General features: G+C 41.9%; 1 protein-coding gene across 1 annotated transcript; it reads left to right on the top strand.

The window, feature by feature from the left end:
* The first annotated feature begins 1,409 nt into the window (after positions 1-1,409).
* On the top strand, positions 1,410-112,579 carry LOC149474314 (START domain-containing protein 10-like). The gene is made up of 6 exons (XM_089653372.1): positions 1,410-2,298; positions 81,800-81,947; positions 93,573-93,676; positions 100,677-100,794; positions 102,161-102,213; positions 110,371-112,579. Exons 1-6 carry the CDS (start codon positions 2,152-2,154, stop codon positions 110,599-110,601), a joined length of 801 nt encoding a protein of 266 aa, XP_089509498.1. The 5' UTR covers positions 1,410-2,151; the 3' UTR covers positions 110,602-112,579.
* Positions 112,580-144,179: the final 31,600 nt, after the last annotated feature.

Here is a 144,179-nt window from a genome sequence, read left to right on the forward strand (position 1 = left end):
GAATATTTTTTTTCTTGTGCGTCTTATGGAGCAAAAATAAGGTACTTACCTTTCCTTTCCTTTACCTTCTGCCACTCCATTCAGCACATGGAGCCAATAGAAATACTTAATACTTCTAGGTATAGAAGTGCATTTGACTCCCCAAATGTGACAGCACTGGATCATTCAGCGCTGTCACAAAGAAGTCCACAGCCCTTTATAAGAAATAACTGAAGTGACCCAGATTTCAAAGGACTATCCTGTGTTTCTGAAGTAATAGAATGGCATGTACTGCTAGGGACATGTTGTGTTACCTTTCAGGGGTAATTTAAAGGGTATGTACAATGTATATTTATATTGGTGCTCTGATTGCAGAAGTACATCGTCAGGGTAGGATCCTCACCACAGCATGTGCGCCAGCAAATATCAATTGACATGTCATGCGTTGACGTTGAGTGGCACTGTGTATTTTTGCATGCACTGCATTTTTATGTGTGTTGCAGGGATTTATTTTAAAGACACATACTTGTACTTCTACCTGATGTGCATTTGATAAAATGCTGCCTGCCTCCACCAACACAACTTTTAGGCTTCCCTTACATAGGAAATTACATGTGCATACCATATTTCAGCTGGATACGGTTACAGGTGGATGTCCAAGCCTGGACGCATCTGTCTGCATCTGCATGTGCAAATGCAGGCCAATACATATGATGTGAATGAGCCATAATACTTTCCATATGGACCATATGTGTTAACATTCATTTTGTTGTAAACTTTGCAGTATTGTGGATGTGACATGGATGTATAACACCTAATATTTTTTATTTATTACAGGTTCTTATATAGCACCATCAATTTACGCAGCGCTTTACATATATATTGTACATTCACATCAGTCCCTAACCCTCAAGGGGCATACAATCTAAAGCCCCTAGCTTGCATTCATACATACACATACTAGGGCCAATTTAGACAGGATCCAATTAACCTACCAGCATGTCTTTGGAGTGTGGGAGGAAACCAGAGTACCTGGAGGAAACCCACACAGGCACAGGGAGAACATGCAAACACGACCCAGGCAGGTCATGCAGTGGATGTGATTCGAACCAACAACCCTAGTACTGACAGGTGCTAAACATTTAGCCACCGTGCTGCCCCCAAATAATAGTTTTGTTACTACTGTACTAAGTGAATGAAATAAAATATGTCCAGAAACATTTTTCTGCAGAGACCTCTGCATGTTCCATAATCATAACACTGCTGCTGTGCATCTCACGCGTACCTAGCTCTCTGCAGCAATACTTTGCAGTATTCTGCAGGGAGAAATGATATACTGTCTACCTGTCAGTGGTATTGCATTATTCAGTACAAGGCACCGGCTCTTTAAAGCATGCTGACAGATATTCAAGTTACTCTGAACAAATCCAAGCTTCTAGAATCTCTAACTGCGACTCTAATCTGCTAAACATTCTGATTCTCCCTCTGCAGTGGCAGTGCAGCACAAGGAAAGTTTGACTATGCTGCAATGCACACATCTCTCACTGCTACCAGCCTGAAATGCACAATTGCACCTATAGTCCAGGCATCTTTAATGGGCTTGATGATGAGGCTAGCTAGGGATCAGCTGAATCAGTAGCTGCTGCAGTCAGACAGATGGAGCTTAGGCAGGGAGAAAGAGGAGGATGCTCAGGAAGAAAGAGGAGGGAGTGGAAGTAATGGGCTGGGTGAGGAATCCAAGACACCTGTATGATGTTACCTTTTAAATAATACAGGACCTTGCAAGCTTAGGTAGAGGAAACCAGAGACAAGTCAGCAGAGCTTATTGCAAAACCTACCTGGAGGGGTGTGCAGCTGGTGGCCTGTTCATTCGCTAGGATCACTGACCCCTGAAAGAAACACACATAGATACTGAGATAAACCTTGGAAATTGATTAAAAAAAAAAAAAAAAAGAAGCAAGCAACAATAAACACAGAAGATAATAAAAAATAACTAGACATGGAAAAACAAAGAATTTTCTTCTGCAAAGCATAAGACAAAAGGAAACTGTGCCACTTGGCCAACATAAAAAAAAAAAAAGGATTGAACTCATGTGCAGTGACCTGAGAGCAAGGCAGAGTTAATTTGTCATTTGGGGATACAGTCATCTTGTGTTTTGGAACACGGGAAGGATGGTGCATATTCCAGACGATGCAGACTTTAACACTTTCCGGGAGCAGTGCGAGATTAACGAAGGCTGGCAGTGCCAATACAACAAGGGGGGAGTCACGGTGTGGAGCCAGGAGCAAGACAGCAGCAAGGCTGTGAAGAAACTTAAGGTAGGCTCATATTCATTCCCTTTATTGGAATATAGTACCCCTGCTTCAGGCACCCCTATATGGTAACTGTGCTCCCCAATTCTTGTGCCACCGTGCAAGAGAACTCCAGAAAACTTTCTGTATTAGAAATACTGCATGTGGAGTCTAGAACTGGGGAGCATAAAAAAATTTACCCCATGTTACTTTATAGAGGAGTCTAAAAGCAAAGAGAACTTTAAACATTGCAATTTAGTTTGCTTTTCCTCATACAATTGATTAGTACTTCAAAATGATTGAAGATTTATGTGAACTTTAGTAAACCTTTTTATGTTTTATGCACATTACAGTTGGAGAATCATAGGTTACCCTAGGTTCACACCTAAATGTTTTCTGCAGCATTTTGCAGAAACTCAGTATAGTCCGTTTAATATGATTTCCTATGGGACAGGTTCCCATCCAGGAGCGGACTGACAACTCATGGGGCCCCCGGGCAATAGGGGATCATGGGGCCCCTGCGTCCTTGCCCAAACTCAAAAAAGCCTATGAAAAAGGTACCAGGGGCATCTCATGGGGCCCCCCTACTGACCCCGGGCCCTCGGGCAGTGCCCGAGTTTCCAAATGGTTAGTCCGCCCCTGTTTCCATCTCAGTTTTTTTACCCGGTGCGTTTTTTGGAAAGGGTCGGGGACTTTTTTGAATGCAAAACGTAGTGTTTTTGCTTCTATAGACTTCAATAGGAACACTGCAGAAAAGCATGTATTGTGTTTTTGGATGCGTTTTGCATTTAAAATCTGCCTAGCAACAAGAGAGAGAAGAAAAACGCAAAATGCATAAAAAACGCAAGTGCAAAAATGCAATGCAGGAACGCCTCAAACACAACCTGCATAGGTGTGAACCTAGCCTTAGTCAGTGTGGCTTTACTATAAGGCTCCATGCACACTGGCTTAAAAAAAGTCAGTGCGCTTTTGAGCGGTTTTTGTACTACCGTTTAGCAGCATTTTAACAATTTTTTTTTTTTCTGCAAGAAAAACGCTTTTAAAAACAAAAAACAAAAAGGTGTTTGTTTTTTTAGGGGGGGGTCTGCCTCCCCCCCCCCCCCCAAGACAAGGCACCCTTTATAATTATGGACAATTTTAAGTCACCTTCTAAAATTTTGGACAGTCTCGAGGCACCTTTTAAAATTATGGACTTTAAACATTGCTATTTAGTTTGCCTTTCCTCATACAATTGATTAGTACTTCAAAATGATTGAAGATTTGTGTGAACTTTAGTAAACATTTTTATATGTTTTATGTGCAATACAGTTGGAGAATCAAAGGATAGTCAGTGTGGCTTTACTATGAGGCTCCATGCACTCTGGCTTAAATGTCAGTGCACTTTTGAGCGTTTTTTGTACTATATAGAAATTTTTTTTTTCTGCCAGAAAAACACTCTCAAAAACACAAAAGGTTTTTTGGGGTTTTTTCTGCCTCTAAACTCTGAGCTTAAAAAACGCCTCTAGACCAGTGTTTCTCAACCTTCTTTTTTAGACAAGGCACCCTTTAAATTATGGACAGTTTTAAGGCACCCTCTAAAGTTTAGAACAGTCCCAAGCAGGAGCGGACTGACAACTCATGGGGCCCCCGGGCAATAGGGGATCATGGGGCCCCTGTTTCCTTGCCCATACTCAAAAAAGTCTATGAAAAAGGTACCAGGGGCATCTCATGGGGCCCCCTACTGACCCCAGGCCCTCGGGCAGTGACTGAGTTTCCAAATGGTCAGTCTGCCCCTGGTCTCGAGGCACCAGGGGCGGACTGACAACTCATGGGGCCCCCGGGCAATAGGGGATCATGGGGCCCCTGTGTCCTTTCCCAAACTCAAAAAAGCCTATGAAAAAGGTACCAGGGGCATCTCATGTGGCCCCCTACTGAGCCCAGGCCCTCGGGCAGTGCCCGAGTTTCCAAATGGTCAGTCTGCCCCTGCGAGGCACCCTTTAAAATTATGGACAGTCTTGAGGTACCCCATTCTAAAATGTAAAAAAAAACAAATCTAATACTTTTATATAATGAAGCAACACATATAGGACAACCAGCATTCGAGGTGATTTATTCTTCCAAAACAAATACAGTTTTGCACACTGGTACTGACTAGTATCCCAATGTTTCTTTTCTCCCTCACTGGGCTGATGTAACCCTAGAACTGATGGAGAGGAGCAAGGGAGGGTCAAACAAGGATGCTTTGCAGGAAACTGACATTCTCCTTAACTGATGATGTCATTGGTTGTCAGAACGCCAGCAACTAGAACAGCGGTTCTCAACCTGGGGGTCGCGACCCCTTTGGGGGTCGAACGACCATTTCACAGGGGTCGTCTAAGACCATCGGAAAACTCATATTTCCGATGGTCTTAGGAACCGAGACACCGCTCCTGTCTCAGGCGATCTGTGGGCGGGATGATATGCTGCCCCTGTAACCTGGCCACACCTCCGGGATCACTCAACAGCTCCGCCTCCTCGCCGCTGATTGGCCACCGGAACTGTAGCTCAGGAGAGGCACACAGGCGGCCAATCACCGGCGAGGAGGTGGAGCTTGGAGAGGAGGAGCCGAGCGGCAGCGCGCGGAGATCAAAGAAGATCGAGGGAGCTGCAGGAACGAGTGAAGAGAGAGGCCAGAGAAGGAAGACACTGACAGGTAAGTGCAAATTTTGCTGCTGCAGCCAGGTATGCAGGCTGTAGATGGGAGAGGGAGAGAGCGAGCCCAGGCTGGAGCAGGGGTCAGCAAGGTAGGTATCATTGGTGTCAGTGGAAGGGATAGTGCCCCATCATTTGTGTCACTAATACCAACGCGATGGGGCACTATTGTCCTCCCCCCACTGACACCAACGATGGGGCACTATTCCTCCCCCCACTGACACCAACGATGGGGCACTATTCCTCCCCCCACTGACACCAACGATGGGGCACTATTCCTCCCCCCACTGACACCAACGATGGGGCACTATTCCTCCCCCCACTGACACCAACGATGGGGCACTATTCCTCCCCCCGCTGACGCCAACGATGGGGCACTATTCCTCCCCCCGCTGACGCCAACGATGGGGCACTATTCCTCCCCCCGCTGACGCCAACGATGGGGCACTATTCCTCCCCCCGCTGACGCCAACGATGGGGCACTATTCCTCCCCCCGCTGACGCCAACGATGGGGCACTATTCCTCCCCCCGCTGACGCCAACGATGGGGCACTATTCCTCCCCCCGCTGACGCCAACGATGGGGCACTATTCCTCCCCCCGCTGACGCCAACGATGGGGCACTATTCCTCCCCCCGCTGACGCCAACGATGGGGCACTATTCCTCCCCCCGCTGACGCCAACGATGGGGCACTATTCCTCCCCCCGCTGACGCCAACGATGGGGCACTATTCCTCCCCCCGCTGACGCCAACGATGGGGCACTATTCCTCCCCCCGCTGACGCCAACGATGGGGCACTATTCCTCCCCCCGCTGACGCCAACGATGGGGCACTATTCCTCCCCCCGCTGACGCCAACGATGGGGCACTATTCCTCCCCCCGCTGACGCCAACGATGGGGCACTATTCCTCCCCCCGCTGACGCCAACGATGGGGCACTATTCCTCCCCCCGCTGACGCCAACGATGGGGCACTATTCCTCCCCCCGCTGACGCCAACGATGGGGCACTATTCCTCCCCCCGCTGACGCCAACGATGGGGCACTATTGCTCCCCCCGCTGACGCCAACGATGGGGCACTATTCCTCCCACTGCAAAATTACAGTTATGAAGTAGCAACGAAAATAATTTTATGGTTGGGGGTCACCACAACATGAGGAACTGTATTAAGGGGTTGCGGCATTAGAAAGGTTGAGAACCACTGAGCTAGAAGGTCGTAATGGTGCACAATTAAAACCTGTGGCTTTGTGTAACTAAAATGCAGGCTTGATCCACCCGCTGACTTGTATACAAGTTTTGGGCAATTTTTAGAGATTTTGCTAAGGCACCCCTGAAGAAACCTCCAAGCACTCCAGTTGAGAATAGGCTGCTCTAGACTACCTACTGTGTATGGAAAACAATATTTGCTTCTACGGGAAACACTCAAAACTCTTCTAGAAGTAGCATTTTTTTTTTTTTTTAAGCCGGTGTGCATGGAGCCTCAATAAATGTGCTTATAAAGCTTTTATACTTTCTAGAAAAAAAAAAGAAACCTTCTGTACTGGGATAATAATGAATAGTAGAGATAACTCCCTAAGGCCCCATTCATGCTGACAATGACCTACATGCATAATATTTCTAAATCAACAAAAAAGCAGCAAATGATTTTAAAATGTATAAATCACACTTTAAAGGTAAAATTGATCCAGGTAATATTTGATTGCCTCTCGGGGGATCAGGAAGGATTTTTTTTCCCCTGCAGGAGCAAATTGGATCATGCTTTGCTGGGTTTTTTGCCTTCCTCTGGATCAACTGTGGGTGTGGGACAGGGGTCGCCAAAGCCATTTATCCGGGCCAGTCGAAATAAAATAAAAAAATTGGGAAAAAAACAAAAACCGGTGCCGGCCAGCAAATAGCTAGGCTGCTTGCTGGATCCACGGCCGCAAGGACCCAACAAGTGGCAACCTGGAAGCCCTGGATTTCACCTGCTGCAGCCAGAGGAGCAACAGGAGAGCTCTCCAGGCACAGTGCATTAAGGTGTCCAGTGTACAGTGCATGGCGGTGTACAGTATATTGAGGTGCCCAGTGTATCAGAGTGCAGTGCGTTGCGGTGTACAGTGCATGGCGGTGTACAGTGCATGGCGGTGTCCAGTGCGTTCCAGAGTACAGTGAATTTTGGTGTCCAGTGCGTTGCAGAGTCCAGTGCGTTGGTGTACAGTGCATTTTGGTGTCAAGTGCATTAGTGTACTGTGCATTTTGGTGTCCAGTGCGTTACAGTGCATTTTGGTGTCCAGTGCTTTACAGTGCGTGGTGGTGTCCACTAGGTTAGAGTACTGTGCATTTCAAATATTGGATTGTTTTTTCCTGGTTTTTTTTGCACTACAAATAAGATATGTGCAGTGTGCATAGGAATTCATATTTTTTTTGCAAACTATAGTCCAGGCCCCCCAACAGTGTGAAGGTCCATGAACTGGCACCCTGTTTAAAAAGTCTGAGGTGTAGGATTATAACTTTTTTTTTTTATGGTTGTACTGGATGGACTTTTGTCTTTTCAGCCAGACTAACTATGTAACACTGTGTGTTTACCTGCTTTGTGATGCATTCGGTTTAGCTTTATTTAGAGAAAATAGAATTCTGTGCATTCAGGGGCAGATTACTGAAATGCTGACTCCCTCTAAACAAGTGTAAACTCATATAGACACAAATACATATATAAGTAGGAGAATCTGATCTGGAATGCATAAAGGACCATTACATCTGGGAAGTAAATATAGGTGAGTGATCTGCATTTTTACCTCCTTTAACCACCTGGATTGTGATATTGCAGCTGGTAGACATGCAACACCCTAAAGAAAAAAAAATTGCATTCAGAAGGTTGCAGGATTGCCTCCTCCTCAATGCCTGGTAACCGATACTCTGTTTATATTTCCCAGATAATGGGGCTGATTACCTAGAACATGAGAATGCAAAATCTGGCGCAGCTCTGCACCGAAACCGATCAGTTTCCAGGTTTTTTTTGTTAAAGCTTAATAGAACAAGCTGATGTTAGTAGCTGGTTGGCTACCATGCACAGCTACATCAGATTTTGCACTCTCCAATTTTAGTAAATCGACCCCTGTGTCTTTTGCATGTACAGTAAGTAACTCCACTTTTGGTGAGGGGAAAAAAACATTCCCCTCTGTTATCTACATATATTGCAGGGATCTTAACAAAATGTTGCAGATTTCTACCTTTTGCTATTTTGAACAAAGGGTTATATGTCTATTTGTTTGTCTGTGTCCATTTGCAGAATGAATCTGTACAGGAGCGATTTTATAATTAGCAGCCAGCTGAGAAAAGTTGCATCTGTGGCAGCACCCAGACATTGCAGAGTTTCCCTTTAAACTTTAATATTTTTAGGAGCTTCTATTTGCAATAGCAAGGTCACCAGCTCACTTCCCCCCTCCCTTATCTCCTGTGAAGTAATGTGTTCCAGCCTGTAGCTGATATCCTTCTGTAGCTGGTATTCAAGGCTATATTTTGCACTGTTTAAAAAAGCCTTTTGAATGTACAGAAAGTGAAAGAGGAAAAATATGCATTGTGACATAATTGTTACTATGTATACTCTGTGAGATGTTTTTAAAGCCACTTAGCTTTACAGACACTGTCTGGCTAAGTCCCAGCTGGTAAATAAAAGGTTTTTTTTCCTCAAGTTCGTGTCTTACCTGATATTCCCAAAGTTGCCGCTACACATCCCTTTAGATGTGATATCCCTTTGGGAGCATCTCACCAAAAATGCCATTTTTGTTGCAAGGGATGCTCAAATTCTGACTTGAATCTCAGTGCAGACTTCTCGGAAAATCAGCAAGCCAATCATACTAGCAGGAAATCACATGTCTGAGGGGCTTTCTATACAAAATGTCTCTAGGCTGCCATATTATGTTGCATTTTACAGAATATTACAGCACTGCAGATTGAAAAGGAAAAGTAATTTTTAATAACCTTCAATTACAATATGGCTTGTGTGCCAGTTGTAAATTATTATTATTATACAGTATTTATAAAGCGCCAATAGTTCACTCAGCGCTGTACATTACAATGGGGGACAGAACAATAACAATACAATACAATGCAAAACATGAGGTATATGCTAAATTATTATTTTTTTATTCACAATTTTTTTCCCCCATGAAAGTGGAGTTACCCTTTAAGTCTAGGGTCACACTAGAATGCAGTGCAGGAAACCTGCGATCCAGAGATGCACTGCATGTTTCTGTACAACTCATAGTGTAAACCAGGGCTCAATGCAGGAGGCTAATGTGAATGTAGCCATATGACTTTGACGATCAGTGGGGTTTTTTTTTTTTTTTAGTATAAAAGCAGACTGAACACTACTTGAACATATTCTGGTTTCCTCTACCTCCTAAATTCTATCAGTTTTAGAGCTACTGTTAGCAAACCGGAAGGGCTCCTTTTTATACATGCATCATCTTCTGAAAATCAATCCATTACAGAACGCTTTTCAGAGAGCATTTGGCAGGCAGTGTCTCCTCCTAACTGCCTGTTTTAACCCCTAAAAACACACACCACCCTGCTGCAACCCTTTAATAAGGAAGTATTTCAAATTTACGTGGAGCAATATGATGGTTTTATTACCATGAACAATTTCTGATTATCTAAGTTCTGCCAGCGTTTTCTTGCATTTTAATGGACTGCTTAAATTTTTTTTCCATACACAAAAACATACTGTTCACTTTTTTTTTGGCTTGCAGCTAAACAGTGTGCATGTGTGTGTATTATTGTGGTTGGGGCATTGAATGAAAAGCTTATTAAAAGGTCTGGATCAAAGTTTTACCAAATCCTTACTCTAAATACTACAGGGATTGGGACAGTGCTGACTTTTTTTTTTTTCTTAAAGTGCATGTTGTCAGGCGTAATGCTGTCTTCAGTGATGAGTAATTCAATAATCTTAAATAAGATAATCGTTCAGGCTTTTTAAAACATCATGGACTACATTCTTGTTCACGCCATTCCCAAGCGCTGGAGATACTCTGCATTCTCTTCCATCCTCCTTTGCGCCTGCTTATCTGTTTTCCAAAGCCAATAGGGTAGGGTTCCTCTATGCCATCAGATACAGCTGTCATATAAAAGCATTACGGAGGTACAGCAGATACAGCTATCGTATAAAAGCATTACGGAGGTACAGCAGATACAGCTATCGTATAAAAGCATTACGGAGGTACAGCAGATACAGCTATCGTATAAAAGCATTACGGAGGTACAGCAGATACAGCTATCGTATAAAAGCATTACGGAGGTACAGCAGATACAGCTATCGTATAAAAGCATTACGGAGGTACAGCAGATACAGCTATCGTATAAAAGCATTACGGAGGTACAGCAGATACAGCTATCGTATAAAAGCATTACGGAGGTACAGCAGATACAGCTATCGTATAAAAGCATTAAGGAGGTACAGCAGATACAGCTATCGTATAAAAGCATTACGGAGGTACAGCAGATACAGCTATCGTATAAAAGCATTACGGAGGTACAGCAGATACAGCTATCGTATAAAAGCATTATGGAGGTACAGCAGATACAGCTATCGTATAAAAGCATTACGGAGGTACAGCAGTCCCCATTTTCACTGTGCAATGATGCTTGTATAGCCAGGTGCTGGGACATTTACAGATGAGACTATGGGTAATCCTTTCCTCCCTAGTGTCCAGTACTGGGACTGCTACATCACTTCCATTTGGCAGAGTGGATCCAGTTCTTCTGATAACAGAGTAATCCTATGTATTTCTGAGTGCTGATTTAACTACAACTACCAGAGATCTGGGGAACCATAAGGTTGCTGGAAGAGCAGATATATTCTACAGCAAGGAACAGGTTAACTGTCTTGGTGCAGAATTCAGAGCTGAATATAGTGGGGAATGCCTTTCTCCTCCAAAGACAGATTGCAGGATACTACTGCGGGACCCCACATACCAGTTCAGCAGAGGTGACACCAATCACGATCGGATCAGCTTCTCTGCATTGGGACTGTCACTAGTCAGTCTTCAACCATTCACCTCTGCTTGCCGCACTGACAAGCTGTCAGGCTGTAACACTGCACTTCTCTGTGAACAGCCAAGAGTCTGTGAAAAAACGCTGTTCTTAGGAAGTTGTGCTATCCATGGGATTGGTGAGTTGGCAGAATGCTCAACCTCTTTCTGACAACACTCTAGAGACAGTGCATGCAGGCACCTTTACACTTCAGTATCAGGAGATCTTTGCTTTGAGCATTTACCACAGCCTATATGTTCTCTTAATTCAATTACCAGTACTCACTACTGTATATGGGCCCCACCATTGCCAGCAGAAGACAATTGCTACTATCGCATCAGGAACTTTAAACATCTCAGGAATTTGCTATTTCTTCTTCAAGGGACCTCCTCACATCTAAGCTATTGTCATTTAACCCCTTGACGCCACAACACAAATATGCAACCTCACAGAACTGGGCTTTTTTCCGTGGGGCTGCATATTTGCATACCTGTCTTTGTGCTGGGAGCGCGACACCCTATTGCTCCCAGCGCAAAGACCGCGGTGTCACCGTTTCCCGATTCCGGGTCACATGATCGCTGTAATAGCCTCTGATTGGCTATCACAGTGATCAGTCACTGTACAGCCCAGCACCCTTGTTTTTTTTTCTCTCTATGAATGGAGAAGAGAGATACATTGTATCTCTCTAACTCCTGGCATAGAGGGAAAAAAAATGTTTTTGTTAAAAAAAAAAAAAAGAAAAGATGATAAATATTAAAAAATAAAGAAAAAATACCTAGATCAAGGTTTAATCTAGTTCTGTGCCAGGGTTAGTGTTTGGGTCAGGGTCAAAGGTCAGGATATTATTATTATTATTATTATTATACAGTATATAGCGCTAAAAGGTTTGCTCAGTGCTGTACATTATAGTGGGGGACAGAACATGAGACAATACAGTAACAAAACAAAACACGAGGGATTCAAGGGCCCTGCTCATATTAAAAAAAAAAAAATTTGACGTCAGTGTTTTTAGGTAAAAAAAGACAAAAACAAAATGCGCATTATTTCTGGGCTGTGCTATGGGTACACACATGGTATTGCTGCGATCATCAAGAGCTGGAGAATTTATTTTGGGTTGTTCTCTGGTGGTAGGTTATGGTAGTAACAAGAAACACACAGCTAAATTAAAAAATATATTTTTTTTTTACTATTTTGGACCAGTTTTTCTTTATTATATAAAAAAAATCAGTAGATATCCATTACCATTTACCACCAAATGAAAGCCCAATTTGTTCTGAAAAAAACAAGGTATAATTCACCTGGATGTACAAAGTAGTTGTGATGATATGTACAGTTTTACTAACACATGTCAATGTTGCAAAATTGTGCTTAGGCATTTAGATTTGTTTTACCATTAGACGTGAAGGGGTTAAATTAGGGTGTCTATATCCATTTATGCCAGTGTGTGTATGTGCAGGGGCGGACTGACCATTTGGAAACTCGGGCACTGTCCGAGGGCCCGGGGTCAGTAGGGGGCCCCATGAGATGCCCCTGGTACCTTTTTCATAGGCTTTTTTGAGTTTGGGCAAGGACACAGGGGCCCCATGATCCCCTGTTGCCCGGGGGCCCCATGAGTTGTCAGTCCGCCCCTGTGTATGTGTGTATATTTTATTTATTTTAATTTGCATTCCCTATTGTGATGCCAGTGGTACAGAGGGAGCTGATCGACAACACTTCCCCCCCCCCCCCCCTCCTGCTGCTGGTGTTGCAGTTACTTAGTTACAATTTACCATTTGTGACTGTATAATCTGTTAACTGTTGCCATTTGGTTATCTCCATTTTATCAGTGTTTTGCTTTTATGCAGTTCCTGGGGATGTACCTCCTAAATCTTCATCCTGTAGTCTACTCTTTTGAAGGAGCCTAATAAAGAGGTGTTATGAAAGAATCATGTCTCTTGCATTATTATTCCATACTGTTGAAGTATGTCTGAACCAGGAGCGGACTGACAACTCATGGGGCCCCCGGGCAATAGGGGATCATGGGGCCACTGTGTCCTTGCCCAAACTCAAAAAAGCCTATGAAAAAGGTACCAGGGGCATCTCATGGGGCCCCGTACTGACCCCAGGCCCTCAGGCAGTCTGAACCCAGAGTGTCAGCGGTATCGGGAGGCTTGCAGGTTTAGGGCAACCACTAGGAACAAGCATTATGAAGTGGCCCCTGCTGGGGTAACCCTACACTAGCTATTTAACCTCTATACCCCCGAGTGCTGTTGTCATTCTTCATCATTGTGCATTTTGCCGACATACAAATTCAATGCAACCAAGTGATCATCAATCATTAATATCTATCACAGTCATAGATGGTGCACTGGCTACGATCTGTCAGTGCTTCTTCTCATTTCTCAGTAAGCTGAATTTACTGATGTTAGACAATTGTAGTGCCTCCATGCCAGATTTAAGAAATTTGATAATGCAGGCTGCCATTACTGATCTCCTTCTGAAAATGCTAGCTTTCTGGCTTCCTTTGGCTGCAGGACTTTGAGTCACTGACCTGGAACAAGCCTAAAGCAAGTGAACTTGGGACTTCCTATCCTCATACAGAATTTGGTTCCATTCCAATAACTTGCTGTACATCAGGCACTGGGTTAATATGACTGGTAGCCTCGGCGACTAGCTTTTATATAAAGGCAGTTGCAAATGGCAGTTTTCATATGACTTGGTAAAGCTTTCATTGGGATCTATTCATGCATGAATTTTGCAGCATGAAAATGCATTTGAAGCAGAAATCTCATTGTTATGTGGCTGGGCTGCATTTACGTACTTCAATTTAGTGTATTCTGAAGGGAAAACTATATGGGCCCAGTCACTCCTAGAAGAGTTCTTTTACCTGGTAATCCTGCCTGTAATGCACTTCCTGGCTTAGGGTGACAACTATTACTAAATATACTGCATCTGTGGTGGAACAGCATTGTCACCCAAAGCACTCAAAGTGTTAGGACTATAGAACATCTCCTCCTCTCCTCTTCTCAATAATGTAATGGGGAGGTGGTCTGTGGTCTACACAAAAACCTGGAAACAATTGCAACGCCTTCTATTGTGTTTTTTTTTGTTTTGTTTTTTTTTGTTTTGTTTTTTTTGTGTGCATAGTTAGAAGCTTGTTAGAAACCTGGGTGTAAGTGAGCCTGGGAGTGAGTCAGTGAAGTTACCTCAAGTTAAAGCTGAAGGGCTCTGCAGGTCATTTCTTTGATACTTTTCTAGAAAGCTTCTAAAAGCAGTGGGCAGGGGTGAGGAGGGGCTTACCTGCATACTTAGAGGAATCTGGCCAATCTCCAGGCAGGAAGCCTGACATGGTGACTAGGTCAGCCCTTAAATATGAGAGAGCCTGGTCAGCAGGGTGGAAGATGAAGTGAGCTCCAGAGGAGGTGGGTCTGCCTTCAGGCTGAAGCTGGACAGAAGGATCTCCACTGTCCTACAGTCTATTATGGAAAGACAACTTGTCAGCAGGGAAGGAGCCAGCCCAGTGTAAGGCCTGAAAGCCGCTTCAACCTTTAAAGCTACAGAAACAGGACAGAGTGAGTACTTCTACCTTGGGCCACAGAAAGGAGAGGTTGGTTAGGTGCACACCCAACTAGTTCTCCCTGGGACTACATTCTTTGTGTGTCTCAGAATCCCTGGCCATGGGATACTCTCAAGACAGCCGGGTGGATGTGGAGATTTTCATCTGGGGTCTGAGGAGGTTCATTTAAGGGGGCCAAGTGCTCCTAACAAAGACTGCATGCTAATCTGTAAGAAGGGAAGTGCCACTTCTAAAGGAGTAGAGAGCCTAGGATCCATTTTGTGCTGTTTGCTGGACTCTTGCCATTTTGCCTAAGAAATTTTCCTCCAAGTTGTTCAGTTCCATTGGGCATCCCATATATACCTAAACCGCATCCAAGTTGTTAACCCTTAACAAAACAAAAAAAAAACAAGCTCATGGACTGACCTGGATGAAAGTGTGGAAAATGTGTGTTGACTGGCTGTGCAGAGCTTAGGGGGACCCAAAAACTCAGCAGCCCTCAAGAGGGTAGTGTTACACAATGCTAACTGAACAAATGCAGTACAGTCAAAGAGTGCAGTGCAGTGACCTGCAAGAGGAAGACAAAAAGAAGAAGAGGATGAAGAAGAAGAGGATGAAGAAGAATTCCAGTCCGACAAAAAGTGTCCCTGTAGAGAGCTCTGCTATTTCTTTGACAGTGCTTTGACATTTATAGCGGTTGCAACAATGTATCTATTTGTTTCCGAATAAAAACATCTGTACCCGAAATGGATACAAATAGATACATTGCAGCCACTATAAATGTCAAAGCACTGTCAAAGAAATAGCGCAGCTCTCTGCAGGGACACTTTTTGCCGGCAGTAGACGGGATGAAAATCGGCCGATTTTTTTTTTTTTTTTTTTTTTTTTTTTTTTTTTTTTTTTTTTTTTTTTTTTTTACCATTCCTGGTAACGTCGGCCGCTTGAACGACCGATTTTTCATTTTTTTAAAGAAAAATCAGCCGGTTTTCTCCCCATCTATGGCCTGCATAAGGCTGCTTTCACACTGATGTGCTGCAGTTTTCCAGCACCGTGGGTGCAGTGCAGTACAGCGGTGGCTTTCCTGTGGGTTAGCTGCACTTTGCCATAGAATTCTATTATATTCTGCAGGTGTGGTGCATATTTTGAATGTACACCAAAACTACTGCATTCAGGAGTTTTGGTGCACTTTCAGAAAGGTGCACCACACTTGCAGAATACAATAGAATTCTATGGCTCAGTGCAGGTAACCAGCAGGTGCACTGCGCTGTACCTGTGGATCAGTTTGAAACCAGCGCAGAGTAACCAGTGCAAAACTATAATAGATATGTCCATTGCAATGGGATTTTAATAAAAAAAACTGACCTTTAAACACAATCTTCACTTCAGATATCACCCCATAAGTATGGCTGACTGTTTCTGTACCAGGCGGAGTGCATTTGGTATTATCCCGCCTGTGACAGGATCCGGAGCTATACAGCATGCTCTGCTCTCTACTGCAGCCACATGCTTCCTCTACAGCCAGCTCTATTCTCACCACTGATGCTCTGGGATGGCGGGCTGGGAACCCTCAATCTGGGTTTGCAATCCCAGAGCAGGAGGTCACAAGCACCTCTGATATAAATGAAAATACTGAAAATGGCAAGAGGAGAGTGCACTTTTGCTGGGGGGAATGGAGTCAGATGCCTACTGGGGGGGGGGGGTGCTTTGGAAGGGGAAAGAACCTGTGCTAGAAGGTGGGGGGTGGATATCTGATTGGGGGTGGGGGGTGTGGGGAGACTACTTTAGAAGGGAAGTGGATTTGTGCTGGGGGGTCAGATACATACCAGGAAGGTGTTTTGGGAGGGGATTGGACATGTACTGGGGGGTGCTTTGGGAGGGGAGAGTACTTGTGCTAGAAGTTGGGGTGCTGTGGGGGGTGTATGCTGGAGTGTCAAATACATAGGCAAAGCGCCCCTCCAGAAACATATCCTCTTACACCTTTGTTACCTGCCCCCCTCCACCCCCCTTCCCAGTCACTGCCCACCCCCCCGGCCCTCGTGGTACAAGTAGAATATTGTTCCTCCTCCCCAGCTCCTCCTGTCTGTGTACAGGAGAACATCAGAGCCTTGGAGAAGGAGGAGGCGGCTTTAGTCCGATCATATGCAGTGGGTTTCGTGAGCACTGGTTGCCTGTGCCCCGCTGCTTGTGCGGGGTATATGAGATACCACACACCACAATCTAGTATGTGTACTGCAAGCTGAAATCTCCCCTCTGGCTGTCTGTCACAGTCGGAGAGGAGATATTGGCTCCAATACAGATACTTAATTGCAGTATGTGGTACCCCATACACCCCCCACAGGCCAGAGGCAACCAACGCCCATGCTAGTTGCGCCCCTGCTGGACAAGTCACTGGAACAAAGTGCCCGAATATGTTCCGGCACTGGGCTCCACTCCGGGATGCCCCAAATCACGGGACGTTTGGGAGATATGGGGGTTGACAAAAGCCCAGGCGCCAGGACACAATTTCTAGTTGCCATGGTGACCTGGCGTCTGTGATTTGTCAAACCCTGCCATATTGACACTGTACCACTCTGAAGGATGATCAGGGATTTTTTTTTTTTTTTTTTTAATACGCTGTGATTGCTTGTTACAGTGATGAAGTGATGATCACTGTAACAGCAAACGTTTGAACTGTTCTGAATGGCTTTCATTCATGATTAATTGTTTATTATTATGATGCTGTGATTGGGCCACAACTATCTCATTTTACAGGGTGCTGTGACTGGCCCGGGTACCATGTTATCAATGGTGACCAATCACAGATCACACACAGTAAACAAGAGTCATGAATGGCATCAATTGATGACATCATTATGTAGCAATACCCCCATAGGGGCTGCCTAAGTTTGTTCACTCAGCCACTCTGCTTCTCAACCCCAAGAACTGTCTCAGCCCCAACTGACACACCTGGCAATAGAGTAAGTGCAAGGACCAATGAAAAGCACACACTTTATAATAAAACACAGAGATCAGCTTTACTGTAAGACCTCTATGGGAAGTAATAAACATTAACAACAGGTATATGTTAGGTGAATCAAGACAACAGCAAATACTGTGACCGAAAGCAATATAACTCACTTTTACACTCAGGCTGCTTTCAGGGGATTCCAACCGTGAATAACCCCAAGAGCAGAGGCAAACACTTAAATGGCAACCTCAAAGTGGATTTAACTTCTCTACATATATATTCAGCTCTATGATGTCCAAGCAGGAGGAGAGCAGAAGAGCGACTCTCTGTTGTGTCAAACTTCTCCCTTCTAACCCCTGACACCACAAGCCCAATAGGCAAACACTGTACCCAAATGTTGCTTAACCTCCCTGGCGGTATGATTATTTCAGATTTTTGGTGCTGAAAGCGGTACCATTATTTTTCATGCAAATTTGGCGTTTTATATTGTAGGCCTGTAATTCTTAGGAATAACTCGCTGAAATCTGTCCGAACAAGAGTCTAGTAAACATCCCGGGTATGATAAAATTTGAAACACGAAATCATAAATTATAATTTATTAAATAATCATAAAAAAATATATTAATAATTTAATTCAATAATATAATCAAATCAAAAACACTTAAATTTTAAATATAACGCCAAGTTCGCACATCACTGAGCAAAGTCGCAAAATCGTTTTCAGTGTCTGATGACGAATTTCCCCACGAATCATCACTCAATTCTGCAAGTGGTTCTAATTTACTATCACTGTTCTCTAGATGGTCTAAAACTGCTTTTGACCTAAAGGGACGCTTTTTGGACGCCATGGACATTTCTCAGTTTCCAGGTAGAAAGAACAGTAAAAATGCAGGCAGGGCACAGGACAAAGCAGTAGGGACAAAATGTATGTGAAATGGTTAGATACAGTAATGTTTTACTATGTGATTTTAGTGATTTTTGTAAATGTCACTTTTTGTCATTTTCAAATTTCCCGCCGTTCTGTCCCCCGTACGTCCCGGCGCTCGCAGGGAACGGAACCCAGATGACAGATGCCGGCATCCGCCGGATTACATTGCCGGGGACGCTGCAGCAGGGACATCGCGGGAGCGCAGGACAAAGTAAGTGACTGAGGGATCACGAAGCAGCGCCACATGGTAATCCCGAGTGTAGCTCGGGGTTACCGCTTGTGGTACTGGAAGTTTACCCCGAGCTACACTCGGGAATACCGCCAGGGAGGCTACTAGCTGCTTTCCAAGGTAAAGCTATTCCCTCACACACCATGCAATATAGAGGCCTGAATACGCATGCGTGTGCCCGTATGGCACCAGTAACTTCATGCTCTTGGTAACAGGATGAATCTTGGGATCTTCAGCTAGCCACTTTCGTTGGTGCACTTAAACTCCTATGGTGCAGTATAATTGTAATCCCGTGGCAGTATTTGTATAGCATAGCAAATACTGTGTCTGTTCAGCAGTGCCATCTACACCACCCAGTGCCTGGTGAGTATGAAAGAAGTGTAATATCTCTGTATGTGTGCAGCGTTCCTGTCATCTGCCAGTGGGCAAAATCCCTCTCACCAGATCCTGTGACAAAGGCCCAAACGATCGTCCTGGAAATGACAGGCTCCTCTGGTCACCTCACGCTGAGCGCTTCTGTATTGTAGGTCCACATCTCTCAGTTTGGATGTTCCCCTGACTGATGCAGATAACTCAGCATGCTGTGAACTGACCCTAAGCACTTCTCTGCTAGGTCCAGACTCTCTCCTGCCACATGCAGACTGATCTCCCTCAGGAAAAACACAAGATGGATCCCTTCACTCTGCTTTCCCTAAGCATGAAGGCTTTTGTAGCTCTATCTCCATATCAGCCTATAAGGCCGTTTCTGTTCAAGACTGCATCTTCCACAATCCTTAGCAGCTGCCCTTCCTGCTTGAGAAAGTCCTTGTCACTGGCTCCTTCAATGGCTCTTATGATTGGTTCTCTCTCTCTATTACAGTCTGTGTTGTCTGTATCAGTGCAAGTTTCAGGTTTCAGAGGAGATGCCAGTCAGCATATAACAGCATTCACAGATAGGATAAATCTCCCATGCTACAATTATATACTACTAAGTGACATGTGATGGCACTGCGATCACATGGTATCTGGGCCTCTCACAGTGCGCCCGATACTGAGCACCACAATCCCCTTTGTCTAGTGGACACAGTGGTTGCAGATTGTGCTGCTGTGCACCCAGTGTCAAACTCCAGGTTATTAACAACCCCCCTCTACCCAAAAGAAAACCTAACCAAATACCCGTTTTATTTACCTGAAGCCACAGTCACATGATGACCCTTCTCTCTTCTGTTTACTTCCTAGGGTCCTTCTTCGGGTGTCTACATCACTAATGATGTGGAAGTGACAATTGCAGAAGCCAGGTCCATTCTTGTAGGCTGCAGAGGCAGTAGAACTTATGGGGGCAGTGAGAGGACCAGTGACCAAGCAGATAGCCAGCAGGGAAAAAATGCTCAGCTCCTTGAGAAAACTGACTTTGATCCATTACACTGCAGGATGGCTTAAGAAGAGGTGTTTGGAATCAAGACTGAGGAGTAAGATAATTAATGCACAATCCACTATTTACATTTCTTTTTTGCCTTAAGCTACCACTTGGCCAGGAGGATTTACCCCCCTTCCTGATCAGGCCATTTTCTGTGATACAGCGCTGCATTACGTTAACTGACAATTATGCGGTCATGCAATGCTGTACATCAATGAAATTTATGTCCTTTTTCCCCACAAATAGAGCTTTCTTTCAGTGGTATTTGATCGCCTGTGCATTGTTTATTTTTTGCGCTATAAACAAAACAATAACCAACACTTTTGAAAAATAAAAAATATTTTGGACTTTTTGATATAAAAACATATCCAGTAAAAAAATTAAAAAATCAAATTTCGTCATAAATTTAGGCCAAAATGTATTCTGCTACGTCTTTGCTAAACAAAATCTCATTATATGTAAATTAATTGGTTTACATGAAAGTTATAGCATCTACAAATACAATGGCGGTATATATACTGGAATTTGTTTTGTTTTTTTTATATACTAGTAATGGCGGCGATCAGCGACTTATAGTGGGACTGCGGCACGCAGTTTGACGCAGGGGGGACTAACTGCCAATGACCTCCCCAGTGACACTAATACAGTGATCAGTGCTAATAAAAAGCACTGACACTGTACTAATGACACTGGGCAGGAAGGGGTTAACATCTGGGGCAATCAAAGGGTTAACTGTGCGCTATTTTACTATGTGTGCTGTGTGTGTGTTTTCCACTGTAAGCACACTGCTTTGTATGCAGGAGCTGACAGGGGAGAGATCTGTGTTTATACACAGGTCTCCCCCCATTTGGTAATTCTCGGAGATTGCCAGGTGCTAGCGGGGAATCACCGGCCAGGACCTGGTGATTGACAGCCAAGGCCGCAAATGGCAGTGTGGGTAGGGTGTGCGCTCCCCCTACCCGAAACTGCAAAATCACATATATATACGTGATTTTGCGCACCCGTGCTGCCCTGTAGCAGTATTTCTGCTATAGGGTGACATGGAAGCAGTTAAAAACAAAGTACTGCTCTTGACCATAAGGACAGCTCTATATGACCTAGTTTACACTTGCGGTTGGGGTGTAGTAAAAAAATTAGCAATTGAGTCATGTTTTTGCCACCTACCTGTAAGCTGCAGTTGCAATTGGAGTATACACACATTGTGGCATGCAAAAAATAATCCCCCCATCACACTTGGCAAATTAATGAGCCATGCTGCATCCACCCCACAAACAATGCAAGTGGTTGCAGTGCAGTGGTGTGGGCTTTTAAGGATGAAAATAGGTGGGGAGGTGCAACATAGCATCCCGCTATAAGTCGCTGATCCCCGCCATTAGTAGTAAAAAAAAAAAAAAAAAAAAAAAAATTCCAGTATATTTACAGCCATTTGTAAATACTATAACTTAACTTAAACCAATTAATTTACAAGTATTGTTAGCAGATATGTAGCAGAATACATTTTGACCTAAATGTATGACAAATTTAGATTTTTTAAAAAAAATTTTTACTGGACATGTTTAACCATTTGCCACCTGCCCTATGGCAGAATGGCGGGCGGCAAATGTCATCAGCGTTCCGGGTGGACGCCATATGGCGTCCTCCACACGGCGCAGCGGCGCGATCTGTCACCGGCCGTGTACCTCGGACACGGCCGATGACAGATCTGAGTATCGGCCCCGTTGCCAGTACCATGTGACCTGCTGTGACCAATCACAGCAGGTCACATGACAGTTGTATACAATGGATGGCTTCATTCATGCCATCCATTGTATACTACTGCCTAGCTGTGAATGGTCACAGCTAATCACATGCACATGTCATGTGATCAGCTGTGGCCAAATCACAGCTAAGCACAAAAAAAAAAAAAAAAACCCTGAATGAATTGATGTCATTCAGGTAAATGCTTGCTTATAGCAAAGTAATTCTTTGCTATAAGCAAATTGTGTAAAAAAAAAAAATAAAAAAAATAAAAAAAAAAAAATAAAAAAAATAAAAAAAAAAAAATACTGATCACTTCCCCAAAGTAGTACAATGTTACTATGGTAACATTGTACTACTTTGGTCTTAGTGAAATATGAAAAAAAATCTTAAAAAAATATATAATTTTTTTTTTTTCATACTGTCACCAGTCAGTGTCCCTGGTCACCGCCATGCCAGTTATATGATGACGCTGTACTGCACTGGTGACAATATGTAAAACAAAAATAGTGAAACTAATTTTTTTAATTTTTTAATTTTCCGAAAAATTATGACAAAAAAAATACAACTTCAAAAAACTCACCATGCCTCTTATGAAGTACGCCGGACTGTCTACTTTGCAAAAAGGGGTCATTTGGGGGATATCTGTACTGTTCTGACATTCTTGGACCTCAAGAAATTAGATTGGCTGTCAGTACTTCAGGATTGATCAATATTCAGATCTATACCATAGTTTGTGAACTCTATAACTTTCCTACTAACTAAAAAATACATCCTAATTTGGGTTATTTTCACCAAAGACATGTAGCAGAATACATCTCGACCTAAATTTATGAAGAACAATTATTTATTTGCAAACTTTTATAACAGAAACAAAGAAACACTTTTTTTTTTTTCAAAATTTTTGGTCTTTTTTTGTTAATTTAGCAAAAAATAAAAACCCCAGCGGTGATTAAATACCACCAAAAGAAAGCTCTAGTTGTGTGAAGAAAATGATAAAGTTTTAGTTTGGGTACAATGTTGTATGACCGCGCAATTGTCATTCAAAGTGTGAGAGCGCTGAAACCTGAAAACTGGCCTGGGCAGGAAGGTGTAAAATTGCCCGGTATTGAATTGGTTAATAACAAAAAGTCAAAAATATTGTTTTTTTTTCTCAAAATTTTCAGTATTTATTTATTTTTTTGTTTATAGCGCAAAAAATAAAAAAATGCACAGGTGATTAAATACCACTGATAGCTCTATTTGTGGGGAAAAAAGGACGCAAATTTCATTGGGGTGCAGCATTTGCATGGCCACGCAATTGTCAGTTAAAGTAACACAGGGCTGTATCGCAAAAAATGTTCTGGTCAGGAAAGGGGGTAAATCCTCTGGAGGACAAATGGTTAAAGCTGAGCTTGTTAACTAGCGGTGATGATGCACCAGGATACTAGGAACCGAATAATGCGGTCATGAATGGTCAGACTGAGTTCTGTGACCAGATGGTTATCCTTCTTCTGCAACTGCTTATTACAGGAGTACCTTCCGTCCCCAACACCAGCAAGGCTAATGACAGTACATATCCTACAGTAAAGTGAAACACTGACATGCAATATTGCACCCCATCCTTAGGGAAGAGCATACAAGGTTAGCAAAAATAACCAGAGCATCATTGCTGTTCTATGCTTGGGGAAATTCAATGTGCCTTGTTTGGCTTACATCATTGTTTTAGCGATGCAGAAACCTGGACACCTTTTTATTGCTAAAACAGGTCTCTTGGCCTTGCAGACCTAAGCTATTTATTTAACGAGCTGTTCATTTCACAAGCTGAACTGCAATGTTACCAAGCAGCAGAATCTCACCCTGTAAATGTAAGGCTGGCCATACATTATACAATTTTTTTTTATTCAATTTCCTTTAGATTTACCTTCAGCTATGTAGTAAAAGGGCCTGCCTGATTGACTACAAATTGAAAATGTGTAGGTTTGACCTCATATTATATGGTTTTGGTAAATCTAAAGGAAAATTTTACAAGAAAATTGTAAATGCATGGCCAGCTTTAGCTATTTATATTCCATGAAAAGTGGTCAACTGCTTTCCATAACCCAGGTTCAAAGAAGGGAGCATATTTGCCCACTTAAAGGGGAACCAATTGTAACAAGAACAGTGACATTCCATTCTGCTTTATTAGAAAGATTGCTGGGTTCCATGTCACAGTTGTCAAGCCATTGCTGACAATGATCTGTATGAAAAGATGCATCCTAGCAGTGCCAACCCCCACTTTTTCTTTTGTTTAACTGACAAAACATGGAAGAATTTACTGACTGAGCACATTTTTTTCTGACAACCTGAAACATCACAGAAACTAGTTGTTTACAGTGTTTTTTTTTTTTGTTTTTTTTTTTTAACGCCCCAAACTTGCATTCAGGAGTAGATTTTACTGGCGTTTCAAACGCCAAACGCTTGTAAACACGTGTAAATGCTTGTAACCGCGTTTATAAGCATTTGCGTTTAGAAGCATTTTTCAATGTATTCAAATGGACCTAGTACATCAGTGCAGTCAGTTCCAGGTTTTGAGTGAAGGAAAAAATGGTAGAACGTGCTGCATTATGCTCATGATGGGATCCATAGTGAATACAACCAGAAAAGATAGGTAATCTCAACACATACTGCTCTCTCTACTTCTACTCTCTCTTTTCAAAATGTCTGAAACCGTTCATTATTTAATATTTTTCAGCGCATTCTAGGCATTTTGGAAGGTCTCCTGATGTTATCTTTTAAAAATGTTTCTAAACACAAAAGCGCATAAACGCGGTATGCAAACTGAAGTTTTTTAACCTACGCTTTCTAGCAGTCAGTTTCCGTCGTTCAGAACAGTTTTCCAAATGCCACGTGTACATGAGCCCTAAATGTTAACAAAACTCATAACCTGCCTGGATTTACAATTTAAAAAGTCCAGACTACATGACAAAATGTGTACATTACTAGGATTACGAAAGACCTGGGGTGCCCTGGGATACAGAAAAACAAATTCCACAGTGTGCATATTACATATGGTCCTGAACAGAGATCCCTAAACATGTGTACTACTTGGTACAGTATCCAGCGCATATGCCAAGTGTGCATGTAGCCTGTAAAGCAAGTCTGCAATGATTTCTCCTATATATTAAGTGATATTTAAGGTTTATGTTCTTTCTTTGATGATTGTACAGTCTCACTCAGTTCAAATGGGGAAGAAAACCTACCTAATGGACCTCTAGATCGACTGTGATTTGTTATAGATTGTGTTACCTTTTAAAAATATATCAGAATTTCCTACTGAAAAGCCGGAGATCAGATTTACTTAAGGCCCCTTCAGATCATTGCAGTGCATTACTGCGCACATATATTTTGCAAATTGTTACATTAAAGCAGAACTTAAAGCTGTAGTAAACCGTGGCTTAAACAAAAAATCCCCTGCAAGGCAATGGCATAATGTGCTGGTATGCATCAGAACAAAGCCCCCCAGTGGTGTGCTGACAGGGCTTCGGTCTGAACCTGGGCTCATGGGCTGCGGCAGCTTGAATACCTGAGCCACGATGACGTCACTCCTAAGCATGTGAGTGGGAGTCATTGGCCACAGCACAGTGCTCTGAAGGAACAGCACGGGTATGCCATTCCTTCAGAGCACATGCACCGCCTGCCAAAACCGCAAATATCTCGTAAACGGTGCATGTTTAGGAGATTTATTTTACATACAGGTAAGCTTTATTATAAAAATCACAAAGTGAACTTTGCTACCGCTTTAACTGTTTCTGAGCACCACTTGATTCTCGTTTTTCTCCAGATACACCTTTTTTAAGACTATGCTTTATTGTTGTACACCATGACTTTTAATAATGGTGCAAATAACTAGTGAGTTATTTAGCTGTTCATTTGTCCTGTCATCTATTTACCATGGATGTATTCATTCATTTTCCTAGTTTATTCTGTCTATTGAAGTGTAAGCTCATGTATTTTATTTATACTTGTATTCATTTTACTCATTGTTATTTAGCCCATTGTGATATTCTCAATACTGCCCTGCAACAACCTGCTGGCGGAATTTCTCACCCCCCCCTCTCCTCTCCCCTTTTTTCCCTTCATGCCCCACACACTTTGCACATTTTTTCTTAACATTCTCCCCCAACCCAGCACAGTTTCGTGCCATCCCCCCGTTTTTGCTTTTAATCATTGTCTTTATTTTTTATTCTTTATAAATTTTATTTTTTTATTTATTTTTTTATTCTTTGTCCTCCACTCCATCTTTTAATAGCCCTTTTCTCCCTTTGCCTCCATTGTTGGGTCTTTGGGGGGCATTCACATTCATCTTCTCAGGCCATCCCCTCCCCGCCCCTTCTTCCTATGTATTCAGCTACTATCATTCATAGGTCTTGAAGAAGGAGCTCTGCGCATGCTCTGAAACATGTCACTGTTCCACACTTGTTCCTAACCCTGTCACTTCCGCTTGCGGTCTCCTGCGCTCCAGCGATCCCGGACCTTCCGGCAACCATCTTGGACATCTTATCCTCCGCTCCCCCTGCAGCTGCTGGCCAGCACAGGGGGTTCTCACATGCTGGATTGAGCCTTCGCATCCTGACTGTCTTACTGAGTCTGTTTTTAACTAAAAGTTTGTAAATGTTTCTAACCGTCATCATTAAAGATTCTTCTGGATATACTGCACTTAGAAGCGCATTCCTGTTCTATCCTCTTCTAAAGTATTTGTAGCGGCTGACTTTTAATTTTTTGGGGATGGGCCTGGAGCTCCTCTTTAGCCTCCCTGCTCTGTATTCCCGAGTGTGGGTCGGGGTAAAGTTTCAGTACCAAAAGCGGTAACCCCGAGCTACACTCGGGCTTACCATGCGGCGCTGTTCCGCGATCCCTCGGTCACTTATCTTGTCCTGCGCTCCCGTGGAGTTCCTCCTGCAGTGTCCCCTGTAATGTCCTCCGGCGGATGCCAGCATCTGTCATCTGGGTTCCGTCCCCTGCAAGCGTTGGGACGTACAGGGGACGGAACGGCGGGAAATTTGAAAATGACACAAAGTGACATTCACTAAATACACTAAAATCACATAGTAAAACATTACTGTATCAAACCATTTCACATACATTTTGTCCCTACTGCTTTGTCCTGTGCCCTGCCTACATTTTTACTGTTCTTTCTGCCTGGAAACTGAGAAATGTCCATGGCGTCCAAAAAGCGTCCCTTTAGGTCAAAAGCGGTTTTAGACCAGCTAGAGAACAGCGATAGTAAATCAGAACCACTTGCAGAATTGAGTGATGTTTCGTGGGGAAATTCGTCATCAGACACTGAAAACGATTCTGTGACACTGCGCTCAGTGATGTGCGAACTTGGCGCTATATTTCAAATTTCAATGTTTTTGGTTTGATTATATTATTGAATTAAATGTATTATATTATTTTTTAGGATTATTATATTATAATTTATGATTTCGTGTTTCAAATTTTAACATATCCGTGATGTTTACTAGACTCTTGTTCGGACAGATTTCAATGAGTTATTCCTAAAAATTACAGGCCTACAATAAAAAAAATACATATTTCCATGCAAAAAAATGTACTGCTTTCAGGAGGCTACAGGAGAGATCAGGATTTTGAAGCTGCTTGTCAGACCTATCAAGCTGCAAATAAGAGATCCAAGGATACACTGTAAAACCTGCTCATTGCATGCCTCTCCTTCTAGTATTTCTTGTTTGTTTTTGTTTTTTGAGTGTCCATTTTAAGTATCGGTAATATAGCATTTGATGAAATGTCCTTTGCTGTAATAAATGTTATTAGTTTTTCATGTCTGTGGAGTTGAGCGGAGATCAGGTTTCTGAAGCTGCTTGTCGAACCAATCAAACCGCAAATAAGAGATCCAAGGATACACTGTACAACCGGCTCATGGCATGCCTCTCCTTCTAGTATTCTTATTGTTGAGGGTTTTTTGATGGGGAGTATCCCTTTAAAGTGGTCCTAAAGGCTCAAGGTTTTTTTACCTTCATGTACTCTGTGTGCAGCATCCCCCCCATCATTACTCACCTAAGCCCCCTCCTGATCCAGCTATGTGCACAGGAGTCTCAGCTATCTCAGGAATCCCTCTTCTCATTGGCTGAGACAAAAGCGAGAGCCATTGGCTCCCACTACTGTCAATCACAGCCAGTGAGCCAATGAGAAGAGAGAGGGGGTTTGGCCGCGCCACGGTTTCATGTGTGAATGGACACACGGAGCAGCGAGTGCCCCCAAGCAAATTTGCTTTGGGGGGCACCCGGCAGGAGGGAGAGGCCAGGAGAACCTGGAGGGGACCCGAGAAGCGGAGGATCCAGGCTGCTCTGTGCAAAACCACTACACACAGCAGGTAAGTATAGACATGTTTGTTTTTTTTTTCTCTAAAAAAACAAACCTTTAGAATCACTTTAAGTCATATCCTATTAACTGAAAATATTTTCGCTGCAATAAAGTTATTAGTTTTTCATCTCTGCGGCTGTCAACCTCTAAAGGAACTGCTCTACCTTGGAAATCTCTCTCTTGCTTGTTCCTTGCTTAATAATACATAGTCAGCCTCTCTACAGTTTTGCTGAATGCTCAGACACCATTGAAATACTTTTATCTCCTGCTATGACATTTTGGCTTTTAGGGTATTTTTAAAAGATCAAACACTTTTTTTTCGCTTGCCTATGTCAGATCACTACAAGTAAACAAGTGTGGTGGTGGGCTATTCAAAATCCATAGAACTTTATAAAGCAGAAAAATCATGACACTGCTTTCAGAAGTCTCGTTTGACAAATCTAGGACAGTTTGTGCCTGGGATATGCAGTAGCTAATTTAAGTTCTGTGCAGGCAGGATGTTTCTTCCAAGATAAGTGATATATGGATGGTACCTCTCCTTAAATACAATTGCTTTTTTTTTATTAGCACAGTGCTTACAGTATCTCTCCAAAGCAATGTGCCTATCTTGCTTCGGGCAAGCGATGTAGCCTTGGTTTTATAACTTTCCTCTCAACTGATTCCATTTGGAGCGCTGTTTGCTATTCAGCTATGGCTTGCTGGTAGCAATTTAAAGTTATACTGCAAGGCTGTTTCAAACAGAATGACATATTTAATAGATGACGGTTGCAAAGTTATCAGAGTTTGACAGTTTTATTGTGATTAGTACACTACAATTGAAACCGAAACTTAAAGCTGAACTCCGGCCAAACAGCTAAATACACTGGTTTTAATACATTTAAAGGGCAAACCGCTAAATACACTGATTTTAATACATTTAAAGCGCAACCGCTAAATACACCAATATTAATACATTTAAAGGGCAAACGGCTAAATATACTAATTTTAATACATTTAAAGGGAAAATGGCTAAATACACTAATTTTAATACATTTAAAGGGTAACTCCACTTTCATGGGGAAAAAAATAGTAAGTTAAAAAATATATGGCATATATAGAATTGAAACAAAAGTCAGATTATATTTGAATGTTATTAAATATTTCCATTCCTTTTCAATCTGCAGTAATGCTCTGTAAAATACAATGCAATATGGAAACCTGGAGGAGTTCTGTACACAGATGGTGTACAGAATGCCCCCCCAGATATGCAATTGCCTGCTTGTGTGATTGGCTTACTGATTTTCCCAGAAGGCTGCACTAAGATGCAAATCAGATTTTTGTCATCCCCTGCAACTGCAAAAAAAGTATACATTTTGGTGAGATACTCCCATTGGGAAATTACGTCTAAACAGATGCAGACCCTGCCATTTTCCTCAATAGAAGGTGCAGTTGCTGATTGACAATATTATAAAAACACTCCCATACAGATTTATTTTGTACATGGACACAATAGAAGGTGCAGCTGCTGATTGACCATTATTATAAAATCACTCCCATACAGATTCATTTTGTACATGGACACAAACGGATATTTCTTCAGGATAAAAAAAGGTGGGAATCTGCAACAAAGTTTGTTAAAATCCCTGCAATGTCTAAACCGATGCAGACCCTGTCATTTTCCTCAGAAGGTGCAGCAGCTGATTGACAATTTATTATAAAATCACTCCCATACAGATTCATTCTGCACATGGGCACAAACGGCTATTTCTTCAGAATAACAAAAGGTAGGAATCTGCAAGAAAAAAGTTAAAATCCCTGCAATGTACATAGATCATCCAGAGGGGAATGTTTTTTTCTCAACAAAAGTGGATAATGAATATGTAAACTCAACATTTCTGATATGTGCCTGCTGAACCATGTACCTTTTATGAAGTACAAGTATCCTGTTCTTTGTAGTGCTTCCTTTGTGTGAAATCCCTGGTTTTCCTGCCAGCCTGTAAGCTCCTTGTATGTAAAGTACTGTGTAAATTGTCAACGATGTACAAATAAATGTAATAAATAAAATCTGTGCATGGCCAGCTTGAACCTTCAAGGTCAGTGTGTGTTTAGTGGCTGCACACCTCCCATAGCCCTCCACTATCTTATTCCTACAACACAAATGTTTGTAGTGTGGGAATGCCCTTGCCATTTACTGGCAGATATATTTGGTGGGGTGTTGGTTGGGGTGGGTTTACACCTTCTTGAAGGGGGGTTCCATTGTGGGTGGGGGTCGGTTCTTGGCTGGGGGCAAGGGAATGTATGGGATGTGCACTGTTATGCTTACTGTATAAGTCCAATAAATATATCCTGTTCATTAGCCATTGAGGTGCTGTATCCTTTCTCATTGGGGGTTTTTGTAGTGACTTTCTTTTGGATGTGACTCCCCCCGTTTATGTTTTGTGTAGGGGGCTTGGCATGAGCAGGTGTACCACTCCCAGGACAGACTGGATAGCCATTGGGGTTTTTACATAGATATTTGACACTGCATCATGGAACCAAACCTCTGATATCATCTGCCGATAGGCTTAGATCTTCCTCCCCACACTGGCATAGCTCCTCAGCAAAGGTGTCGACAATATAGGATGTAATGCTATGAATATCGTGATATGCTACTCTTGACCATGATCATTGTTTTCTGATCTGCTGCTCTAGTTACAACGAAGCTAGTGTCATGGTTAATGATCCTAAGCACCTGTTTTTGTATATAACTCCAACTGAATGCTGGTTACCCTTCTGCCCCAACCTCTAGGCTGTACTTTGCTCCTAACCTAGACACTGGTCCAATCCGCTATCATGGCGACCTAAGCACCACTATAAATGACTTCCATATTTTCTGGGGTTGGAAGGCCTGACAATGATGAAAAAACGTTTGCAAGTGCAACTAAATTCTCTATTATATATTACATAGGTGCTCTAGAAGCCAACAACCCCCAACCTTTTTGTTTTAAACCATTTGAACTGTGAAAGAGATCTTTCCAGATCTTGAACCAAGAGGGCACGACTCTTTAAATTGCCAAGAATCAATGGAATTATATTTTATTAAGCCTGTTTTAGGAAACAAAAAACTAAAACAAAATTCACCTATGCAAATCAATGAAATTTCTTGTACCCTTTACCTAGGGGGAAAAAAATTAAAGAAATAACACTGTAGAACATTATCCTTTGGGCAAATAAAAAGGGGTTTTTCCATGTTGGAGCAAATTAAACTGTTTTGTAAGGGTTTTTGTCTTCATTTGGCTCAATTATGGTTTAAGGCCTCATGCACATAGACATATGAAAAAATTCTCCAAATATACTGCCAGAAGTTGGCAGAAACATGCTCTAATGCAGTGTTTTTATGCGCATATATGTATGTATACACATTTACATGTGTATGTGCGTAGGTTACAGTGGAAAATGCCTTTCTGAATGCAGGTTTGGGGCTTTTTTTTTTTTTTCATGCCCCCTGAATGCTGCTCTTAAATACACCTGTAAATGGCACAATGTGTTTTAGCACATTCGATTACCTAGAGCTGCTTTCAGTCATTTAAAGCCAGACACCCCTAGCAGGAGCATTTTTTTCTGCCGTGTGCATGAGGCCTAAGAGTTCTGAGCATGCATGGTGTTTTTAAGAAATGGGTATCTGCTTATCTTAAAATAAAAAGGTGCATACTCATATTGGACAAGTCGTACTCAATGACTAGAACAGATGACATGATCTTGTTAATTTGAAATGTTTACAAGCAGAAGACATCCTTTGATTATATTCAGGGAGGCAGCTCTTATGTTCTAGTTTTAATATTTAACAATGGTTCAGTGTGTGCAAATATCTTGTTACTTCATGAAATGTCACTATTCTCATTTCTCCAGTGAGCTGTTTGACTTTTCCCATTGATTAAGTTATGTGTCTTTGACAATGCTGTAATTTATAAAGGGGTTCTCCTAATGAGGATTTCATACCCAGAGGCTGTATTGAAAACTGTTCATTAATAACGCTGCTGCAAATATAGTGTACGGGTTAAGTTTGATAAAATGACAAGTTATTTAAAAGGAGCTATTGAGGGAAAGTTAATGCTGCTATAGCTTGGCTTTCCATCTGGAACTGCTAGTAGTGTGGCCACCATCCTGACCATCAGCAAATTGCAGCCTCGTATTTCTTTTATCACAGGTATATTTTAAAAACATTCCCAAATTAAACCCAACGCCATCTTTATTGTGCATTTAAATAGTTTGTAGCTTCCTATAATTGTCTACGGTGGAGACTATGATGTTGTTCATACATCTCTCCTCCTCATCCAATCAGTGCTTGAAGTGGTGTACAGGATAATTCTTATAATTTTTCCTGGAGTTAAGCTTAAAGAACTCCGGGATAGGCAAACAATCACCCGTTAGTACACCCCCCCCCCCCCCACATACACACACACACACACAATTCTCACCATTGAGGAGAAAAGTCTAATTGATATTTCATGACCTCATCTCTTTAACCACTTGCCCTCGAGAGGATTTACTCCCCCCCCCCCCCCCCCCCCCCACCCTCCTGACCAGGCCATTTTTTTTGGCCATATGGTGCTGCGTTACTTTAAAAATTGCGTGGTCATGCAATGCTGTACATAAATGAAATTTATGAATTTTTTTTCTCACAAATAGAGCTTTTTCTCGTTTGTATTTCATCATCTCTGTGTTTATTTTTGGGCTATAAACAAAAAGACTGACAATTTTGAAAAAAAAAGACTTTTTGCTATAAAACATATCAAGTAAAAAAGTAAAATCAAATTTCTTCATACATTTAGGCCAAAATGTATTCTGCTACATGTCTTTGCTGAAAAAAAAAAAAAAATCCCAATACATGTAAATTAATTGGTTTACATGAAAGTTGAAAGTGTCTACAAATGGCAGTATACATTATATACTCTATTTATGTATTTACTTATTTTATACTAGTAATGGCGGCGATCAGCGACTTATAGCGGGACTGCGGTGGGCATTCTGACATTGGGGGGGAACTGACTACCTGCCACTGATATCCCTATGACACTAATACAGTGATCAGTGCTAATAAAAAGCACTAACACTTTACTAATGACACTGAGCAGGAAGGGGTTAACATATTGGGCAATCAAAGGGTTACCTGTCTACTGTGTGTATTTTACTAGGGAAACATACTGCTGTGTATTTCTCTGCTGTTCAGAGAAATACACAGCAGCATGTTACTGCTGTCAGGAGAGAGACCTGCGTTCTTTACACACAGGTCTCTCTCCTGTCCATGATACTTGACGATCGCCTAATGCCGGTGGGGAATCTCTAGTCAGGACACAGTGATCGACATATGTAGCTACCAATGGTGGCGTGGGTAGGGCGGAGCACGTACACCCTACCCAGAAATGCAGAATCACGTGTGTGTATATATACGTTATTTTGCGCAGCCTTGCCAACCTGTAGCAGTAGTTCTGCTATAGGGCGGTTAGGAAGAGGTTAAATTTAACTCTTGACGCAGCAGCCTGGGCTTTGTTTACCATTTTGGCTTTGCAGGTGATCCTAATCTCGAGCTGACTAATTCTGCCTGCTGCTGTTGAGGCTCCAGTAGCCTGAATTCGAAAAACCAATGCTGGCAGGGAATCTCTGGCTGGGACTGGTGATTGACATCCGTAGCCACCAACGGTGGTGCAGGTAGGGCAGCGCGCGCGCCCCCTACCTGCAAGATCACGTGAATATATACGTGAATTTGCGCAGCCCTGTAGCAGTAGTTCTACTATAGGGCGGCAGGAAAGCCGTTAATTCAAAAGATAACACCATCTGCTCTGCCAAAGAGGAGGTCCAACAGCAGGGATTACATCATATCCTCTCCTTTCTCTGCACTAAAAGGAAACTACAGTTTCCATCCACACAGGCAATTGCAGTGAAAAGAACTACAGAAGGGATGTACCAAGTGGCTGGGGTAATAGAAGGCATAGCAGCCACTGGGCTTACAAATAGGAAACCAAAGAGAATTAACAGTTTGATTTAAAAATTATTAAACTATTTCAGATATTTCAGAGCAACTACTGAGTGAACCAGAAGGTGGATGAGCGTGAAGGTAGGAAATCGGCAACAAGGACATGTAAAGAAGTTTTTGATCGGAGTTCTGCTTTAAGTTTTTTTTGTTTTTGTTTTTTTCCCTACAGATATACAATTTTTTTACATCGTTATTTGTACAAATTATTTATCTAGGGTATCTAGCAATGTTAATTGTGCCCAAGCCATGCCCCAAAAGATTTACCTTGTTTTGTATTGATTTTTTTTTTTAATGGTGTACTTCCTGTGAACCTCATAGCAGTATATCTGCAGTGTGAGATTATCGAAGGCCCTGCTAACTGTAATTATGAATTTTTTTAGTGAGGTTTTGTGATGTCACTATTGTGTTCACTGATGGAGAGAGAACTCTATCCATGGGTCTGAAATGCAGAGATCTTCATTCTTTATTCATTCTTTTGGTCTTTGCTTTCTGCACCTATGCTGCTGCTCCTTGACTATTTCCCCACCAGTCATCAGATCACAAGTCATCAGGGGGCAGCCCTGCTTCCAACAAGATGGCTGCCTACATACATAGTGACAGTGCAGAATAAGACCTTAAGTAAATAATGGAGGAAATATAAGTCAGTATCTAACTTTGCATACACTAAAGAGGTTATGAATCTGTATAGCCTCCTCAGGACTTTTGCTGTAATATACAAGAATTCAAAGCACACTTGCACACTACCCGCAAGTGTGCCTTCTTTCAGTGATGAAAAGTCTCTCTCTCCCCCCACCCCGCCATCTTCTTCTAACATCTCTGTTCGGCCATTGGTTTGGCAAATGCTGACATAATTACCACACATGAGCAAGGGATAACAATTGTCCCAGGCTCTGTGTTGGGATTGCACACTGCACTGCATGCGGATAAAAAAAAAAACTGTTAGCAGAAAGGGAAAAGAGTGCTGTGGATTTTTTTTGGCAGAACAAACATGCAAACAATACAAACATTGATTAACAATTTTTTTTAAGCTTTAAGTTTTACTTTAGGATGGGGTGCCAGCGCTTAAAACATTTCAAACAGAAATCATGAAAAAATTTGAAAAATAATAAAAAAATGAATCTCAAAATGTTGTTAATAAGTGAAATATATGGTGAAATCAAAGCAGAACAGTCCTCAAATGCTGTGATGAGATCAGAAGACTTCCAAAGATAGCCAATGTGACAACAACTACTTGCATGCAAGGCTTACCAGAAGGTATGTGACCCCCCCTGCTAAGAGTGGTCAATCTGCGCTTTTATGAGATGTTATTAGTGATATCAAGGGAAATGGATGGTTAATTCATCCTCTGGATACCCAAGGAAAAGACAGGTAATCCTCTCAAGCTGATCTCCCTGTATATGAAGGCTCCAACCACTCAAAAACAAGTTATATGAAATCAGAGCTTGTGGCGTTTAACCACTAGCCTACAGGGCACTTATACCCCTTCCTGCCCAGGCCAATTTCCAGCTTTCAGCGCTGTCACACTTTGAATGACAATTGCGTGGTCATGCAACACTGTACCCATATGACATTTTTATAATTTTTTTGAGACAGAGCTTTCTTTTGGTGGTATTTAATCACCTCTGGGATTTTTATTTTTTCTTAAACCAAAAACCACTGAAAATTTTGAAAAAAAAAAACTTTTTTTTTAGTTTTTGTTATACAATTTTGTAAATAAGTGATTTTTCTCCTTCACTGATGTGCGCTAATGAGGCTGCAGTGATGGGCACTGATGAGGAGGCACTGGTAGGTTGCACTGATGGGCATTGACAGGCATCACTGATGGGCACTGAAAGGCAGCACTGATACATAACACTGACATATGGCACTGTTAGGCGGCACTGATGGGCACTGTTAGGCGGCACTGATGGGCACTGTTAGGCGGCACTGATGGGCACTGTTAGGCGGCACTGATGGGCACTGTTAGGCGGCACTGATGGGCACTGTTAGGCGGCACTGATGGGCACTGTTAGGCGGCACTGACGCGCACTGATAGGCGACACTGGCAGCACTGATATGTGGCACTGATTGGCATTGATAGGTGGCACTGACTGGCACTGATGGGTGACATTGAAAGGCAGCTCAGATGGGCACTGATGTGTGGCATTGATGTGCACTGGTATGCACTGATATGTGGCATTGATGTGGCACTGATGGGCACTGGCACGTGGCACTGATGAGCAATGACAGGTGGCACTTCTGGGGCCACACTGATCATCAGGGCACACTGATTATCAGTGCCCTGATGATCAGTGCACATGTCCCCTCCGCGGAAAGCCGATTACCGGCTCTCCTCTCTTCTCGAGCTGTCAGCGTGACAGCTCGAGAGGAGAGAAATGCCGATAACTGACATTTCCGTGTTTACATGTGATCAGCTGTGATTGGACACAGCTGATCACATGACCGAGCCGACATCTTCAGCTCTTTCTGTGATCCGCTGTGTCCGAGGGACACAGCGCACTGGCATTCGCCGCACTGCGCGCTCCCTGAGCCGCGCATGCGCGGTGAGAATGGAAGGACGTCATATGTTGTCCTATCAGAATGAGAGAACCACCTTGCGCCCGTCATTGTACTATATGGCGGGCGGAAGGTGGTTAAACGTGAAATAAAAGATTTTTCCACATAGTGTAAAACCCTCAAATATCCTGCAGGGAAAATAATTCCTTCTTGATCCCCCTGAGAGGTAATCGGATATTCCCTGGATCAACTTTACCTATAAATGTTAGTATCCAGTTATATTCTGTGTATCTAAGAAAGAATCCAGGCCTTTTTTGAAGCAATCCACTGAGCTGGCCAGAACCAACTCTTGAGGGAGTCTATCTATTCCACATTTTCACAGCTCTCACTGTGAAGAAACCTTTCCATGTTTGCAGATTCAATTTCTTTTCCTCCAGACGTAAAGAGTGCCCCCTTGTCCTCTGTGATGACCTCAGGGTGGATAGCTCTACACCGAGTTCACTATATGAACCACTGATGTATTTATACATGTTGATCATATCCCCCTTAATCTCCTCTTCTCAAGAGAGAATAAATTCAGTTCCTCTAATCTGTCCTCATAGCTGAGCTCCTCCATGCCTCTTATCAGCCTGGTTGCCCTTCTCTGTACTTTCTCCAGTTCCCCAATGTTCTTTTTGTGAATTGGTGCCCAGAACTGAACTGCTAATTCCAAATGAGGTATTACTAATGATTTGTACAGGGGTAATATATCTCTCTCTCTGGAGTCTATACCTCTTTTAATACAAGAGAGGATTTTGCTCGCTTTAGAAACCGCAGCTTGGCGTTGCATGCTATTATTAAGCTTGTGATCTACCAGAACTCCCAAATCCTTCTCCACCATTTACCCCCCCTAGTATGTATGATGCATGCATATTCTTAGCCCCCAAGTGCATAACCTTACAATGAGATGCCACCAGCACCAATATTACAAAATTAGTGTCATGGATGGACTGTATCTGTGCCAGGGTGAATGTTGCAGTGAGTGAGGATGATGGATCCACAGTCTGACAGATCCCAGGCTGGAATTCCCCAGGCAATGGGGGGAGATAAAATGCTGTGACAGCAGGCAGCTAAACTGAGCAATCTCACACAGTGACAGATCCGACACAACATACCACCACCAACACTGACACAGATCAGCAGGCACTAGAAGAGCAGGCTGTGGGATCATGATGATGTCATCACTCACTGACCTATTGCACGTGATGGATGCCCGGCCAACCGGGTCACATTCACACAGACACGAGACATCAGAGTCGGACATTACCTTCCTCCACATCCACTGATGAATGGGAAGAAAAGGACTGGAACTCCATAGTGATCAGCAGCCGCCAACCAGCTTGTAGTAAGGAACTGAGTCTAAGAGAAACACTGGAAGGGATGGCAGCTCAGCTGCTACACTGGCCCCAGATACTCGGCATCTTCCTCTGTCTGTCCTTCCTCCGCTCTGCCACCCCTTCTCTCAGCTGAAGGACCATTCATGACGTGACGGCATCCTACACAGAGAGAGTGCCAGCCTGTGCTGTGCCCAGCGCCCCTAGGTGGCAGTGCGCCCTAGGTGCCCGCCTAGTTTGCCTAGTGGAAGCACCGGCCCTATTTGAAGGGGGTGTGTCCCTTCCCTGCAATCAGCTCTCCTCACTGAGCTCTGCAAAGTGTAATTTAAGCTCTCCGCCCCCTGTTTTCTGAACTCTCAGGCAAGCTTTATAAATTCAGCATTTTTAACGGATATAGAGAAGACTGCAGGTAAACAGGTACAACTTATGAGGATTTATTTAATCTCTGTGCATCACCTGAGGCCATTTCACTGGGTATATGTAAGGGCTTACAACCACTTTAAGCAAGGTTCAAGTTATATTTAGTGCTTCTAGACTTGTCTACAATGGTGTTTTGAGCATACAGAGAATTTTGAAAGTCTACTAATCTCCTAAGGCAATAAAAAAATGCCCAAGAACCTGTGCAGTCAGAATACCTTCGCTTTTCAAATAGTATTTTTAGCAAATTATTTTGCAGCTGTGCTCTATAGTATCACATTTTCTTAAAAGTTAGATCTTTTAAAAGATTTTACTAGCAGAGCTTAAGCATCGCCTTGTAATTTGGTGTTATATTTTATGAGTCATTAACAGGCTGTCAGAGCCTTGTTAGCAAGTTTAAGTTCTAAGAGCTCTTTTTTGACGTTGCTAAAATAAATCTGTACATTTTATTATTCATTGAAAGTATGGCTTATCACTAATGAACCCCATACGAAAAGTAATAACATTGGTTGGATAAATCAAATCTTTAAATACTATATGTCAGAATGTTGAAAATGAATCCTTTGCTAGGCTGGAGACTGCTATAACTTGGGAGGCCTGGGAACTCCTGTTTATGCTAAGGTTTTTTGTTTTTTTTTGTAGATTTACTATATTTACTACTGTATTTTTTTTTTTTTTTCAGTATACAAACTTATAAAAAGCAGTTTTGCAGTACATAAGCAACTTAAAGCGAACATACACTGCCATGGAAAACAAATCAAGGGACAAGCATCCATCTATTAAGAAAAGTGAAAATAACCCCCACAGACATTTGTATATACCAGTGATGGCGAACCTATGGCACGCAGAGCCATCTCAGTGGGCACGCCAGCAAGAAGAGGAAGATGAGCACACATGGACCACACACACTGACCGGCCATCCAGATCTCGTCCACACTGGACCCCCATCAAACTACATCTCCCACATGTCTCTGGGGCCAGGGTGGGTGTGGATGAGAGGAAACGGCTCCTATACGGATCTGGCACCAGGGGTGATGTAGCCGGAGATGGGCGTGGAAGAGAGGAAGAGGCTCCCACACTGCTCTGGGGCCAGGGGCGATGTGTTCAGCGTGGATGGGAATGAGCTGCTGGGTTGGAAGCCACACCGACACTGCCAGAGGTGAGATTAACTGATTGCAGTGTCACCTGTCAGTGCCCAGCAGTGTCACCCGTCAGTGCCCAGCAGTGTCACCCGTCAGTGCCCAGCAGTGTCACCCGTCAGTGCCCAGCAGTGTCGCCTGTCAGTGCTGCCCAGCAGTGCCACCTGTCAGTGCCCAGCAGTGTCGCCCATCAGTGCTTCCCATCAGTGCCACCCATCAATGATGCCCAGCAGTGCCGTCTATCAGTGCCTCCAGTTGGTGCTATCAGTCAGTGCCCATCATTGCTGCATATCAGTGCATCATCAGTGCCTCCTCATCAATGCCCACCAGTGCCGCCTCAGCAGTGCTACCTATCTGTGCCGCCTCATCAATGCCCATCAGTGCTGCCTATTAGTGCAGCCTCACCAACGCACATCAAAGAAGAAATATTACCTGTTTGCAAATTTTATAATAGAAGCATAGAATAATTTAATTTTTTGCTCTTTTTTTCATTTATAGTGCAAAAAATAAAACACCCAGTGGTGATTAAATACCACCAAAAAAAGCTCTATTTGTGTGAAAAAATTAGTGTTGCATGACTGCACAATTGTCATTGTCAAGTGCAACAGCACTGAAAGCTGAAAATTGGTCTGGGCAGGAAGGGGGTAGAAGTGCCCGGTAGGCAAGTGGTTAGTTGCAGTGTTGGTACTTTGAAATAAAAAAGTTGGTTTTGTGTTGCAGTTTTGGGCACTCGGGCTCAAAAAGGTTCGCCATCACTGGTTTATACTGTACAGATTGTGCGCTTACCTTTCTTTTAGGGCTCTTTCACTCTGCTGGTGGATTGCAGTGCTCTCTTTAAGAGTAACCCATGTGGTGATTGTTTTGGCATTTGACAGGCAGTGAAGAGGTGACATATCGCTTCCTCGATGTTTGATTTAGCTCTATAATGCCACACGATCGCACCAAAATCATGCGCATTGCACACAGTTGCAGCACAGCCCTTTCTAACTCAATGGCCAAATGTACCAAGTTTGCCGCTGGTCAAACTCTGCACGTCAAAATGCCACGGCATGTGAACAGCCCCGACTGGCTGTTATTTCAGGCTAGGTTCACATTTGTGCGTGTATGCTTGATGTTATTATTATACAGGATTTATATAGCGCCAATATAACGGGAGACAATACAGTTCAATACAAAAGGGATAGGAGGGCCCTGCTTCTTGGAGCTTACAATCTAAGAGTTATGTTTTATTGTGGCACATTTTCTGCTACATTTTGCATTTTTTTTCATGCATGTTTTGATGCGTTTTGTATTTTTGGGAAGTGTTGATCTTGCTAAGAGGAGGTGTCTGTTGTCATACAGGAGAACACACCAAAAATGCATGTACGTGTGTTTTTTCTTGCGTTTTTTTTTATGCCATTCCATTGAAGTGTATGGATCTATAAATGAACCGTGCTGCATGTTTAAAAAAAAAAAAAAAAAAAAAGTCCCCACACCTTTCCAAAAAGCGCACTGCAGGAAAATGCATAGATGTAGACGGGAGACATAGGAAATAAGGTTAAGTGGATTGTAGTGCTTTTCTGTGGATCTGTAAACCTACTAAAAAAAACCCACCTTGAACCTAGCCTTACAGTTCTGGTAGGCAAAACCATGGCTCAGCAGCCCATTTTCACAAAAACGTGGACAGAATTCAAACATTGCATATATGTTGCACAAATGGTTAATAAACGTTCATGTGAAGGGGGTGAATTTGAGGTGATTTAATAACTAATAGCTGCAATGCAATAGAAGACATCTGTCACTCTGAGGGAAGAGGGGTGTAACTGACAAGAAGTCACCTAGAGAAACAAGGAACTGAGTTACTTTCTCCCACTCCAGTTACTGTACAAAGGCTCTAAGAAATGTACCCTATCTATAAACACAGAGTTTTAGTTGAAGCTCGTTATTACTAAGAATATAATAGTTTTTTTTATGGGGGTGTCAATTTTTGCAGACACATTTATCAAGGTACCGTATATACTCGAGTATAAGCCGACCCGAATATAAGCCGAGGTACCTAATTTTACCACAAAAAACTGGGAAAAACTATTGACTCGAGTATAAGCCGAGGGTGGGAACACCAGTGGGAAGAATCGTGCCTCATCATTGGTGTCAGTGGGAGGAATAGTGCCCCATCATTGGTATCAGTGGGAGGAATAGTGCCCCATCATTGGTATCAGTGGGAGGAATAGCGCCCCATCATTGGTGTCAGTGGGAGGAATAGTGCCCCATCATTGGTATCAGTGGGAAGAATCGTGCCCCATCATTGGTATCAGTGGGAGGAATAGTGCCCCATCATTGGTATCAGTGGGAGGAATAGTGCCCCATCATTGGTATCAGTGGGAGGAATAGTGCCCCATCATTGGTATCAGTGGGAAGAATCGTGCCCCATCATTGGTATCAGTGGGAGGAATAGTGCCCCATCATTGGTATCAGTGGGAGGAATAGTGCCCCATCATTGGTATCAGTGGGAGGAATAGCGCCCCATCATTGGTGTCAGTGGGAGGAATAGCGCCCCATCATTGGTGTCAGTGGGAGAAATAGCGCCCCATCATTGGTGTCAGTGGGAGGAATAGTGCCCCATCATTGGTATCAGTGGCAGGAATAGTGCCCCATCATTAGTATCAGTGGGGGGAATAGCACCTCATTATTGGTGTCAGTGGAATAGTGCCCCATCTTTGGTGTCAGTGGGAGGAATAGTGTCCCATCATTGGTGTCAGTGGGAGGAATAGTGTCCCAACATTGGTGTCAGTGGGAGGAATAGTATCCCATCATTGGTGTCAGTGGGGGGGGGTGGAGGAATAGTGCCCCATCGTTGGTGTCAGTGGGGGGGAGGAAAAGTGCCCCATCGTTGGTGTCAGTGGGGGGGAGGAATAGTATCCCATGATTGGTGTCAGTGGGGGGTGGAATAGTGCTCCATGATTGGTGTCAGTGGGGGTGGAATAGTGCCCCATCATTGGTGTCAGTGGGGGGGGGGGAATAGTGCCCAATCGTTGGTGTCTGTGGGGGGGAGGAAAAGTGCCCCATCGTTGGTGTCAGTGGGAGGAATAATGCCCCATCATTGGTATAAGTGACACCAATGATGGGGCACTATTCCTCCCACTGACACATGCTGACCCCTGTTCCAGTATGGTGCTGCTGCAGCCAGCATATGTGGTTGCAGCAGCACCTAAGCACGGCACACTTACCTGCATCTCCTTCACTCGATTTTCGTGGGGCCGCTCAGCTCCGCCTCCTCGTCGGTGATTGGCCGCCTGTGTGCCTTTCCCGAGCTACAGTTCTGGCGGCCAATCACCGGTGAGAAGGTGGAGCCAAGCAGCCGCGCGAACATCCAGTGGACGAACCAAATGAAGGAGCAGCCGCGCTTCCTGGACCGGATCGACGTGGGACCGGAGCCAGGTAAGAGACAGCAGCCCCCTGCCCACCCCTGTACTTAGTTTCTCTTCTGTTGGAAGGGGGGGGGGGAGTCATCTGCAGACGTTGACTCGAGTATAAGCCAAGGGGGCCGTTTTTCAGCACAAAAAATGTGCTGAAAAACTCGGCTTATACTCGAGTATATACGGTATATGGCTGTTTACTAACCAGTTCTCTACCAAGGTACATTTATAAAAGGTATTGTAGAAGTCAGTGAAGAGCTTTCTATTAAAAAAAAAAAGTGATCAGATGGCTGTAGAGCTGCCTGATCACTCTTATGGGGCTAAAAAACTGCAGTCTCTATGGTGGTACCCTGACTCTCCTGTTCTTTTGTGGAGTCTAGGACCACAGGTATTGACTTCACAGTAAGTGCAGGAGGAGAGCCATTCCCCAATCCCTCCTGCAACTAGCCAAGGAATGACAGCTGTGACCCTGGAAGTGACATAATATACAGTTGTGCTCAAAAGTTTGCATACCCTGGCAGAAATTGTGACATTTTGGCATTGATATTGAAAATATGACTGACCATGCCAAAAAAATGCTCTTTTATTGAAGGACAATGATCATATGAAGCCATTTATTATCAAATAGCTGTTTTGCTCCTTTTTAAATCATAATGATAACAGAAATCACCCAAATGGCCATCATCAAAAGTATACATACCCTGGAGTGTTTGGCCTTGGTACAGACACACAAGGAGACACACATGGGTTAAAATGCCAATTAGAGGTTAATGTCCCACAGCTGTGGCTTTTTAAATTGCAATTAGTGTCAGTGTATAAATAGTCAATGAGTTTGTTAGCTTTTATGTGTTATGAAGTTCTGTTAACTTGTTACGCAGGACTTTTGACAGTTCATTTCTGATCCCCATGGCTCAGTATCTAGCCTAGTCAGTGTTTCCACGTAAGATCTAACAAACTCATTGACTATTTATACACTGACACTAATTGCAATTTAAAAAGCCACAGATGTGGGACATTAACCTCTAATTGGCATTTTAACCTGTGTGTGTCACCTTGTGTGTCTGTACCAAGGCCAAACATTCCTGGGTATGTAAACGTTTGATCATGGCCATTTGGGTGATTTCTGTTATGATTTAAAAAGGAGCCAAACAACTATTTGATAATAAATGGCTTCATATGATCATCATCCTTCAATAAAAGAGCATTTTTTGGCACGCTCAGTCATATTTTCAATATCCATTCCAAAATTTCACAATTTCTGCCAGGATATGTAAACTTTTGAGCACAACTGTACATTGCTTTTGGGGTCATAGCTGTCATTCCCCGGGTAGTATAGCCAGAGATGCAGATAGTACAACACAATCTGTGCTGGAATAGCTGCATTTGAGGACAGGGGAGACATTAGGAGTTTAATAAACCCCCAGTGTCTCCATAAAGTGGACCTATCGCCTACCCATGCTATCACATAGTATGCTTGTTAGCCCACTTGTGATAGCAATAAAGTTAAAAGAAAAACGTAGTGTGTGTGTACTTTTTTTATTATTAATTTATATATACACACACATATGGTTTGGACACAAAAAATGGAAATGCTGCATGATTTGCAGGTGTGAAATTGACAACATGTTTCACGTTGAAAATGGAAATGATGTAACATTCTTTTGCTTCCACTGTGTGATGAGACACCTAGCTAACAGGTGGGAAGCCTCACTTTCGTCATTCACTGCGTGTGCTGCTAGTAATACAGAGTCATGTCAGAGCTTATTGAGCTTCAAAGAGGGCAAATTGTTGGTGGCTGCACAATCATGGTTTGGACAGCCATATCTTGGTATTCTGCACACCCCATTTTCCCCTTAAAAGGTAGAGCCACTGCCAGCGACTATGTACAAATTTGGTGCAGATATTGTTTCCTGAAGACGGCGCCATTGACCAAGACAATAATTCTCCGATTTACACAGCTGGTGTTGTCAAATCGTGGTTTGACAAGCATGCAGACAAAGCCTTGCACTTTTGCTGGGTGTCACAGTTGCTGGACCTCAATATCATAGAGCCACTGTGGTCAGTTTTGGAGAACAAGGTTCAGGCTAGTCTTCCGCCTCTGCGAGAACTGGAATGATTTTTGCATGAAGAGTGGTATCAAATCCGTTATCCACTATCCAAAACTTATATTTGTCAATTCCCAGGAGAATTCAGACGGCCTTGGATGCCAAAGGTGGTCCAACACCGTATATGTTTTAAAAAACTATTTATATTTCTAACTTTTCAAAGCACCACTGTATCCCTCCACCCCCCCCCCCCCCCCCGGAACACACCCCATAAAAGAGCTCAGCTGAGGGCAAGCGCATGTATGTAACATCAGCGTGAAAGCAATAGTTCTAGGGTCATAATTCATGGTTAACTCTGAACTGAAGCATCAAAGCTTTGCCTATAGAAAATTTGGGTACCTTGGTTTTTTGTGGTTTTCCTGGGCATGCACAACTTGACATGTTTGCTATCTCTTTGCTCAATGCAACCCCATCCTTTATATTTTACCAAAAAGGGGTATTCTATTGTGTGTTTGCACAAAATGAATTTTTTTCAGTGTATTTTTTTCTTGAAAATGTTTTTTGAGAAATAGCTATGCAAATATTGTGCAACATAGAAAATTGCAACTACCAGCATTTTATTTTCAAGGGCCTCTACTTTCAGAAAATATATACTTTTGGGGCAATTTATAGTCATTTCCAGCAAATACAGATTTTAACATGTTCAAAAAAGTTTTAAAAAATTGTCCTTGTAGGTGTTAATACACCTTCTACAGAAAAAATGTAAAGGAGAACTAACACCAGACTCCCTCCCCCCCTTCCCATTTTCCGCTGTACTTTCTTTCGGAGTTGCCAAGCTGTCAGCACCCCTACAGCCACTCCAGCAGTCCTGGAACATGAAATCCCTTTTCTTATCTTCTCCGTCAACACTTCCAGGACAGACTAGATGGATTTGAAATCCCTAGACGGTTTTATCAGTTTCAGGGGTGCTGACAGCAACTCCAGTGGCATGTACAGTGGGGACCTGGAAGAGTGGGAAAGGTGTCTTGTGTTCACTTTTATATTTTTCAGTAAAAGAGAACATTTTAGTTTGTATATGGTTAATCTAACTGTATCTAGGAACAACAAACTGAAAGCTCTTTTTAATTAATTTGTAATATTTAAAGCAAACATGCCTATCCATCCATGTCTCCATCCTTTTTTTTTCTTGTTGGGATATCACCTCCCTAGCATTTCTAGCTTGAGTAAGGGCAGATTATTTGTGTAGCATTTACTTCCTGGAATCCATCTGCTCTTAGCTCAGGCACACAAACAGGAGGGTGTACTGAGAGCTGAGCGAGCCCACCTTTACCTCCTCCAGATGAAAGAGAAATAAAATCCCATGAAGGCTCCTAGGATGTATGACATTTTGTTCTAGATCCTCAAAAAAGAAAACCGAAGAAATGTAAAAACAAAAAATTATAACCAAGTAAAAATAATATACCTTCATATCTACAGTACTTACTAATACTAGCAGCATAAACATTATTCTTGATTATGTTGATTGAGAGATTTTAGTTCTGCTTTAACCTGTAAGAAGTTACAAAAATAAAGAATACATAAACTCAACATTTCATATTCCTGATATGTGCCTGCTGTACCATGTACTTGTATACAAAAGTATCTTGTTCTCTTTGTACTTCTTCCTATGAGTGATCTGTTGCTCCTGCCATTCCTTCTGCTTTCCTATTAAAAACTGACCAAACTAAGCAGGAGAGCACAGTGTGGTCAGTTCTCTAACTGTGCTCCTTCAATGATTAGACTTCTGCTCACAAGCCCCACCGCACAGCCATTCACTGGGAAGTTCAGTGTGATGTGGTTTCTCCTACCCCAGCTCTCTGGTTTCAGCTGCATAAGGAGCTTAGAGGGTATGTTATCACTTCTAAAACATGGTGAAAAAAGGTATTCAGAATATATATACACACATTTTTTAAAACTGAATGGGTTGTTTTACAAGGTGAGGGCTTACATATACTTGAACTGAAAAAGGGGCTGGCAACACAGGTTTTTCTTCCAATTAATTTGCTTGTGTCCTAACACAGAGTGCTCCATTTGACTTCTGCCTGTTGACAGTCAGACAGGAGTGGGCTAATAGGAGACACGAGGTGTTGGCCCATGCCCTGTGTATGGTGAGGAAGCTTTGGGTGCTTGTCCCCACAGAAAGAAGCATACCATAGGAAGCAACACCATATACAGTTTGTATAGCAATTGCCAATTGGAGTCTAAATTTACCAAAAAAATTGATAGGTGATATTGAATATGTTAAATGAAAGGAATGATACATCAACGATACCTCTTAGTAGAGGGTTCATTAGTCAAGGCAGACAGAGGAAATTCCCGTTTTGGACCTCACTTATGGACAAAGATGGCCATTTCTGGAAAATAAAAGGATAATAACATGGTCCTACTTAGGGTTTGGTTCCAGAACATAGTACTAGTAATCAAATATATAATAACATTAGTCAATCAGCATCTTAAAATGCCATTACTCCTAGTGGTAGATAATCTAATTCGGGAGGCTAGATTATCCAGTATTTTTAAAGTGGAGTCCAAATAAACAGAAAATGATCATGGGGAGCATAGAATTGTTGACAAGTATAAGGGGCTCGTGGTTGCTGTGTGTTTTTTGTTTTGTTTTGTGTTTGGTTTTTTTTGTTTGTTTTTTTTTTGTTTTTTTTGTTTTACAATATTTGCTCAGCAGGATCATTTGTTCTGAATCCAGTGCCAGTTCCCTTCTGGATTAAATGATGCCCAGTGTATCAACCACTTCTGGAATTCAGAAAGTCTTGAATTCTTGCCCAGGGGAAAAGAAGAGTGTATGCAGCTCACCAAGGCACCTTGCACTCACAGTAAAATTGTGCTGACATAGTCACATCAACAATACTTTCTGCTTTACTGAGGACCACCCTGTGTCAAAAAGAGAGGACCCTGCATATGGCGGGCCTCCAGGAGAAAAGGGGGAGAGTGAGTTTTGCTTTACAATAAGTTGACTTTATTATAAGCTTTAGGTCCATTTTAACAGCCTTTTTTTTTTTTTTTAAACACACATTTAAAGTGAAGTAAAGCAAAACCTAACTAATTCTAAACTACTGCCACCCCTGTTCTAAGCCTAATCTATCTAGCCCTGTAAAGAAAAATATCACTATCAGTACCTATTCTGCAGCCGCTCCGATCCAGTCCCACACCGAGCTAGCAGCAGCTTCAGTGTGTGGGAGAGGCAGCCGATAGTGGAAGCCCCATAGTAAGTCTATAGGTGACATCACTTCCCAGGCATTTCCCAGCTGTTGTCAGCGGTCTCCAGCACACTAGAGACCGGAGAGGCTTAAGAACAGGTAAGTATAACAATTTTTTTTTCTCTCTCTCTACAGGGATGGATAAATTAGGCTTAAAATGGGGGTGGGAGTAGGTTTAGAGTTAGTTAGGTTTTGTTTTTACTTCCACTTTAATATCAATTCTTCACTCATTTGTAATTGTGCATACAGCATAAAAATGGTGTACATGGCAGCTACAGACCTTTATCATTCTACATAATTCTGGTTCACTTTGTCTCAGAATATTATTAAATTCTATGGATCATTAACTATCAGAAATATTCTTTCCTCTATTAGAAGAGGCAAATGCTGCTGTTAATCTAAGCTAGAAACACATTTTTCTAGCTCCATGTAAACATCAATTGGAGCAAGTTCCCATCATTATCTATTAAGAAAGAAAAATGAAGTACTGCATCCTTTTTTGGCAGAGTATTTGTGCCTGCAGAATTAATGTATGCTTGGGAAAAAAAGTTTCAGAAAAGTGCTTGGATAAACCTAAAGTGTACTTTTCCGATAAATTATGCTTTTGTACCAGGCCCTGTGGGCTCTTCCTGAGCAATGGTTAACTAAACCAGTCAAAATGGATTTACAACAAATACTTGCATTAATACATGTTAGTGAGAGTTTGCTTAATTGTAATAGGGTTTTTTTAATAATTGTAATGAACCATAAACCATGGTATGCAAAGAAATAGTTAAAACTTGACACTCGATGCTCAGAAATGGATAGAAACGCTCCTGGTGTGATCACATATACCTTTCACAACCAGGACTAGAAAGAAATGGCAGTGCAGCCCTCCTCAAAGCGGAGAAATCCAACACTTCACAAACACATAAAAACGGAGAGGGCGTAATCACCTAGCACGTTACCTTAAAACAATTTATTAAAAAAAAATTATAGACAAAGGTCATACTCGCAAACCAAGTAAGCTATGGTGTAGAATGCTGACTCGTTTCGTAGACCCTGTCCCCTTCCTTTGCCTTTGCTCTGAGGAAGGGTACAGGAAACCCCGAAACATGTCAACATTCTACAACATTTTTTCTCCAGTTGGAGCTGGAGGGCTGTCCACATTATGTGCTTGTGCAGTTACATGCTATTCGCTCACTTGGTTTGTGAGTATAACCTTTTGTGTCTCATTTTGTTTTAAGGTAATGCACTAGGCTTTTTTTTTATGTTCTTGAGCCATGGTAGGTCTATAAATATTCTACAATTATCAAAAGGATGAATTTAGCTAGTGCACCTGACTTACAGAGTCCCCCTTTAGCACTCCATCCATATCTGAACTGCTTGTACATGATGCCAGGAAAAAATGGTAATCCCCTTTTGGAAGCACCAAAGGACTAGGCCCGCCAATGATAATTTGATCATGGTAATTTATATAGGGTAGTCACGTAAAATCTTTAGTAACACCCAAAGATAGTAGTATTAAAATTTGGAGGATAGTTCCAAACAAGACCAATGCATTTTTCATTTTTAAGGTAGTCAAGCTTCAAGTCTTTAGGCACATTCAAATGATTAAATATTGCACTTGAAATATGATTTTAAACAATGAGAATTGAAAATATGCAGAGACTTGGAGTTGTAAGTAATTGGAACCAATCCGATTTTACTGTTTGTTTTTGCGGAAACATTAAAGTGTAACTTTGATGTTAAAAGCAAATTTTTTTTTCAGTTTTGGATAGAGTGGAGATGGATTAGAACAGGTCAGGTTTTTATTGCGGTCTGTGTCCCAGTTAGGAAGATTCACCTTCTCGATTTATTCTGTTTACCATTATCATTGAAAGTGAAAGTAAAGCCAATCCTAAACTTTGGGTTTTCCCCAAAAAAGTAATAGAGCGGAAATCTTCCAATGGGAACACTGGTGTGGTGACCTGGCGGGTCTCCAAGGGATCAGTTTAATTTGTAGGGATTTCCTCTCGCTTCCTGTTTTGGCTATAAGACAGGACATGAAAGTATATCTCCCCAATGGGACACTGATGGCAAAAAAAATTTGTCAAGTGTTCTAACCCTCCACTAGTCTATCCAATATGAGAAAAAGTTTTGCCTATAGTTATACTTTATTAGAATTTGAGGTGTTGATGTGCAAAACAGCTGCAACCATGTGCCATTTTCTTCTCTTCAGTCATGAATATTTCATCAAAGGGGAGTGCACATTGGTGTTACTAGTATGTGCTTGAACATGACATGGGGACAAGGTCACCCAGTGATGTCACCCGGTGACCCTGTCCCCATGTTTATCTGTCATTCGGTGTGTGTTCCTCGAATGGGTCACATCGTGTTAGAGCAGCTTTTTTTTTTTTCCCATGTGGGTTGGCGTTCAGCATGATTGACATTAGATCTACTTTGGGGGACTTTTTTTTTTTTTTTTGATATATGCACCTTTTTTGAGGGTGAATGAGTAGCGATACTATGTAACCTATACTCATTCACGAAGGGGAGGGCAGGATCTGGGGGGACCCCTTGTTAAAGGGGGCCTCTAGATTCCAATAAGCCCCAGGCAGCAGACCCCTACAACCCCTGCAGAGGGGTCGTGGGGAAGAGGCTCATGTTCCTATCATCATATGGACTAGGTGCTTTGGGGGGAGCCCCCCTCCCCCCAAAGTAGCCCCCATGTTGAGGGCATGTGACCTTGTATGGTTGAGAAGAGAGGATGCTTGCTTGTTCTCCCCCCCTTTCCTGGCCTGTTGGGGTGCATGCTCAGAGAAGCCGCTACAAAAACTGTAGCTGCCGACTTTTAAAATACAGCCACTTACCTGTCCCTTGGTCCAGAGGTGTCCTCACCACTGCTGGTTTCACTGGCCATCTTCTCTCCCTATCACCAACATCTTCTTCAGTGTGGGCACTCTGATGTGACAGCTTGCAACTTCACAGCCGGGTGCTCACTGCGCATGCGCAAGAAGCGCTGAGCTTCTTGAATGGCCCCGTAGTCTTCTGGGACCTGTCACATGTCCCAGAAGACTACAGGGAGGGAGGGGGGAGAACAACTTCCGCTTCTGATCACCTTAGGCGATCACAGCGAAAGTGGGAGCGGGTACCTGTCAAATTCAGGTACCCACTCCCCAAAGGTGCCTTAATGGGGAGCGGGGGACAAAGACTTAAAGCAGAACTTCCCTTTTTGGGTGGAGCTCTGATTTAAGCATGCTTCACTTGAAAATCTTTTTTCATTTTACTGATCTTACAATATTTTTTTTTCTTTTAATTAAAAGGAAATTTAAAAATTGTTAATCTGAATCTCCAAATGATCTTACTATGGTTAAACTTTTAAAACTGAACTTTGCTACCATGGTGTAAAATCTGCTCCATTCTTGTCTGGGTGTGGCAGCAAGCTGTAGACATTTATTAAATGGTCAGAATCTTCTCAGCCAAAGGCTAAGTAATTTTGCATACTATGCTTTTCATTTCACCATAAGCCTGTAATGGTCCCATTGGCAAATACTGTTTAGTATGTGAAATATAGTCGGCACCGACTTTTTTTTGTAAAATCTGTCTATTTTTTTACTGTTCTTCACAATTCTTTAATCAATAGTGTAAATCTATTTTCTACTTCTGCTTTTAAGAAAACTTAATTAAAAACTATTTCTAGCAAGATGATGCTGATTATTCACATTTACATTACTTTACAGTACAGCACCAAACTGTTTAAATTTCACTGCCAGTACCCTATGACCCTTTATATCATCTAACCCTAACGATTATTTTCAACACTCATATTCTTCAAATCTTAAGACATGACCTCATCCTTAAAGTGAACCCCCTAACCTAACATTTCCAATACCATCTTGCAAACTTTAGGCCCAACTCCAGGCGAAATATGAACCCCCTACCCCCTCTAATCCATTTTTTTTCTTACTTTGTGAAGCAAGGTATACTTGCCTAAGTTCACCATTTGATTGTTGTTTCCAGGTGTGGAGTCCACTAATCTAGCATTACAAATGTGCCTTTGCTGGCCAGTCACAGACAGTCTCTTGTGCTGATGTCACTCTTTTTTTTTTTCTGGATTTAAAGAAAACCCTGTCACTGGATAGCAAATAGTGTAGGAAATGTCGACATAACCCAGCCAGTTCCATGGTACCTGAAAAAGGACCCCTCTCCAAGTAGAAGAGCAGAGAAGACTTGGAAATGGAACATCAAGTGAACATGGCTTTATGTAAGTAAGAAAAGGGCATTTCGATTTTTTTTTATTTTTATGCCAGCAATCCGTTTGAAGGGTTTGTGAGAGAGGTATGGGAAAGAAGGTTCATGTTTTGCCCAGTGTTGGACTTTAGGCACCTGACCAAAAAAGGCTACAGTTGCCTTTTTGGCCCAATTGGTAACCATAGAACTTTTGTGATAGCACTGAACACTCACATCAAAAGTATGAAAGGAGGAGACTTCTTTAAGTTTTCATATGCCTACATACACTGATAAACAGGTAGAGACAAAATGGCTTCTGTTACCAGGGATATAGTGGCAACCTAGTTGTCCCACATGTGGAAGGAGCATTCTGTTGCACAGAAAAGTACTCCCTATGCTGGCATCTTGTACAGGTTCCTGGATGTGCTGAAGAGTCCATTTCTCATGTACTGGTGTTCTGAAAGGGGTACTTTTCAGAAAACTCCTCCACTAATAAAGGCCCAAAGGTTAATTTTCCATATGGCAGAAAGCTGCATGGGTTTGCTTCTCATGCCATAGGGATACAGGCACATTTACATTACTAGGACAATGTCAAATGTGCACCTGGTACAATAAAAGTAGTTAAGTATCCAAAAAATGCATTGGAACTGCAACAGTTTATATGTTCTTTTTAAGACATTCAGCTGGTGGGCTGCATCAACCCAGTCAGTTTAAATGATTGATTAGTCTGCACCTTTAGCTACAGCACAATGTTATAGATTAATTACCTTAGAAATTTGATATTTTAGATTTTTTTCCCATTTATTTCTAAAACGAACAGACTTGCAGGGGTATCATTGCTTATTTCTTTGGCTTGTTATCTGGAAGTTGCTATGGGGCACTTAGGACTTTATTCCAGAATGGAACAAAACATTTTTCTCCAGAGGCTAATTCTGTGCATTATGAGAAGATCTATTCCAGGTTTGGCTCTTCTAAGCCAAAGAACTGCATGCACTGGCAGAAAATTCTTGCTTCTAATTAAAAACAAGTTCCGTCATTTTTTTTTATAAAAAGAAAAGGAGTGCTAGTGCCCAGTCAGCAGAACATTACTGAAGTGTGAAATGAAAAGGACTGCTAAAGTTTGCTAATGGAATCTATCCCTTTTGAAAATGGTAAAGATTAAAGGTAGTTAGTTTAAAATTGTTTCACTTTATTGAGCTGTTCCCCTTAATATAGTTAGCTTAAAATTGTATTGAGTATAATTGAGTAGTGCCCCTTAATAGACACTACAGTGGTATAGAACTGAATCATTTAAAGGATATTTCCATTCAGGTTTAAGTGGGAAAACCCCATCTAAGTTCTTACTCTTAACTAACTTTATCTTGTAATAAGAGGTACACCAATCCTCTTGGGTTCTCATATTGCCTAAGACAGGTCCTGCATTCCCATCTACCAGTAATATTTGGGAAAACCACCTTTAGTCAGATAGTTACATTATGTGCACATTTATAGTTTAAAGGGACAGATAATGGAGAGAGGTTTTAATTGGGGTTATAACTAAACTACTATTGGCTCTAATAAAAGAAATGTGGCCCATAACCTTACAACATTCCATTAGTTATAAATTACCTTCTATACACAAAATACCTTGCATGGGAGAACTACAAAGACATAATGGGGACTTTTTGGGTTATGCAATTTGGTTATCCCACTGCTTGTGGGACTGTAGGAAAAAAGGTTTTTTGTTTGTTTTTTCTTTTAATAAACCTCCAGACATCTAAAGATGTCGATAGATATAGTAGATATAATTCCATAGTAGATAGAAGTCCAAGGAAAATTCATGTGAAAATTATCAGAATATTCATATGTCGTTCAAAAGATTTTGTTTGCTTTTAAGATTTGATTTTGGAATGAATGGTCTTAATCGAATGCAAAACCACATACGCTGTTGAAAGTCATTTGTTTGAGGAAAAAATCATGTTCCTTCAGATTTTTCTTGTCTCTGCAGTCCAAAACAAATGTTGATTTGACCAGCTAATGATCGGAAAAGCAAATGAACATTCTTTTTTTAAGAATGTTTGTTTGAAATTCTACCCATCTATGGCCAGCTTAAAGTGTTACTAAACCCAGGACCCTGCATTCACTATATCTGGTCTCTCTCAGTACACACAACATGGAAATGCAATTATTTTAGTAAATATAAACTGCTAAATACTTTCTCATTAGCAGTATATAGCAGCCTTGTGACTTCTATCAGTGTCCAGCTGAGCACTGGTTAAAGCTTGTAGAAGTTTTAAGTCTGTCCTATAAGGCTGAATAACCCCTGACCCTTTGTCTGGGCAGTGCTGATTAGCCCTGTGCTGATCACATGCACCCTCCCAAAGAAAAGAAAAAAAAACACTCCAGCCATCCACACTAAACTGAGCATGTGCAGAGTGCCTCCTAGTGCTCTGTACTATCGGTAGATGGATTGGAAGCAGTAGAAGGGGAGGAGGATCAAACAGCATTTTAAAACAATGTGGAAGATTAACCCCTTATGATCCAAAGTGATAACAAGCATGCTTTACTGCATACAGACTGATTTTACTGTTGTGGGTTTAGTAACACTTTGGGTCTAAATCTCCACCTTTTTAATTTTTGAATGAAGGGAAGCAACTGCTACGCCTATCCTGCTACCCTTGGCTGGGGAAGATGACCCCCCCTTTCTTTTACAGCCATCAACAATTGGACTCTACTGAACTTCTGTGTTTGTTTTTTCCCATCTATCTGGAGTACATTTTCTGGCTCTCCCAATAAGAACCCACTAGGAGACCTGATAAAGCATAGCACAGACTGGCAAATTCCAAACACTGATCTTTTGGTATTGTCTCATCTCAGTTCACGTTTTTGTTCACAGATGTTCTATGGCACATATTTCTTTATAGTCAATAGTTAGGCAGTTAAGAACTATGGGCAAAAGCAAAAATGACAGCTCTGCTGCAGTCCGTCAGTAGTATTAACAAAGCAATTTTTGTTTTTTCTGAATACTGTTGTAACTTTTACCTGCCAGTAGATCCATTGATTTTCCAGTTCCTGTAATAGGATGATAGAACTGTTCATTCCACTATGAAATTAATAGTTTCAGATGGACTGAAACTTTTTAAGCAGTTACAGCAGTACATGTATCTTCTTTTAGAAAAACGTTTTAAACCCTATGAACAAGCATGACCATTTTTAAGCTACCCTGTCAGTATAATCGTTTGTTTCAATCTCTGTAAGGGCTCATTTACATCATATGCGCTGCAAGGTGTTTCTAAATGTAGTTCGAACACACAAGAAAAACAAATGCATTGCAATGAGCCTAATTGACACTCATTTGCTTTCACATGCGTTTAAAAAAAACAGCATAGTAAATTTGTTTCACACTGAAACACAGGTGAATGCACCACAAAGTATGTAAATGCAATTCGGCAAAAAAAAAAAGCACTAACATGCTGCAAACGCATGTAATCGAGCATTAAAACGGCACACTGAGCAAATGGCTTGAGGTGTAAACATGCTTGAACTGTAACTTTTACTAGGCAGCTTGGTTTACATGTAAAGATGGAGAAAAATATGAAGGTATTTCAAATTAAAAAAAAAAATTCATATATTGGGCAATATTACAGGCATTAAAGCATATCTGAACCTAAAAATAAAAATGCTACAGCTTAAGTCTTGGATGAGGTGGCAGCACTGCAGTAGTTTTCTTTTTTTCATTTTTTTTTTTTGTTTTGTATTTATATTTTCAATTGGTGATTCTGCAAATAACCCATATTCTGGCCTTAGGTGGCTACACTCACTAATCCACTGTAGCTGCTCTGTCTCTCCAATCTAAGCATTGATAGTGTGCTGTAGTTTACAGGCATTTTCTTGAAAACACAAAAATCGCACGTTCAGGAGTAGATTTTACTGGCGTTTCAAATGCCAAACGCTTGTAAACTCATGTAAACTCGTTTATTTGCTTTTAGACGTGTTTTTCAGCTGGTCCATATCCAGGGCACAATTCACTAAGCGATATCTTACTGCATCTGAGTATGCGATAGGATACTGCATAGCATTTTTTTAAAAACCCAATTGAATACACTAAAATACGGCATGAGTTATTTTATCAAGTCATGAGATATTTTAGTAGTGAAAAGCATGCATTAATGTTTCAGCTGTCAGCGAGGTTCCGCATGGACAGCTGAATGTAAAAAGAATTTCTGGTAATTAAAAAATAATAAAAACCGGCGTGGGGTCCCCCCTCCCATCCATTCCAAGCCCTTCAGGTCTGGTATGGATTTTAAGGGGAAGCCCCATGCCAAAATGTAAAAAAAAAATGGTGTGGGGGATCCCAACCAAAATCTATTATGGACCTTTATCCGAGCATGCAGGTCAGGAAAGGGGGGCAAGTGAGTGCCCCCCCCTTCTGAACCATACCAGGCCACATGCCCTCAACATGAAGGGATGCTTTGAGGTAGGGGGTCTCCCCTCCAAAGCACCTTGTCCCCATGTTGATGGGGACAAGGGCCTCTGCTGTGGTTGTGAGGGTCTGTGGGCTTATCGGAATCTGGAAGCCACCTTTAGCAAGGGGGCCCTCAGATCCCACCCCCCCATGTGCATGAGTATGGGGTACATGGCACCGCTACCCATTCACAAAAAGAGTATAGTGTGAAAAAAGACAGGAGAAAGTCTTTGACAAGTCCTTTAGTAAAAGAAGGAAAAAAAGAATGCCCCCAATATAGATCCAACGTCAATCACGATGCCCGCCGCTGCCACCCAAAAAAAACAAAAAAAGGCTCCACTCCTGATACTAGCTCCAGGCCGTCTGCCTCTCAGCTGGCTTGACAGTTCTTAAATATGTAAGGGGCAGGGCTACCTGGGCATGCTGGGTCAATGGTGTCACATATGTTATGGCCCCTCCCCTTAAATATTTAAGAATGTGCCCCCCCTTTCCTGACCTGCCGGGCTGCATGCTCGGATAAGGGTCTGGTATGGATTCCGGGGGGGGACCCCCCACGCCTTTAATTTTTTTTTACATTTTGGCATGAGACTTTCCCTCAAAATCCGTACCACACCCGAAGGGCTTGGTATGGATGAAGGGGGGGGGGGACCCCATACCGTTTTTTAAATTTTTTAATTGACGCCAATTCTTTGTTTTACATTCAGCTTTCAGTGGGGAATCCCGCTGACAGCTGAAACATAAACACATGCTTTTCACTACTAAAATACTGCATGACTTGACAAAATAACTCCTGAGGTTATCTTTTAAAAATGGTTCTAAATGCAAACGTGCATAAATGCAGTAGCTAAACGTGGCTAAACTGATGGTTTTTAACCCCTTCCCTCCTGCCCCTTTAAGAGTTTCAGACGCCGGGAGGCGGGGTTGGGTGTGATTTAGGGATCATGTGACCACCATGACGCGTCATCACGGCGGTCACATGATCAGGAAAGGTCCTGATCAAAAGAGCAGAGTGAGTACCGGAAATGTGTGCTGGGAGCGCGCTCTCAGCACATATATTTTTTCTACATGAACGCAAATGTGCAGCCGCCCGGCGTCTAGGCCCAGATGCCAGGAGGCCGCACATTTGTGTGCGGCCGGCGTAAAGGGGTTAACTTACGTTTTCTAGCAATTCGTTTCCAGCAGTCAGAAGAGTTTTTCAAACGCCCTGTGTACATGAGCTCTTATTAGATTGCCACTAATGTGGAGTGGCATTGACTGATTGTACACATTATTGTTTTCTTTTAGTTCCACATTTGATGCAACATAATCTGGAGTATGGCCAAAGTAACAAACTAGTAACATCACAATGGTGATATTAGTTTCTCCCTAGTGGATTCTTCATAAAACTGTGTGGACAATGTATTTTGTTTTTTTTAATGTAGGCCAATAACTCTACACTGTCTTTGTCAATTACTTGCAATTGTTTATATACTGCTGAAAAACAAAGCAGTTTTTAATTTTATGAGAAGCAAAGTTTACCTAGCAAGGGGTTAATCGATGATGTACTACACCTAGTTTTTGTATCTACATAAAACTGCAGAGTTTGTTTCCTCTTGGCTGTGAATAGCTTAGCAAGAGACTGCCTGTGGCTTCAAAAGAGTCGTTTTGTGTTCCAATCAATTATGAATGAAAGATAATGAGATGACAAGATGCAGTCTTCCCCCCTTGCTGTAACAACAAAGGGGTTTTTCTGTGGAGGATAGAAATGGAAGTATCTGGAAGCTGATTCTTCTTAGAAATTTAACAAACCTGAGCATAATTCAACAAAATAGTGTATTCAAATTTTCTGCATTACACCTCAGCATGCAATACATTTTAGCCTTTTTTGTTTATGCATGCATGTTTTTACTTTATACATACTGGGAATAAAAACAGACCTATTCTCAGAAAAAAGAGCTTATACAGGAAGGATAAAAAAATTACAATAAAAAGAGGGAAAATTTGATGAACCATCTAGTCTAGTTTTTGGTGTTTTTTTTTACATCCTTTTAGTAACTGATACATGAATTGTGCACCCACCAGTATATACAATGATCAAAGGGGATTTCCAGGACTATTGTACATCTGTTTGCAACTCTCATTCACACCTAGGAGCTTTATCCCTGGTTCACACTGATGCGGTGCGGAATTCGCAGAGTTTTCAGTGCGAATTCCGCACCGCATCAGAATCGGACCCCATTCATGCAAACCGCTGCGGGTGTGTATGTTAACAACACCCCGAAAGTGGTCAGAAAAATGCGGTGCGATGTGTAGAATCAGATTTCATTGGTGTGAATACCCCAAAAAAGGGTCCTGCACATTTTTGGTGATGGTGCGGTGCAATTAGAGCCATACAAAATGTATGGCTCCTATCGCACTGCACACAAATCGCATTTAATTTGCACAGGAATGCGGTGCGGTTCCTGTGCGAATCACATGCGATATACCGCACTGTATATATGTGAACCCGGGCTGAATGAGAGTTGCATCTGCCAATTTAAACCTTAAGTCTAGTACTCACAATGAAAATATCGGATGAATGATCGTCCCTTTTTTTTGGGGGGGGGGTTTGCATGCTAGTCTCCATATTGAAAATTAAGAGGTTACTAAACTTTCAAAAACTCTTGTATGACAGAATAAAATTTTAGAGCTAATGCATTGTATTGTATTTTTGGGCGAAAACTGTACTGATTAAATGAAAATCGTACAATCTGGTATCGTAAGAGAAATTTTCACGCTTGTCCCTTTGAATAATTTCAGACAAAAGCTGTGTACGAACGATCAGATTATCTCATGATTGCTTTGAATGCAGTACGATTTTCTGATCATGTGTACCAGGCTTTAGCAAGGGTCAATGCACAAAAAAGAACCTGACGATTTTTTGGCTAGCAGTGTTGAAGGAATAGAACAGTGATTGCCTTGTGGACAGATAGAGAAGGGCTAAAACCCCTCTCTATTTTTTTTTTTTTTTTTTTTGCTGTCTTTCCAGTGGGTAAATTCACTCTGTGTCACCTACACGTCATCAGGTGAGTCTCATCTTGCAATGAGGACACTTATTTCTATGACAACTTCGGTTATGTTCTCTCTCACTATTTGTTTTGTCTTCAGGACTAGAAGTGAAAATGATATATCGCTAAAAGGGTACATCAAAAAATAGAATAAAAAATGAAAACATAAACATCCAAAAATTCTCTATCCTAAACTAAAAAGAAAGAATTTGATAGTTTTTCCAAACAACAGAATTATTGAGTATTGTGCTGCCTGACCATTTTTATGTTTCCATTTTTCACACAGATAGAAAAGTGTCAATTTCTTGAAAATTAATTAATATACCTATAAATGTAGCACTCCTTAAAACCACAATAACAAATTTTATATATATATATATATATAATATCCTTTCTGTGATATCACACACCATATATTTACACTAAAAAATCAATTATAAACAGTGACAGTGTTATATAATCAAAATTATTATTGTGACAAAAAACAATTTGAAATTTTAAATAATAGTCCCATCAATCAATAGTCCAATATTAGTGATAAGGTGATCATTAATCATCAATTTGTGACTTTCCATGAATATTCCAACTGATAAAGATGTATGCTCACCTCCTTTTAATGCCTAAAATTAGCTGGCGATCCATTGAAGTAATTTAGTAGGTTTTGGCTCGCAAGTCACACATATAATTTCTTGAAAATTCACATAAAATCCCTAAAACAAAAACAATCCTGAATGAAACTCAACAATTTCTGAAAACAGAGGACCAATAGAAAAATATGGTAACGGGTTTTTCTTTTTTTTTTTTGTACCTATGGCAAGGCAGTAAAAGGGTCAGATTTGGCTGGGGTGAATGGACTTTTGAACTGCTGTTAAAAAGGACTTGTACTCATGGAAGGGTGAGTTCGGTTGCTTGCCTGTGCTTTCTAAATATATGCAAGGGGAGCACTTACCTGAGAAGTCTTTCAGCCTCCTATAAGTTTATAGATAGGTGGAGTCTACATTCTCTACTGCAGGTGGCATTCATCTGGACCGAAAATGCAGCAGGGGGAGGAAGTCCAGAAAAACTGGGTCTCTCTCTGATTCCCTCGGTCCCTTGAGACACCATTCCAATTGGCTACGCTGGTTCTAGGTGACCCTCGTGTCCATCTTGGGTCACACAGAACCTTTTTAAGTCCCTGCCCCAGGTTTTGACGTACAGGATACCCAGCACTAGCATTAGGGAGAGGTTCCAGAGTAGAAGGAAAAAAGTAGGGCCTTCCTCTGCAACTCAGCAAGCTCCCCCTATGAGTTGGAATGTCCAGGTCGCACTCCACTTTCCTTGACAGGAGCTGTCTCTAGCTCAGCCCTTCTCACTGGTGACTTTCCACTCTGACTGGTTCGTTCCCTGGTCTGGTGTGCTTCCCTGCTGGTCTGTGGTACTTTTTTACAATATATTTGTTTTCTGCCTCCACACCACACTGCACCTACCCAACAAGTCCCCAAACTCCATCCATATTTTCTAGTTTTTGGCACAGGTTTTAGGGTTGTCAGCAGTCAAATGAACTTGTATAGAGCCTATTTGACTGTTGTACTAAAGTTTTATGCATCGTAAGCAATTGTATTTTTTTTAAAATAATTTTTATCTTTATCCTTTATTGCTTCTCTGTGCTGCTGATCTCCTGCAGGCACTTTGTGTACATACATGCACTACAGCAATGGCTGCATGGCATTTGTCGGGGTGAGTTCCCTGATGGTGTCAACTGGAGACCATGCCTCTATCAGAGGTCTGTGTGACAAGGTGAGATAACAGGAGCACAGGAGACGGAGACCAAACGTTGCCACCCTATACCAGAAAGTGACATAACAATGACTTTAATAGCAGGATCATAAAGTGTTATTTTATTGAAAGCTGCAGGCTTAAAAAGATTGAATGTACGATTAAAATTGCATGAACATTTCAGGCTTATATGACACTTTAGTTTGTGTATTTTACATGTGGTCTTGTAACCTAGTGTGAATATTTAGAATAGTTTGCTAGTGTTAGTATTTTTGTTCTGTAAGGATTAGTTCTGATCATAAGGTATTTTTTTATTTCTGTTATATGCAGTGACCTATTCTTTCATGATTTAAAAATCTGAAGCACTGCCTTGGCCGCAGGGCCCCTTGTGAGCTCAGGAACTTTGTAATGTATGCTCAAACAGACTCTGCGGGCATCTGATATTCAAACTGTTTCCATCGCTGCTCACCCACTGAGATTAAACTGCTGCATTAATAAGAGTGCGAAATAATCAAAACAAAGCAAGCACAGGCAAAATAAAGGGCACTTCTCTAATTACTCAGCATCAGAGCTGGGGGTTCATTAAATATTGAGGTGACCCTAATGAAGGGCCACTGACATTCCATTCATTGCGCAAGCTGTCACTTCCTGCACAGAGGTCTTCAGAGACACATGGGAGGAGGGAGCCATGAATAATGCACCTCTTCTCTGTATACCTGATACAGGAGATCAGCTTAGGTTACTAGGTAATGGTTTCTAGTTACAGCAGAGCTCAAACACTTGCTGTGACGAAAGAGCTCAAGGAAAGCGGGCTGAGATGAGTGACCGGAACATGACCCAGTGTGGGGCTGACCAGCTAGCTTTTTATGAACTTCATTTCAGAAAGAGTTATGAAATGCACATATACATAATTTATATTTAGCACTGAAGACTTTAGTGCCTCCAGTAAAACTTTAAAGATCAGCACGCTTGAAATAAAGAGGGATAAGTATTGTTAAAATTAAAATTTGGGGCATTAGCTGAGATTTCAGTAAAAATGTCCCCTAATTTCACCAATTTTCACACTTAAAAATACATTCTTGTGTGCGGTCTCTTTAAAATTACTATTTTGCGCCTACTTTTCCTACTGTGGGAAAAAAAACAACCAAATAAAATTCAAGATTTTCACTCTGTAGCATGTCATTGCTTCAACATTTTATTGGTCAGGCCTTATGTCTACACTGTGGCCTCACCTGTTCCTATTCTAGAATCTAGGGTGATTATTGCTGGACTCAAAGCATGATGGAGGTTCTAAATAAATTAAAGCTTCTCATAATGTGCATTAGAAGCTCCAACATCATCTAGTTCTTTCCTCCTTAGCCTTACTGTTCCTGGCCCCCCACTTTCATTTATTGTATTTCATTTCTTGCAGACTTCAAGGCATAGCACCACATGTGAATGTTGCCTAGGCTGGTCTGTATGCAAAGGCAGCCTGCCTAGTAAAACCTGCTCCTCTAGACTGACATCCACTCCATCAAAAGGCATTTTGATATTTATATACTGTAGCGTCTCTCAAGAACAAGATCACTGCTTGCATCGAGGTTGAGGACTCTTGAGAGAAGTACTAAGGCAGGGTGCTGTGTTGTTTTCAGATTGCTTTGTACAGCACCCTACCAGGCCCTAGAGTTGTCAGCCTGGCAGTGAGCTCTTAATCAACCCTTTTATACTGATAAATTAAAATTTATATCTGGACTAGTCTGTAAAGCTAGATGTTCTCATCCTTTTACATCATACAAACTAATTCAGTCCTATGGATGGTTTTATTGCCCTTGGGACACAATCATTCACAGGAGTACAGACCAGCTATAGGAATGGGTGAGAACATTGTACACATGCAAAGCAGCCTCCAAGCCAGTGGCGGAAATACCAGGGTTGCAATAGTCACACTTGTGACCAAGCCCTGGAGTTCTGCCACCGTGTGTGTGTGTGTGTGTGTGTGTGTGTGTGTGTGTGTGTGTGTGGAGGGGGGGGGCACAAGAGCCCGGACTGTGCCTCCCCAGCAGTGTTGCTGTCTGCAGGGCTCTGAGGTGAGAGTTTCTCTAACAGGCAGCCCAGAGCCAGCGCTAACAGTTCCTCTCTTTCTCTCTCCCCCCACACAGACAGGAGAGGAAAGAGAGAGCTCTCCATCTGTGTGTGCCCCCCTTAAATCAGAGTTCCCCTTTACATTCCAGAGACTACAGATATCTCCCTTACAGTGTAAGTGGAAATTCTGCAAACTATGATGGTGGGGGGGCTCTGTGAACTCTGACGGTGGGGGGGCCTCTGTGGGACTCTGATGGTGGAGGGGCTCTGCGGACTTTGATGGTGGGGTGCACTAGAAACTCTGATTAAAGGGGAATGCTGGGAACTTTGATGTAAGTAGGGGCTCTGGGTAAAGGGGAAACTGCAGTTTCAGCTGTAAAGGGGAAACGTGCAGATTCATATGTAAAGGGGAATTATATGTATTCAGAAGTGAAGGGAAAACGCTGCGGATTCATATGTAAAGGGGAACTCTGTGAACTCTGATGTAAGGGAGAATCTTGTGATTAAATCCATATGATTAAAAATGTTATTTATTTACAAAATACTTGTACAGTGTATACTACAAAAAATGTACCATGCACCACTAAAGTGTTTGGGTTTGGCTTGAAGAAAAGGTGGCAACCCTACCCAAGTGGCAGCAAGGGGGCCCCGCTACAAAAGCGTTCCTGCTGCGGGACCATAATAAAGGGACCGCGATTGGAGCAAAAAAGCCCCAAGCTCAGAGGGACGGGGGGGGGGTTCAGGGGGCCCTTCCTGGTTTCTTGCACTGCAGCCCTGAAGGTTAAAAGCTTGAAAGCTCTATAGGGAGTGCTAAAACCACATCCCAAAAAATGAAAGTGAAAGTGCTACAGTACGAAGTGCATAATAACCCTTATACAATGCATATAACCAATAAAAGACAATACATCAGTCTATACAATCTCAATACTTGAAAAACATCAAATGCATATAGTAAAATGTGAGAAAACATCAAATTCGTATGATAAAGTCCATGGGTCACTATGCATGACCTCAAATATAAAAGTCTCTAAACCATAAAAGTGCTTAGTGCTAAGTCTCCTAAACCACAAAGTGTCCACATTCCACCCAGTGACACGGTATTAATATATAACTCACCAAACTGATATGACCTCTTTAATTAAAAATGTCTAAGACACTTGTTGGTATCTTGTTGGATTAAGAAAGCTTACCCTGTAGTGATGTCTCCAGTCTTCTCATTTACTCCACAGAAAGCACATCGGAAATGTGGGTAAAAATTGTATAAAGTGTAGTAATTTTTTATTAAAATCGACATATAAAACAAAGTAAAATGCTCACATGATAGTGTGCCTCTATACCGTCACTGAGTAATTACAGTGTGTAGTCCTACAATGCTGGTGCCGCCGTTTAAGCAACACCTATGCTGGCATGCATTCCAACAATCAGGAACTGCTGTTACTGGAAGTTCTGCCTCTTAACACGTTTTTCTTTGCTCTGATGTCATCTGGAAGTAGACCGGTGGCCATGTTTTTGGTGTCTGAACATCAAAAAACATTTTGCGAACAAACCTGTGTTTAAACTCCACACCTATCTCTATTGTTGTCAAAGTGGACTAAAAAATAAGTTGGTTTTTAACCCCAAATTGGGAGCCAACTAATATCTAGATGTCTGCAAAAATAAGGTACAGATCAGAGAGATTAAAATTTGGAAAGCTAGAAAAAATAAACAAATTTGGGATAGAATTAGACAACTGGAGAATTAAAACCAAATAGTGGTGAGACCGGGAGATGGGGGGGGGGGGGGGGGGTCTTGTGATCCTTACTAAGGATCGCTATTATCATGAAATGATGAGACTTCTTGGGTATGACAGTACCTATATCAAACTAAAAGGGGATCCAACATCGCGTGTAAAAAAAGAAGCTGAAACACTGGGTTAAGAAAGGTACTAAGGGCATCCTCAATAAAAAGGTAGCTAAATATCTAATCCCACATGCCCCTAGAATCCTCATGATATATCATGTTCCTAAGGTTCACAAAAACAAGGAATTGCCACCGGGTTGCCCGATCATGAGTAGCATCAATTCCTTACACTCTAGATTGTGGGAATATCTGGACTTTCATTTACAACCTCTTGTGTGATTGGGGCCCTCTTATCTGAAAGATAGCAGGGAATATAATTAACCAACTAAAACATATACAGATAAATGAACATAGCCTGCTGGTCACTATTGATATAGAATCATTATACACCGATATTAGACAAAAGTATGTTCTTGTGTCCACAAAATGGGCCTTGGAGTTCTTTTCTGACATCCATTCGACCCAAATAGAATTTATCTTGAAAGGTTTAGACATGGCAATGCAGAACAACTATTTTTGGTTCAAGTATTTTATAATGAAATCAAGGGGGTGGCCATGGAAGCCCGATATGGTCCCAGTGTAGCAAATATTTTCTTGAACAAGTGGGAACATGATAGCATCTGCACTAAGGAATGGAAAGTTCTTAAATTCTATAAAGGATATATAGATAATATCATGATGTGGGAGGATACGTATGATGAGTTAAGGAATTTTTTGCTCTACATAAATAACCCATATGGAATTGCATTTACAGCAAGTTGGCACATTGAAACGATCAACTTTTTAGATTTAGTGGTGTTCAAGGAGGAGAACCATTTGTTCACAAAAAACATTCTTCAAATCTACAGACCAGAATGGATATATTCCTATTAAACGTTGTCTCCATTCCAGGTGGATACAGGGTATCCCCAAAAGTCAGTTTGAGGATTAGAGTTGCAGTTCCAATAAAGATTCAGATTTTGGGGCACAATCCGAGATACTTATGGATAGATTTCTGGGAAAAGGATACATCAGAAAGGATTTAGAACAAATTAGTAAGAAGGTATTGGAAGGTAGAAATAAAAATTCCTATGAATCAGAAGTGGCCTTTATTACAGGATTTAACACACAGTATAGAGAAGTTGAGCAGGCAATGAAAAAATACTGGCCCATTTTACTTGAGGACAGTACTTTAAATAGGCTTCTTCCTACTATATCCCAGTTTGTATATAGGAAGGCTCCAGGTCTCTGGAATAAAATAGCCCCAAATGTATTGGATCCTCCTAAGAGAACATTTAGGGAGAGTTGGGTTCTATTGGTGCAAGCGATATAAAGCGTGCAGAACAACTAACCGTAAAGATTGGAAAATAGAGGCGTTTCAGTCATTTATCTCTAACAAACAATATAAGATCATGCAGTTTGTCACCTATTACTAAATGTGTAATTTATTGAATGCGGCAAAGGCATTCCAACACATATGTGGGCAGAACAACACTTCATTTACACACCAGAATTAATGAACATGTGAACAACATCAAAAAAGGGTACAAACAACACATTGTATTCAATCATTCTCACATATACCACAACAGAGATCCCACGTTACTAAGATTTTATACTATAGAGCAGGGGTCCTCAAACTACGGCCCGTGGGCCACATGCGGCCCGTCGAGCACATTCATCCAGCCCGCTGGCAGGGCACACTAAATACAGGGGAGGGCAGGGGGCTGCTGTCTCTTACCTGGCTCCGGTCCCAGTCCCACGACGATCCAGTCCAGGATGCGCAACTCCTTCAATCCGGCCACTCCCTCACTCGATGTCTGCGCTGCCGCTCGGTTCCGCCTCCTCACCGGTGATTGGGGGGCCAGTACTGTAGCTCAGGAAAGGTACACAGGTGGCAATCACTGGCGAGGAGGCGGAGCTAAGCAGCCCCGCGAAAATCAAGGGAGGGAGAGGCCGAAGTGAAGGAAGGACAGCTGACAGCCCGGTAATTGTGCTGTGCAGATGGTACTGCTGCAACCAGATATGCTGGCTGCAGCAGCACCATGCTGGAACAGGGGTCAGCAAGTTAAGTGTCATTGCTGTCAGTGGGAGGAATAGTGCCCCATCATTGGTGTCACTGACACCAATGATGGGACACTATTCCTCCCCCCACTAACACCAACGATGGGGCACTATTCCCCCCCCCACTGGCACCAATGACGTACTATTCCTCCCACTGACACCAATGATGGGGTACTATTCCTCCCACTGACACCAATGATGGGACACTATTCCTCCCACTGACACCAATGATGGGGCACTATTCCTCCCAATGACACCAATGATGGGGCATGATTCCTCCCACTGATACCAATGATGAGGCACTATTCCTCCCACTGACACCAATGATGGGGCACGATTCTTCCCACTGACACCAATGATGGAGCACTATTCCTCCCACTGACACCAATGATGGGACACTATTTCGCTCCATAAGACACACTTGGGGGGAAATGTCTGTGCGTCTTATAGAGCAGTATTCCCACAGCCTTTGTATGTCCGCAGTCTCTGAACAAATGCGGACACAGTACAGGACATGACCATAGTTTTTTTTTTTTTAAAACTATAGTCCGGTCCTCCAACGGTCTGAGGGACAGTGAACTGGCCCCGTTTAAAAAGTTTGAGGCTATAGAGTATGTAAGAACTGGATGGGGAGTAATCTTATTAATGAGACTTATTGGATTTATGAGCTCAATACTTTGAGCCCATATGGAAAAGCGGCTGTTTTTTTTTTTTTTTAAGTTTTAAATCGGACGTTCAGACGGCCGACGTTGCCACTAATTTAAAAAAAAAGTTGGCGGGTTTTAGTCCCATCTACGGCCTTCAATAATTATAATAGCGGTGTCCCTGCATAGAGACCAGCTATTATATTTGACAGAAGAAATAGATTATGCAGAAGAAGAAGAGAAACAACATTGTATCTATTTGTACTTGAATAGAAACATCTGTATCCAAAATGCATACAAATAGATACAATGTTGCAACTTTTTTTCTTCTCCATCTTCTTCTGCAAAATCTATTTCATCTTCTCCTCTTTTCTTCTATTATTCTTCTTGATATTATATTTCTTCTTCTCCTGCAAAATCTATTTCTTCTATTTCTTCTTTTTCTTCATAGTCAATTTATTGTCAAATCGGCCAGAAGGACGGCCGATTTGACCATAAATTACCACGTAAATCGGCCGATCTAACAAATCGTCTCAGGATTTTCCAGCTTGGACGATTTTCAAAATCTCTTAAAATTAAGAAAAACGACCAACATTTTTCCCCACTAACAGTACGAATATCGGCCGATAATTCAGCAAGAAAATCGGAAATCTATGGCCGCCTTAAGTTTGCATTAACCAAACCAACATAAGACCACAATAGTAAATAACTCTCTGCATCTCTATCTCAGGCTTGTAAATCATCCAGTTCAAGGAACTACAGGTCCCAGCATGCTTGCACATTGCATTTACTTTTTCTAGATCATGCAATGGCTGAAATAGCTGACTCTCTGTTACATTATCTGCAAACTGTATAATACTCTCCTGCTTTGATTGAAACGTCACATCTGTCCACAATACTGAATATTTTCCTAAGTAATTAGTGGCAATGACAAAATTTAGTGCAGGACATTCAATCAATACTTCTCGTCCCAGAGAGGATCTAGTCTGACAATGCTGGCTCACACAGTGGTATTTTCAGGTGTCAATTAATATATCATGCGCTTTTTCAAAGCAAGAGCACATCAGTAGTACGCTTGTATACATTTACATGATAGTACAGCAACTACATTGTAGATGATGGCAAACAGGCAGTTTAAGAAATGTAAACAAATGTGCACATTAAAGTTTTATTTTTGGTCAATTAGAGATGCTCTTGCTTGTTGTACCACCAGGTGAACAACCAGAACAGTCAGTTCATCATATCACAATGTTCACAGCAAAGGCTATTGCACTATGGGGATTAGCTCTCAGCTAGCCAGACTCGCATGGGATCAGTTCCTAGGTATCAGTTAAAATGGACTTTGTCTTTAACCATTTCTAGAGCAGAGTTTTTTTGGGTTTTTTTGTTTTTACCCAAAGGATTGAGGTGTGACAGCATTTCAAGGACTGATTTTTTTGGGCTCATAAACATACGCCAATAATTAATTCCCTGTCACTGAATTGGCATAGAACGTGTCTTCATTGGCTTCAAATGCTTCCAGTCTTCCACCATCTCCTGTATGGCATTGTGACCACAGTCCAGTAGCACAACAAGCTCATGGATTGTGACTCGTCAAATCAATTCATCCATTCACTGAGGCTTTGTGTTAATGGTCACAGTTGAAGTTCTCCCACTGTGTGGCTTGTTTTCAGTGCTGTTTTCTTCTTTAAAATTCTTCATCCATCTGTACACATTGCTCTTGTCATTGGTGTTATCTCCATAAACATTCTGTAGCCTTCTGTGGAAGTCAGTCTGCTTCCCGCCTCTGTCAACAACCCAATGATGGCATGTTGCTTCTGCTTGGAATCCATCATTTATCTGCAATGAAAAAGAAGAGGAAAATTTGCTATAGAAAAAGAGTTGCTCTATCAACCTTTACAATTTGAATTGTTCATCTTGGTTTCAGAGATCTGAATACAAGAGCGTTGGTGATGGGGAGACCCTTCAACTGTTGTCCAACCAGCCTGGTGGGCAAGAAGAATGTCCCATGGGCCGTACATCATTCCCCATGATTAAGTTTCAAGGGGTGGAGTGAAAAGTGTTGGGGACATGGCCTGGCTGGAGCCCAGGCTGAGGCTGCCACATACTCTTTAACAGCAAGTTTGTTACGATGTGCGTCCCATGGGACATTCTTTTTCCTACACATTGATTTTTGGAGCCAAGATGAGTTCCTTCCCAGGCTGGCACTCACAGCGATTGGCATGGAACTAGAACCCCTTTGAGCCTGAGTGGCACTCAGTTTTGCATTTGGTTCACAGCCTGGAATGCAGCTTCTTAGACGCAGAAACTGTGGTGTGGCACTGGAACTCAGTCAGCCTATCTACTCTTTGGTCCTCCCCAGTAGTTGCTAATTTGACATGCAGCCTCACCTCTAACTACTAGAAGTGGCCATCAGATGCCTAACCTGGCTCTAGCCTATGCTGGTTATCGAAACCTAAGCTAAATCTAGCTAAACGAATCCTAGCCCAGAAGAGCCAGGGTTAACTAAAATAACAGGCGCTGTGTAACACTGTATGTTGCAATAAACAGGTTCACCTGCTAATGTACTGGAAGGTGACCAGTACACACTTACAGTAGCACATACCTAGCTATTTTGCACTGTGCGTGTGTAATAATACCAATCGGACAGAGATACTCAGTCTATCACATAGGATTCAGATACACACTCAAGAAGCTATATGCAGTTGCATTTAAACTATTAGAACATAGAAATACTTGCATAATAGTCTTTTCTGGCCTGGATTTAGCAGCGTGGACAGGACATGTGACTGAGACTTTCTCTGTCTCCACTTCCTCCTTCAAAGGCTGAAAGTGCCTATACACAATTCTACTTAACATTGTGATATTAGAAGCTAACAGTGGAGGGAAGAAGATCACTAGACTAGGTTTCACTTTTACTAATTAGTGTTACTAAACTCGGGACTCTGCATTCACTATATCTGGTCTTCCACAGTACACAGAACATGGAAATGCAATTATTTTAGTAAATATAAACCACCAAATACCTTTTTCTCCTCATCAGTATATAGCATATAGTCTTGTGACTTCTATCAGTGTTTGGCCGAGCACTGGTAATCTTGTAGGTGGAGTTTTCATTCTCCTCTGACTGTCCTATGAGGCTGCATAACCCCTGACCCTCTGTCTGGACAATGCTGATTGACCCTGTGGTGATCACATGCACCATCCCCCACAAAAAAAAAACTAAAACCTGTTTAGCAATACACATCACATAGAGCATGTGCAGACTTACCACCAGGGGCAGACTGACCATTTGGGAACTCGGGCTCTGCCCAAGGGCCCGGGGTCAGTAGGGGGCCCCATGAGATGCCCCTGGTACCTTTCATAGGCTTTTTTGGGTGTGGTTTGAGTGTGGGCGAGGACACACAGGCCCCATGATCCCCTATTGCCCGGGGGCCCCATGAGTTGTCAGTCCACCCCTGCTTGCCACTGTACGTTAATAGAAAAGTTGTGCCCAATTTGCATTACTTTTAGTACTGCCCTCGTAGAACAGGCTTCATTGTGAATGTGGTTATACTGATTTCAGGTAATAATTTTTTACTTTTTTTTAATGAACTTGTAGGCAGTTGCATTTATGGAATAACATGAGTTCAGCATTATTTTTTGCTAATAAAGGAAGAGAGCAAAGTGTAATAATTGGGGGGTGGGGTGGTTGTACAGCAATGACAGATGCTTCCATCAAGGGGTTGCAAACACTTTATAAAGAGAGAAAGTGATGATAAACTATATTCTTTTTGAAAATTCTTCCATACAGTCTTGTTCTACCTTCTTGTAACCTCTTCAGTGAGCTTCCTTTTCCCCTTCACTTCTGCTTGCTTGGAATGAATGGTGCACATTGGCTGCGGTCCTGTGCACTGCTCTATGCACAAAACAAATCTTATTCCCTTGTCCATCTCAGGGGCCAGCAAGAGAGGGTGTCAACACTCCTATTTACAGTAGAACCATGGAGAATAAAAATAGCTACTCACAGGAAAGGGGATCACAGAGGGAAAAAAAAGGAATTTTGAGGAGGCAGAGAACAATGAACGTTTCTTTTTGCATTAAGCATGCATACTTGAATATGTGTTTCTTTTTAAATCAGTCTTAAAGTGTCACTTTAACAAGCAAGCACTGTGACATACTAGATCTCAATATGCTTGTCTGGATCTGTGCTCCAAAATCAGTCTAATGGGGTTGTGGGTGGTGGTCTTAAAATGTCTAACATCCTTAAGTGGTGTAGAGCCCCCTGAAGGGAAGGTAATGCCTCCAGAGGCAGGGAGTGAGATAGCATTTACCGTAGGGCTGAATCAATGGCTATAATGGGAAGATTAGAACAGAAATTGGGCATCATTCACTTTCTTTTCAAAGTTTTGAATTTGGAAAGGAGGTGGAGAGAGGGTTAGGAACCTCAGATTCCACAGCAGATCACTTAGACTCCTTGGATCCAAAAGTCCAGCTTCACTGTGTCAGAACCTTTTAGCCAATCTTGCAACACTGCAAGCACATTTTCAGATTCTGGTGCTTCCTCCAAGCAAGTCATCAGACCCTTCTGAGAGACCAGCCTTCATCCTGGCTCTCTCAAGCAAGAAGCCTCCCCTGGATCTTCTCACCTTGGCTTGGCTTCCTCCACACAAGGCAGTACAGCCTCAGGACCACCTCATCGTAAATATGCATAAAATAGGCTCCTGGGTCTAATCAAAGTTCTCTCCAGCAGCCCCTTCTCAGACCTCAGCCTGAGGCAAGAGCACATGGCGCTCCCAAATATTTATATCCTCTGCCACCATGCACCAGTGACCAAGAACCTCCTACTGGGCTGGCTAGAAGAACTATAAATATTCATAACTCAGTCTAGTCTAGTTGTGCAATCTCATAGGATGACCTGTGGTATCAGTGACACCTACTAGTGACAGTGAGAAATGCACAACCCAGCTAAACTTCGTGAAAGGCCAGATTTTAGCTGTACAGGCCAGCCAAAAACTACATTTACTTGATCTGCTTTGCCCCCCAAGTGTGTAGATTCGTGTATCCACCACAGCTCTCGCTGGTTCTCCCTGGGACTATGGCACTCTCTACCTCACCCAAGATTGTCCAGCTTGCGGGACAGCAATCTAAGTTTTAGAAGACAGAGATCAACAGTGGGGACTGTTGAAGCGATGTTAAACCCAAAATCAAAAATATTAGAAATTCTTAGACATGGGGGCAACATTAGTTTTTTTGTTTTGTTGGGGTTTTTTTTCCTATTTATGTTGATCTGGCCAGAAACACCCTTCTTGTCTTAGGGTGTCTACTGTATCTGTGGAGGGGAAGCTGAGACAACCTTGGACAGCAGCACTGTCTAGGGAGGGGAGTGTTTGATGGACTAGCAGATTTAAACTTTACATATAAGGTGGCATTAAAACGTTTTGAGACTAGTTTTGTAACACGCCAACAGATGGCAGCACAAGGCTACACACACAGTCACAGGAAGCACTAACCTTATAAGTCAGTGTGCCAAAAGACATCTTCTTGTGTACATTGGGAGCTGTGCAACTGGTGCTATTCTAACCGTGTGCATTATCATGTCTGTTATTTCATCATGGACAGTAAGTTAGAACAAAGAGCAAACATGAAATTCTACATGAAACTGGGCAAATCTGCCACAGAGATGTTTGACATGATTCAGCAAGATAACGGAGATGCTGCAATAAGTCGTTCGAGGTGACTTTTTGGGGGGTTTTTTACTGGTGTGGCTTTTTACTAATCTTTTACTTAGGATAAATTAATTGCTGGGGTTTACATACACTATGTGTGCTCTTTTCATCTGCTAAATATACCATTAAGGGCTTGTTCACACCATGGTGAAGAGACATCAGGTTTTTCTGCAAGGGCACAACTAAATCAGTTGTTCTCAATGTGCCCTGTTATTATTATTATTATACAGGATTTATATAGCACCAACAGTGTGCTCAGCGCTTTACAATATAAAGGGAGACAATATAGCAACAATACAGTTCAATACAAGCGGGATAGGAGAGCCCTGTTCCTTGGAGCTTACAACCTTCACACCACAAAGCTAGTATCATATGCAGATTTTCTTGCACAGGAATCTTGTTTAAAACTCACTGAAGCGCGCATGAAAAGTGATGGAAACCAGGTCGGACTGACCATTTGGAAACTCGGGCACTGCCCGAGGGCCCAGGGTCAGTAGGAGCCCCCATGAGATGCCCCTGGTACCTTTTTCATAAGCTTTTTTGAGTTTGGGCAAGGACACAGGGGCCCCATGATCCCCTATTGCCCGGGGGCCCCATGAGTTGTCAGTCAGCCCCTGATGGAAACTGATATTCAGATTTCACTTGCAGAGACATCAGTTTCTCTGCACTTATGGTGTGATTGAGGCCTAAAACTGTTTTGTTCTAATTGTTCAATAAGTGCAAAAATCCCTGCTGATCCTGCCAGAGTCCTTGTAAGCTGATAACTTCCTGTTCACAAAAATGGGTTATTGAGGTAAGTAGGTGGAGGAGGGGGGGGGCGCGAAAAAAAGGGGACAGCTGTTTCTTTTGTAAACTATGAGAAATGGAGTAGGCAGGGCTGACACCACATGCTTAGAATTGTAGAGCTCAAAGACACTGAAGATGTGTGATGTGTGCTCCTACCTTCCTGTTGAGTTGGCATTTTTCACTATTTGAAGCTTGTCTAAAGGGATTCAGAGATGTACTAAATGTTTACTTTTTATTTTGCCTTGACATATGCGTTAACAGGGTCACTTTAACTGGTGCTTTGGAACCTAACTCTGTGTGAAACCCTGAAATGAGAGAAATCTAAAGGCTGCTGTTGCTGCCCTCTTTGTAAAAATGCTGGTTGCTTGGCTGTCTTTGGTTTCAATAAGATGACCTGCACTGTCTGCATGCCTTTTAATAAAACAAAAGTGCCCATACTATTGTGTAATTCATTAGAGTCTTCTGTAATTTACAGCCTCTTTTATACTACAGTTTGAATGAAAAGGCAGTTCTCTTGAATTTACCTGGTTTTGAGCATGAATGTCTCATAAAATGACCAAAATGCTGGAAAGCCAGGCTGCTGCTTTGTTTGAGAGAGCCACGGACAGCTGACTAGCACAAGGTATTTTAACCCTAGCTGCAGCACTTGGCAATAAAAAATAAAATGGCAGATTTATTATTATATATGTAGCCTGAGAGTGTAATACATCACAAATGGGTTCACTTGAGCTTTCACACACCACCCAGCAGCCAGACTTTGTATAATGAAATTCTAATGCCTGCTGAGAGACCCCTGCTGGGGGCCACTGATATTACAGGTTGACATCCATATGTAGGCAGTGCCACCAGTACATAAAATAGAGCGATGGAAAGGTCCTGACCACTATGCCAATAAGTTAAAATGGTTCAAATGCACTCAATTGTTTGTGCTAACACTTCATGATGAAAATGTTGAATTCCATACTCTTAAAAGGTAAACTCTGCCAGTGTACCATAAGATGGAATTCCCCTTTAATATTGAAATTTTGGTTAATTGTAACCCAACTTAGTAGCTGCTAATAAGGAGCATCTGCTGTGTGAAAACAATGTTTAAAATTACTTTGCAGAAACCAGTGATGCAAAATGATTTAAATTGTGATTTTCCTGCAGCTGAGCAACTATCTGCTAATATCACCAGCTGTGACATATTATCCACTATAATTTCAATTTGTGATGTTTTCTGTTGTTCATCTAAAGCAATGAAACTATTCTCCATTATACAAGGCTTTCATCCACAGTACGTAAAATATTTAGATTTTTTTCTTCACCATATGCGGTGGGACTGCATTGAGCGGCTATTCCAGTACAGTCCCACCGCATGACAAGACAGAATGTCTTGTTTCTCTCTCTCTCTGCCCTCTCAACCACCTCATTACATCAATGTACTTTTCTTCTTTTTTTTTTCAGCGCAGCACTCTGTGAAGCAACCCACTGGCTCGCAGTGTGCGGCGGCCAATTGAATTTTATGAAATGTGTCTGTGCAATGCACTGATCAGGCCAGGCCGCACACCGGCTGCTATTTTACAACACAGCACCTGAAGTGAACATACCCTCAGACAGACAAACAGTTGTCTCAGGGAGGGAAACTGTCAATCATTTTCTTGATTTCTATGGGCAGAATTATGTATACCTATCCTTTAGGCCAGGGGTCTTCAACTTTTTAAACAAAGGACCAGTTTACTTTCCTTCAGAATTAGGGGGCTGGATTGTGGCCAGTGGGGGTAGAAAATGTCCTGAGCCTAGAATAATGTGAGGACAAACATGACCTCAGTGTTGGTGGTCAGTAGAAGCAGGAGTAGTGCCCCATCATTGGTATTAGTGGGAGAAATAGTATCCCATCATTTATCTCAGTGGAAGAAATAATGCCCCATTGTTGGTGTCAGTGGGAGGAATATTGCCTCATATCATGGGGAGGAATATTGCCCCAAGGGCCGGATAGAGGCAGCCGAGGGCTGCATCCTGCAATTGGGCCACAGTTTGGAGATGTATGCCTTAGGCCAGCTCTTTTATGGCACTCCTTGTACTGCAAATAACTGGCTAACTTCAATGTCATTAATGAGAGGGTCTGGCATATCTGAAATATACAGTATATAGCTGTTAATACTATATGGACATTGGGGCAGCCATATTTGATATTTACATGTAGTGTAGCATATTATAGGTAAAATCATTGTGTGGGATTCATGATAGTTGTGTGTCATGTGATTATGGTCGAGTTACTGCAGGTCATCTGGATGAATCAACAGGTTGTAGCTCTATCACCACGGAACCTTCCAGAAGTCTGTAAGAAGAAAGGGGTGGAGGCCTAATCTGCATATTCATGGAGGGTCCGGCCAATCCCAGGTTTGGAGGCCCCTGGTAGAGTGTTGGACTGGCCTATAAATATGGGAGAGTCAGGCCGACAGAGGAGTCGGGTGGAAGATGGAGTACTGAGTGACTGTCAGTGTCTAGGAGGGCCCCCCTAGGTCTGGGGAGCGCTGGCCTCTAGGATGGGCTTGGGCTGGGTCAGGAGGATACATTCTGTGGAGAAGCATGGATGGAATAAAGTACTGAAGCAGTAGAGGACAGTGTGAGTATAGCAGCACACTTTGAGATCTACAAGGAGAAAGACTGCCAAACGTAGCAAGCTTTCTAAGGACCGCATTGAGCTCAATCCTTTAGCCGTGTCCTGGATCTTCTGAGAAGCCAGGAGGGCTGGTAGTGCTTGCAGGCTGTGGGGCTGGGAGCAGCTCTGTAAGGGAGAGAGCAGACCTCTCTGCATGTAGCTACAAGTAATGTGATATTTGAGGAAGTGCTAGTTCCTCACCCGCAAGGGGCAGCTGTTACTGATCCGCAAAGACTGACGGCTTTCAGGAAAAGAACAGTCCAGGATCTGCTTTGTACATAGGAGGGAAGTGTCCCCCTTCCATTGTTCCAAGTCAAATCGGGCATCTGATAATCACTACTTCCCTATCCAAGTTGAGTTCCCCTAATAAAACAAAACCAAGTTCATGGACTGGTCACTGTCTTTGGATGCAAGTCTGTGAAAAATACCTGTTGCCTGGCTGTGCGGAGAGAAGTTTAGGGATACCCACAACACATGATAGTACTACATACATATACAAGTTCTAACTGCTTTGCAGTGTTACGCTGGCTATAGATGACCATTTGTTTTCAACCAGCGGGCTGAATGAAAAAAAATGAATGGACTCCTCCATCCACAGAATCAAGTGGGATAGAAGAGTCCCACTCCCCAGGACATTGTATTCTGACAGTGGGATATCTGCTGATCAGCTGCAGCCACTGAAGGACAAACATTTTTTAGCAATCCAGTTTGACAGAAGTCAATCTAACAATCATCTTCTGTCAAACAGAGTTGGCCACACATGGTTCCAAGTTTGCCTAGTTACTGCTAAACTGATTGCATTTCGATCCATCTATGGCCAGTTTTACACTATAGCTCAGATATGTTCTTCCTTCTTACAATGCAAGTCTGTGAATTGGCCATCTGATTGAAACCTATTCATTTCCTAAGTGGCTGATACTTCACTAAATAGTAAAGTGAGTGCAGGTTATCTGCTTCCTCTAGAGGCTAATCTACTAATTACTATGTTGAATACAATATACATAAGAACAAGCTTGTAAACTGTGAAAGTCCCATCAAAAAGTACTTTAAAGCAGAACTCTAGTTTTAAAGATGATCTATAGTCACTGCATATACACATACACACATGAAAAATTTTATTTCATGCTGCCTGTCTGCTGGTCATCTCTTTCAGTAACTTCCTGTATTTGCAGCTTCTCCTCTGCTGTTTACTTTCACCATCTAAGGACTACATATCCATTGGTACCTTGCTGCCTGCAATCTGAAATTCCTGTACTAACTGTGCCTCTGAAATGCCAGCTATCAGCCCCTGTTATTTTGACCATAAATACACTTTAAGTAAATAAGATGCCCAGACCTCAGTGTGGCACTCATTTCCTTTCATAAATTTGTGTCTGCCATGGGATGTCACAGATTTCCCATGGTAAATGATGGTCAGCATCATTCAACCAACTTCCCAAGCCCAGATGGTCATGGACAAAAATCATCACGCCAGCCTGGGCTTGGGTTCTAGCTGCAGAGATGAGCTAACGTCATCAGGTGATCACTGTTCAGAATGAGATCTGGCCACCTGCAAAATAGTAGGGAGGACCAGTATTGTCTCTAAACTGGCCAGAACCAGAAGTGTGGGAGGGACAATGCTCAGGGGGGACAGGGGTGGACTGACAACTCATGGGGCCCCCGGGCAATAGGGGATCATGGGGCCCCTGTGTCCTCACCCACACTCAAACCACACTCAAAAAAGCCTATGAAAGGTACCAGGGGCATCTCAGGGGGCCCCCTACTGACCCCCGGCCCTCGGGCAGTGACTGAGTTCCCAAATGGTCAGTCCGCCCCTGGGGGGGAGTGTAGATTCAAACTGGAGATCTTATTTAAAGGGTCTTCACTGTCACTGATTGCAGGATATTGGTTAACCACAAGATGGAGATGTTTCGCAGTTTAGCTATTACAGAGGCAGTTCTTCACTCTACTAAGATTACAGACTTGGTGAGAGGGTTCCATAACCCAAATTGTCTCTAGTTACTAGTTATCCTGCTGTGTTTTCAGTTACTTCAGTGCAGTACACTTTGCATCACAGTCTACCACTTGAAATACAAATTTCTTAGCCAAATTCCATACTGTAGCATATAGCTTTAGTGTGCCCCCCTCCATTGCTCTGAACTCAGGACTACTCCTGCAGCACATGTGTCTTGGGGAATAGTAACTGTCACGTACCTGGTTGGGGAGCCTGATGTGGAGAGAAGGCGTCCTCTTACGACTCCCGCTTGGAGCCCCTGATAGTGGGAACAGATGGTGCAGAGCCAGTAGTGGCATGAGTGCCGGATAGATCTGGAGCTGGCGGCAGGTAGCTGAGGACCCAGGAGATCCAGATGCAGGCCAGGTGTGGATGCAGGAACATGTTTGCAGCAGCAGGCAGGTATGGCGGCAGTCAGGATGCAGACTGGACTGGACACAGGAGCGGGGATGCAGCAGCAGGCAGGTATGGCTGTGACCAGGATGCAGGCCGGATACAGGACCGTGGGTACAGCAGCAGGTAAGTGTAGCGGTGACCAGGATGCAGGCCGGATGCAGGACCGTGGGTGCAGAGGCAGGTAAGTATGACGGTGACCAGGATGTAGGCCAGATGCAGGACCGTGGGTGCAGCCGCAGGTAAGTATGGCAGCCGTCAGGATGCAACCCAGGTGCAGGTACAGGTAAGTAGGTGCAGCAGAGTCAGACAAGGCAGGTCAGTATTAAGCAAGCAGATCAAGTACAAGGGAGCAGGCAAGCGGATGGTCAGGGATTGCTGAGGTCGGTGCAGGCAGAGTTCTTTCTTAGTCAGGTCATATCAGAATACAGGCAACAGAATCAGGTAATAAGTGCAGGGAATGTTGTAGACCAGAAGGCATTGATTTTACTGTTCTGCGGGTTTAAATGGCCCGCCTAGCGATGACGTGTACGCTACTGCGCATGAGCGAGCTTCTGCACTTGCGCCTGCACGTTCCGGCACCTGCACACTCGCACCGCCACGGCCCGAGGGGATCCGTCGCTGCTGCATGGTGACAGGATCCCTGACAGTAACAGTGCTAATACCTCAACTTCAATGCATTGCAGCTGTAAAGGAACTTGCTTGATCAAGTCAATTCCCTAAATATTGGAATACAAATTCTACTGGCGTCTCCTCCCGCTCCTTCCTTAACTGTATCAATCTGTGCCTCCACTTACTCCCACAAAGGGACCCTTTCTAGTTCCACTACCATCAATCAGGGGGATTTTGCCTACTACTGAGCTTTTTCTTCTTCAGGAAATCTTGCTCTCAAATAAATAGGACCTCAACCCTAATGTGCACCAAATTGGACCCCAACAAGCACACAAGCTTTTTTTTTATATTCTGGGGTGGTACTAAAGGGGATATTACTATCTATAGGTCCAACCCTGTTCCCAGCATCTGAGAACCCAAAAGTGAGTTAGTCCAAATTCTTGATAGCCTATTTCAGCTCATTTTGGGAATCCTATCTCAGCTCAGCAATTGGCGTTTAAACTCTGGTTCTGCAGGGCATTTTGGGTTTGTTCTAAAGTGGTACTGTGCTTGATCACTTGGCTGAGACTTTCAGAGTGTCTAACTTATGTGCACACTGGACGTTTTCACAACTGCTGTTTTTTGGCTTTTGGTGTTTTCTACAGCCAGTAAACTCCCCAGCATGTTATCTTATGTGTCCATACACACATAGACTGTAATCAGCATTTTTTGGCAGGGGCATTTTTTGGCTGGAAAAAAACCCAGAACTAGTGGGTTTCTAGAGGTGTTTTTTAGCTGTACAAATGCTCTAAAGCGGTAAAATGCAGCAAACCAGCGTTTTTGGAGCAAAAAAAAAATGAGGCTAAATGCTAAAAACCGCTGAAAAACTCACGTTTTTAATGTGACTTTACAACGCTAACATTACCAGTGTTATTAAAACGCCCAGTGTGCATGGAGCCTTACTGTTCTCTTTTGCACTCATACTTTTTTTTACTTTTATCTCAATACAATCAGAACATTGGTTCACCTTAAACTGTGTGAGTAATTTTTGTTTCAGGGCCAGGGGATTCTCCTGGTCAAAGACTTATGGTGGTGTCAGCAGGGGTTGTGCTTCCAAATCGGGCTCATAACACACAGGGAACCCTAAAATACTCAGCAGCTTTTGAGGGAGTAGTGCTACAAGACTCTTTTGAGTGAGGGGGGAGTGTAGGCACCTACTGGTGTCTGAATGAACCTTGAGCAGCCCTAAAACCTTTTTGTCATTTCAATTTTAAATCAAAAGGAACTGATCATATAGGATACAGAGGCTTTCATTGCTGATCTCTCCTGCTAAAGTTTCTAGCGATCTGTCATCCTTGCTTTCTTGTTTCAATACAGTATTTGGAGTCCTTGATGCAGGTTAAGTATAGATAATCAGGTTAATCTGAGATGCTTGACTATTGATATTTGAATTGTTTGTAATTTCCATTGCTTGACATCTACTTTTTCTTTTTTTCTGTTATGTTTCTCAGATGCGTATTGTTTGCAAGGATGTCTCTGCGGAGGTTATCTATGATGTTCTGCATGACACCAGCTACCGGAGGAAATGGGACACAAACATGATAGACACCTTTGACATTGGACGGCTTACAGTCAATGCAGATGTTGGATATTACTCGTGTAAGACACTCCATGTACCTGAGCAGGACTATATAAATGCCTTATGTGTATTGTGGGCAGATGTTCTATTTTTTAATGTGATCTCTACTATGCATATATTATTGATAGGATTTATTCATCTGAAAAAAGAGTGTAGTTACCTGCCATACAGTTATTAGATGTCCTGCGGTGGCAACTCTGCTCTATTGTGATAAATTCCTACACAGAAAATTTACAATTCACAATGCTTTCTCCAGGTAGACATCCTCCAACACGGTTCCCTCTGGACAAGATCTGCAGAAAGGCAACATATTTCCAGCAGCAATATAGCTCATTGCAACTGTCCCTCCTGTGGATCTAAATCTTTTGTCCTTCTTTCCTCTCCCAGTCCACTTTTTGATGTATATAGTGCTATAAAGTAATATTTAACTACCAGAATAGTTACACTGCACTAATCCATGCCTTCAACCCCTAAATTATTTTATTGGTTATTTTAAAAGCTAGTATAAAGGTAAATAGTGGTGAAAAACAATTGTGGAATTAATCATTTTTTGTATGTTACTTTTGTCATTGTTTGGTTACATATAGGTGAAACTTGAAAAATTAGAATATCGTGCAAAAGTTCAGTTATTTCAGTAATGCAACTTAAAAGGTGAAACTAATATATGAGATAGACTCATTACATGCAAAGCAAGATAGTTCAAGCCATGATTTGTCATAACTGTGATGATTATGGCTTACAGCTCATGAAAACCCCAAATCCACAATCTCAGAAAATTAGAATATTACATGCAATCAATAAAACAAGGATTGTACATAGAACAATATCAGACCTCTGAAAAGTATAAGCATGCATATGTACTCAGTACTTGGTTTGGGCCCCTTTTGCAGCAATTACTGCCTCAATGCATCGTGGCATAGAAGCTATCAGCCTGTGGCACTGCTGAGGTGTTATGGAAGACCAGCTCTCCTGCATTGTTCGGTCTCGTGTCTCTCATCTTTCTCTTGGCAATGCCCATAGATTCTCTATGGGGTTCAGGTCAGGTGAGTTTGCTGGCCAATCAAGCACAGTAACCCCACAGTCATTGAACCAGGTTTTGGTGCTTTTGGCAGTGTGGGCAGGTGCCACGTCCTGCTGGAAAATGAAATCAGCATCCCCATAAAGCTTGTGTGCGGAAGGAAGCATGAAGTGCTCCAAAATCTCCTGGTAGACGGCTGCATTGACCCTGGACTTAATGAAGCACAGTGGACCAACACCAGCAGATGACATGGAACCCCAAATCAACACAGACTGTGGAAACTTCACACTGGACTTCAAGCATCTTGCAGTGTGTGCCTCTCCATTCTTCCTCTATACTCTGGGTCCTTGGTTTCCAAATGAGATGCAAAAGTTTCTCGCATCAGAAAAGAGAACTTTGGACCACTGAGCAACAGACCAGGTCTGTTTTTCTTTAGCCCAGGTAAGAAGCTTCTGACGTTTTTTGTTCAGGAGAGGCTTGGCAAGAGGAATACGACATTTGAAGCCCATGTCCAGGATCCGTCTGTGTGTGGTGGCTCTTGATGCACTGACGCTTTTGAATGGCCTTTTCCTGACAATCCTCTCCAGGCTGCGGTCATCCCTGCTGCTTGCGCACCTTTTTTTCTTCCACAATTTTTCCTTACACATAACCTTCTATTAATGTGCTTTGATACAGCACTTTGGGAACATCCAACTTCTTTTGCAATTACCTTTTGAGGCTTTCCCTCCTTATGGAGGTTGTCAGTGATGGTTTTCTGCACAACTGTCAGGTCAGCAGTCTTTCCCATGATTGCGATTCCTACTGAACCAGACTGAGAGACCATTTAAAGGCTCAGGAACCCTTTGCAGGTGTTATGGCCTAATTAGCTGATTAGAGTGGGACACTTTGCACCTAGAATATTGCACCTTTTCACAATATTCTAATTTTCTGAGATTGTGGATTTGGGGTTTTCTTGAGCTGTAAGGCATAATCGTCACAACGATGACAAATCACGTCTTGAACTATCTTGCTTTGCATGTAATGAGTCTATCTCATATATTAGTTTCACCTTTTAAGTTGCATTAATGAAATAAATGAACTTTTGCACGATATTCAAATTTTTTGAGTTTTACCTGTACTCTGTGTCATAAGGTGTCCATCTTTCTCATATCAAAGTTGGGAGGCATACATCGTCTCCATCAGAGCAGAAACGTTTTAAAACCGCTCCTTCTGGACAGAGCCCTGAGGAGGAAGAGAACCCTCTGGAAGGTTTATCCAAACATTTTATCATCTTCCATCAGCTCACACTACTGACCCAAAGCCTCAGTAATTCCTTAAGGAGGATGAAAAATTCATAACTTGGTTATTGGTTTTTCGAACTCAGACTACTGAAGCCTCAACAGCAGCAGGCAGAAGCAGTCAGCTCGAGATTAGGATCACCTGCAAAGCCAAAAAGGTAAATAAAGCCCAGGCTGCTGCATCAAGAGTTACATTTACAGCTTCCTGACCTCCCCATAGCAGAACTACTGCTACAGGTTAGCAAGGATGCGCAAAAGCATGTGTATATGTTCGTGATTCTGCATTTCTGGGTAGGGTGCGCGTGCACCGCCATACCCACGCCGCCATTGGCAGCTACAGATGTTGATCAGTGGGTCTTTACCAGAGATTCCCCACCAGTACCAGGCGATTGCCGAGTATCACGGACAGGAGAGACCTGTGTGTAAAGAACACAGGTATCTCTCCTGACAGCAGTAACATGCACAGCAGAGAAATACACAGCAGTATGTTTCCCTAGTAAAATACACACAGTAAAGTAGCACACAGCAGACAGTTAACCCTTTGATCGCCCCAGATGTTAACCCCTTCCTGCCCAATGTCATTAGTACAGTGTCAGTGCTTTTTATTAGCACTGATCACTGTATTAGTGTCATAGGGATGTCAGTGGCAGTCAGTTCCCCCCCAGTGTCAGAATGCCTGCCACAGTCCTGCTAGAAGTCGCTGATCGGCGCCATTACTAGTATAAAAAAAAAATTCCAGTATATAAATCTCCATTTGTAGACGCTATAACTTTCATGCAAACCAATTCATTTACATGTATTGGGATTTTTTTTTTAGCAAAGACATGTAGCAGAATACATTTTGGCCTAAATTTATGAAGAAATTTTGATTTTTCAAAATTTTTTTACTGGATATGTTTTTTTCAAAATTGTCAGCCTTTTTTTTTTTTTTTTTTTTGTTTATAGCACAAAAAATAAAAACTGCACAGGTGATCAAATACCACCAAAAGAATGCTCTATTTATTGGTAAAAAAAGACATAAATTTCATTTATGTACAGCATTGCATTACCGCGCAATTGTCAGTTAAAGTAACGCAGAGCCATATCGCAAGAAACGGTCTGGTCAGGAAGGGAGGTAAATCCTCTGGAAATAGTTAATAGAGAGACTACTGACTAACCACTTGCTGACCACCAACAGTACATTTACTGCTGGTGGCCAGCTTCTCCAGGCACTGCAACATACCTGTACATTGCAGTGAACGTCAATGTTTAGAGACACGTGCATACCCTGCTTATCTGTGCGATGATTGGAGACTGCACAAGTTTGTTAGCAGGTGACAGCTAATGATTTTGGCTGTATACCTGCTGATCGGCTGTGGCAAATCACAGCACAGAGATCTGTGCGTTTGTAAACCCAACACACAGGTTCTGACTGGGCTTCTTCCTGCTATTGGTTAACCTATACAACAGAAAGCAAGGAGAGACCCAGCCAGATCTGTAAGTAAAAGCAGCACAATACATGTGAATACAGTTGTTGGGCACACCGTTAACCTCTTGATCAGTCCTCTCACCCAGCCAATTTTTTATTACAGTGTACAGTATTATCACTGTATTTGTGTCACTAGCGATGTCAGTCAGTGTCTCTTCCAGGCATGGTCAGCGCCAGATTGCCCACCACATTATCACAATCACATTGTAAGTTGCTGATCATCGCCATTACTAGCATAGTGTCTGTATGGATCAGTATGTTGATCACACGCAGAACTATACTAGCGTCCCCAATAGTATAGTGTCCCCAAAAACACAGTGTTCGCAGGTTCAGCCCTGATCACTGCCAGCACTTGCATTTAACCTCCCCCCCCCCCCCCCCAACACCACCAACACCAACAAATCCAGTGTATGTATACTTTTTCTAATCACTGCTACCTCTACATTGTCTGCAAAACCAAGTTGTTAGCAATATCAGGCCCAAGCTCTGCTAGCACTAACCGTTAATTTTATTTCTAGTGCACAAGCAGTCCCTGATTGCTAGTCAGGGGCTCTTTTTCCCCATAGTACTGCTTTAGAATTCATGAGGGAAAAGACAGTCAAGTGGAGATCCCTGGATGCCCAGGCTGCATGGGATGCAGTGGTAAGATAGTGTGGGACTTGTCCTCCTTGTTCTGTATAGGGTACCATTTGTACGTGGACAACTTTTATGCAAGCGTAGCACTTTTTAGACAATTGTTCCTTCAAGAAATTGGCTGCTGTGGCACCATACAACATAATCGCAGGGTCTTCCCACAATGGCTCATTAATACCCCACTTAAAAACAGGAAAAAAGCTTGCTTGTGCAATGAAAACTACTTGCAGTAAAATGGAAGGACAAGCTTGATGTATTCATCCTGTTTTTTATTCATCCAGAAACAATGATCCGAATTCACATGGTATCTGGTGTCTTTTAAAAGCCTCTATGCATCCACAACTATAATCTAAATATGGGAGGTGCAGGCTCGAAGGACCAAATGATGAAGCCATATTTAACTTCCCACAAAGCTAGACACTGGTACAAAAAAGTATCTATATATTTATTTTAATTGGTGCTATACAATGTGTTATTTACAAAGCTGGAAGAACTGGATCCTTCCTACAATTTCAGGAAGCGATCATGTATTCAGAAGGCGCTGTGGCCCAAAGCCCAAATTCAGATGCAGTTAGCCAGCTGCTTGAGCTGTATTTTCCAGATGACCGCCAACCTACCCCAACACAAGTCACCAAAAAGATGCTGTGTCTGTGGTAAACACGGAATAAGGACTGACAGTTTTTTTTTTTATTTGTTCTTCCTGTCCTGGCCATCTTGGCCTCTGCATCAAGGACTACTTCCCTCGCTACCACACCATAGTAGACTATTAATCTAGGGTATGTGAAGCATGGCACAATATGGGGATCCACAAGAAGGGTCTCTAAAGATGTTAGGTAGTCAGGATCAGGGGCAGACTGACCATTTGGAAACTCGGGCACTGCTCGAGGGCCCGGGGTCAGTAGGGGGCCCCATGAGATGCCCCTGGTACCTTTTTCATAGGCTTTTTTGAGTTTGGGCAAGGACACAGGGGTCCCATGATCCCCTATTGCCCAGGGGCCCCATGAGTTGTCAGTCCACCCCTGCTTGATCATCACTGTGGCAATGATCGAGAGATCATTCTTTAGCCCAAGTGAATCTGCACATGATAAAAGTAATCCAGGAGGCTAAAGAGTCGCTGAATCACTTTTACAGGCAGTGGAATGGGGTCCCAGTCCCACCACCACCTTTACCAGGCTCTCCCGGTAAAGATGCAACCGGCGGCATCCAGCTCTAGGCACACAGTGAGAGGAACGGATGTTGTTCCTCCCACTGTGTGATGTCAAAAACCGGAAGCATCAAGGCTGTGACTGTGCTATATGGTAAGGCTGTGTAAATCACAGGAGTGGATGGATACAAATTCAAATCCTTTGCAAGATAAATCAGGTCCAATATATGTAGTTCAACTGGAGTTCAGCTTAAACTTTGAATAAAATACTAGTTTAAAAAAAAATTTATTTTTTTTTCAGAATTTTCAATCTTTTTTCATTTTTAGCTCAAAAAAATTAAAAAACCAGTAGCGAAATACCATCAAAAGAAGGCTCTATTTCTGTGAAAGAAAAATATATTTCATTTCTATACAGTACAACATGACCACGTATTTGTTAGTTAAAGTAGTGCAGCTCCATATAGCAAAAAGTGGCCTGGTCATGAAGGGGGGTAAATCTTCCAGAGGGCAAGGGATGAAATGCATAGTTGATAAATAAACCTCAAAATATTACAGAAGTTCACAAGCAGTAAGAGCAGGGCCAGTGCTAGATTATTTTGTGCTCTAGGCAGGCAAGACCAGATATATATATATATATATATATATATATATATATATATATATATATATATATATATATACATATATATTATTTTTTACAAACAGTAGAAAATATTACATCAACAAAACCTGAAACTGCTAAATTTGTCGTAATTTGCAAAAATAAGTGCCATGAGATGTCACCAGCACCAATATTAAAAACAAAATCAGTGTCACGGATGGACTGTATCAGTGGCTGGCAGTGGCAGGGTGACAGTTGGAGTGAGTGTGAGTGAGGATGATGGATCCACACCCTGACAAATCCCAGGCTGGAATTTCCCAGGCAATGGGGGAAGATAAAACGCTGTGACCGCAGAGAGAACACCTGCACTGAGTGATCGCACACAGTGACAGATCCGACACTATACACCACCACCAACCATGACACAGATCAGCAGGCAATATCAGCAGGTACTAGAAAAATAGGCTGTGGGATCATGATGTCATCACTTACTGACACATTGCACATGTGATGGATGGCCAGCTGGGTCAAACTCGCACAGACACGAGACATTCAGGCATTGCATTCCTCTACGGGTGCAGCTCCACCTTCACTGATGAATGGGAAGAGAAGGGCTGGAACTCCACAGTGATCAGCAGCTGCCAGCCTGCTTGCAGTAAGGGACTGAGTCTGAGAGGAACACTGGAAGGAGCTGCAGCTCAGCTGCTATACTGGCCCCAGACACCCAGCATCTTCCTCTGTTCTCCTCTGTCCTTTCTTTCTCCTCTCTGCCACCCCTCTCCTCAGCTGAAGGATCATTCATGACTTGGCGGCGTCCCACACAGAGAGTGAAAGTGCTGTGCCCAGGCACCCCTAGGTGATATATGCTAACATTTCAAATATGTTCAGTCCTCATGCACATAGTTCCAGTGATTCCATGGCAGGGCCTAGTAGAGAGGCAACAAACATAGAACAAATAACAATAGAAGATGATTTAGTGGAATGTGTTGATGAAACATCAGAATTTTCCACTGAAGAACATAGAGAATTGGCGCATACTGCATTACCAATGAAACAAGTTATTATGGATGTTTCAGAGTGCCAAACTGAAGACATAGATATGCCATTTAATTATTTTCCTCATCCAAATAAAAATTAACTTGCTGTCTTTTTAAAATCTCATCCACAGCCGGATATTCCAAATCCGGTATTTAAAAAGGCTATAAAGATAGAACAAGTCGCAAATGGCTCACCTATTGTAATGAAAACAAAGCTATGTTTTGCTCTGTTTGGGTTGTACAAATTCACATGAAACAAATTATTTTATTGAAGGAATGACAGCTGAGCGTCATGCTCATCAAAGAATTGAAGAGCATGAGAAGAGTGTAATGCACAACGTGTGTGCCAAAGTCTTTTTTCTGAAATCCAGCAGTGCTGGTGTTGATGATCTAGTTTTGTATAGGCAAATTCTGTACGGAGAGAACAAATGAGAAACAGGCGGCAAGTACTGCAGTGGGTTGTAGATGCAGTAAAAGTTATAGGAAAGCAAGGTTTGAGTTATAGGGGAGATAAAGATGAGACTGCATACAATTTAGAGGCATGGGCGGACTGACAACTCATGGGGCCCCCAGGCAATAGGGGATCATGGGGCCCTTGTGTCCTTGCCCAAACTCAAAAATGCCTATGAAAAAGGTACCAGGGGCACCTCATGACTCCGGACCCTCGGGCAGTGCCCAAGTTTCCAAATGATCAGTCCGCCCCTGTTTAGAGGACATATCAACAGACCATGGAATTTTTTTTTTTACAACTCATTCTTCTCGTCAGCAAATATGACATTTGTCTAAAAGATCATTCAAAGATCAATACATTGCAGTTTTCAGGAGGGAGGAGAAGTGGATCTATGATAACCTTGCTCTCAAAAACAACTGTTAACAAAGTAATGCAAGCTAATCAGATGCTCATCTAGGAAAAGATCTCCAAAGAAGTAATGGAAGACCGGATGTTTTCAAATCAGATTGATGCAACATCACTTCCAAAGATCAATGCTCTATAATTGTACACTATGTGACTGATTACATCAATGAAAAGCTTCTTGCAGTTGTTGAATGTGAATATTCAATGGGACAAAGCCTATTTAAATTGCTAATGGAAGTTTTAAAATCATGCAAACGTAAAATGACAAATTGTATTGGCAATTTAATGGATGGAGCAGAAAATATGCAAGGCCAATACAATGGTTTCTCTTCGAGGCTGTCAACTGAATCACCAGGGCAAGTTCACATGTGGTGCTATGCACACATTCTGAATTTAGTACTTGCTGATGCAATAAAGGTGGTAGTTGAAAGTGCATCACTGTTCAGTTTGTTGAATGACATTGATGTGTTTATTTGTGATTCTTATTAGCGCATGAATACCAGGGAACACATTAGCTAGGACCCTCACCATCAAAGAATTTCAGTAATTGGCGAAACACGCTGGTGGTCAAAAGATGCTGCTTTAAGAAAAGTGTTTGGGGAATTTTCAAATCCTGATTCTGCTTTTTCTTACTGTACTGTACACTTTGAGCAGAATTGAAGACAGCATGTCATTGAAACTTGAGGTGCGTGTTAGAGCAAAAGCTTATGCAGAATCCTTGCTCAAATACGGAAACATTCTCACATCTCAATTGTTTCTGAACATATTTGAATTAACAACACCATTGGGCAAATATGTGCAAACAACTTGAATGGATATCTCAATAGCCATTCAAATGGCACAAGGAACTTGAATAATGCAAGAGAGATTAATTCCATACAAATAACTGTTGATAATTTTGTTAAAGTATTACTAAACCCAGAACCCTGCATTCACCATATCTGGTCTCCCACAGTACACAGAACATGTAAATGCAATTATTTTAGTAAATATAAGCTGATAAATACCTCTTCTCATCAGCAGTTAGAGCACTCTTGTGACTTCTATCCGTGTCCAGTGGTTAAAGCTTGTAGGAGGAGTTTTCATTCTCCCCTGATTGTCCTGTGAGGCTGCAGGATCCCTGACCTTCTTCTGTCTAGACAGTGCTGATTGGCCCTGTGCTGATCACGTGCCCTCTCCCAAGGAAAAAAAGCTCTCCAGCAATACACACTAAACTGGGCATGTGGAGCTTGCTCTGTACTATTAGCAGATGGATTGGGGACAGTAAAGGGGGAGGATCAGAGAAGACAGGATCAAACAGCCTTTTTGCACAATGTGGAGGATTAACCCCTTAGGTTCCACCATGAGTATAAAAAGTCTGCTTTACTGCATATACAGACTGATTTTATTGTTGTGGGTTTAGTAATACTTTAAGCAAATTACAAGATTCAAGAAGAAAAAAGTTACCACCTAGAAATACAGACCACTCTGCCTCAAAAAAGAATTGGGAACAAAAAGTGAATGGCAGATGAGACTGACGATGATGTAGCAGTTTGTGATGCTATTTCAGCTTATAAGATACATGTGCACTATGTAATCTTGGGTACAGTCACAGAGCATGAATGGTCGCTTTCTCTCCTGTGGGACTCTCTATGCTGACTTAGCTTGTTTGGAGCCAAACCGCTTTTCTGATATTAAAAAATCTGGACTTCAAGCACCAGCAATGGAAGAACTCCAAAAACGGTTAAAGGGAGCAATATCTGAAAATTAGCATTCCCAACTGACAAATTTTGCAATGCAGTCAGACAGGCTAAAAACATCACCCCTTGAAGAACATAGTAGTATAAAAGATCTATGGAAAACCAGGAAAGCAAAATTAACCAAAACCGAACTGATGAACAAGTCTTGCATGGCATGTAAGAACTGTGCTATTTCCTTCTATAAGATACTGCAATGCTATAATTTAACTAATGCCTATAATGTCATTGGTTTAGCCTACAAATTTTTGCTTACACTTTCACTCAAGTCGTCTATGAAAGAAGTTTCTCCACATTGAAGTTCCTTAAGACCCATCTAAGAAGTTCTGTATCTCAGGAGCATTTGAGCTCTTTGATGCTGATGGCAATCAAAAAGGATATACTAATGAACCTTGATTCTGATGATATCATTGATCGTTGCAGAAACCAGTGAATTTCTATGAAACTTGCTGAATCTATAGTACAGTTATTTTGTCCTGTGATTTTGAATATAAAAAATTATATACCAAAAAATGTAATGTATTTTGCTATTATTGTTTTAAATCGTTCATTAAAAATGTAACACGTTATATATCGAATTCATTCTTTCATTTATTATCATGTATTTACATAATTCCAAATGTTTGATAAATGAAAGTGACTGATTCAGGCTAAATATAACTAAAAGACATTGAGAAACCGATAGTTGTCATTATTGTTTTCATTTAAAAAAAAAATGGGCTGCTCAGACTAGAATACCCGGGCATATTTTTTTGTCTCAGTCCCGGCCTAATAAACACATACAGTATACTAGAGTCAATTTAGACAAAATTAACCTACCAGCATGTCTTTTGAGTGTGATGGAATAAAAGAAGATTACTTAGGATAAATGTTGTGAGGGGGGAGTGATTGGTGATGGGTTATTTTTAAACAATAATTGTATTAAAGTGTTACTAAACCCACAACAGTAAAATCAGTCTGTATATGCAGTAAACCATGATTGTTATACTCACTGTGGAACCTAAGGGGTTAATCCTCTGCATTGTGTAAAAAGGCCGATGGTTCCTGACTTCTCAGCTCCTCCTGTTGTTCAAATGTCCATGTCTTATCTCCTGTTAAGACAGACTGAACCATAGCCATTCTGCACATGCTCAGTTTAGTGTGTATTGCTAGAGAGGTTTTTTTATTCTTGGGAGAGTGCATGTGACCAGCACAGGGCCAATCCGCACTGTCCAAACCAGTCAGGGATTTTGCATCCTCTTAGAACAGAAAGAAAACTCCTCCTACAAGCTTTATCCAGTGCTCTGCTGGACACTGATAGAAGTCACAAGACTGCTCTAACTGCTGATGAGAAAAGGTATTTAGCAGTTTATATTTACTAAAATAATTGCACTTCTATGCTCTGTGTACTGTGGGAGGCCAGATGTAGTGAATGTAGGGTCCTGGTTTAGTAACACTTTAAGTTTTCAGAATGCAGAGTCGCAATGAGAGAGATTGTATATTTCTGTTTTGAAATTTAGGATTGTAAATCCTACATACTGGATGTTTGCTAACAGGTTAAAGAGCAATGATGTGCTATAAGCCACAAGCAAATCAACTCAATAAAGTATGACATAACTAATCAAAACTTCCTAGGTGCCATGGGCTACTGCATATTTCACAGATTGCACAAAAGGTTACAGACATTTGTCTCAAGTTCCTCAAGGATTTGGATTTTTTTTTGCACTTGACAGACTTGCTTTTGGCAGCAAAGTTCAATTATGCCTCTAATCTATGAAATCTATGAGAATTGTAAGGTTAGCTAATAGCATGCCACACAAAAATCCTTTGTATTATTCTGTATAATCTGCACTTCTTGAATTTAATTCTCTCTAATAGTTTATCTGTTCATCACAGGGAAGTGTCCAAGTCCCCTAAAGAACAGAGACTTTGTAACCTTACGGTCTTGGTTACCCCTTGGCAATGATTACATGATAATCAATTATTCAGTAAAGCATCCGGTGAGTCTTTAAATTTTTTTTTGTCTACTAGTTTGCAATATACTGTGTGTGTGTGTGTATATATGTGTGTGTGTGTGTGTGTGTGTGTGTGTATATATGTATGTGTGTGTGTGTATATATGTATGTGTGTGTGTGTGTATGTGTATATGTATGTGTGTGTGTATGTATGTGTATGTGCAAATATATGTCCTGTGTGTGTGTGTATATATATATATATATATACACACACACACACACAGCCTGTGTGTGGCCTCAGAGATTCTGCTCTCTCCTGGCTCTCATCCTACCTGTCACAACGCTCTTTCAGCGTTGCCTATAATGCTACCACCTCCCCCTCACTCCCCCTCTCTGTTGGGGTCCCTCAAGGCTCTGTCTTTGGGCCCCTTCTCTTCTCCATCTACACCTCCTCCCTTGGCCAACTCATACACTCTCTCGGCTTCAACTACCACCTCTATGCCGACGACACACAAATCTATCTCTCAACCCCCCACCTCACCCCCTCGGTCTCTGCCCGAATCACACACCTACTGAGCGACATATCGGATTGGATGTCGCTCCACTTCCTTAAACTGAACCTCTCCAAAACCGAGTTTCTTGTCTTCCCCCCAGCCCGGACCCCACCCCCCATTGACTTCTCCATCACATCCAACAACGCCAATATCAAACCCGCCCTGCAGGCCAGAGTACTTGGTGTCATTCTGGACTCCAACCTATCCTTCCAGCCCCAAGTCCAATCTTTAACAAACTCGTGCAGACTCCACCTCCGCAACATCGCCAAAATACGTGCGTTCCTAACCCCAGAAACCACTAAACAGCTCATCCACTCCCTCACCCTCATCGTATCACAACTCGACTACTGCAACTCCCTCCTCACTGGCCTGCCTCGCCGCTGGCTATCACCGCTTCAGTCGATCCTGAATACGGCTGCCACACTCATTCACCTTTCCAACCGCTCCGTTTCCGCCACCCCCCTCTGCCAATCCCTCCACTGGCTTCCGATTGCGCAACAGATCAAATTCAAAATCCTAACATTGACGTCCACCATACTGCCCCGTACTACATCACTGACCTAATATCCAAGTACCGCCCAGCACGCACACTCCGCTCCTCACAAGACCTCCTTCTCTCTAGTTCCCTGGTCTCCTCCTCCCATGCCCGCCTCCAGGACTTCTCCAGGGTGTCACCCATCCTCTGGAACTCCCTGCCCCAACCCATCAGATTATCACCTACTTTCCTCTCCTTTAGGCGCACCCTGAAAACCCATCTCTTCAGGGAAGCCTACCCTACCCCCTGCTAACTTGACCGACCTCCTCCACTCTTCCTACCACTCCATCCCCCACAGCTATCTCCTCCTGTACCACTATCCCCTCCCTCCTAGATTGTAAGCTCCAAAGAGCAGGGCCCTCGATCCCCTCATGTTTTGCATTGTATTGGTATTGTTCTGTCACATGTTCTGTCCCCCTTTGTAATGTACAGCACTGAGCGAACTATTGGCGCTTTATAAATACTGTATAATAATAATAATAATAATAAATATATATATATATATGCACATTTTTACAATTTCCTTGGTATGTAAATATCAGATGTGTAGTCTGTGATTGGAGAAATTAAGCTATACCCAGCTAAAAGCCAATTAAAAAGCCACTGCTTGTTTGGCCATTACTATACAGATATCTTCTGATGGGCTCTTGCTAAAAACACTGGGGGGGGAGTAGTAGCTCTAGAGCAGCAGTCTCCAAACTCCAACCTAGGGGCCGGATGCCTTGAGGTGTTATTCCTGCCACTGACACCAGCAACGGGGCATAATTACTGTCAATGACACCAACAATAGGGCACTATTCCTCCCACTGACACCAATAATGGGACATAATTCCTTCCACTGACACCAACAATCAGGTAATATTCTTCCCACTGACACCAATGATGGGACACTATTCTCTAATACCAAAGATGGGGCATTATTTAGACTCAGTGGGAACAGTCCAGCTCTCCTAAAATCTGAATGCCAGTAAACTGGCCCCTTGTTTAGAAAGTTTGGAGACCCCTTCCCTGGAGCAAACCCAGTTAATGCTGGAGGTAATAGTGCTCAAATGGTCTGGCAATAATGCACTATTATAGCAGTGTTATTTCTTGGCACGACCATGACATAGGTCAAAGCTGAGTAGCAATACTGCAGCATGATGATAATTGTAAGGTAGTATTTGATAGCGTGCCATACAAATAGCCTTTGTATTATTCTGTATAATCTGCACTTCTTGATTTTCATTTTCTAATAGTTCACAGGGAAGCCAAATAGTTCAGATGATATTGTTGTCCAGTTAAAGCCCAGTTTAAGGCAACCTACCAACAATGGTTTTGATATTTTTTCCAGGTTTTAGTAGAAAGTCTTGGTGGTACATTGCCTTTATCCATATGTTCATAGTTCAATGGAAAAGGGAGAAACGGTGGGAATTAACTGTTTAGGGTTCATTTCCCAAATTTAAAATTGTAGATTAACTTTGTGGTGGGAGCCAAGTTAAGGAGGTTAGAGCGCTGAAAGGTTACACCTTCAACCAGCTTTTGATCAGAAACACTTACTGAACTCACCACCAAGAGTCTGTGAAACAACCTTAACTATTGATGATCATTTCCCTCGTACCTTTTATCTTAATTTTACAGATGACTGTTGGTTGAAAATGTTGAAAATGCCTGGAAACAGAAGTGCAGATTGCCAGCACAATGGCGACCGTAAGCCCCGATTGATACTATAGCACGAGTGTGAATCGCACAGGAACTGCACCGCATTCCTGTGTAATTCACATGCGATTCTATGCCACGTAGTTTGAGCCCATTCACTCTGAATAGCACAAAAAAGTACGCAGGTACCTTTTTTTTTTAAGCTGCATTGAAACCAGATCACATGGTTGTTTTGTACAATACGACCCAGTGCAGGCAAATGCACTGCATTTGCAACCTGCGTTTGGGGTGTTAACTTTGAATTGACACCCCCAGCAGATCACGAAACACAGTGCAATGTGATGTGGGAAATGCCCAGGGATTGTAGCACTTCCCACACTGCATATGTATGAACTTGGTTAAAGGTTAAATAGTAACTTTACCTAAAATGTGAGGTTCCACTCATCCTCCTCCTCCCCTCCTCCCACCTTTTTTCATCATTTCAATTTTTTTTTCTGGGAGTAGGTGCCTATTTTTGACAGGTAGCTGCTCCCACTTCCACTCTTCTCACCTAGGTGAGAAGAGCAGAAGTTGACCCCCCACCCACAGCCTCCTGGGACACATCACATGTCCCAGAAGGCTGTGGGACCAGTCTGAAAGCACAGCACATGCTGCACATGTGCAATTGGCAGCTGGCAATAGAACAGCAGGAAGTCACAACCAGTTTCCCACAAGCAAGATGGCAGCACCAGAGACCCACAGACTGGCGAAGAAGCAGCCTGAATGATGGCAGCGCTGGACTCCACAGCTGGTAAGTGTCTGTTTATTAAACGTCATCAGCTACAGTATTTGTAGCTGCTGACCTTTCATTTTTTTATAAACTACAGTATTTCTTCTTTAAGGAAAGGTGATACTGAGGGATCATTGTTACTTATATCATTGGTGAAATTCACATTCACATGTGCTGAGCCACATTCACTGTGCCAAAAGATGACATTCCAAATGGCATGGTATCTTCTGGAAGGAGTTCAGATCTGCAGCTGGGTCTAGCCTGGCCTGTATAATCAGCGCTGGGTCATTGTCCCTAGTATCAGCTAGAAATTGGCTAGATATGTTAAAATGAGATTCAGAAATATTCAAGATTTGAGCATTGCCATTCAAAAATACGTTTCACTGATAACCATTGATTTTCACAATTGAAGGCAATTTAGCCGTCATTCACACCTGAATTATTTGCAGCGCGTTTCAAGAAGTGCTTCCACGCTCTGCACCAGAGTTGTATGCTAATCTGTTGTGCTTGTTCACATTTCAATGATGTGCTGTCACCAGGGTGGATAAAAATCAATGATTTTTTAAAAAAAATAAAAAAAATCAGATTTTTTTAATTTAAATTGGATTTTTTTTAAATAAAATGCTTTTTGAGGAAAATATATTACCATTCAAAGGTTATTCCATCATGAAATAAAGATTAGTTTTTTAATTATGTAGAATAAGGCTGTATATGTTTAATTATTTTGGTAAATAAATTCCATGAATCCATTCACAATGTCATGCTCTTCCAGAGGTTTTTGTAAGATTATTGGGCAGTTTCTCTGCCTACAAGATATTATCACAGATGCTTGGTTTACTTTTGCAGTTCTCAAAACTGAATTTGACTCAGCGGAGATCACATGCCTTTTCTTCACAGCAAAAATGTTATAACATGAACAGAGTTAAGAAAAAGACCTTAATCCTAACTTCTACAAACCTATGAATACAGAATCAACCCCTTCAGTGCTAAATTTCAAGAAGTTCAGTGAATAGAATAGAAACAATATTTTTCTGATTGTTTGGAATAGATCTGCACAAGAAGAAAGTGAAACTAAGTGTGAGGAGGAAGGGGCTGACAGTCTAAGTTTCTTAAAATATATATATTTTGTTTAGCCAAATTAGTTAACAAACATGGATGTTTGTTTAAGCAAATAACATATGCTGGAATGTTATTGTTTCAGTTGAATAAATCTATTTAAATTGTTATTAAGGTAATGATTATTTTTCTCCTTCCTAAATACAACAGAAAAGTTGTCCAAATATGAATGATTAATCTATTAAACTGGGGATAAAAAAACTAATATGAAAAGTTGTTATTCTAAAAATCTTCATCTACTTGCATATTAAAGTTATACCAGCAAGAATTAGTCTTGATGTAGAAAACTGATTTAAATCAAGCCTTACTGACTAGTGATTTAAATCGTGATTTAAATCAGTTTGTTTTAAATCAAATCCAACCTGGCTGTCACTCAATGCTCAGACAAAATACAGGAGCTTCTTTGGAGCACGGCCGTGTGTATTTTGGCTACAATAGATTTCAATGGGAGCACCTTTAAAAGCAACTGAAAAATGCACCTTTTTTTTTTTTTTTAAACAGCCATGTTCTCCTAGTAATTCACATTCCTTTGGCTAAAACAAAAATGCTCAAGTCTGAAAGAAATTTGAAAAACATCTAGATATGTGTATGTTGTACTGTACACCTTTTTAATAGCAGGGCTCATACACATAAGCCCCTGCCACTGCGTATCCTACATTTGGCATTCCTTGGCTCGGTGCAAAAAACAACTAACAAGTGGTTTGAAGGCAGAATTCATGGATCTGTTCACTCAAGCAAATCATACACCCAGTGTGAACATCTCATTGATGTAGATTAGCCTAGCTTGCCTAATTTTGATGCAAAATTGAGTTTGAGGGAATACACATCTGCTTATCTCTAATACATAGCTTTCAATTGACTGTTCCTGCCTTTGAACCAAATCTCTCTCCCCCTCTTTTCTTCTTCGTTGTCCTTATTTTTGGTCTAATGTTTAGATCTTTGAAAAAATTAGAGTATTTTTATGTATGAATTCTTCCTAACCAGGCCTTTTTTTCTCAGAAAATAGGTGCAAGTACTCTCACCTTCTGAGTTACCCTGTGTTTCCTGCCCCTACCCACCTGCAAGCACCGTTCCTTGGTTCCACCCCCTACCCACCTCCATGTACTACCTCTTTTAGAGAATACAAACCAAATATCATTTTGAGATGCTAGGTAATTTTTATGGAACTTGTTAATGATAACAAGAAAGGCAGTAAATTGTATCCCCTGTAGCAAGCAACAATAGACCCCCCCCATCAACATTGTTTTCTCTCCAGCAATAATAGATCCCCCAGAAGCCAGCAGCAATGTGCCCCCCATCAACACAATGGACCCACCTCAGCAACAATAGACTCACAACATTCAGCATCAATAGACCCTCCAGCAGCCAACAACAACAGACTCCTCCTTCAACAGTAGATCCCTCCCAGCAATGATTGACCCCTAGCAATATAAGACTCACCCACAGGAAAAATAGACCCCCTCACTACAAAAATACATCTCCTCTAGCACCCTAGATCCCCAGCAACCAGCATTGATAGACTCTCCAGCACTCCCCAGCACCCCGTGTCATTACATACTGTACATTCAGTGCTGGAGGTGCTAGAACTGAATTCCCCTGCGTCCTCGCTGAAAAAAAGCCCTGTTCCTAACCCATTTAACTTGGAGCATTGCAGGGATTTTTGCTTTATCTGCATTCTTAATGCTAAGTGGTGTCCCTCTTTCTAGTATAAGAAAGTTGGGGAGGTATACTAATAGATGGGCCTCCTGGCCTTGGGCACCAAGGAGCATCAGAATCCTACTGTATGTCTAAAGCTAAAATAGATGTAAACCCAAACTGGATGAATTTAGTTTGCCAAAGGATTGAATATCATAAGCAAATGCTATTCCATGTGGTTTTTATTTTCCTCCAGCTATTCCATGTTTTTGTTTTCTCCTAATATACTGGTTTTACCTTTTTAATTGTTTGTATCATCTCAGTGCTGCTGGTCTCATTCAGCCACCTTGCATGCAGTCCTGCTTCAGCTGATCATCATTCCTTTGGACAGGTGATAACAGTGGACCCTATCTGTACAACATATGTCAGCATCTCATACATTTGGCAGGTTGACTTCTCGGGACATAGTCGTCGCCCCATAACTGGAAGTAACACTCACTGCATTAAGTTAATAAAAGTTGCAAATTTTAAAAGATTACACAAGTTTTGAAATATCAACGCGTTAAAGGTCAAATGAGATGTAGGTAATTGGGTTTACATTGCTTCAAGTGCTCCTTATGCTATCTAAGTAACAGGAGCTTCAAAACCTAAGCATAGACAGGCCATTCACCGGCACACTTTTTACCAATTAGTGTTCCAAAATTTAAGCTGTAAAAAGAAACATTTTGTTTTTTTTTTTGCTAATCTATAAAACATCTTGTACACCAGGCTAATTGTAACTAGAACATTTTCTGTTTGTAGAAACATCCTCCTCGTAAGGACTTTGTGAGAGCGGTTTCTTTGCAGACTGGATATCTCATTAAAGCCAATGGGGAAAACAGCTGCGTACTCTATTACCTCACACAAGTCGACCCCAAAGGTAATTCCAGAACACTGTATATCAGCTTTCTATTCCATCTAATTATCTAAGTACTGTTAACAAAAATAATCATTGAAAAGGAATTGATCCACTGGGGTTGAGATTTGATCTGGATTGGACAGATTTGCAGGTCAGCAGGTATTTTTTCAGAGTAAAACCCAATCCGCTGCCTATACTTTAACTTTTTTTTTTTGACTAAAAGGATGTGTGGCCCTCCATTCCCCCTTCTGAAAGATCTCGCCACATGTGGGTGGGATGATATCCCCAAAACTACAGGGCAAAAAGCATTTGGTTATAATGGCCTTCACAATGGGTAGGTACTGCCAGAAGAGGCACATGAAACAATGGGGATGGGATTGTTCTACATCATCACAGCTGGTGGTGGGGAGTAAGGGAAAGGAGGCTTATATGCATGGCACAAGGTGAAATTTCTTTTGAGTGGAAATTTTTTCCTTTTCTGCTTTACATTATTGTGTGGAAATATTTTTACCTTTTTTACTTTATATTAGAAATTGGTTATTGTAGCATTATTCTGCTCTGCCTGGTGTCTTTATAAACAATAATTCAAAAGGAAGCTTAGTGGTTATATTAAAATCAATGTATTCAATTTAACCACAAAGATTATGGCTGAATTAATTTGCAGAGTGAGATTTGGACTGTGATCTTCCAGGATCTCATGGTCCAGTTACTTCTACTAAAAATCACTACTCATTTAGGAGTCTAGAAGTGCCACCGTAAAGAGTGTTACTGCTGCTTTTAATTTATTTTGTTTTATCCTTTTCATATTTTTTTCATAAAAGTGGCATACTGCTGTTTTTATTGAATTTTTATTGAATTAATGACTGGAAGGGTCAATGTTTTTTCACTGTTTCTAATTACAAGTTTAAATATCCACAATTTTGTTTAATCTTTAATTTGTGCCGTGGTGAGTGGGTGAGCAATCCAGGATACCAATTAAGCATTTAGCAGCTTAATTGCACATAGGCTCCCAAAATTCCCACACTACCTCCTGGGACACAAGCGGTCAGCATTGGGCTGATGTTTAGAGCGGGGTTAGAAATACCATCTCAAAGCACATGCCTGATACCGAAGGGCACAAAGCTTGGAGTCAACTTAGTGAATATCTACATGCATATATCCCATTTGTAACAAAACGTGTAAAAAAAAAATCTTCATATGTTGAATTTTCATTGTTTCATAGGAATACTGTAAATACTGAGTATACTGCACTTAGGATTTTTGACCATTAGATGGCACTCCATGCTTTGTGACAAATGTGTACCATGCTGGATCAATAAGTAAAATGTGCTGCTTCTATCATTTTTAACTGGATTTTGTTTTCGTTTTTTTCTTTCTTTTATTGCAGGGTCATTACCAAAGTGGGTAGTAAATAAAGTATCTCAGTTTGTGGCTCCAAAGGTAAGTGTAAAAATAAAGATTTCTTATGTGTTTGGTAATATATATGCCGACAATATTTACATTACTGGCAAATATAGAGCTCTCTGTTGAACCTGTTATTAAATAACAATTCCTTCATTCCCTGCTCAATATAATTTAGACTTGGTCCACCGTAGGAGTAACTCCAGTAAATAGCTGATTAAATTAGAGAGGAGGAGAAGATTACATGAACTAATAAAAGCATCCTGGTATTTTCAGGCACATAATGTATTTCTATAGTTTCAACTGATTTAAATTGTGTGTACACACACACTCACTCATATAGTGTTTTTTTGGAAGGGGTCTAACCCCTGTATGCGTGTGTATGTATATATATGTGTGTATATTTACACTATATTGCCAAAAGTACTAGGATGCCTGCCTTTCCACACACATGAATGTTAATGGCATCCCAGTGTTAGTCCGTAGGGTTCAATATTGAGTTGGCCCACCTTTGCAGCGATAACTTCAACTCTTCTGGGAAGGCTGTCCACAAGGTTTAGGAGTGTGTCTATAGGAATGTTTGACCATTCTTCCAGAAGAGCATTTGTGAGGTCAGGCACTGATGTCGGACGAGAAGACTTGGCTCGCAGTCTCTGCTCAAATTCATCCCAAAGGTGTTCTATCTGGTTGAGGTCAGAAATCTGTGCAGGCCAGTCAAGTTCCTCCACCCCAAACTCATTCATGTCTTTATAGACCTTTGCGCACTGGTGCATGTTCCTGTTGGAACAAGAAGGGGGCAAACCCAAACTGTTCCACCAAAATTGTCCAAAATGTCTTGGTATGCTGACACCTAAAGATTTCCCTTCACTGGAACTAAGGAGCCAAGCCTAACCCCTGAAAAACAACCCCACACCATATTCCCTCTCCACCAAACTTTACACTAGGCACAATGCAGTCAGGCAAGTACCGTTCTCCTGGCAACTGCCAAACCCAGACATGTCCATCGAATTGCCAGACGAAGAGGCATGATTGGTCACTCCAGAGAACATGTCTCCACTGCTCTAGAGTCCAGCGGCGGCGTGCTTTACACCACTACATCAGACAATTTGCATTGCATTTGGTGATTTAAGGCTTGGATGTAGCTGCTCGGCCATGTAAACCCATTCCATAAAGCTCTCTATGCACTTTTGTGCTAATCTGAAGGCCACACAAAGTTTGAAGGTCTTTAGCTATTAACTCTGCAGACAGTCGGCGACTTAAGCGCACTGTGCGCTTCAGCATGCGCTGATCCCGCTCTGTCATTTTACGTGGCCGAGTTGCTGTTGTTCCCAGTTGTTTCCACTTTGTTATAACACCACTAACAGTTGGCAGTGGAATATTTAGTAGCAAGGAAATTTCACGGATGCACAGGTGGCAACCTATCACGGTACCCCGCCTGAATTCACTGAGCTTGTGAGAGCGACCCATTCTTTCACAAATGTTTGTAGAAGCAGTCTGCGCGCTTAGGTGCTTCATTCTTCACCTTTTGGCCATGGAGGTGATTGGTATACCTGAATCCAATGATTTGGAGGGGTGTCCCAATACTTTTGGCAATATAGTGTGTATGTGTGTGTATATATATATGTGTGTGTATGTATGTATGTATGTGTGTGTATATATATATATATATATATATATATATATATATATATATATACATACAGTTGCAAGAAAAAGTATGTGAACCCCTTGGGATTACGTGGAGTTTTGCATGAATTGGGCATAAAATGTGCTCTGAACGTCATCTAAGTCACAGCAATAGAAGAACACAGTCTGGTGAACATAATACTACACAAACATTAGATGTTGCCATGGTTTAATTGCACATAACATGTAAACATTCACAGTGCAGGGAGGAAAAAGTATGTGAGGACCTAGCTTAATGACTTCTCCCAGAGCTAATTGGAGCCAGGAGTGAGCCAACCTTGACTCCAATCAGTGTGATGATATTGGATGTGTTGCTGACAGCTGTCCTGCCCTTAAAAAACACACACCTGTTTTGGGTTTACTGGTTTCAAGAAGCACTGTGTGATGTGAACCATGCCTCGCAGAAAAGAGCTCTCAGAAGACCTACGATCAAGAATTGTTGACTTGCATGAAGCTGGAAAGGGTTACAAAAGTATCTCCAAAAGCCTTGATGTTCATGTGTCCACGGTAAGACAGACTGTCTACAAATGGAGAAAGTTTAGCACTGTTGCTACTCTCCCTAGGCGTGGTCGTCCTGTAAAAATGACTGCAAGAGCACAGCGCAGAATGCTGCATGAGGTAAAGAAGAATCCCAGAGTGTCAGCTAAAGACCTACAGAAATCTCTGGCACATGCTAACATTTTTGTTGACACATCTACAATAAGGAAAACATTAAACAAGAATGGAGTACATGGGAGGACACCACGGAGGAAGCCATTGCTGTCCAAAAATAATATTGCAGCACGTTTGAAGTTTGCAAAAGAGCACCTGGATGTTCCACAGCACTACTGGCAAAATATACTGTGGACAGATGAAACCAAGATTGAGTTGTTTGGGAAGAACACACAACACTATGTGTGGAGAAAAAAAGGCACAGCACACCAACATCAAAACCTCATCCCCACTGTAAAACATGGCGGAGGGAGCATCATGGTTTGGGGCTGCTTTGCTGCCTCAGGGCCTGGACGGATTGTTGTCATTGATGGGAAAATGAATTCCAGAGTTTATCAAGACATTTTGCAGGAAAACGTACGACCATCTGTCCGCCAACTGAAGCTCTGCAGAGGATGGGTGATGCAACAGGACAATGACCCAAAGCATACAAGTAATTCAACAAAACAATGGCTGCAACAGCACAGAATACGCCTCCTGGAGTGGCCCAGTCAGAGTCCTGACCTCAACCCGATTTAAATGCTGTGGCATGACCTTAAGAGAGCGATTCACACCAGACATCCCAAGAATATTGCTACACTGAAACAGTTTTGTGAAGAGGAGTGGTCCAAAATGACTCCAGATCGTTGTGCAGGTCTGATCTGCAACTACAGGAAACGTTTGGTTGAGGTTATTGCTGCCAAAGGAGGGTCAACCAGTTATTAAGTCCAAAGGTTCACATACTTTTTCCTCCCTGCACTGTGAATGTTTACATGTTATGTGCAATTAAACCATGGCAACATCTAATGTTTGTGTAGTATTATGTTCAGCAGACTGTGTTCTTCTATTGTTGTGACTTCGATGACGTTCAGAGTACATTTTATGCCCAATTCATGCAAAACTCCACGTAATCCCAAGGGGTTCACATACTTTTTCTTGCAACTGTATGTATATATATATATATATATATATATATATATATATATATACACATTTTGTTTAATATTTTTTTTCTTTATATATTCTGTAAGTTTATTTTGTACATTGTCACCTATGACATCTGTGTATTTGAAAAAATCGTCAGTATATTGACTGTCAGATGATGGTATACTGGAAATGTATGTACAGGGATCTGAATATTTCAGACAGTTTTAACGCATGCTGGAACAGCAGGTGAACTGCAAAATATTTGAGATCAGAGGTGGAAATTCACATTGCTGAGCATCATTTTTCACTATGCTAAAACACATTTCTATGACCACAGGAATGTATAGCAATGCATAAAAATTTATGTATTGTGCATTTTTAAAACAATAGTCTTCACCTTGACAGAAGCATTCACACTTCGCATGCCTAGGTGTGATTGAGCTCCTATAGTTTCCCTTTAAAAACACCATAAACTGCATTACATAGATGTGAACCAGCCACGCAGGAAATAATGGAATGTTTAAATAAAATGCATTACAATGTAACATTCCTGTTTATTACTGCAGGAAAACAGACAAGTGTGAAGGCCTCAAAGATGAACTTCACCCTGACCTAATTGCCCCCCCCCCCCCCCTTACGTACTGCTATCTATAAAAACCCTGCACATGTGCAGATGTGCCGCGGGACACCTCTAGGTATTTGAGACCTGCGGCATGTCTGCGCACGCACAAGGGATTCTGCCGAATGCAAACAGAGGTCGATAGTTTACAGTATGAGAGCATTGTAGTGACCCATGGCACTTGTGCCCACCCTAATAAGGATGACGTGTCTGCGTGCACACTGATTCTTGTGGTGTGAATGCACCCTCGATAAACCATTGCCATCTGGGATATGTGATGTGGCAATCCCAGGAGGCAATGGGAGCCTAGGCAAGAAAGCAGGAAGTGCTGCTCTGTAGTACAAAACATACTGTACTTTCTCAAAAATCATAAAAAAAGGAGGGGGAGAAACTAGAAAAGAAACTAGAAAAGAATGTTGATGAAAGGGTGAAGATCCGCTTTAATATTTATTTTAAAATGTACACGCAAGATCTGCTTTGTTTTGCTTTGCTACACTAATACATGCTTTTTGCTGCTCCTTTCCACAATGCAAGTTTTTAAATTCGTTCAATGATAACAATGCATTCCATATGAGGCTGAAATTTTATCTCAGCAGTTGTTAAGGAGGAATATTAGTGGTTGCACTGACCTAGGGAAATTTTTTCTACTATAATGCAAGAAGAAAAAAAATATTCTAACTCAAATTGTGTACCCACACAATATGTATAAAACACACTTTACAGTAGTGTATATACAGATATATCTTATATACACTACTTATATACATATACTCTGGATATGCAAAGGTTTAAAGAAGAAAGGAGTGAAGAGGGTAGAAACCATAGAATGAAAGAGTAGAGCTGTGGGAGGGACCCTGCAGGTCCACCTATTAAAGCTGTCTGCATAACTATAGGGTTGAATACAAGACCAGTCACCCCTGTACAAGGAGAGAGTGCAGCAGTGACCTGTCTTAATTACAGGAAGCTCCTACACAGAAGCAAAATACAAGAGTTGGATTTACTGTACATACGCTGGAACAAATACAAAGATTACATCAAGATTCAAGTAGAAATACACATGCCCACTTGTACTTAGATGTTGGTAGTTTCACCCTGGTTTAACCAGCAATTAAAATTCTTTCTAGCAAACACTCTATATTACATCTGTGGCTGCAGGTATTGTGGAGTAATTTGACCTCAAAGATCACAACTAAGACTCTATAGTTAGATTTTCTGTTGGTTTCTCTTAGTCTCACAGTGCCTGCAAGGTGTTTTCGAGGTCTTTACTGCATGTTATAATGTATTTTGGGTAGAGCAGGAAAGGGTTAAAACCCTTAGGTTATTACATATTTTTTTTTTTTACAATGGTCTGCTAGGGAGATTTACCTTCAGTTAATAGTGCAACAGGATGTGAGATGACAAGCTACCAAAGTTAGGGGCATTCCCATCTTATACTTTTGTCATCCAAGCATTTGTCCCTACTAAAAGCTTTTCCCCTCCCTTCTTAGTCTTGTGACAACTTAAAATGTAGGATTTCCCCTTACTTTCTGTCTTGGTGGCAATTGTTAGTTTTGTAGCGAAGACTCACAAAGGAGCCTCTGGAAATAATTACATCCCCTACCTGTCCAGAGGCTACAGACACAGAAGCTCGGTTCCACCCCCCTCCTCTTTCATCACAGCATTTGATTGATAGCAATGGTAGCCAATGGCTGTCCAATGAGGAGGGAGACAGCGGCGAGATTCACTGCTTTCGTCTACATCACTGGATTGGATTGGATCGGGTTCAGGTAAAAGTAAGGGGGGAGGGCTGCGGGGATCTTGCAACACAGAAGGTTCTTCTACCTTTATGCATATAATGAAAAAAAACCTTAAGGCTTTGGAACCACTTTGAGGAGAACCTGCAGAAACCTGACAAATAGATGGCAGCCCAGCCATAGTACAGCAGTCATAGCACTTTAGGCTGCCCAGGGCAGAGGGTGCTACACTTAGACAAATAGAAGGGCGAATCTCTCCAGCAGTAACGCAAATCACAATAAAAACTTGGCATAGGGTCTAACCATTTCTTGCTCTATAAAAAAAATAAAAAGTTTGTGTTTACATACACTTTATCAACATGTTAGTGCTTTAGGCAGGTTCACTCATTTCCATGTCCTTTGCTTTGCATTTTATGTGTTTTTTCTGACTGAGCACTATTAAAATCAACAGTAAAGCTGAACACATGCATTGGCACAAGTAATAACGTACATGACAAATTGCAATGTTGTGAACAGGGACCTAAAGTACACTATATTCCCAAAAGTATTGGGACACCCCTCCAAGTCATTGGATTCAGATATTCCAGTCACCTCCATGTCCATGGGTGTATAAAATAAAGTACCTAGGCATGCAGACTGCTTCTGCAAACTTGTGAAAGAATGGATCGCTCTTGGGAGCTCTGTGAATTCAAGCGTGGTACCGTGATAGGTTGCCACCTGTGGAATAAGTCCATCCATGACCTTTCCTTGCTACTAAATATTCCACGGTCAACTGTTAGTGGTATTATAACAAAGTGGAAGCAACTGGGAACAGCAACTCGGCCAAGAAGTGGGAGGCCACATAAAATGACAGAGCGAGGTCAGCGCATTCTGAAGCACACAGTGCGCAGAAGTCGCCAACTGTCTGCAGAGTCAATAGCTAAAGACCTCGAAACTTTGCATGGCCTTCATATTAACACAACAGTGTGTAGAGAGCTTCATGGAATGGGTTTCCATGACTGAGCAGTTGTCCAAGCCTTACATCACCAAGTGCAAAGCATCAAGTGCAGTGGTGTAAGGCATGCCACAGTACAGTGCCATGTACAGTTTGGTTGAGGGGGATTATGGTGTGGGGTTGTTTTTCAGGGGTTGGCCTTGGCTTCTTAGTTCCCATGAAGGAAACTCTTAAAGTGTTACTAAACCCACAACAGTAAAATCGGTCTGTATATGCAGTAAAGCATGCTTATTATACTCGCTGTGGGACCTAAGAGGTTAATCCTCTGCATTGTGTAAAAAGGATGTTTGATCCTGACTTCTCTGATCCTCCCCTTCTTCCAGTGGCCCCCTCTTTTCTCCTGATAAGACATGTGCGGAGTCACTCTGCACATGCTCAGTTTGGTGTGTATTGCTAGAGAGGGTTTTTTTTTTCTTTGGAGAGTGGTCAGGGTCCTGCATCCTCTTGGAGCAGAATGAAAACTTCTACAAGCTTTAACCAGTGCTCTGCTGGACACTGATAGTCACGAGACTGCTATAACTGCCAATGAGAAAAGGTATTTAGCAGTCTACATTTACTAAAATAATTGCATTTCCATGTTCTGTATACTGTAGGAGACCAGATAAAATGAATGTAGGGTCCTGGGTTTAGTAATAGTTTAAGGTGTCCACATACCAAGCCATTTTGAGTAATTTCATGCTCCCAAACTTTGTGGGAACAGTTTGGGAATGGTTCATTCCTATTCCAACATGACTGCACCAGTGCACAAAGCAAGGTCCATAAAGACATGGATGAGTGTGTTTGGGCTGGAGGAACATGACTGGTCTGCACAGAGTCCTGACCTCAACCTGATAGAACACATTTGGAATGAATTAGAGCAGAGACTGAGTGCCAGGCTTTCTAGTCCAACATCAGTGCCTGACCTCACAAATGCGCTCCTGGAAGAATGGTCAAACATTCCCATAGACACACTCCTAAACCTTGTGGACAGCCTTTCCAGAAGAGTTGAAGCTGTTCTAGCTGCAGGGGTGGGCCAACTCAATATTGACCCCTACGTCCTAAGATGCCATTAAAGTTCATGTGCGTGTAAAGGAAGGCATCCCAAAACTTTTGGCAATATAGTGTATATCTAAAGCCAACATTTTTTTTTCTTTTTTTGGATAGAGTAGGAGTGGAAAAAATACTCTGCATTCCTGTTCTGGTGGCAACTGAAGTTGTTGATTGTGAAATTCGCCCTCCCTTTCATTCTCGGTGACATTGGTGATCAGGACAATTGTAGACTGTCAATCTCCCTAATGGGGACTAATGGGGATTTTACAACAGTAAAATCCTGATGGTAGTTCTAACTCTTCACCACTCTATCTAAAGAGTCTAAAAAAGGTTGCCTTTTAGTTATACAGTGCATAGTCTGGACGCATGTGCACTTTGATGCCTACTGAAAAACGCCCTCTATTATCTACAAGACCTAACAAAGTACCACCTAAGAAGACATTAAGACTTCATAGTAGAACTCTGTCCTTCTATGTTTGCTCATACTAATACATTTGTTTAAATCCTTTGCTCTACAGGCCATGAAAAAGATCTATAAAGCTGGCATAAAGTATCCTGAATGGAAGAGAAAACATGACCCACTTTATAAGCCATGGGTGTATCCAGAGCAGAACACCCTTCCGACCGTGAATTTGGAAGACTTGGCAATCCAGAGGGCTGATGAGCTGGAAAATATAGATGAAAGCGGAGTATCTGAAGAAAGAACACACATTAGTGATGATGAAGATGGCCTTTCAAAGGATTCTTAAATAGATGTTTTTATTCTTTCATATATTTTCTTCTGTCCAGCTACAAAATTTGATTCACAGCCAGTTTACTTAGTTAACCCTTTCACCCCATCCGATTCTACCATTTTTCTGATTTTTTTTTTTTTTTTTTTTTTTAATACTTTTTACAACTCAGGAACAAGTTGTTGTGTATTTGAAAAAGTCCTGTTGAAGGGAAATCTTTAATGGACACCATCTACATACTAATTTTACTCTTATAAATTCCCTAATATTCTGTTTTTGTTTTTCAAAACTGACTACTCACACACATAGAAATAAATGTGGACAGGCTAGGAGCAAACATCTAAGAATAACTCCTGTAAGGGTTGTTACAGCAAGTTCCTGAAAACTTTTATGATCCTTATTTCCCTATGATTTGCTACATATTTATGTCCATATTTGTATCTGTCAGTTGTCAGTGCAGCTGCCCTCCTAACCACCATGGTATTGAACATCAGCTCTGGAAGGAAAGATGTCCCCAGGATCAAGGATAAAGAACAAATATACACATCAAAGTCAAAGCAGAGTCTGAAGTCCTTTTGTATACTCTTTGGGACAGTGAGTTAAAGTGAGCAGGACAGCCAGGCCATTTATCATTTGCAGTCTACAATGGCAGTCTCCCATTTTTCACTTGGGAAAGGTTTCATTTTAGAGTATGTAGATACTTTTAATGTCAACAGCCTGGCCCCGGAGTTCTACCCAATTTCCCTCTTGTAATGTATTTCTAAACTTGCAAAATTAAAAAAAAATATATATATTTCAATTAGTTTTCTTTTTTTTTTTTTTTAGCCTAGGCACATTTTCCTCAAGCACAGAAAATACTTGTTGATATTGCTAGAAATGCAGTATCCTTGACACTTCCTGTGAGCTGGTTAGAAAGCAAAACTATCTTACCTTTTGTCAACAACTTATCCCATCGTTCCCTTTGTAATAGAGATAAACAAAGGCAGACCCGATTTAAAGTGAAATTCCAGGTATGGACTCTTCTGTATAGTTGCGTTGATTCAGCTTGTTCCATACCTGTCCAATCCCTGTGGAATAGGATAATCACTGTAGTAGCTGCCACAACTACAGTGATCCTCCATGTATTCTGCGTCCTGGAAAGAGAAGATTGCCTGAAAAGAATACTAATGGAACCACCTCATTCAAGGGTTGGTAAGCTGTAATACAAAACATTTTGTCTTGGGATTCAGATACAATTTGAAAAGTTATATACCCTTGCCCTGTTATGCAGTTTATTTACCTTTAATGTTTGTATAATTTAGAAATTGAACCCCATTTTCATTGCTACATTATGCGAATGTTTATCAGCTCCCTGTTCAAAGATGGCAACATGTGAGGGACTCTATTCTTCGAGAACAAAAAAAAACCATAAATTTTTAACTCCAAACTGTGAATGTTCATTTGGTTCTATGGATAGCATCCAGAAAACAAAGTTTAATGACATTTTCTACAATGGATAATTAATGTTCTAACATTTTATAAGGGATTGCATATCCAATTATCATGTGTCTGCACTACAAAGAGGTTAAGTTAAAAGTCCCATACCTGAGAGGCCTGCGATTGATACACTTGTAAGACCTTTATAAAGGTAACACATTTTCTCTGTGTGTTAATATTATTCTTCCCATAATTTAGAACAGAACCACAATAGTTGAAGCACCTTGATAGTGGTCTGTGGGTTCCACATACTGTACATTTAACTGAGACTTCTGCCTTTATTCTGAGTTATTTATTCTATCTTTTTTTTTTTTTTTGTTAAACAAGCAAATCAGACCTTTATATTTATTTATGGATCTTTAATTTAGATGAAAAACATTTTAGTAGTAAAAATAGTTTGATTGCAATTGACCTTTTTGTTTTGAAAATGGCAGTTTGGTCTGATATAATCTTTATCAAAAAGAAAGTGTGTGCTTATAAATTATATATATTTTCTTGAGCAATAAAATGAGTGAAGTCATTTTGTATTAGTTTGGTCTTTAAAGCTGAAGTTTAATCTTCTCATATTTTGACCTCCCTGGTTCCTTTCTTCCCTACTTATCGACATGCGAATTTCATTTCTAACCCCTTCATGCCTAAGGGTAAAACAAATCTTAATACCTAAGCACAAATTTGCAACTTTGACATGTGTTGGCAAAACCGTACATATCATCACAACTACTTTGTGGATCCAGGTGGACTATACCTTGTTTTTTTCAGGACAAATTGGGCTTTCTTTTGGTGGTAAATAGTAATGGATATCTCCTGATTTTTTTTATATTTCCAAAGGAAAACTGGCCCAAAATATTAGAAAAAAACCTTTTTTAATGTAGCTATATATATCTCTTGCTACTACCATAACCTACCACCAAAGAACAACCCAAAATAATTTCTCCTGCTCCTGACAATCTCAATCATACCACGTGTCTATGTTGTTGTTTGTACCTGTAGTTCAGTCCAGAAACCATAATACGCAATATGCTTTTCTTTTTTATTCTGCCACTAACTGATACTAATTTAGAAATTAAAAAAAACAAAACCTGACCCCCCCCCTAAAAAAACAGCCTGACCTTTGACCCCAACCCTACATTAACCCTGGCACAGACCTAGTTCAAACCTTGATCTAGGTATTTTTGTTTATTTTTATTTATTTTTTACACTTTTTTTTTTTTCTCTCTGAAATGACAGATACAATGTATCTCTCTCCTCCATTCAGAGAGAGAAAACAAGGGTGGCGTGCCTCACAGTGACTGATCACTGTGACAGCCAATCAGAGGCTATCAAAGCAATCAGGTGACCCGGAATTGGGAGTTCCGGGTCCCGAGCATTAGAATAGGACCCGGGGCTCTCAGTGACACCCCAGTCTTTGTTCTGGGAGCACACTGTGCAGTGCACTCCCAGCAGAAAGACAGGTACGCAAATTAGAGGCCCCAGGGAAAAAAGCCCAGTTCTGTGAAGCCACTAATTTGCGTGTGGTCGGCATCAAGGGGTTAAATAAGAACTTTCAGTTTTTAGTACTTTGAATCTACCAACATCACTAGGTTCTTGTGCTTGCAGGCAGGTATTGGATTGCAGTTTTCCACTAACTTGTTGGTTCTTCAGGCTGGCAAGAAACCACTGGGCACTAATTTGTCCCCTATTATGAGCTCTTTGGAAAGGCTGGCATCTCCTATTGGATGCCAAAATATAGCAAGCAATTTTGACACCGCTTTGCTTACAAAACAGATTCTGAATCATTCAGTGCACTCACATTGTGGGAGCAGGTCAGAGATAGAACTCCGCTGGATAGGGAAAAAGGTTCCCCTTACAGGTTATCTCTTCTGTCAGCTTCTTAGAACTGTCTCTCACCATCAGCTGGATAAACATCAAGGGATGTCAGGGCAACCCAGTAATCATATACCTCCTCCAAGGGAAGCACTCTACAGGAATTCTATGGTCTGTAAGCTCATACAATATTGCTATTGAAAAAGTGCCTTGACAGTCATTACTTTGCTGCTTGAAGAAGTGCGTTACCTGTAGACACGTTATTCAGGGATTCGGTTGAATCAGAATTTCAGAATAGTAACGAATTTAGACTAATCCAAAATAAAGGAACTAAATTTTGTCCAGATTTCAAATCAAATTTGAAATTGAATTCAAAAACAAAAATAGAATAAAACAGAATGGACTAGAAAAGAATAGAATAGAAAGGAATAGCATAGAAAAACATAGAATAGAAAAAAAAGAGTAGAATAAAATGGAATATAGCTGGCTTCCCAAATTTGAATTTCGAAAAGAATAGAATAAAATATTTTAGAAAAGAATAGAGTAAAACAAAACAGAAAATAGAATAAAATAGAAATTAAAGGAATTAATAGAAAAAACCAGTAGAATAGATTAGAGCAAAATCGAATATAACCATCTTCTGAAATTCGAATTTCGAATATAATAAATTTGAATGCTGATTCAATCAATACTTTTCGATTTGAATATTCTTAAATTGAATTCAGTCTGAGTTTGATTCAGATTTTCTGAATTTGGACAAACGAATAAATGAAAAAAAAATGAAAACAAATTGAAACTGAACAAAGTTATTTAAGGAATTGAAATGAAAAGAAACAAAGTTTATCGTTCTGCAAATGTCTAGTTACCTGCAACATATGTGGTACCACTTCTGTAAACTACGTTATTTCTGTGTTCATTCAGATTTCTACATTTTACTCCTGTGACTGTGGGAGAGGCCAGCTCATTGTACACAGAAAACATAACACTCTCTCTCTGTACTCCTCTTATGTTCCTTCATCCCTTTTGCAAGAAATAAGCTGGATCTTGGAGTGAGTTTTGCAAATATCACAATGCCTTGATATCATCTTGGAGATCTGGGCATTCCTAGGCAGACTGCAGTTGCCTGCGCACTGCCCTAGGCAACACCCATGTGTGACATTGAGCCTCTATGATTGAAAGTACTAAAATCTAATGAATGAAAGAGGCAATCCAGGGATAGTAAGACTAGGGAGGAAAGGGCTAGCTGATGCTTAAAAATCTTTTAACGAAGAAACGAGGTGGGCTCTGTTGGACTTGCCACAGCTTCATATGCACACTGTCAGAAGATCATAATATATGGAGAAATAAGGGCAATTTCAGTACAGGAGAGGAGCTCATCTGTGCCAGACTGATGTTAAGCTTTAAATCATATCCTACCTACTCATCTGATGCTTTAGTACTTATACCTCCTTCAAGGTTATAACCACTGCTGCACCAGATTGCGTACATGTATATGATCTGCCATTCCTGGGTAGGGGGCGCAGACGCCGGCCGCCCCAGCTGTGTTATTTGGAACAGTACAAGTCGATCAAGAGGTCCAGTCCAATGATTTTTGGCCTGTACCTGTTGATCGGCTGTACCGAATCACAGAGCACCAGTGTCCATGTTTTGTAAACACAGATACAGAAATTGCACAGATCTTTTCTCTGAGACCTTTTCGGTTCAGAGAGAAGAGAGCAGACCTGTGTGAGCAGAAACTGCACATCTACACTTGCACACACCTAGTTAGGCACATCTAACCCCTTTGATCACCCTCCCAGTTAACCCTTTCACTCTCTCACAAGTGTCATTAAGACAGTGTACAGATTTTTTTTATTTTTTTTTTTACTGATCACTGTATTACTGTCACAGGCGAAGTCAGATAGCATCAGATTGCCCACCACATTATCCACAGTTAACCCTTTGCCTACCACACTATCAGAGACACCCTATGGCCACCATTGCTAGTATAGTGTCCCCAAAAATGCAGCATTAGCAGGAAAAGTCCCAATACCTGCCAGAACTTGCATTTTGCCCCTCCCCCAAACAAGTGCAGTGTCAGTAGATCATTGTCACCTCAGATACATTGTACACAAAACCACAGCATTAGCAGAATCGGGCCTGATCCCTGCTAGCATTAGCAGGTAATTTTATTTCTAGTGATTCAAGCAGTCCCTGACAGCCTTGATCTTTTTCCCATTAGTCACACTAGGTACTTGTAAATCTATTGGACAAAATGTCTAAAGAAAGGTACACTAGGGAAAAGGCCTTCTGGATTCTGAGTAGGACAGATGAGAGCAAAAGGGGAGTCCTCACTGTCAGAATCAGGCCCAGAAATCAAACCTGTAGAAAGCAGCGGCACCATGACTGGGAGTTCAGACAATGAAGAATAGGTCTCTGCTGAGGTCAGGCATACCCAACCTCATGCCCTGGTTGCTGAGGTGCTAGAAACGCACAATTAATCTAATATGCGGCAAAGTGCCAGTGCTAGCACTGCACTACCTTTTTAGTGATCTAGCAAGCACCAGCAGCCTAGTACATCCTGGCCTTTTACACACCAGTACTGCTGTATCTCATGGTGGTGTGGCGAGTCCCAGAAGTACTGGCCGTGCTAGTGATGTGGCTGGCACTAGTAGTGTCCCATTGCCACCAAGTATTCGAACAAAGGCCCAAAGAGCCCATAGTAGTCTTCCAGATGTGCTTGCAAATCCTGATTGGCAGCCCCTAGATTCAGTAGCACCTATTATCTCCCCATTCACAGTCCAACCCAGAATTCATGTGGAAACCGCAAATTAACAAATCACTTAGATTTTTTTTTTCTTCTTTTTACTGTTTTTCATGGAAGAACAGTATAACTTAATTGTGGACCGAATAAATCTTTATGCTTACCAGTATATCACTGCCAACCAAGATTCTCACCTTGCCAGACCAATCAAGTGGAACCGTATTGCAGTTTCCGAGTTTACATTTTTTTTTGGCCTAACCCTTAACATGGGCATTACAAAAAAAAGAATGAATTGCGGTCATATTGTTCCACAAACCTGATTCATCATATACCCATGTTCTCTGCTGTAATGGCCAGACATGGATATGAAAATGTAATGCGTTTCATGCATTTCAGCAACAATACACTCTGTTCTCCTTGGGATGACCCTGAATATGATCAGCTCCACAAAATTTGGCCCCTTGTAAAACACCTGTCCTAGAAATTTGCAGATGTGTATACGCCCAATAAAACATCTGGGTAGATGAGATTAAATTGAGTGGTTATGAGTATGCAATCACAGGGTGGTACTGAGAGTGTATGCAAAGTATATTGTGCCATGCCCTAACTCAGCAATGGGCAAACTACGGCCCGGCGGACCTTTTAATCCAGCCCGCGGAGAATGTGAGGGGAGCTAGGCTCCTCTCACAGTCCGCTCTGAAGACCGGGGTAGCATGAAACTCTGTCTCCTATGAGGATCTGTCCCCCTCGACGTATCTGCGCATGTGCCGGAGATCGCTGATCGGCTGCTAATGCCTGAAACTGGCACATGCGCAGATACGTCGAGGGGGACAGATCCTCATAGGAGACAGATTTTCATGCTACACCGGAACGGCGCGGGAACACGGCGAGAGGAACGCGCGGAGCAAAGGTAAGTGAATTGACACAGGGGGGACTTGGGGACTTAATATGGGGGATGAATTAATATGGGGAATGAATTACTATATGGGGGATGAATTACTATGGGGGATGAATTACTATATGGGGGATTAATTACTATGCTTACTATGGGGGAATATTACTATACTTACTATGGATGACACATACACATCATTCATCTACTCTTGGTCCGGCCCCCGGGTCCAATATATGAACCCATTGCGGCCCTCAAGTCAAAAAGTTTGCCCACCCCTGCCCTAACTCATATGGATGAAAAAAAACTAAGAAAACATGGACTTTATGTGCACCAAATACATTAAAAGTATACATTTTATTGAACAACACAAAAATTATTTGCATAAATACAGTTTGACAGATATTTTCAAAGCATCAGGTTTAGAGATTGTTATTGAACATGGGTCAAGGAAACCCCAATATGTCAATAGTTGGAAAGATGAATGCTTGGGGTCCAGTAAGACCCAGACTGACTTGATGGAATTCAAAATAGTCTGATGTGGTTCAACATGTTTTGTGTGTGCTTGCTTCTTCAGGAGCTTGGGTACAATTTCTAAATGAAGATACATATAATAAAAATAGACATATAACACATAACCACACTTATTGGGCAGTAGCCAAAGACATTAAGACTTGCAAAATATTCTTTGCAAAAGTAGGACGTAAAGAGGCATGAAGTGGCACAGTGGCAGGTACCAAGCAGATGTGGGGACATACACACATACAAGGACCATAGTCTAGAGGTAAAACACTTTACCTTATCAACCCATTGAATTGACATAACCAACAAAGTTCTATGCTAAACATTTGATTAAATGTTTATACTCACCTGGTGCAAATGCCTAGGATTACAGATTGTGTTGGACAAGATGTCTATAGTATTTTGAGTCCTATTCCTAATATGCAGAATACATATCCTGAGGCAGATAGCCTAAAAAGGACATATGTGAATCTATATAAAAATCTAGTTGGGTAACCCTACATAAAGGGGCTTAGAAAGTAATATATACAGTACATACAGGTATATAGCTCACTGGTGAGCTTGACTTGCAAAAAAGGGAAACCAGAGGGTTCATCCACTTGATTCAAAATATTTCCACCAGTCACCAAGTAATTATGAGGGGTTTAAAACCCCCAATGTTCTATGTATTTGTACCAACCGAGCCCTCCACGCTGGCCAGTGTGTGACGTCACCTGGTCTGGCTGTACTGACTGTACATGCGCCAGGCTGCGCACAAGCAATGACACCCAACGCTGGTCACAAACTGGAAGGATACCAGACAGCGCTGCTGGACAAAGGCACAGTACACAGCCAAGGAGGCTAGCCAGGAAGGCAAAACGCTCCCCTAATTAGACCTCCAAACACTGCAATTGACGGACCCGAAATGTATTTATTTTCTTTTTTCATTTTCAAAACTTGAAAAAAATCTACAAAATACTCACCATGCCTCTTATACCTTGAAGTGCCTACTTTTCAAAAAGGAATCATTTGGGGGTGTATGTGCTATCCTGGCATTTCAGGGCTTCCAAAACATGTCGTCAGGAAATGAAGTAAGGGAATTACACCCTTTGAAAGTCTGAAGGTAGTCATTCGTTTTCAGCCCCTGTACACAGCTAGGCTCCCAAAAGTCTCACACATGTGGCATCCCCATACTCAGGAGAATTAGCAAAATGTGTATTTATGTCATTTTCCAAGAACATGTGGTAAAAAATGAAATCTTCCATGCACTCAATATGCCTCTTAGCACCTTGGGGTGTCTACTTTCCAAAAAGGGGTCATTTGGGGAAGGGGGGGTGTTTGTACTATCCTGGCATTTCCGGGCCTCCAAAACTTTGATTGGTAGTAAAGAAGCGACATGAAGGAATCATGGCCTTTAAAAACCCGAAGGTGCTCATTGGTTTTGGGCCCCCATACGTGGCTAAGCCCAAAAAAGACTCACACGTGTGGTATCCCATGCTTGGGAGAAGTAGCAAACTGTGTTTTGGGGTGTAATTCCACTAATACCCTTGGCATGTGTGAGAAATATCTCATTAAAGTGACAACTGTGGAAAATGAAATTTTTTTTAACACAAAGAACTTGTGATAAAAAAGAAAATATTCAATGCACTCAACATGCCTTTCAGCAAATACCTTGGGGTGTAAACTTTCCAAAAAGGGGTCAATTGGGTTTTTTTTTACTGGCCTGGTATTTTAGCACCTCAAGACACATGATAGGCAGTCAGAAAGTACAAACTGTGTACATTCTTGTATATACCATAGTTTGTAGATGCTATAACTTTCACATAAACCAATTAATATATGCTTGTGATTTTTTTATTTCCTTTTTTTACCAAAGATATGTAGCAGATTACATTTTGGCCTAAATTCATGAAGAAATGTTATTTTATTGGATATTTTTATAACATAAAGTAGATAATATTGTTTTATTTTTTAAAAATTTTCAGTGATAAATACCACCAAAAAAAGCTCTATTTGTAAGAAAAGATTATATAAATTTAATTTGGGTACAGTGTTGCATGACTGAGCAATTGCCAGTTAAAGTAACACAGTGCTGAATAGCATAAAATGCCTGGTCATGAAGGGGGTAAAACCTTCCAGAGCTCAAGTTGATAATATAACATCCAAGTCTCTGCAATCTCTCCATTGTGCAGTAGAAACAGATGTACTAAAGCATTGAAGAATTACAGAGAAAAGCCATCAAGCACCAGTTGTATGTAAAGGTGCTACAGCCATGAGAGGAATCTAAAGCTGGAGCTATCCACACCTCTTGTCTGTGCATTCAATAATGTTTTGAGAAACTTGTATGTCCTTCTAAATCACTAATTTTGTTTGGTTTTAATGTTCGATTTTGGAATGAGTGTAGTTTTTGGACATTTTTTTGTATTGCTTTAAAAAGTAATAAAAGTACAAAGCAGTACAATAGACAAATACAACAACCATGTACATAGTACACTAGCACCAAACAATTGGACACATGAATGAAAAAAAAAAAAAGTACTACAGTGGTATAGTCTGTGTGTGTGTATATATATATATATATATATATATACACAATAGACTTGTAGAAGGTTACACTAAAACCTTGTTCAAATCAACGGGATTCCAGAGATAATCACATTGGAGACCCTTACAACTTCCTAATTAAAGTGAAGTCATACAGGAGCAGTGGTCAAGTAATGCAGAGAAACCGTAAGATAGATAATCAGGGGGTAAGGGATACAACCCATATAAACAAACACTCGGGGGTATTTAATCTGACACCGTAGAGTTAACCCAGCCACCCCAAAACCTTATCATATTTAGTAGGCACTATGTGCATAAGTGGCTTGCTAAGCATGAATGTAATTTCATGAAAGAATACTTTATTAAAAATGTGTTCATTCAAGAGAAAAGTTCTATTCTGCTCCTTTGAATTTTCTTGCCATTACAGTTGAAAACAAAAATCTATTTGACCCCACTAACAATTCTACTATGACCAGCTTTACTTCAACCAAAGAGAGAGACAGTCCCCTGGACAGATCTGGAGGGAAAGCTCTAAGGACACCTTACAGCAAATCTTTAGTATGAAAAAAAAAAAAGTCAGCAGCTACAAACCCTGTAGCTGCTGACATTTAAAAGGATGCTTACCTGTCTAGAGATCCAGCGCCCTCGTACTCGAGCTGGTTCTTCACTAGTCTTCAGGTCTCCGGCGCTGGCATCTTTAGTGTGGGAAACCAGTTGTGACTCCTTGTGGCTTCACATCCGACTTCCCACTGCACATGTGCGAGCTGGTCCCACAGCTTTCTGGGACGTGTATCCCAGAAAGATATGGGCACGAAGGGTGGGGGGCAAACTTCTGCTAAGATCGCCTCGGAAATCTGAATGGAAGTGGGTTGCTGGCTGCAGCTCCCATGAATGGGAGAGGAGAGAGAGCTGGATGAGCTCCTCCTCCTCCTCCTGGTCCTCTCCTCCTGTGTGTTTCTGTGACTCCGCCCACATGCCAATCCCAGCACTGAGCTTTACAAAGGGGATGGGTGGGCAGGATTGAGAAAGCCCAGCAACTAGATCATGGAAGAAATGTGCAGACTGCCTGAGCCTCATTCATGGAGCGAGTGATCAGATGTAAGTTGTGCTCTGTGGACATTGATGTAAGGGGGGTTTTGGTGAGCAGAGACCCCCTTACATCAAAGCTCCCCTTTACAAAAGAGTCCACAGCATCCCCCCTTACATCAGAGCCCCTTAAAACAGGGTTCCCAGAGCACCCTTTACATAAGAATTCCCCTTTACATTACAGTCCACAGAGCTCCCCCTTTCAGTGAAAGTGCAAATGTGCAGACTGATGTAACGGTGCTCTGGGAACCCTGATTAACCTCTTCACGCCGGCCAAATGCAAATGTGCGGCCTCCCCGTGTCTCGGCCTAGACGCCAAGCGGCCGCACATTTGTGTTCTATTAAAAAAGAACATATGTGCTGAGGGAGGGGCGCCCTGCGCTCTCCCAGCACACATGTCCGGTACTCACGGAAAGGTCCTGATCTCCTCTTTCAATCGGGACCTTTCCCGATCATGTGACCGCCATGAGTGTTCCGGCGGTCAAATGACCCTAAACCCCGCCTCCCAGCTTCTGAATCCCTTAAAGGGCCAGGAGGTGCCAGCGCCAAGGGGTTAAAGAGGAATGCTGGAAAATATGATATAAGTGGGGACCCCTATATATCAGAGTCCCACCTTACACCAGAGTCTGCAGTGTTCCCCCCTAACAGAGTACTCAGTATTCTACCTTACATCAGATTCTGCAGAATCCCCCCTTACTCTGCAAGGATACCCTGCATATTCAAATGTAGACGACGAACTTTGATGTAAGGTAGGACTCTTGAGCTTAAATCCATATAATTAGAAATATTGTGTAATCACAAAATATATGTATAGTGTATACTACAGAAAAAACATTGCAGTGTGCCGCTAAATGTTTGGGTTTGGCTTGTAGAAAATGTGGCAACCCTACCCTAGATGGCAGGAAGGGCACCAGCTGCAGAACATGTGAAAGGGTCCTAATGCGGGACCATAATAAAAGGCCCTATGACATGAGTAGAGGGCCCCAGGATCAGTGGAAAGAGCTCAGAGGGAAGGGGGAAGGGCCCCGGGACCAGAAGTCAGGGAGGCCCTTCATGGTTTTTTGCATTGGAGTCCTGAAGGTTCTAGTTATGCCTCTGGGTAATGGGTGATGAGAAATTCTTGAAGGCACTAATATACGGTAATAAAATAGCTTGTGCTTAAACAGTGTTATCAGGCTCTGACCTGAATTACCAGAGGACGGCTTCTACTGGAGGGGTTGCAATCTGCAGTGAACTGGGATGGTACTGTAAGTCCACCAGGAGAACCCTAAGTACTTATTCCGACTACTGGATACTTTCTTTGCTGCAACCATTTCCCCTGTTCTGACCCTTCTCGTGGAAAACCTATCCCTATGGTAATCTCACATTTGGGTATCTGTCCCTGACCTACCACTTGCTTGTGGCTTGCCCAAAGGACAGAGACCTTATGTATAAGGTTCCCAGTCAAGATGGACACCTGAGGTCTTGAGAAATGGCAGCATCAATTCAGACAGCTGGCTTTTTTGGGACACTGACATAGTCTCTAAAGGGACAATTCCCTTATCAGACTCCTCTCCGCATGTAACATTGGTACAGTGCCACCTACAAGTTGGAAGAGAACCTACACCTGCCCAGTGGCATCCCTAGGTTGGTGCAGGGGGTGCACGTCGCACCAGGTGACACCTATCTCACAGGGTGACACCAAAATGTTTTACAGCAAGCCGACGATCCCCGCATGATGGATCGGATCTGCAGTAACACGTGGTGTACCCCTCCAGAGGTGGGTGGTCCCTGTCATGCACACACAGCCTGGCTCTTCCCCTCCCTTTGTCCCCTGTCGCACCCCCTGGACCAGTGTTGCAAGATCAGTTAACCCCGTATAGGTTGCAAGTCGACGATCCCCGCAAGATGGATCAAATCTCGGATTGGATAGCATAATGGATCAGAGGCTGTGTGTGCATGGCAGGAACCGCCCACCTCTAGAGGGGTGACACCATGGGGTTTATTTACTAAAGCTGGAGAGTCCAAAATCAGACTCCCTTCTGCATAGAAACCAATCAGCTTCCAGGTTTCATTGCCAAAGCTTCATTGAACAAGCTGAGGTTAGAAGCTGATTGGTTTCTATGCAGAAGGGAGTCTGATTTTGGACTCTCCAGCTTTAGTAAATAAACCCCCATGTGTTACCGCTGCGGGTGACACCAACCCTACGGACGCCCCTGCACCTGCCTACAAAGGACTGATGTGAATATACAATATGTAAAGCACGTCAACATTGAAAGACCCATATTTATACCTGTAATAGTAATAATAATGAAATCATTAGCAGCCAATGTACAGCAGCTGCTGGCAAAAAATCTCTTTTTGCTGCCAGTTTCTTTTTAATGCAGACAAATAAAATCTAATATACAGTAACCCTTAGCATTCAATGAATGAAAAATGAATTCTTTGTATCTATACATTTTCTATGAGGGAATACTCTGTATATGACCTCACATAATGAGCCCACTACCAAACAATGAGCAGATTTTATAAATCTTTTGGATGGATTGTGACTCAACAGTAAAGCACACTGACTTCCTGCCAACTGATTGAGTCTTGACGTCTCTCTTCCGGAGACTGTATGGTCCAGGAAATGGGAAGTTCTGTTCAGTTGGAGATAAGTGAACAGCTGCAAGCCAGTAGTCGAGCGCGCTAGCAAACAAAGAACCTGCAGCAAATTTCATTTTCCTTTGTTTAGATCCAAGAGAATACACAGCATTGCTCACAAGGACAATTGTCTGTTCACAATAACTAAATTGAAGAGAGTTTGGGGAATTCCCTTTTTTGTAAAATGCTACATTTCCACTTTTTATGCATGGCAGAGATATGAACGATGCCTCGCAGACAGGGGGAGGCAGAGATCTAGCCATAGCTACAAGTTAAAGTTTTCACGACAGCAAAATTCTGTCTTCCACAAAATAACAAAATGCTTTAAACTATAACTATACCTTTTTTTTTTTTTTCTTTTTTTGGTTTTGGACAGAGCCGAGAGGGACTGGAACACCTGTCAGGTGTTATTGCTGTCTATTTCCACATTAGTGAAATTCACCCTCTCTATTTGTACTGTTTTCCAAGAGTGTACCGTCAAAGGAAATCCCAGATTTTGAGTTGTCACAGGATAGGAACAGAGATGAAATCTTCCCATGGGGGCACTAGTTCTGGTGACCCTGGTAATACCCAAGGATTCCTTCACTTTTGAGGGATTTCCTCTTACTTTCTGTTTTGGCTATGGGACACAGGTGTCAAAAAAATTACCCTATAGAGGTAAAGCCCTCCAATACTGTATTCAAAATAAAAAAAGTTTTGCCTTTAGTTCTAATTTACCCTTAAAGAAAGCCTTCACTGAAAGAAATAAGATGGGTACCATTAGCGACTTCGCTTTCTGAAAATGCTAGTTGCCTGGCTGTCATGGTAACCCTCTTCATTTAATACTTTGAATCACTATCCCAGAATAAGTATGAAGGTAAAGCTGGCCATATACTGCAGGGTGGCAGGGTGAATCTAACAGATTCCTCCATCAACGGTAACAGCATGGATGAATCCTTCCTGCTGGGTTATTGTGTGCTGACAGCAACAGCTGTCAGGATACACAAACAGCAACTGCATCTGATCAGATGCAGCAGCTGTTCAGCCAACAATTTTCCATTCAGCTCCCTAAATTTTTCAATCAAAGGATGTTGAACAGGAGGGACCAGCAGGGCCATCCACATAGGGAGTTTTAGTCAGTTCAGGCCAGCTTGAGGACTTTTGACTTTTTTTCTCACTCTCCTGATTTGCATCAGAGGTGTTACTAGAGCCTTCAAGCCTCCGATGCAAGAAACCATGAAGGACCCCCCTGACCCCTAGCCGGGGTGCTTCCCTCCAGGCCTGGGGCCCTTCTCACTGATCCCTGGGCCCTTTAATCCCATTCACAAAGTCTGCAGCAGCCTCCCTTTGTGCCATCTTGAGGCTCCCCCACAGTGGCAGAACACCTGGGCTCAGTCGGGGACTTTGGTGAGATATCACGGATCTAAACATGTTTCACCTTTAATATAGAGAAATAGGATTGAGGGCACAGCCCTCAGTCTCCATCTCTGCAATCTGAGCTGCATAGAATGAATGAACCGGAAAAGCTCTCTACAGAACGACCCGCTCATTTGCAAACTGAAACATAGTAAACACAGTTTACTATGCCTCAGTTATGAATGGACACAGGATCGATCAGTACCAATTACTCACTGTATCCATTCAGAAAAGGCCCCTTCCCCCACTCTCCATCCTGAAACATCCCCCACTGCACCCGAGGGGAGGGGGAGTGCTGTGGGGGATGAGGGGGGACTAGGGGAGTACACTGAGGCTTGGGGGCAGCAGGAACTGGTTAGGAAGGGCAGCAGGGGCAGCATATAGAGGAACCAATGCTCTCCATTTCCCTTCTGAAGTTGCTGAATGCTTGCAAGAGGGAGAGGAGAAGAAGCTGGCTTTCAGTAGCTGCAGGAGGAAAATGAAAGTCATCTGTTCCTCTATTTGCCACCCCCGCCACCCCTCCTATCCTGGTGTAGAACCAAATATGACAGGGGAGCTGAATGAGCCTCTTAGAGCATGGGACTGGGTCATAATTGCGACCCCTATAGTTAAGCCTACTGATTTGCATACTTATTTTTGGTTATGGGTATAGAATATAATGAAGTCAGAGGGTTGGATAAAAGTAGACCTTCATGACATATTGTGCTACCCTGCCACCTCTCCCCTCCCTCTCTTACAAATTAAACATTTTTTTAAACAAAGTGAATTATTTGTGTTTCTGCTTTTCCTGCTTAGGCAAGAATCTCTCCCCACCCCACTGAGCATGTGCAGATGTATCACAGGGCTTGGGTCCCGAGAGAGCCCTGAGGCTCATCTGCACGCATACAGGGTTTCCCACGCACACACAAAGACTTCCGCTGGGTTAGTCCGTAACCTTCCATGTCTTTGCACATGCGCAGATGTGCTCTACCAAGATCCAAAGGCCAGGCAAGGCCCATCGGTAGATCTGCACATGCATCATAATGATGTCACCAAAGGGGGCGGAGCCACATGGGAGGCAGACTGAAGTTTCCCTTCAACCAATTAGCATTTTTACAAGGAGATCAGCCACAGCAGCCTCTATGTTTATTTTACCACCCTAATTCTAGAGCCTTTCCCTACAATACTTCTCTTTAAAATTCCAGATATACCCCAGATGGTTTTTTTTTTTTTTTTGCAGATGTGCCAGTTCTGTACCTTATAACGTTTGTTGTCTGTCCTAACGTATTATACAAATTCTTTTCAGAGCACTTAGGGCTTTAATCAGGTAGCTGAAAAATTATTATTATTATTATTATACAGGATTTATATAGCGCCAACAGTTTGCTCAGCGCTTTACAATATAACAGGAGACAATACAGCAACAATACAGTTCAATACAAGAGGGTTAGGAGGGCCCTGCTCCATGGAGCTTACAATCTAGGAGGGAGGGGCTAGTGGTACAAAAGGTAATAACTGTGGGGGATGGACTGGTAGGAGGAATAGAAGATTCCATTATTAGATGAAGGCAGGATAGGCTTCTCTGAAGAGATAGGTTTTCAGAGATCGCCTAAAAGCGAGCAGAGTAGGCGATAGTCTGATAAATTGGGGTAGAAAATTCCAGAGGATGGGAGAGGCTCTGGAGAAGTCCAGATAAATACATATATTTTTATTCCCTTGCTTTTGATTACAGTAGAAAGAAATGAGAAAGGATCTGAAAAAAATGCACTCTTTGAAAATAGTTGTATCATAATTTGTACAGCCCAAGATAATTTTATTGAATTTTATTTATTTATTTATTTATGGTACTTCTATAGCACCATCAATTTACATACAGTCTCGTGTAGATTGAAATTGATTTCTGCAGTCACTTTTGTAGCAGTTGTTTTCTTATTCCGCACAATGTCCTTTTGTCTCTTTCAGTCAGTTGATCACACTAATACTTATCAGATGACATTGTCCCAGAAACTGTATATACCGTCATAACCTTTGATACTTTACCACACAGCAAATAAATTGCCAACTTCAGTCACAGAGCCACCAGCTAAGCTGGCACCAACAATTTGAAGCTCAGTAAGCTCTGACATGACTCCGTATTACTAGCAGTGCACACAGTGAATGATGAAATGGAGGCTTCCCACCTGTTACCTAGGTGTCTCATCACACAGCAGAAGCAAAAGAATGTTACATCACTTCCGCTTTCAACGCGAAAACATGTCATCACTTTCACCCATGCAAATCATGCAGCATTTACATTTTTTTTGTCTAACCCCTCAATATATTATACATTCACATTAAACTCTGCCCTCAAGGAGCTTACAAGCTAAGGTCCCTAACTCACAATTATACAGGCACACACTAGGGCCAATTTGGACAGGAGCCAATTAACCAACCAGCATGTCTTTGGAGTGTGGTAGGAAACTGGAGTACCTGGAGGAAACCCACACAGGCACAGAGAGAACATGCAAACTATAGTTACCCCAAAATATCATCAACAAAACCTTCTGACAAAAAGGAGATCACATAAATGCAACTTGGTTTTAATGAAGCAAAAGTGAACCCAACGTGAAGTTTTTTTCTCATTTCCATATTACTTCATGACACACAGAGAAAAAAAACAATTGTTAGCATGACCTTGAGGGCCAATCATACTATTGAGTTAAAGGCTTATTTAAAAAAATAAATAAATAACAAACATGTCTATACTTACCTGCTGTGTGCAGTGGATTTACACAGAGCAGCCCGGACCCTCCACTTCTTGAGTTCCCGGCCAGCGCTCTTCGCCCCTCCCTCCTGTCGGATGCCCCCACAGCAAGTAGCTTGGTAGGGGGGCACCTGCTGCTCCCTTTTTGCATGCACACACAGAGTCGTGGCTCAGCTCTGCCCCCCTTCTCTTCTCATTGCTTCACTGGCTGTGAAAGACAGCAGTGGGAACCAATGGCTCCCACTTCTGTCTCAGTTAATGAGGAGAAGGAGTTCCCGGATAGCTGAGACTCCAGTGCACATCGCTGGATTGAGAGGGGACTTAGATGAGTATTAGGGGGGGTGGATGCAGCACAGAGAAGGTTTTTTACCTTCATGTATAGAATGCATGAAGGTAAAAAAACATTGATCCTTTCGAACCACTTTAATACACATGCATTCATGTGCACCGTGTTAAGACATCCCATTAATTTTGAATGAATCAGCAATGCACCAGAATGCACTAAAAAACCTGCCTGCTCCATATTTTGCAATGCACCTTAGTGCCTTACCATGTGTTTCAGTGCTTGAAGGTTGGTTGGCTGAATGAATGGTAAAGAAATGAAAGATTCAACGAATGTAAGGTTCAGAATGAATGGCACGGCAGTGCACCAGCATGCAGTGAGTGTAGCCAATGTGAACCCAGTCTAAAACAGATGTATATTATACATAGGTAGGCATTACATATAAATGTGTGAAATGTGCAAATACTTAAGAGGCTAGTATCACTACATGCCCCTCAATAGGACCTAATAATTGAATTAACCCTCAGGGTAAGTGCTATATTCCCACAACCTTTACAAAAAACATATAAATCAGAAAAATAATAAATAATAAACGTCCGCAAATATAGATGACAGTCCTTTCAATTTATTTAAACTGTGACCCGAACCAAAACCAGTGAACCAGTGACATATCTTCACCATGTGCCGGCAGTAAAAAGTAAAGATTGCTCACTCACCAGAACGTTTGACCCCAATTAAGGTGGTCAGATACACTTTTTGGTCATATAGGGCACACAGTATATATATATATATATATATATACAGTTGTGTTCAAAATAATGGCAGTGTGTTGAAAAAAGTGAATAAAGCTCAAATCCTTCTAATAGCTTTTATTTCCATACACACAAATGCATTGGGAACACTACACATTCTATTCCAAATCAAAACATGAAGAAAGATATATCATATTTGTGTTGTCCCTCTAAAAAAAATTGAAGAAAAGTGAATATTAGACGGTTCAAAAAAATAGCAGTGTTTGTATTCTTTACAAACTCAAACATTCACTATATAAACTGAAAAATGTTTGAAGATTTTGCTTTCCTTTGAATCACTTAATGAATATTTAGTTGTATAAGCACTGTTTCTGAGAACTGCTGTACATCTGTGTTGCATGGAGTCAACCAACTTCTGGCACCTGTGAACAGGTATTCCAGCCCAGGATGATTGGACTACATTCCACAGTTCTCTATTTCTTGGTTTTGCCTCAGAAACTGCATTTTTGATGTCACCCCACAAGTTTTCTATTGGATTAAGATCCGGGGATTGGGCTGGTCACTCCATAACGTCAATCTTGTTGGTCTGGAACCAAGATGTTGCACGTTTACTGGTGTGTTTGGGGTCGTTGTCTTGTTGGAACACCCATTTCAAGGGCATTTCCTCTTCAGCATAAGGCAGCATGACCTCTTCAAGTATTCTGATGTATTCAAACTGATCCATGATCCCTGGTATGCAATAAATAGGCCCAACACCGTAGTATGAGAAACATCTCCATATCATGATGCTTGCGCAACCATGCTACACTGTCTTCACAGTGTACTGTGGCTTGAATTCAGTGTTTGGGGGTCGTCTGACAAACTGTCTCCGGCCACTAGACCCAAAAAGAACAATCTTACTTTCATCAGTCCACAAAATGTTCGCCATTTCTCTTTAGGCCAGTCAATGTGCTCTTTGGCAAATTGTAACCTCTTCAGCACGTCTTTTTTTCAACAGTGGTACTTTGTGGGGGCTTCTTGCAGATAGCTTGGCTTCACATAGGCGTCTTCTAATTGTAACAGTACTCATAGGTAACTTTGGACCTTCTTTGATCTTCCTGGAGCTGATTGTTGGCTGAGTCCTTGCCATTTTGGCTATTCTTCTATCCATTCGAATGGTAGTTTTTCGCTTTCTTCCACGTCCTTCAGGTTTTGGTTGGCATTTTAAAGCATTTGCTATCATTTTAGCTGAGCAGCCTATCATTTTCTGTACTTCTTTATATGTTTTCCCCTCTCCAATCAACTTTTTAATCAAGGTACACTGTTCTTCTGAACAATGTCTGGAACAACCCATTTTCCTCAGAATTTCAGAGAGAAATGCACTGTAACCAGCATGTACAACATTTGCTGCCTTCCTTCCTTAAGTAAGGGCAATAATTGCCACCTGATTTTCAAAGAATGAATGACCTCACTAATAGAACTCCACACTGCTATTATTTTGAACATGCCCCTTTCAATTAGTGATTCAATTACACAGAATCAGCAGCATGCATGTCATGACTGTTGAGTCTGTTGGATTTCTATTACTCTACTACACCTGCTAGTAAATTATTTGCCGTGTAGAAATATCATTTCTACCAAAAACAGTGATTGATCAGGTTAGTGATGTCTGACTGCTATTATTTTGAACACAACTGTATATATATATATATATATATATATATATATATATACATTTTTTTTTTCACATTTGGTGCCTCAAATAATTATTTCTATCCAGTCTAAAACAGAACTAAAGTTCCACATTGAAAAATTGCCAAAAGCAACAGCTTTTGAAGAAAAAGATATGGAAAGAGTTATGTGGAGAATAAAGCTGAGTATTGGGGATAATGTAACTCTATGGCACATGCCTTAGTGGCCATCCAATGGCCGAAGAGGATTAGGACCCTCGTGAGAGAGATCCTTCTAAAATGACTTATCTGGCTGAATTTGATTTTCAGTCTTCCTGAGCTTTAGAGCCAGAGCAACCATGCAGCAAATGAAAGAAGAGGAATGTTGTATCCTTTGAGCTGCAAATGTATGCCTTGTGAGTGACTTAGGCCTCGTTCACATGTGGCATACTGTAGAGTACATCCGTGTGAGGGCCGTGTTTACCCACATGGGCATGCACAATTGTTCCGTGCATCCCCATTAATGTCAATTGGGACACAGTGGCTGAACGGACACAGCCACTGCAGTTTTCCAGACCTGGAATTGTACACCTGCTGATCAGCAAATAATACATTATAATTTAGCTGGTAATTGCTGGGTCCAGAGAAACTTCCTCCAGTTTGTTTTCCTCAACTAATAGGGAGGGGTGGAGGAGAGCTCATAAGAGGGCAGATACTGGTAAACAGAGGATGGCTGCTCTTAGTACCTCTGCTGGATTTTGTTTAATTTCGGAATGAGAGAGAACTGCTTTTTTTTCTCTTCCTGATCAAGAATTCCCAGTTGATTATGAAATAACAGACATCAAAGCATGAACCTGAAATGACCTACTGGTCTCTTTTTTGCTGTCTGACTCATAATTTATTTTATTAAAAGAAATAAAAAGTGGTATACTATGCTTCCAAATGATGGTAATTTTGTTTGTACACGTTTGATTGTCTTACCTTCAAGGGAAGCTGCTTTTTCAGCTGTATTGTTTTAGGGCAGCAGTGTAAATGTTGACGTCAATTTCTTTTTAGTAATAGCCATTTTCATTTTAGTCGTATTTTAGTCTTTTGTCTAAAATGCCATTTTAGTTTTAGTCGTATTTTAGTCAACTAAAATCTCCAATACATTTTAATAGACTAAAATTTCCAGTACATTTAAGTCGACTAAAATTGAATCAGTTTAGTGAAATCGCAATGCATTGTTTAGGCATTTCTCTAGAATTGCCAAACTCATTATATGCTCCTGGAGTGAAAATCTAAGAATACGTTATTATCTAGATTGTAAGCTCGAAAGAGCAGGGCCCTTGATCCCCTCATGTTTTACATTGTATTGGTATTGTTCTGTCACATGTCCTGTCCCCCTTTATAATGTACAGCGCTGAGCGAACCATTGGCGCTTTATAAATACTGTATAATAATAATAATTTATGGTATTAAGGTTTGAATATGCACTACAGAGAGAGATTTAGCTGCTGTGTTATTTATCGTCTTTAAAAATAAAACCAACAAAAATATTGCTTTTTGACAAACAAAAGTACAACTTTAATCGCTTAAGGACTGCCGTATAGTAGATATACTGCTACAGGGCGGCACCTGTGCGCAGGATCACGTATATATACGTCATTCTGCATTTCCAGGTAGGGGTTGCGCGCCCTACCCACACCACCATTTGCGGCTGCTGATGTCAATCACCGTGTCCCAGCAGGTAATTACCCGCTGGCGCCCAGTAATTACCGAGCATCTCCAATGGGGAGGAAAATTGTTTTGTTTACAAACAATCTTCCTCCCTGTCTGTCATCTCAGGCCCTCAAGAAATAACAAACTGATAGTGGCCCATTAAGAGCAGCCTTCCGCTACCAGCACTGTTGATGCTGGCTCTAACATTTCAGTAGCAGCCTTCCAATATAAGATAGGCCCTTTGACTCTATATACCAACACAGTCACAAGTACCTTGAAACATTGCACAGCAGGCAAATACAGGTAGGCAGCTATCTTTGTATTTCCTAAGTCTCTGCCACCAGCCAGCTTTTAATTCCATAGAATTTTTTTACCTCCTTCACAGGTCAATGTAGAATCTCCAGGCCTCTGCTGAAGGCCAGTATAAATTCTGTAGGATCAGACAAGCTGTTACCTACCAGCTTCATTGACCTCTGCAATAGACCATCTTGGATACTTTGGGCCCAGATAGGAAACTAGGAGAGCAAAAAAATCTATTTTCTTCTGGCTTCCACCCCTCCGGGCAAAGTCCTGGGAGGCAAAGGACCAGATCCTGCTAAACAGACATCCTCATCAGCCAAAGTCTGGAAGGCAGGAACCTTCTATCGCTACATCCTCTCCAGTGGAAGCCTGGAAAGAAAAAGGCCCTCCTAGACGATCTTTCTAAATATTTATCCGCTTCCCCAGCCTACATCACTGGCATAGTCCCTCCAGTGATTGAAAAAGGCATAATAAATAATAATAATTCAATATATTGTAACTTGTCACTGTAAGGCCTCATTCACACAGATGCTTACATTCATAGTCAATTAATGAGCTCTACCTTTAAGTGGCAAGGAGCTGAGAGCGGGCAGTCCATTCGTGTTTATAGGAATGCAATGGCTGTATGGACACATCCGCTCATCCCAATTTGAAAGCTGTGCAGAGAGAGCGAATGGCCCCCAACATACACTGTCTGCATTTGGGCTGCACACCCACACCTGCATGGCTGTCAAATTGAGGCAAGAAGCAGTGTCTGTGCAGCCAATCACAGACCTGCCTATATGGAGCACCTGGCGGCTCCAGGCACTTAAAGATGTGGCTCATGCATGGACTACTGGTGTATGTGTTCATGTGAAAGAGGCCTAACTACTGGAAAACACTCCACAGCAGCACGCAGAAGCAACCAGTGTTCTTGGCTTGGCAGAAACCAAATGAACACAGGTAACAAAAACAATGCTCCGGCTGACTACAAGATAGCTGGTACAACACTATACTATGGACACTCCAGCTTAAGAAAGAGTCCATACACAGGTGCTGCACCTCTAAATCTGTCACCCTTGGCATTGACCCATGAGTGTGTTGGGTAGGTGTAGCACGATGCAGCAACAGCAAACACACAGAGTCCTTGATTGCAGAAAACTTTGTATTGAAGAACTTGTAAAACAGTATACCAGCCAAATGGGGTAGCAAACCTGACCGGGGAACTCACATCGGTTAGAGCAGAGAGTCAGTATTGAGAAGGCTCGAGCTGGATAAAGGGCCTGTCAGTTACAGCAAAGTGCAGCCCAACAAGGGGCTTTATGGGTTTCTGATGAAGGTCCTAAGCTTTCCCTACTCCTCTCGAACCTTTCCCTACACCTAGCGCTGCCCCTGACAGGTGGATGTTCTGTCCCTACACTAGCCAACTCACAAAATGTGCACAAAACCCAGGGACAGGGACTTAATAGACTCTGTGTGACCCAAGATGGCTGCCAGGGTCACCTGGAACCAGTGTAGTCAAGTGGAACGCTGCCCCAGGGGACCGAGGGAATCATAAAGAATCCCAAATTCTCTAACTTCCTGCTCCAGCTGTATTGCCATTCTGAACAAGTACCACCTGCAGTGGAGAATGTAGACTGCACCTTCCTACAAATGTCTGAAAATACAGTTCTGGTATATTCCGTTAATCCACAAACTCAGAGATTTGTCACCCTCATTGCCAGTAGGAGCAGCTGTTTTTCTGGTGTACACAGTATACAGAACTCACAGAGCATAGATAGCACAGAGCATACAGAGCACACAAAGCACAGACACAGTACACAGAGCAGATAGAGCATGGGTAGCACACAGTATACACAGCATACAGAGCACACAGAAGATAGCGAGTACACTGTACACAGCAGAAAGTAGAGAAAGTATACTAATATAGTCAGCTGTTGTGCTACAGCAATATGGAGATGAGGACATTGCCTTTTATTCTTCTCTCCCTCTACTGAGATACTGATGTTCTGCTGCACCATCCTCCTCTGGCCAGCAGTGTTGACAACCCCCTGAAGTGAAATTTCCTGACAAGACACCCAAAATGTACAAACAGCACCAATTTTTTACTGACACAAATCATGAAACTTACTGACAGAGCCACATTTTTACTGACACTTCAAAGAAGCACCTACAATTGCCAGTTTAAGTACAAAACAGCAAAAAAAACTAAATTTAGGCTATAAACATATAGCTAGTGCTATTATTAATGTGTTTGAATTATAAGAAAAGTCAAAAACCATATTTCTCTATTTCCATGAAAGCCAGGTTAATATAACCCAGCCAGCACAGAGTTCCCGCTAACATCAGAGTCTGCAGGATTCCCCTTTCAAAGAAAGGAGAACTCTGATGTAAGGGGGAATGCTGCTGGCTTTGGTGTAAAGGGGAACTCATATATAAGGTGGTCTCTGGTCACCAGAGTCCCCCTTACATCATAGTCTACAGCATTCCCCTTTTTATCAAGGTTCCCACTTACATCAGGGTCTCCAGTATTGCTCTTTACATCAGGATCTGCAAAGTTCTCCCTTGCACTGCAAGGGGAAATCCTGCAGACTCTGCAGACTCTTATGTAAAGTGTAAAGTGTAACTCTGTAAAGTGTAACTCTGAGGACATTGATTTAGGGGGGAAAGCCGGGAATATTGATGTGGGGGGGGATTATGGTGACCACAGCAGACCACCTTTTGCAGAGTAAATACACTAAGGTACGGGGGGGAGCAGGGGCGGACTGACAACTCATGGGGCCCCCAGGCAATGGGGATCATGGGGCCCCTGTGTCCTTGCCCAAACTCAAAAAAGCCTATGAAAAAGGTACCAGGGGCATCTCATGGGGCCCCCTACTGACCCCGGGCCCTCGGGCAGTGCCCGAGTTTCCAAATGGTCAGTCCGCCCCTGAGGGGGAGTTACTGATATAAAGGGGGAACTTTTATATCAATGCCTCCCCCCCCTTACCTTACTGTGTTCACTTCCCCTTACATCAGTGATACCCCCCGAGGTGACATCACCACACACGGCTGTGGTTGGGTTCGCGGCCATAGACAACCTGGAGTACACTAAATTGCCAATTTACTTGTGTCAGTGGCGACACCTATGAATGTGAGTGGCCTGTTTTTTTATACAATAAAGAGGTTTTATGGTTTTACGCTATGGAAGCTCCCCTCTTCTTTGCTTTCTAATAGTATGAGTGAACGATATATACAAGTGTGCTGCTCCTAGAAGCCCCATGATATAGGACCGCGAGACTGGAGAACGTTATTCCCAAAGCAACATGCGTTTTCGCTGGTTTATGATTTGACCTGCATTGGGCTCCGGTGAGTTTTTTCAATTGATTCGGTGGTGGAAGAGCATTCCAAGTAGACTTTTTTTACAAAAAAAAAGTCTGTTTTGTAAAACAGACTACTTGGGATAAGAGCTATGTGGGACCTTATATGCTTCCAACATTCATAGAAGCATAACTTATACTGCTAGTGAAGAAACCCTGGTGAAAGTTGTTGAGGCCTCTGAAGAAATCCAGATCAAGGTTGTCTTATTCCAGCTATCATCAAAAGGAAACATAGCATCATGCCAGCATTACAGATGCTCCAGTTCTTGACCACAGTACACCTCTAAGCCGGAGACCTGCTGGAGTGGAATCCCACCAGCCCTGACCTGCAGAGGAATTGGGATGTTGGTTTGAGTGCTTCTTGACCTTTAACTTATAGGTCAACATTTGGAGGTGAGTGCAGCGCTAACTTAAACAATGATTACACATAAGATAGATCCCATTTAAGTTAGCGCTGCACTTTCATATTTTACCATTACTCTGGAGGTTCACGAGGTGCCTTTCAGTGCCAGCAGCTACCCTATCTACATCCTCATACTGCGCTCGATTTTATATATATATTTATATATAAGTTTATTTTATTTGGAGGTGAGTGTTCATGCCAGGTGATGGTGGACACAGCGGTGTACCAAGAGAAAGATTCACTTTGAACCTTTTTGGGGATTTTTCATGAATATCACTGTGGACTGTCACTTTATATTTTACTAGTTATCTTCTGATTATCACTTTGTACATCCACTTTTGGTCCGTTTCACTTATGTGAGTTACACCACATTGTGATTTTGATATACAGTTTTATATATTTTTTCACATGGCTTGTACTAGATGGTCGGCTGGGTGTCTATTAGTTGAATTTTTCACTGTACACCTGTGCATTTTGTATTGCTGTGTGATTTATGTTTTTACATTTATACTTACTCATTTTGTGGGATATTGTGGATTTAGGTTTGTGAAATAGGCTCTGGTGGGTGTTTATTAACTATTCACTTTTGGGAAATTGTTTTTGGTTTGTTATTTATTGGAACATGCACTAATGTGTAGGTGGGTAGGTTATTTATTTATTCACTTATTTATTGATTGATTGTTTTGCACTTTATTTAGGTTTAGACATACAGTGGGGAAATGAATTACTTTATCTCCTGCAGATTTTGTAAGTTTGCCAACTAACAAAGAAATGAAGGGTCTAAAATTTTTATCATATATGTATTTTAAATGATAGAGACAGAATATCAACCAAAAATCCAGAAAAAACACATGATAAAATGTTATCAATTGAGTTTCAGTTCAGTGAGTAAAATAAGTATTTGATCCCCAAGCAACACATAACATAGTATTTGGTGGAGAAACCCTTGTTGGCAAGCACAGAGGTAACATAATTCTTGTAATTGGTTAACAGGTTTGCACACATCTCAGGAGGGATTTTGGTCCACTCTTCTTTACAGATCTTCTGTAAATCCTTAAGGTTTCTTGGCTGTTGCTTCTCAACTGGAAGTTTCAGCTCCCTCCATAACTTTTCTATAGGATTAAGGTCTGGAGGCTGGCTAGGCCACTCTATGACCTCAATGTGCTTCTTCTTGAGCCACTCCTTTGCTACCTTAGCTTTATGTTTTGGGTCATTGTCATACTGGAAGACCCATCCATGACCCATCTTCAGTGTTCTGGCTGAGGGAAGAAGGTTCTCATCCATGATTTTACAATACATAGCCCCGTCCATTGGCCCCTCAATGCAGCAAAGTCGGCCTGTACCTTTGGCAGAGAAACAGCCCCAAAGCATAATGTTTCCACAGTGCTTGACTGTAGGGATGGTGTTCTTAGCCCCCGGTCACATCGGGTGCGACTTGGCATGCGAATTGCATGCCCTGCGACTTGCAAATCGTATGCAAAGTCACACCCTATTGTCCGCTATTAGAGCAGTTTCTAAAGTAGTACATGCACTACATTTGGTGCGACTTGCATAGACATCTGTATGCGGTATTTACTGCATCCGAATATGCTGTAGGATACTGCATAGCATTTTTTTAAAAAAAAGTTTGAATTCACTAACAAATGCTACTAAAATAGCGCATGAGTTATTTTATTAAGTCATGTGGTATTTTAGTAGTGAAAACCATGTTTCAGCCGTCAGCGGGGTTCCCCACTGACAGCTGAATGTAAAAGAAAGAATTGCTGGCAATTAAAAATGATTAAAAAATGGCGTGGGGTGTCCTCCCTCCATCGATACCAAGCCCTTTGGATCTGGTATGGATTTTGAGGGGAACCCTCCACGCCAAAATTTAAAAAACATGGCGTGGGGTCCCCCCCAAAATTTATACCAAACCCTTATCCGAGCAGGTCAGGAAAGAGGGGAGATGTTCATTGGCAAACTTCAGACAGGCATGTACATGTGCCTTCTTGAGGAGGGTGACCTTGCCGGCACTGCAGGATTTAAATAATCCATGGTGGCGTATTGTGTTACCAATGGTTTGTTTGGTGACTGTGGTTCCAACTGCCTTGAGATCATTCACAAGCTCCTCCTGTGTAGTTTTGGGCTGATCCCTCACTTTTCTCATGATTATCCTTACCCCATGAGGCAAAATCTTGCATGGAGCCCCAGACCAAGGGTGAGTGATGGTTATTTTGTATTTCTTCCATTTTTGAATTATTGCTTCAACAGTTGTCTCCTTCTCACCAAGCTTCTTGCTGATGGTCTTGTAGCCCATTCCAGCCTTGTGCAGGTCTACAATCTTGTCCCTGATGTCCTTTGACAGCTCTTTCGTCTTGCTCATGGTGATGGTGAGGTTTCAATGGAAGAAAGAGATTCTGTGGACAGGTGTCTTTTATACACATAACGAGTTGTTCTTAGGATCACCTTCTTAAATTGACAGAACTAATCTGTGTACCATTTGCAAATGTGTGCTAACTAAACCCCTGTTATAAACGCATACTGTTAGACAGGTTAATTCGGTTGTTAGCAAGCTGGCTGGCAAGTTGTCCAAGAACATTGTTCTCTCCCCTTTATTGACTCTCTCAGGGAAACCTGCTGAATGCTGCAACCACCACCATGTAGGGGGAGTGCTGGAACTCGCAGTCTGCCCTGAAGACACCAGTATCATTGACTTTGCCAGGTAAGGACTCTTCCTGTGCAGGTAAAAGCCTTAGAGTTTTAGAGAGTGAAAAACTCTTTGCCTGTTGTGCTAAAGTCTCTGAAGTAAAGCATTGAAACTTTTGCCATGCCTGGTCTGAAGTTATTAAAAGGGGTGCATGAAAGTAATCGACCGCATACACAGTCTACAGTTTGGGTCAGTAAAGCACATTGGGGTATGAAGAATCAACATAGTACAAGCAAGTGTTTACCAGGGGTAACGGAAGCCTAGCAACCAGAACAAGCAGCCTGACATGAAGTGTGTATCTGTGGCAGATGGGATGTCCTCTAGCAGCGGGGGAGTTGATGTTAGCACTCTCTAGCATTCCGTCTCCCACAGCAATGGGAGCAGATCAGCACTGCATAGGCTCTCAACCTAGCCACTAGGTATGGGAAGAGGAAAAGTTAATAAGGGGCACGCATGGAGTCTGCGATAGATGCACAGTGGGACCCCATCCTATTGCTAGGAGTGAGGCAACAAAGAATTAACTGGAGTCCAATTTATGTGTTTAAGTGTACTCAGTGTACGGCCATCTTTAAATTGGAGGTCTGCCTTAAGGTTGAATTATCCCTAAAAGTGGCCATGGCCTTGTCCTGGGCATTGATGAGCATGACACAAGTAAAAGGTACCCCATGTGCAGGCGAGTGACCCATCCATGATACCTAGTGTAGCGCAGAGGAATCCACCCTAGGGTAGGTCCCTTATATCACCCACATACTCATTTCCAGTTTCAATATACTAGTGTAGGTTTTTACACAAACTTTTCAGCCTCAAATTGCCTTGGAAGGACATAGGGCACAGGTAGTCAATTTGACAGTCATTGTTCATTTGTGTGTATATAATCTTTGTAGTAATTATTTTAGTCAGCTATTTTTTTCATATTACATATATTTCTTAAGACCTTGTATTCTGATGTTCTCTTTATGATTCTACACAGTGAGTCAAGCGTAAATACAGTATGTGTGGACATAGAGTATGTGTCAATTGCTTTTAATGCTTCCTCTTTGACACTGACATTGTCTAAGAGGAACTTAAACAAGAGCTTATCAGCACTTACCAAATAGGCTGAAAACAAAAGGACAACATGTTCTGACATTTATATAAGCCACCGAGTGGATTCATAACCTGCTCCCAATTTCATGCTGGGCTGCTATTTACTGCTATAATCTTTATCCTTTTCAATGTTATAGAATATCTACAAGTTCATTGTTTTATTGTTGAACACAGTTTTAAGAAACAGGGTCCAAGGGTTGCAGGATATCCAAAGAGAGCACAAAAACAGGGGAAGTATTCTGAAGTAGCAGTAGACCCTTTGAGAGGAGTCTCTTGATAATGCCCAGCAGTGGTGTATTTAGATTTTGTGCTGCCCTAATCAACACAAAAATCAGACGCCCCTCTCCCCATCAGAGAGAGAGCCTGACACCGACCAACACCAGACCCCATGCGGAGAGAGCCTGACGCTGACCAACACCAGACCCCCCTCGGAGAGAGCCTGACAGTGATCAACAACACCCCTGCCCCCACCCAGGAGAGCCTTCCACTACCACCCATGGTGACAGAGAGAAAGACACTTACCTTTACGACTCTGGACATCCCTGGGAATGACAGTTGGGCTCTGCATACACCATAAAGCAGCCCACAGCCTCTCCCCATGCCACATATGTACCTTCTTCCAGGGGGCAGTGTTGCCAACCTAAAAAATGCTGCCCTAGGCAAATGCCTTGTGGTAAATATTCCCCTGAATCCCAGCCCTGTGAGAGCACTCAGACAGATCTATGACCCTGTAATAGCAGTCACAATCTTTCTTTAGTTGCAGTGGATTTCACCCTAATACAGTGGTGGTCATCTTAAAAATTATAGCAGGCCTCAAGTGTGGCTCCTGACATTTCCAGAGGGCAACATAATAGCAGCACATTTTCACATCTCAACGACCAAAAATTTGGATCCTACGGCATTTTTTGCACTGTATTGCAATGCACACTGAAAAATTGGAGTACAATAATTCATGGCATTTGTGGCATTGGATGCAATAATAACCCCCAGCATTGGTGTCCGTGCACACAATAATAACCCCCAGCATTGGTGTCAGTAAATACAATAAAAAAAACCCCGAATTTGTGTCAGCAGATACTAGTGATGCGCTGATTCCATTTTTTTACAGCGAGTACGAGTATCAACCCTTTTTTCTTGTACTCCCAATTAATTTTTTACACTTCAACTGTCAGCAGGGGAAACCCACTGACAGCTGAATGAGTGATCGGTTGTTAAGGACGTAGCGGCCCATCTCCTTTAGCACTTTAGCTCCCAGATCTGTTCACCACTTTTGGACCAGAGCAATTTTAAAATTTTTGCTATGGACCTGTTTGGCAATAACTCTATCATTACTTAAGATAACAACGTAATACATATATTGTTTTTTAAGGACAAACATAACTTTCTTTTTGTGAATATTGTCTTGTAACAACTATATTTGTTCCACACTCCTTAGACAACTAAATGTAACAAAACTAATAAACACACAAGTTTTCCTTTTCTGAGCAGTGCTAGTTTAAAAATAAATAGTGTTACTGCACATGAAAAGTGTGTATTTTATTCTGTAACTTGTCCTGTTTAAAGTGACACTAAAATTATGATTCTGATACAAAGCATTGAAAAGTTATAAAAAAATTATTTACAAATGAAATGAATTTTTTTCAATTTTGTGCTTTTTTTCAATGTAAAAATATTAACAAACAAAGCAAACAAAAAAAAGTTTTAATTATTAATAGTTTATAAAATAGAAATGAACAAAAAACAATCAGTATAAACATAATAATTAAATGGAAAAGGAGAATAAGTTAATTAGGGCTGATTAGAGTAAATTAAGGGTTAATAAGGGGTTAAACAGCAGATATTAAAAAAAACACACACACACACACACACACACACACGTTTTTTTGCTTGACAGGTTGTCTTTAACTGACTTCATCCCTTTGATCTGTAGATGAATAACAGAAAGATACAAAATGAAATAATGTTTAGTTTTATCTTTCTGTTTTAGCTGAGCAATGTTGTCCATTAACATTGTCAGGCTGCTTTTTTTTTTGTTGTTGACATTTCCACTTGCCCAGACTTTACACTTCAGCTGTCAGCAGGGGAACATGGGGTCATGTCCATGAAATGTAACCCTCTCTAAACTAAGCCCAGCCCTGCATTGGTGGTCAGTGGCAGTGAAAGTCAGGCCCTTACCCCCACCCTGCATTGGTGGTCATGGCACTGAAACTTAACCCCTCTTACATTGGAGGTCAGAGGTAGTGAAAGTTAACTTCCCGATCCTCCCCACCCCCTGCATTGGTAGACACTAGCAGTAAAATGTAGTTGCAGTGAACGTTAACCCCTCCTCAAACCACCCCCCCCTTCCCCAGCCTCATAGCTGGTTATGGCAGTGAAAATTAAAAAGCCCTCCCTTACCTGATCATGAGATAACTCCGCCCCCAGTACAGTCTCTTTTTCTGGTGATGAAATGCAGAGAGCATTCCAGTGTCTTGCATCACACTGCTACCTTGTTTTCTTTTTGGTTCCCAACAGCCAGTGGGCCGCACGCAGAGAGACAGCAGGTCGCATGCACTCCCTGATTCGCTTATTGGGTACCACTGCTCTATTAGATCTAGCTCTTGACTCCTAATGAAGTCAAAGATACCTTGATTTGTGGGGTAGCAAGTCCTCCAGTGCCCAACAGCAGCCCTACCCAGCTTCTCTGCAACACTCTTCAACATGAAGTTGAACTCCAGGGATTGGTTGAGTCATATATATATATATATATATATATATATATATATATACTGTATATAAAAATGTTGCCTGATCATCTATAGTTAACCACTTTTTTTTATATATATAGAAAAAGGACTGTCTAAATGATGTGACAAGTATGTGATTTTTAACTTGAATATAATGTGATTTTATCTAATACCAAGTGTTGGTGGAAAAAAAATTTACATTAGAAAAAATAATAAAAATCTTAACAGAAACAAGTAATAGAAACAGTAATTACTGTTTAGAAACAGTAAAATGGAGTTCCAGTCACACTAAAAAAAAAAAGTCAGCAGCTACAAAAACTGTAGCTGCTGACTTTTAAACAGCCACTCTCCTGTCCCACGATCAAGCGCTGTACTCACCTCAGCCCGTTTCATCGGCCATTCGGTGATCCGGTGTTCCTGGCACCAGCATCTTCAGTGTGGACACCCAGCTGTGAAAGCTTGCGGCTTTAAAACTGGGTGCCGACTGCGCATGCATGAGTAGCGCTGCACTTTATGAATGGCCCCGCAGTCTTCTGGTTCCTGTTTCGTGTTCCAGAAGACTAGGCAGAGGGAGGGGGGAGGACAACTTCCGCTGCTGATCGGCTAGGCGATCACAGCAGAAGTGGGAACAGGTACCTGTCAATTTCGGGTACTCACTCCCAAAAGGTATCAATCCTTAGCCGAGGACCAGTCTTCAAAGTGGAACTTGCCCTTTTGGGTGGAGCTCTGCTTTAATTGGCTTTTTAACAGAGTATGGTTGAGTTGTCAGAAACAGGTTTTTGTTTTTTTTTGTGGCATTGGTGCAGTAAAGGCTTTCTGGCAATTCATGCCATGTCACTATGACCATACAGCTCATTTTTGTTCAAGTATTGTCGTATTGTGCTC

This window comes from Staurois parvus, unplaced genomic scaffold, assembly GCF_062004578.1.
Source record: "Staurois parvus isolate SC_StPar_1 unplaced genomic scaffold, SC_StPar_1.0 ptg000006l, whole genome shotgun sequence".
Classification (NCBI taxonomy): Eukaryota; Metazoa; Chordata; class Amphibia; order Anura; family Ranidae; genus Staurois; species Staurois parvus.

What these genes read in the sequence shown, in the direction of transcription:
- LOC149474314 (XM_089653372.1), top strand. Translation starts at nt 2,152, where the DNA reads ATGGTGCATATTCCAGACGATGCAGACTTTAACACTTTCCGGGAGCAG. An exon ending in AGGCTGTGAAGAAACTTAAG is followed by an intron (nt 2,299 to 81,799) that starts GTAGGCTCATAT and finishes TATGTTTCTCAG; the next exon opens with ATGCGTATTGTTTGCAAGGA. An exon ending in ATTATTCAGTAAAGCATCCG is followed by an intron (nt 93,677 to 100,676) that starts GTGAGTCTTTAA and finishes TTCTGTTTGTAG; the next exon opens with AAACATCCTCCTCGTAAGGA.